Source organism: Pinus tabuliformis, chromosome 7 (assembly GCF_031772625.1).
Source record: "Pinus tabuliformis cultivar Carrire ecotype Pingquan chromosome 7, CPIR1, whole genome shotgun sequence".
Lineage (NCBI taxonomy): Eukaryota > Viridiplantae > Streptophyta > Pinopsida > Pinales > Pinaceae > Pinus > Pinus tabuliformis.
The window spans coordinates 1,280,713,046-1,280,857,224 of NC_142293.1; the positions used below are offsets into that span (position 1 = coordinate 1,280,713,046).

General features: G+C 38.1%; 1 protein-coding gene across 1 annotated transcript; it reads right to left on the minus strand.

Annotated features, from left to right (window-relative positions):
* Positions 1-32,571: 32,571 nt before the first annotated feature.
* On the minus strand, positions 32,572-119,096 carry LOC149252176 (bifunctional UDP-glucose 4-epimerase and UDP-xylose 4-epimerase 1-like). The gene is made up of 4 exons (XM_089454090.1): positions 118,836-119,096; positions 116,639-116,688; positions 116,357-116,409; positions 32,572-32,687 (listed from the first exon to the last, which is right to left on the minus strand). Exons 1-4 carry the CDS (start codon positions 119,049-119,051, stop codon positions 32,572-32,574), a joined length of 435 nt encoding a protein of 144 aa, XP_089310216.1. The 5' UTR covers positions 119,052-119,096.
* Positions 119,097-144,179: the final 25,083 nt, after the last annotated feature.

Genomic DNA, 144,179 nt, shown 5'->3' on the forward strand with positions numbered 1-144,179 from the left:
TTTCGTTCCACCTTCTCGTGGCCAGTTGGGTGACATGTAGTTTGGCATCATCCTTCTTTTTCTGTGTTGCCGCTTTCTCTAGTTCCACCAAATCTGGGGCACGCCACTCGGGAGGCCATGTCTCCAATATAGTGAAGATTGCATCATCAGTGGCTACACATGGTAGCTTTGTCCACTGCTTCGCTGAGTCCTTTTTGTGCCCTGATGTATATGTTGTGCATATCTACCTTGAAGTCTAGAAAACTCTACAGACTATTGTGCACCGTAGGTGATAGGCATAGCCTCCTCTTGATCCACATTTGGATGCTCGCCTCCTTGAGCACCCAGAAAATTTTTGTATCACGAATCCATTTTGCGTCATTGGTGGCCTAGAGCAAAGCGTACTTCGCGGCGTCTGGTAAGTCTCAGTCAATGTTCGGGAACTGACTATCCTCCAGTAGTTCTCGCGCTACTAGCAAGATGGATAAGAGTAACCACGCGTAGTGGAAGGTCTTATCCTGCACTTGGGATTCATGATGGTTCAACAAAAATTCCTCGCAGAGGAATTTGGCCTAGTTGAACTAGACCCCGTCCATGCACTACTCAGCTAGCAGGATCACTAGTGCTGGTAACTCATTAGCTAGACACTTCCTCATCACTTTGCCAGCTAGAAGATGTGTGGCTATGCGCACCCCTTTGTCCTTGATGTTGGTATTAGCATAGCCCCTATTTTTCTTCTCCAGCTTATACTTTGCCTTCATGGCCTCTGTAAGAGACAAATCATTACTTTTCCCGGCTATCGTCGCGGGGTCCTTTCCCTTACAAAGAAGTCGAGAAATTCGTTGGATGAGGTCTGCAATGATGGGAATAGGCTCCTCCAGCCATAAATACCCATCATGCACCAGGCAGAGCAGCTGCCTAATGAAAAAAATGGTGATGGGCCATTTTTCTTCCATTGATAACTTGTTGTGCTGTGGATTCCTCAGGGACATGCGTACTAGTCCCATTGCCTACTTATCCTTCTTCGGCCTCGGCGTCTGCGGTGATTTGGGGATTTCTGTCACAACCCCAGCACCTTCTGGAACATCCTATACCATGGTGTTTTGCGCATATCGCCAGCGGTTCCTTCTTCAATTCCTAACCAATCCTTAGTGGCCATCACCATCTCTACATAGTGTTTTGTCTCTTGTGTACTTAGGGGCTTAATTATTGCTCGGCTGTTAACACTCTGTGCTCTGCTCAAGGGCTCAATTCTCAAATGACTAAGTGTTGTTCGTTGGTTAGCACTTTGAGTTTTATAGTTCTTTTTGAATTCAAATTTGACCGTTCCCCTCAACTTTGGGGCATCAATGCTTTCTTGGCGGCATATTTTCCCAAATCTTGCCCATAACTCTCGTCTTAAATGCACGTCGCCTATTCTATTTGGCCTCAAATCGAACATCCCGTCATGAATAGTGACACCAACAGTCAGTTCCCAGCCAACCTGCATGGCAGCGCAGCCCTCCATGCATAGTCGCAAACCCTGTGACGTCCTACTCCTACGCGCATCTCTCATATTGTGCAGCCCCTAGGTAGAATACTTTACAGTCTCGCGCTTCCTTTCAACTACCTAGAGAGCTAAGACTGTCCTTCCTACGGCTAGTCAGGTGGGCGCACCACCCATGCAGAGCTTCATCTTGTCCTCCACCATGGTTCATGGAGAATCCCCATCTTCCATTGTAGTGATCGGCATCATGCACTCTACTATTTGTACTGCGCTACCTTGGTCACCACATTTGGTGAGATGCAGTCTGAGCCAGATAGCAGACTAACCAATTCACGATGATAGCTTCCCAATTTGTCAGTATGACTATATGCACCTTGCCTTGCCATCCTCAGTTTTTCGACAAGAAATGCTTCCTTTATTTCGTTTTCCATCTTCTTGACCTCTGTGTCCATTAAGGCGCTTCTCTCCCTTAGTTGTACCAGGTCATTTTCAAGTTCCTGAAGTTTAAAGTTTCCCCATCGGATATCTTCCTCAAGACTTATATGTTATGTTTCATTCAACTGTGTAACTTCTTCGTTCTGGTCTGTGGACCATCGTATCCATGGGTGTTGTTATGCGCAGACTTGTCTTCGCATGCTCCATAAGGACTGCAGCCCCTGCTTCATACTTTAGCTTTGGAAGTGCTTGCGCAGTCATAATTTTGCGCATGGTCCTATAAGCCCATACAACCGCTGGTATGCGTAGGTCCGAGTCGGTGCATCTCACATGGTGGACCTGGTTCAGTGCTTCACACACCTTGTCAAAGGCTTGCCTGTGTATGATTTTTGGTGTGCTAGGTTTTATCATGCTTCGCCATTCGCACACTTGTCTTGCCTGCTTCTGCTTGTTGCTCTTGTTTCCTATCATGATCGCGGTGTGCATTCATGCGGGCTGTGTAACATACGCTTGTACCCATCTAGAAAGGTGGGCACGCAAGCTATTTTTCCCCTCATAACTGGCTCTCATCCATAGCTGAGGTTTTCCAAATCGCATAAGCATCCCCCTTCTACATTTGCGCCAGCTCTCAATACTTCTCTGATGCATACCCCACCACCTTGTGGGCGTAGGGCGCAGTGCCCATTTCAGAGCATCAAACCGCTGTTGTTCTGGTACTTTGCTCTCAAATTTGCTTAGGAATTCATCCACCACCATCAACCCATCATACACAAGTAGATCTCTTAACTCCATTGTCACACAATGCAGAGATCTTACCATCATGTTGTAATTGAGCGTGGTTACCTCATGTAACTGGTTCTGCCATCATTCTATTTCCTCATCGGAATCGGATGTGTAGGAGCTTTCGCGCTCCCACGAAATTCGACCATTCACTGTAGGATTCACCCAATCCTATTCTCGAGCAGTCACCTTGTAGATACATTCTAGCTCGTTGTCGCTCTCGTCATCGTGCACTGGCTCTGTGTAGCACGCTCCTTCCGCAGGGTCTAAAGGCACCACTACGTGTAGTGACTTTTTCTCAAAAATCATTTTGCGCTTCTTTAGACTTAATACTCCATTCATATCATTGGCCTAGTCTATTCCCAGTAGCATGGGATAGGGATTGCTGTCATCGAAAATCTCTATCACCTCGAAATCTGCAAGTGCGCTCGGACCTTCGATGTCTACTGTTATTCCCTGCGATCTTCCCATTGGTAGGATCTTCTATGCATTCACCAAAATTAGGGGACCATTGTAACACGGGCCTACCCATGTGTTCCCATGTCTGTTTTGGTAGCACATTTTTGTCTGATCCTAGATCCAGAATTACTTGATCCATTTCATACTCCCTAATTTGTGTAGTCAATCGCATTTCTGTTCCTGTCTGCAATGTATGTTTCCCGAGTTTCCGGACTATGCGAGGTTCTCCTGACCCAGCGCACCTAGTGACAAGTTCTTGCAGTCCTTTCATAGCCCTACTGTCGCGCATCAATTTCATACATGTCTCCAGAAAGGTAGTGATCATCGAAGGTTCCATTTCCAACTCTAGTTGACCTTTACTACCTAAAGTGGAGGCCTCTCTAAAGCTCTTCTTAGCTTCCATGATTGTCTCCTTCGTGCACTCCAAATCAATTTCAGGTTCCTTTGTAGGAGCCTTGTGAACCCATGCACTTTCTTCAGGTTGTTTACCTTTGTCATCTCCTATCGTGATACCACTTCTGAGAACTATGTTTACATTCGGGTCTTCTTCATGCGGCTTAGACCTCATCGTTTGCAAATTCTGAGTTGGGGGAGGCTAGAGTATCCCTTTATCGCGTAGCCTCACTATTAGTGTAGGGAAATCCTCTATGTCATGATCAAACTGAGTACAGTATAAACATGATGCTCTCATCGGATTCGTACAATCGTAGGCATAGTTCCCTGGCCCTCTACAATTGTAACAAATTAGTTGTCTGCGACCCCTTCCTGGTCCCATTCCACTTTGACCTCATCCGCACCTATAAAATCCAGCATGCACCATTCCTGCATTTGGGTCGAGGGCTCACATTTCGGTCTGCACTCTTTAGGTAGGAGTCCGATCCATCATCAACTCGTAACTTCTATAGGTGCGCTCATCATGAAATTGTTGGGACGTCTGTGTATACTTCTGCAATAAATGATAGTTATCTGTAGCGTGTTTTCCTCCTATTTGACAAATCACGCACCATAATGCAGGCACTGCGCTCGGTCATGCTTGTGCCTCTGGTCTTAATGACATCAACCCTCCTCCTTCCAAGTAATTCACGAAGACTGGACAATGGTCCTTGTCATGCCCCTGGCCTTTTCATTTTATGCACCATACCTCCTTGCACGCCTTTGGCCGAGTTGTCCTGTCCTATTTCAAACTCTTCATTTCTAGACAAAAATTTTGCAGTTGTGCGTGGATTTGTTGGACTCCTAGGCTAGGATCTTGTATTGGGGTCTCATGCAGTCTCATTGCAATCTCCAAAGCTTCGGCCTGGGTGGATAACTTTTGCTACGACAGCGTCGTCAAGGTCATGTTGGCTTTTTGAATCATACTCTTCAGTCTCTGATCTAGATCCCATGGGGTCTCACCTGGAAGCATTGTGATCTCCTTAAACCGAATAATCGATTGTGTCTCTGACTTTCACCTGCTAAATTCCCTATTCAGCATAGCTTAGATATCTGCGATCCCTGCTTTCGGATGGTCATTAGAATGCTTAATGTTCCACGTCAATGCGCGATCCTACAATGCACTCACCAATGTTTCCTTCTTTATATTGTCATCCAAAACTCGTTGTGCTTCCCATACGGCCCTTACCACGAACCAAAATTGGTCTAGATCTTCGTTCCCTACTCCCCTGAATACCGACAATTTTATTGCGCTCAGCATATTGAACTGTGGTGGTGGCGGAGGTGGTGTGCGTGGAGATGGAGGTGAAGAAGGTGAGATTGGTGGTGGTGTAGGTGGAGGTGGTAGCTGTGGAATTCGCTGCCTTACTAGACTGACCGTGCTCCTCGGAGAAACTTTCGCGAGCTCTTCCTCGCTTTCCCGATGAGGTGAAATCAAGGGGCTATTTTCTATCTCTGTGCTACCCTTGTTTCTATAGATCCTCTCACTTCGCATAGCCCCAAACATCAATTTATTCACATAACTTGATTTTCACACAATAACATCTTAATTCAAGTGTTCAAAGATTTAATGTACTTACCTCGCGGTCCTTTGAGGAAGCGTCATTCTGCCTTGTTGTACCTGACTATTGTGTCTACCGAAAACTCGGTGATAAACCCCCCTATAATTCAATCAAGCTAATGGCCCACAGCACGCGTGATCTTATCTTTCAATGCTTCTAGTCTACGCACTAATTCTAGGGTCCACACAATTGGTTTGTCAAACCTACACCTTCCCTAACTGTCTACTAGCTTCGCGATCCACTCATACAACTCAGAGGGAAAGGATGCAAAGAAAATTTCATGGATTTCCATATTTAAGTAGCGCTCCAACCACTATTCCTTCGATAATCGTGGATTCCTATTTTCCTGCGCCACGAACTCATGAATTTTTCTATCCAACTACCCTTCAAGTTCTTTCTTCGTCGGATTCTAGTGACACGACATCAAACATCCCTTATGTAGATCCCGGTCTTGGCAATGGAACCATTTGTTGGCTTGTGGGGGCCTGACCCAGGTTCAGAGATGATTTAGCCAAACAAATCTTGGTACTACTGGCCCTTTCGTCAACAATCCACGGAGCATGAATTGAGGTCTCACCTGAAGTAGTATGAGAGGGTGCTAGAACTAGGTTTCCACACCCTAGGGATGTCTGATGGGTTCTAAGTGGTTTGCCGTTTGACCCTGCACGCACATTGCTATGCGCACTTATCAGTACCCCGTAGCCTGTCATGTTGTCTTCATGTAGCCCTACTCGGGGGCTGAACAATTTTATTACCCAAATCCTTACTAGTAACCTGATATTAGTTGATTAACTTAGCTTATCTGTATGCTTTCTATTATACTTAGCAATATTCACCATTCATACAAATGCGCGTAGTAAATAAACATTATAATTGCAAATGATATCAAATAGGTAATAAAACAAGAACAGATACACTGAATTCAGATAAAACTTCTCTTTATTATTCTTCTTCCTTGGTTACAGACTCGACTCTGCCCTGCGCACTCAACTACAGGGGTCCACGCACTTGGCTGCGGACTGTACTAGGCCTCTAGGCACTCAGCTGCAGAGCCTCTTCCTACTACTACGACCCAAGATACTTAGACTCTTGCTCTATGATCGCTATCTTATTCTATCTATCAGATTCCATCCCTTCATTCGTTACTTTACACCTTAGAGCCTCACTCTATTTATACAATCCTATGGTCCGCAGACCATGGGTAGGCCGACACTATAGTCAAAACTTAGGGCAGGCAACCCTATGACTCTAACATACAATTCACACTCTGTGCCCGCAATTTGCGGAGTCTTTACAACAATATTACTCAAAACTTGGGCTTTGAGCCCCAAACCATCCTGTGGGGGGATTCCATGCCCAACAGGACATCTCGAATACAACATTCTGGTGCCACTATGGGCACTTTGAGTTTCTAATCATGTCGTTTGGGCTGACCAATGCTCCCACCACATTTTAGTCTTGCATGAACGACATATTTCGGGGGCAGCCGAGGAGGTTTGTGCTAGTGTTCTTTGATGACATTCTGATCTATAACCGGACATGGGAGGAGCACCTCCAACACTTGGAGGAGGTACTGTGCATTTTGGAGGAGCAACAGTTCTATGCCAAGCTTTCCAAATGGAAGTTTGGTTTGATAGAGATGCTTTATCTCAGGCATATCAATGGAGTAGACGGGGTGAAGGTTCATGAGGAGAAGATCAGGGCCATCCAAGATTGTCTAGTACCCTGAGACATGATTATGCTGAGAGGCTTCTTGGGCATTTGCACTTACTACAGGAAGTTTTTCAAAGGGTTCTCACAGCTGGCAACACCCTTGCCCGACTTGACCACAAAAGGATCCTTTGCATGGACTGAGGGAGCACAAGACGCTTTTGATTGCCTCAAGGAGGTGATGAGTAGTTGCCATGTATTGGCACTCCTAGATTTTTCCCAGCCATTCACGATGGAGTGTGATGCATCAGAGGTGGCAGTTGGAGTTGTTTTATCATAGAAGGGGCACCCCATATCTTTCGAGAGTCGGAAGTTCCTACCGCATGAGCTGTCATATTCCATATATGATAAGGAGATGCTGGCCATCATGCATGCATTGGCCAAGTTTTGCCAATATTTGGTGGGAAACAGATTCAAATTGAAGACTGATCACAACAGTCTTCAACATTTCATGGGGCAACAGGTCCTCAACAATAGGCAGCAGAGATGGTCAATAAGGTGTAGGCCTATGACTTTGATATTGAGTATGTGGGGGGCAAGCACAATGTGGTGGCTGATGCTCTATCCAGGAGGCCGACTGGGTTATCTCTTATGAGCATCTGCCAAGACTAGAAGGCTTAGTTGTTGGTTGAGTACTCCAAGGACAAAAGGGCCTATGAGGTGCTAGAGGGGACACATGCAGATGAGTGTTACCATGCGATGGATTAGGTCATATATTACAAGGGGCACATTTACTTAGTGCCCAACTTGCAGTTGAGGGACAGGGTACTCCAGGCAGCTCACGATTCAAAACTGTCCGAACACCAGGGGTTCTGGAAGACTTACATGGTTGCTCGGGAGAGGTTCATGTGGAAAGGCCTAAAGGAGGATGTGCTGCAACACATAGGGGAGTGTGAGGCATGCCAGCGGAACAAGGGGGAGTTGACTCACCCTGCAGAGCTATTATAGCCACTTCCCATTCCAGAGGGGAAAGGGGAAAGTATCTCGATAGATTTCATCACTGGGATCTCCATAGTACAGGGGAAGGACTGCATATATGTGGTGGTTTATAGGATGACCAAATTTTCCCACTTCTTCGTCATCCACACTAGATTCACAGCAACACAGATAGCTGAGTTGTTCTTTCGTGATGTTTTCAGACTACATGGACTTCCCAGGAACATTGTTAGCAATAGAGACAGTAGATTCATGGGTGGCTTTTAGCAGGAGCTTTTCAAGATGGTTATGACAAAGATTACTTCTAGCACCAGTTACCATCCTCAGACGGTGACCAGATAGAGAGGGTCAACCAGTGGTTGGAGGGGTACCTGAGGAACTATGTGATAGGTCAGCAGGGGATGTGGATTCAGTGGTTGCACTTGAGCGAGTTCTACTACAACATCATGCACCACATATCTATTGGTATGACTCCTTTTCATGCCCTTTATGCTTATGATTCTCTAACTTTTGCTGATATTATTTTCAAAGATAGGCGAACACTAAATGCCAAAGACTGGGTCCAAGAGAGCTAAGATATCCTTAAAGCTCTCAACAATAATCTAGCAACAACCCAAAATTAGCGAAAATTGTATGCAGACTGGCACGGGATAGAGAGGCACTTTGAGAAGGGGGACTTAGTGTACCTCCGATTGCAGTCATACAAACAGTCTACGCTGAAATGGAAGGGGGCCAAGAAGATACAACCACATTTTTTTAAGGGCCCTACCAGGTGACAAGGCGGGTTGGGGAGGTGGCCTATGAGCTAGCACTACCTCCGTGGAGCAGGATCCATAACATGTTTCATGTTTCATTCCTGAAGAAGGTGTTGGGATAGCAGGTGATGGCAGTAACTGATCTACCCCCATTGGATGGTGAGGGCCATTTGGTGCTGGAAGCAGAGGCCATATTGGAGAGCAGGGACAGGAAATCGAGGAGAAGAATCATCAGGGAGTTCTTGGTATGCTGGAAGAACTTACCAGATGAGAATGCCACTTGGGAGGGTGAGCACATACTAGAGCACCCACCTTTTGTTGAGCTATGGAAAACGTATGAATTTTCCGTTTATTTGATCATCCTTTCCTCTAATTATATTCCCTTTATATTCTAAAGATATTCATATATCGAGGGATTATAGTAAAAACTAGGGAACTATTTATTATTAAAATTTAGCTAATTATTGTCTTTTCTCATGTAGGAAAAAGATGAAATGGGAAAACTACCATTCCCTACCCAAGAGAAGGACAAAGACAAAGTGGAGTAACTACTGTTCCTTCACTAGGAGGCAGCGTACAGGCAGCAAGCCAAGGATGGAGCGCACAATTATGGATAAGGACAGAGAAGATCACAGCATTAGTGCAAAATACAAGGAGTTAATTGAAGATGGAAGACTGAGTGGATCTCTCAGGATCTCTTGATCCTGAGGGATCACTGTTACTGTTCTATCTGCTATTCCTATTTTATCCACTTGGCCATTATAAAAGGGACAACAATTGTGAAGAACAGGGGGAGATTATTCAAAAATTACTTTTGTATTTTTACTTTGATCATCGACTTTCATTGTTGAAATAGAGCACAAACTTGCTGTAACTATTTTGCAAATGATTAATATATAATACAGTTGTTGTTCCTTATTTCATACTGAAGTAATATGATAGTGTTCACTAGCAGCTAAGGGCCCAAACCTGGTGGATTCACTTGATGTTCTTGTATCATTCCTTTATGATTTCTGTCATGTGATGGTTTGGTTTCATTTCTATATATTGTAGTGGCATCACTTTACTGTTTCGTATTTCCAAACTTAATGAACTAATCTATTTTATATGTTGTAATTGAATTGAATTGTTGTTCATTTCCCTCATAACAAGATCACTACTTTTTGCAAGTATATTGTTGTGCTATTCATTTTACTTACAGAGCTTCGTTGTTCATTTCAGTAACTTAGCTTTGCTATTCATTGCAGTCACATAAGTTTTGATGTTCATTTCCATTATATAGTGTTGTTGTTCATTTAATTTTTGCACTCATTTAGGTTTGCCTTTTAGCATTCTTACAGTTAGCATAATTATCTCATTTCGATCAGTTGCAATAACATTATTGATTTAATTCATTTCCATTTCCCATTGGTTATTTAGTGTGGTGTGTGTGAGATTAGCAACTGTATAGAACATTGGCTTTTACTGTCAAAGCTCTCAGATTGAGGATCTTATTTATGTTTGATTTAGTTTACATCAGTTAAACAAGGAATGAGTTATTGCTACTGTATCCTTGACTGATAATCGATGTTACTTTGTCGAGTAAATGATTTAGTTTCAGAGAATTGAGTTTCCTTTAATTGCAAGTGAGTTTTATTTAAAGCATTTGTTTACTTTTGTATTTGATAGCACTGTACTGCGATTTAGAAACATTACTCTTGAGCAAATAGCCAGCACAAACTGTGTACACTTTTGAAATAGAAAATCTTGCGTGGATTGATAAACTAATGTGAAGATAATTAGGAGTTAAAAAGACACCTTTTATACCCCAACATTTTGGCACTGCTGCCGAGGAGAGTGTAGCCATTTCTAAAATAGTAGTGTGCATTTGATGGGTGCCTGTTAGGAAAGAGCTAGGTATTAAAAACGGAAGGTAAGAACCTGTGTATGGAGCATGTAAAAGACCTGCTCCCCCGCCCGCTTTCTAGTAGGATTGTTAAAGAACATAGGGTAGAAATAAATATTTGAGTTGTGTGTATGACTAAGAAGAAAAAACTTGAAAATAATCCAAAACCACTACCAAAACCCCACAAGGCTAAGGGACCGATGACCCTTGGTCGATCAACCTTCAGAGGCGATATCATTAAGAAAGCTGAGTCTCAGCGATGAGTAGGACCTAGGAAAGTTGCTTCTAGACAACCTACTGGCTCCCTTCAGGCCACAAACTCACCATTTGTAGCCCTTGCTGAGGTGCACATCAAAACAGAAGAAACTGAGAAAGATTTTCAAGAAGTTGAGAATTCTCGCCCAATTTCTTTACAAGAAGGGAATTCTAATAATCTCTTTGAAGGAGGAGGAGAAACAGGGGAAACAAAAGAGCCAAGATCCCCTCTCGAAATAGTTCAAACACTCAACAACCCAGATAAGGGGAGTGTTATCAAGTTTATACAAAAGAAAGCAGAAGAACCTGAGGAGCCAAGATCCCCCCAGATAATAGTTTAGCAAGGAACACTCATCATTCCAGACCAGGGAAGTGCTGTTAAGCTCATTCCGATTCCTTTTAGTCATCCTAGGAATAAATCTCTAGAGATCCCAGAAGGGTATTGGCACATATTTGATCAAATGACCCAGAACCAACAAACACCTCAAACCTCCACACTACAGTATCCCATCATGGACACCGCAGTTAATGCACCTATGAAGTCCATTCCTCTCTAGAATATTCCTACATTCCATGGCCTAACATCAAAGGATCCAGATGCATTTCTGTTTGAGTTTGATGTATTATGCTGGGGGTATGACTATACCACTGATCCCCAAAAACTAAAATTATTTCCCTCCACATTAAAAGGAGCAGCTTTACGATGGTTTATGGGGTTAGGTGGGGGCGTTATAAATGACTGGGATTAGATGAAAACTGCTTTTCTAAAGAAATATCAGGACTATTGTAGATCCAGAGAATTAAAGGATGAAATATTTCAAATGACAACAAGACCTAGTGAAACACTGGAGGAATATGTAGAATGCTTTCAATACAATCTCCAGAGATCTCCTTATGCATCTTTACCCTTGCCTGACAACGTGTTAAAAACTACACTAATCAAAGGGATGAAAGAACAATGGATTGAAGCATTAAACATTATGGGTAAAGGCAACATATATTAGGAAAATTTTGCTGACATCATTGATTTGTGTATCAGGAGTTCAAGAGGCAGAACAAGACTTAAGCCAGTAGAACATGACATGATCACACAAGATAACAAGATCTCCGGTGGTGGTATAACCCGCACAAAAATTGGCAATCTACTAGAAGATTTCAAAACTGATATTCTAGGGACTTTGACAATGCAGTTGGACACTATGCAAGCTAAACAAAACCAAGCAGAAGCAAAACAAAATTTGGCGATATTCTGCCCTTGATGTAGAAAGAAACATAGCCACAAAGATCATCAAAGATCACGCCACAGAAAGATCACGCCACAGAAAGCTTCCCATCACTCCAAGGACTAAAAGTAGACTACAAACAAGTAGAAGAAGAAACAGAATCGGTTTACCTACTAAATCGGTGCAGCCAGTGGCACCCATGACAAATAGGTATGCCCATTGATCCATCCTCTTCTTTTTAGCCTCCTCAGTATAATGCTCAGCAGTATAATGGAATGTGGGAGAATCAGCCACCTTTCTCCAGCTGGTCACAGCAGCCATTCCCTATGTCACCATGGCCAAATAAAACAAATCAAACCAATTGGCCGAACTTTCCTTACCGTCCACCATTTTGGAAAAATAATGCGTATTCAACACAATGGTCACCCTCCACCTCGCAGAGTCAAAACTGGTAGTTGAACTGGCAAAAGCCTATGAATCACCTAGCTGGAATGATCCCTATCCCTCAACCCACACTGCCAGCACCTTATACATTGCAACAAAACCCCAGACCAACTTAAGACTGTAGCTTCCAGCCCGACCCAACCCGAACCCCAACAATAGACTGGTTCAATCTGTGCAAATAATTGAAGGACCAGAACCAGAAACCGAGTTAAGGGAGTGCAACGACCTTCAATTAAGATCTGGGCGTATAATAGAATCAGAGGGAGATAAAAATGTTCAAACTAAAAATCCGTTACCCATAGAACAAACACTACAAGAAGAGAATCTGCTTAGACAGAAAACCCATGAACAATAAACCACTTCTTTTCCACCATTCCCAGACCAACTGATCATACCTTGTCCAATAGAACATCCTGATTTTGATCTTTTGGGAGAACTAAAAAAATTGTGTATAAAAATTCCACTCCTCCAAGCTATTCAAGACATCCCAATTTATGCAAAAACTATCAAATAATTATGTATGAAAAAGCCAAAGAGGAAAATAACAACTAATCCAACTGTCCATGTAGTCGGTACCCTATCTGACTTACTATCAGGAAGAGAAGCACCTGTAAAATATGAGGACCCAGGAAATCCTATAGTCACGGTGCAAATCAATGGATGCTCCTTCCCCAATGCCTTAGTTGATTTAGGAGCTGCAATCAATATTCTTACAACCACCACTTGTCAAAAACTTGGCATTACATCATTAGACCCAACCACAACCTTATTGGAGTTGGCTAACTGATTGGTAGTCAGACCAGAAGGCACATTACATGATGTAATGGTGTCTGTAGACTCCTAGGAGTACCCTGTAGACTTTCTGATCATCAATCCTAAAAACCGATTGGATGGACACCCCTTAATTCTAGGTAGACCTTGGCTAGAAACTACTGACACTTACATTGGCTATCGACAAGGCAGCATGACTATAGAAAGAGGAAGCAATGTAAAGAATTTAGCCTTATATCCTCCAGCCCAGCCTAGTTTAACAATAATCAAAACAAAAAAACAACCTGTATCATACCTAACTGAAAACATTAGATCACCACTAACCATAGAAAATGCCCTTCGAATTTAAATACCAAATAGAGGACGACATCACTAATAGCTTCATTAACCAACCAAAAACCAGATCCCATCTAAAATGTCACATGATCGAAGCAGCATTCGATAATGAAGTAGAAGAAGATCCCCTGAAAGATACTCATGATCAATCAATACCTACCACCTCTGTTTACAACAGAAAAACCATAGAAATTGAGCTAGGAAAAACTTTGAACATTAACAAAAACCTGACTGCTAAACAAGAAGAAAAGTTGGTTCAACTCCTGAGAAAATATAAAGAAGCCTTTGCATGGGATTACCCGGACATGAAAGGAATTGATCCCCAGTTGTGTATGCACCACATCTATATAGAAAAGGATGCTAGACCTATTCGCCAACCCCAACGGAGATTAAATCCTCATATAAAGGATATTGTGAAAGCTGAATTACAAAAACTTTTAGATGTAAACTTTATCTACCCAAAATCTGACAGCAAGTGGGTTTCTCCATTAGCAGTGGTGCCAAAAAGGAATGGAAAGTGGTGGATATGTGTTGACTATAGAGAACTAAATAAAGCAACCCAGAAATACCACTTCCCCCTTCCATTCATTAATCAGGTCTTGGACACTTTAGTAGAAAAGAAATTCTTTTCTTTCCTAGATGGCTTCAGTGGATACAATTAGATCTAGATTGCCCCTGAAGATCAGGATAAAACTACCTCTACCTATCCTTTAGGAACATTTGCTTACAGGGTCTTACCCTTTGGGCTATGCAATGCCCCTGCCATATTTTAGAGGGTTGTACTCATCATTTTTTTAGATTTAATAAATGAAGGGCTCGAAGTATATACATACGACTTCACACCTTATGGGGATGACTTTCAGCCAACATTACAAACATTAGAAAAAGTGTTGCAAAGATGAATTGCCACCAAGTTCTGTTTGAGCCGTGAAAAATGTCATATGATGATGACCGAGGGACTCATCTTAGGTCATTATATCTTAGTAGCTGGAATACAGGTAGATCTGGCTAAAATTCAGATAATTTTGTTAATACCTACCCCTACCACACAAACAGAGGTACACAGTTTTTTGGGATTTTCTGGTTATTATAGAAGATTTATAAAGCATTTTTCTCAGATTGCTGCACCTTTATATGCACTAACAGGAAATATTGATTTTATTTGGATAGATAAGTGTGACTGTGCTTTTGAGGATCTAAAAAAGCTTGTATCAATAGCCCTAGTGCTAAGGGGCCCAAATTGGGATTTTCCATTCCAAATTTCATCTGATGCTTCAGACACAGCAATCGGAGCAGTTCTTGGACAGGAAGAAGATAAAAATCCATATGCAATATATTATATCAGCAAAAATCTATCTCCTACTGAATTAAACTATACTGTGACTAAAAAAGAATTTTTAGCTGTAATATATGCTGTAAATAAATTTAGACATTATATAACTGGATATCCTATAGTTTTATATACAGATCACTCTGCCATTAAGTATTTAGCAAATAAACCTGTTACAAATGGAAGAGTGACAAGATGGTTGATTCTCTTGCAGGAATTTGACATCACAATTAAGGATCGACCTGGAAAAGAAAACCCTGTAGCTGATTTTCTCTCACGAATGCCAAAGCTAGCGGACGCAACAACAGTTGAGGATCAATTTCTTGATGAACATTTATTTGTTGTTACTATCAGAACACCATGGTATGTCGACGTTGCAAATTACTTGGTAGTGGGAAAATTACCCAAGCACCTAACGCCTAATGAACGAAAACAAATAGTGCAGCGCAGTACTCAATTCTCTTGGATTGGGGGCTACTTATTCAATACACAGGCATCTATGCACATTAGAAGATGTGTCCTGGGAGATGAAGTGTTTGAGATTCTAAAAGCATGCCATGATGGGCTGTGTGGCAGACATTTTGTAGACCGCAGAACCGGTCACAAAGTCTTACAAACAGGGTATTACTAGCCTACTATCTTTAAAGATGCTAAAAAGTTTGTTCAAGCCTGTGATAGCTGCCAGAGGGTGGGATGCCCTGGACAATCTAATGAGATGCCTCTGAACCCGCAATTAGTAATCGAGCCTTTTGAGCAGTGGGCGCTAGATTTTGTTGGTCCTATTAACCCATCATCCAATCAAAAAACATACATACTGGTTGCAACAAAGTATGTTACTAAATGGGTTGAAGCAGAGTTGCTGCCAAGAGCTACAGAGGATTCAATAATATATTTTCTTTTCCAATTATTTGTGTGATATGGCCTGTTGAGAGACATAATTACAGATTGAGGACCGCAATTTGTAGGTAACAAGATTGCTGCAACATTGAGAAATTACCATATCCGGCACAAAATTACAACTCCATACCACCCACAGGCAAATGGCCAAGTAGAAAGTATTAATAAGGTGATTTAGGCAATACTTACAAAAACATTTGCATAACACAGACATGTCTGGGCTTCAAGGTTGCTAGAAGCCTTGTGGGAATACCGCAAAACATGGAGAAACACCATAGGATATTCACCATATCAATTGGTATTTGGTAAGGAACCCATCTTCCCAATCGAATTCGATATTCAAACATTAAGAATAGCGCAGGAGGTGGGTTTGAATTTAAATGAAGCTCAGAACAATAGATTATAGCAAATCAATGAATTAGATGCAATCAGGCTCTCGGCTCTTCAGCACACTACATTAATTCAACAGCAGAGGGCAAAATGGCACGATGCCCTTATTAAAAAGAAGATCTTCCATTAAGGAGGCTGGGCACTCCTATATGATTCAAGGTTCTAGGATTTCCCCGAAAAGCTCCAGACCTGATGGCTTGGACCTTATGAGATACAAAAAGTGCACGATAATGGCACCATTACATTAACAACCATTGATGGATCTGGATATTCTTTCAAAGCGAATGGTCATCGAGTGCGACTTTATCACAAACCGCTTACCAGGGAGTCCTTTTACCAACAATTATAGGAAGATTCCACCATGAAAATTCTCGTTGAGGAGGTTAACCCATCCTCAGCATTAATCCAGTAAATAACTCATTTGTTTTTGAATTTTGTATATAAACTTTCCTTTTTTTTTTTTAAATTTTTGTATAAACTCTTTTTGTACAGATTTTAGTGTTGTTCCATTTAAGGAACAACAACCGTTCCATTTAAGAAACAACAGTTTTTGCACGTGTTTTCTTTGTTCTGTTCCTCTTAAGGAACAACAGTTTTGTGGGTGTTTATATTTTTGTTGTTCCTCTTAAGGAACAATTGTTGTTCCGCTTAAGGAACAACAACTGTTCCATTTAAGGAACAACAGTGTTGTGTGTTTGCATTTTTTGTTGTTCCTTTTAAGGAATAGTTGTTGTCCCTCTTAAGGAACAATAGCCGTTCCTTTTAAGGAACAACAGTGTTGTGTGTGGTCTATTTTTGTTGTTCCATTTAAGGGATAGTTGTTGTTCCTCTTAAGGAATAGTAGCTGTTCCATTTAAGGAACAATAATCTCGTATGTTTGTATTTTTTTTGTTTTGCTTAAGAAACAGTTGATGTTCCTCTTAAGGTATAGCAGTCATTCCTATTAAGGAACAACTGTTTTGCGTGTTCTTATTTTTGTTGTTCCTCTTAAGGAATAGCTACTATTCCTCTTAAGGAAGAACTACTGTTCCTCTTAAGGAACAACAACCATTCCTCTTAAGGAACAACAATTTTGCGTCTTTTTATTTTTGTTGTTCCTCTTAAGGAACAATAGCCATTCCTTTTGAGGAACAACAATTTTGCGTGTTTTTGTTGTTCCTCTTAAAGAATAGCTATTGTTCCTCTTAAGGAATAATAGCCATTCCATTTAGGGAACAACAATTTTGCATTTTTGAATGATTGTTGTTCCTCTTAAGGAACAACTGCTATTCCTCTTGAGGAACAATAGTCGTTCCATTTAAGGAACAACAGCCATTCCATTTAAGGAACATCAGTTATGCATTTTTGTATGTTGCTATTCCTCTTAAGGAACAGTTGTTGTTCCTCTTAAGGAACAATAGCCGTTCCATTTAAGGAACAACAGTCCCGTTTACATCTGTTTATGTTGTTCCTTTTAAGGAACAATTGTTGTTCCCTTTAAAAGGAACAACAGCCATTCCATCTAAGGAACAACAATCTGGTATCCGTGTGTTTACGTTGTTCCATTAAGGAATAGTTGTTGTTCCGCCTAAGGAACAAATGTCGTCCCTTCTAAGGAACAACAATTTTGTCATTTTTTTTCTTGTTGTTGTTCCTTTTAAGAAGCAACAGTTTCGCTTTGGTTTTTATTTATGTTGTTCAGCCGAAGTATCAACACTTTTATTTGCGTTTGTTTTACTTGTTGCTTCTCTTAAGGAATAGCAGTTTCGTGTGCAATTTTTTATCTTTCTGTTGTTCTTCTTAAGGGACAACAGTTTTGCGTGTAGATGTCATTTTGTTGTTCCTCTTAAGGAACAATAGCCGTTCCATTTAAGGAACAACACCGTTTTTTTGAGTGCATTTTTTTTTTGTGAATAATGTTTCACTCTCCATGATCCTTTGGAAGCAAGAATATAAATTTGTGCAAGGATACAAAATTAGAGGTTGCTAGAATAAGAAAATCAAAGAAAAATTATCATCTTTAATGAGATTGATTTGTATTGATTAGAAAAAGGGAAGGACACAACTATCTATATTACTTCGCTGTCCTTATTTTCACTAGAACTCAAATTGATTGATTACTTTTATCATGTTGGTTTTTCCCTAATTCTCATAATTCTCTTTGATTATTAATTAGTAAATAAGAATAAGGGCATATTTTCTTCTATTGATATGTTCAGACTTCTTCCACCATCCCTACTCTTAAGGAGTGTTGAGACATTCTCTATATATAAATAGGAAGTGCTATATAAAAGAAAAGAGAATATATATATATATATATATATATATATATATATATATATATATATATTCACTTACAATTCTATGATTTAGCAGATGGAGGATAGGGGGACTCATCATGAGCCAACCTACCATGATCATAAGGAAGTAGTGAAGTGTCATTCCCACTATGGACACCACACCAGGGATATGATCCAATGGACACATCAGAAAAATAAAAGTCCTTGGAATAGGAGGTCTTATCACAAGCCGGTCTATCCACCTTTCACTCTTTCCCAGTGAATGGCATTGTGATCAATTTGGTTACCAAGCCAACACAATGCCCTCCATTCTGACATCACAAGGAACTTTCTTATGCACACACAAAGGATTATGGTTCCAAAGGGTGAAAAAGCAACTTTGTCAAGGTTATAAACATCTGTGGGTAACAGAGCTCTGCTGATGGTATTGGATTCATATATTTCAAACATCAATAGTAACTATAAACCCTTTTCTTATTTCTTTATCTTTATTTCAAAAGAGATTATGTTCCTAATTCCTTTTGAACCTTTTATGCATGAAATATCGTTTAAAAAGTCAATCATAATGGTTTGAGTGGAATAATGACCAGATAGCATCTTACCTATGTCAGCTGCCCTTTTCCCTTTTTCACATCACTCCATAGCATCTCCATATTTATTCATAATTTCCATTATAATGCATCAATTTCAGCAATTCGATATTTTTGTGATCTTGTCATAAATATGTACACCTTGCCATTTTTTCACCATGGTACGATGGTCGTCAGTACGTCGTTCCTCTATTTAACCGGTCGAAGGCAACCTATCATTTTTCATGGGGGCGCGGGTGACTTCCAAAGCACTTTTGCATATGTGTCAATCTTTTATTTGGTTGTACCAGGCTGGATAATATCCCATAATAGCAAGTTTTAATAGTATCTATGTTAAGGAAAAGGTATTATTTGATATTTACAGTTTGTTGTTCCATTGTTGGCTCTGTGCATTACTGTGTAAAAATAACAGTGTGCAGAACTTAGAAAAGATGGGAAGACGATCAGTATGTAGCGAGCCATAGACACTAGCAGTTTTCGATGTCACACGAGAAATTTTAGTAAGAGCTTGATGGGTGGCATATTTTACATGACTGCAGCAACCCCATGAAACTATGGCTATCAATTTTTTGCAGAATTTGTGGGATGATCATTCTATAGTAAGAGGAAGATGAATAATAGTGACGGATATAGTAATAGCTGAGGTATCTAGACTACCAGCAGTCAGACCCATATGGACACATAAAAAATTGAGGCTTCAAGACACCATGGTCATCTTTGAAGATGAGGGACAGAACGTGATTGTCAAAGGTAAAGGATTCCAACCTTCATCTCTCAGAGAACCATATACAGAGCTGGCTAGAGTAGTTCAGAGCTACATTACATGCGATGAAAGAAAGGATGTGGTAAGACCACGCCACCTTAAATTACTAGCAGTTTTAAAACAGAAATGTTCTATAAACCTGCCTGCATATTTGAATTTTTTGTTGCATGACGCTGCTCAAAGCATAAAGAAATCCCGACATATAGATACGGTTGTAAGTCATCATTGTCTAATTTAGTTGATAGTAAGCTACAATATTGTCCATCAACAAACTAGTTGGGAAGAATTAGTGTTTTCTATATATAGGGGATTAGCCTTACCTACTCCAAAAAGAAAAAGAACCACCAGCACAACAAGAAAATCACAAAAACGTAGACACTCTTCCAGATTGAGAACAAGCATGGGACTCTAGGGTAGCAGCAGCCAACCCTTAGAATTATCTAGCCCTGAAAATGAGCAACCCTTACAGCTGGAAGGAAGAGACAACCAAGAATCAGAACTTGAGGAAGAAATAGAGCATACTAGTGAAGAAAAGAGGGATGAAGCAGAACTTCCCCTAACTCCCGGCACAAGTCCACCCCAAGACCCATTATATGAGGAGGAATTGGTCTAGATTTTGGCCAATATGAGTGAATATATTCAGCCCAAAAGTCTGCTAAACCTCAATGTTGAAGTAACACAATCAGAAGAGGACTTTTCCCATAATAGGAATATATCAGAAGAAATAGTTGGTGAAGTAGAGGTAGGGGCAGAAACCACTCAGGAAAAGACAAACCAAGCTAGGGTTACCTCTGTAGAAGAACCTAGTCAGGTCGATGTAAACATAGAAGATGTGGGCCAAATAGAGGAAATGGAAACTAGTCAGGGCAAAGACATAGCCCTTGGAGAACAAAACCCAACTGAGCAACCAAGCTTAGTAAGAGCAGAAACGGTTAGTGAAATAGTTGTTCCTCCCAAGAAGAAGAAAAGAAGAATTAAGAGGCTGCAAAAGGAACAACAAAAGCTGCAGAGCTTAGTGAAAAGACTCAGACAAGAGATAAGAATATTAAAAAGGAGAAGAATTGCAAGTAGAACCTCGAAAATAGTGGATGTAGCCATTCAAACTGAATTCCATGATACAAGGGCTAAGGAGACTCAAACTGAGCCCATACTCATTCAAAATGATAAGGAATAGCATGCAACCGTTACAGAAGCGGCTGCCCAAATAGAGACTGCACATTTTTGCAATACGGCCATTCAAATGGAGGATATACCCTCCAATAGTGTAGACACCCAGACAGGCATCCAAGCTAGAGATGTTTTAGTAAGTAGTGATCCTAGTATAACAAGTCTTCAAGAGAAGCTGGCACGGGCTTAGCTAACCGTAGAGAAGATTGAGGAAGAGACTGTTCCCCAAGAAAGGTACCAGGAATTACAGAGGTAATTGCAGAATATCAACGCGTCGGAAAGTGAGGCCTTCAAGAAGTGTCGGAGGGCAGAAGAAAGAACTGAAAAGATAAAGAATGAACTGGAAATAGTCATGTGTCAAATGGATACTCTATGTTCCCTTTACACAGATGTTTTAGCATGCAGGTCCCCTGCAAAGAACTATGCTCTATTTTTATTAGAAAGGTATTTACAGTTAAAAATTAAGGTTGTTAGGTCAGGGAATCCCATAGAATTAAAAACTGTTGAGGATTTTATAAACTGCTGTAAACACCATGGAGTAAAAGTTCAATGATTACTCTGTGAGTTTTATTTGCATAATTTTATATTGGAAGAAGAAATGGAGAAGAACCCCAGCCATTTTGTTGGTGATGTACAGTTTGAAGCATTCATTTCATTTGTTATTAACCAGTTGAAGTGGTTCAAAGCCGATAATACTTTCCAAAGACAAAAAAATGGGTTGTACCTTTGGGTCAGGGGTGAACCAAAAAACCCATTACAACTGCTAATCAAACATAAGAGTCTAATGCAAAAGGAAGTAGTAATCGAGACCTTGGGACCCATCCACAAAGAAATTGTCCAGCAAGGGGTAGAGTATTTGGCAGCAGCTAAATTAAGATGGAAAACTTCCAATCATAATGTATAGGACAAAGAACCATTTCACTATAAAAACTTTAAATTAGCTGCAAATCACTTGGTTACTTACAGCAACCTCATCTTGAGGGAAGGGCCATATTGGCTAGGTTGTTGATTTCGTTGTCCTATTGTTAGGTATCCTGTAGAAGGGTATAAAGCCATATACGAATTACTTGAAGGACAAACAAGGCACATCTTTGAAAATTTGGCTAAAAATCATGGTTTTAGACCACCTCATGACATCCCTTCTCCAGCCTATTCTTTGACTACTTTGCACTCAAACTACATGGTTTTCATGAGGGCATGAAAAAGGGTAAGTAGGGGAGTGTGTTGAGCTATGGAAAATGTATGAATTGGCCATTTATTTCATCATCCTTTCCTTTAATTATATTCCCTTTATATTCTAAAGATATTCATATATCGAGGGATTATAGTTAAACAAGGAATGAGTTATTGCTACCATATCCTTGACTGATAATTGCTGTTACTTTGTTGAGTAAATGATTTAGTTTCAGAGCATTGAGTTTCCTTTAATTGCAAGTGAGTTTTATTTAAAGCATCTATTTACTCTTGTATTTGATAGCACTGTACTGTGATTTAGAAACATTACTCTTGAGTAGATAGCCGCCACAAACTGTGTACACTCTTGAAATAGAAAATCTTGCCCAGATTGATAAACTAATGTGAAGATAATTAGGAGTTAAAAAGACACATTTTATACCTCAACACCTTTGAGGTTGCTTGAGGGAAGGTAACATTTGGGAGGGGAGGACTGTCTTGTCCCTTATGAAATGAATTAGTCACGGGATGCAACAACACAATTGTGGTAGAAATTTTTGTTTAGGAGAAGGACCCCACAAGTAGAAACTTAGGAACTATAGACAGTTCCAATTATTTTTTGCAGCAAGTGGAATGTGGGGGCCATCACATGCATAATTCGAAATTGGCCAAGGATACATTGGAGGGAAGTCGATCTAGTGGATTGAGGGTCCAACATGAGGCTAAGGGGTGCCCAAGGAGCACCCCTTAAAGATAGAAACTTTCATTTTGGAGGCATTATGATTATTTTGAAAAACAAACTCATTTTGTACGCTCTACTGTTTTGCGAGTCTATCGATTGTTTAGCCATGAGTCTTCCATAAGGAAGATTCAACCACTTCTTTGGGAGACCATCCATGCCCACCCTAGGGAAGCTCTTACACAGGGTTTTCAGGGATTCTGGTATAGTCACACATTTCAACCATTAGTGTAGGGAGACACTTCATATTCCTAGGCAGCCAGAGAACACGCAGTAGGACTTGGTAATCAGCAAGGGGAATTCACAGCGTGCTGGGACAGCCAAGAATAGACCAGAAAGAGGGATTAAGAGCTTTCTAGGAGATCCAGGAGTTGAGGAGGCAGCATGGAAAAACGTAACATTGCTGGAGTAGCAGCAAGATGGACCAGCGCAGAGGCCACTGTAACAGCAAACTCGTGGTGCTGCGAGAGCAGTCATCTAGACCTAGAGTCATCCGGGGAGCAAGATGTTAGTTAGTAGAGGTGAGCTCAACATTCCAGGGATATTTTGAGAGGGAGTTGCATTTTTTTCCTACAAGTCGAATTTGGTTGTAGCAGGTGGGGAGAGGCTCCAAGGAGGCCGAAAACCCATAGTCAAAACCAGAGAAATTCCCTTCTGGGTTTTGTCTATGGAGTTTAAGCCTAGAAGGATTTAAATTTCTAGGCAATTTCTGGGCACATTCTAGTAGGTTGAAGTTGCAGACCAGCATTTGTTGGGACAGTGCAATGCAAAGTGGTGCAACAACTGAATGGCCATCATCTCAATTGTTCCATCACCTGGGTTTCATCCAGCTTGTTCTTGAAACAAGCCCAGGGCATGATCTTGTCATCCATTGTATTTGGACTTCAGAAAATTAATAAAATGGCTCAGTGTTCCATATTTGCAGCTTTTCTGTGAATGTTTAATGTGTATTTCATTTTTATAATTTGCTGCACATATTATTTGCTTTATATCACTTTTATTCATATTTAGGATCATTAAATTACCTTATTCTTCTGGCCTCAACATAGTAATTGTTAAAGATCCAAAGAGAAGATAGAATGAAAAAAAAAACCAATTGAATTATAAGACCCTCGTTTTTGCATGAAACCACTAGTAGATAAGTAACACAAACAAGATTGGGTCCACTCAAACAAAGGAGAGGATACATTGGTAGTTCGTAAGTTGAAGTAATTGTCTTAGGACTTGGTAATGTTTTTTTGAGGCATGTTTGACATCATGAAAGTATGGTGAGGCTCATAGACCAAACCATTGGTCCCAAGCCATCATGGGTGCAAGGTAAGGAAATCTTGCTTGTGACAATAACTAACAAGATTATTGCATGAGAGTATAATAAGCTAACTAATTAATCACATGTTGGAATAGGAGTATTTTCTATCAATATTCCACCGAAACTTACATGTTAAATACATTAAATCCCTATGATTGAATGCAGTGGATGACAAGATGTGTTCCAATATATAAGGAAACACTAATGTTATAGTAACATGGCAAGTGTGAGATAGTTAATACACATATGAGCACAAGGGAAAAGACCCCATGCTTATATGTGGAAGCGAAGTTTCATATAAGCTATATCAACAACCTATAATACAACCAACATGATGATAATGGGATCCTTGATTGGTGCTAAGAAATAGCCAAGCGACCAAGATGGGCATGCTTAAGTTTAATTGGAAGAAGTAGACAATAATATGGCCATTTTGAATATAGCAGGAAAAAAAAGGTATTTTTAAACACTACTCATCCATGACTAATGCCTCTATGACAATTGCATTAAAATAAAATAGTGTTATTTGGTACAAAAATGCATTAATTTTACACTAAAATAAAAGATGGTTTCTCATATATGATTATTACTAAGTAAATAATGAAAACATAATTGATACTTCCATGGTATTAAACTTATAGCGAAATCACATGGTGGGGTATTTATTGATTGAGATAGCCATTGGGTAAGAAAAATAAATTACAATGATAATTTTATCGTCATATTGCTAACCCTTATTAAGTGCAGGCTATCAACACTTTTTGAATTGTGATGCATGTTGATAGCACTTGCGGGGTATATAAATAATAACTGACATGTTTGTGATGAAGATTGAAAGGTTATATTTATGTATACACATTCTTAAATAATGATTTATGGGAACTAATGATGATGGTGATTGTGGATGTAGGTCAATCGAGACGGATAATCCTAGCCCTCTGTGCATTCTCTATTATAGGGAGAGATTATGCTATAGAAACAAGTGGTTACCCAAGTTAAGTGCATCGGAAGCACTTCAACTGCAAGAGATTACCTCGGAAAATTAATATTATATGCGTGACGCATATTCGAGCCTATTTTGAGGGATACGAAAACACTGAGGCTAGTGTTTTGCTTGAGGGGAAGAAGATGTTACACACCACTATAAAGTTGCAAATATTTTTTGTTTTACCACAAATGACTTGGCAAAATTGTGGGCCAGATAAAGGCCTAGGATGAATGGTAAGACATAAATGTTATTTTATTTATCTGAATTTATAAATTATAAATAATGAAATTTATGGTCAGCCATAAAATTACAGGAGGAAGTGCTAAAAGAGAGTTTCATCTCCAAACAGTTAGTTACTCCTCTCCCTAGAGATAAATAATCTTAGTGGGGACAAGGGAGCCAATAGGGTGAGAGAGAAGAAAATCTTGAGGCAGCCTTGAAGACTTGGTACCTAATTGGAGTAGGTCCAATTGAGGATAAGGAAGTTGTAATAGTGTGAATATACAACAAGGCATTGTTGAAAGTAGGAAGGATGTTTCCAGGAAAGGATTCTTGAGATGGTTTGCAAGTGGAATCGAAAACTGAGACATGTGTGCTTAGTTTATCCCTAATACTAGACCTCGTAAGGATTAGAGAATGTCTAGGGTTGGAAATGTTATGATCACTAATCAAATTAACTGTTTGGAAATTAAACTAGCTGAGGGGGAGAACTAGATGTAATTGTCATTCTCATTGCTTAGGTGGAGTACTATTATCCCTATGATTTTGTGGTTTGTCCAAAAAGTGAACTTGAGGAAAAAGGAGAAGAGAGAGAGAGAGCAGTGCATGGATGGGATATAACTAAACATTGTTCCAATTCACACTGAGTGTGAAGATGGCTCGGGGAAAGAAGCAGTAGAAAGACTAGTAACAACAGTTGGGGGGGCATCTCTTTCCCTGTGAATTATTTACCACATAAAAGATAAGTATAGTTTGATGTAATTATTTTCTTGTTGAATGATTATGTGCATATTTGGTAAATATTTGTATAAAATTAAAAAAACTTCAAGAGAACTTGGTCAGATTGTGGACCCTTGGGAATTGGTTGTGTTTAACCCTATTCTTTCCTTCTTTGTTCCTGCTTCTTTTATTTCTTTTACTATGACGAAGGGAAAATTTCTAAAGGAACTAACAAGTTACATAGCATTGGCAAGACTTTAGTAGTTTACTATGGGTAAGGAGCAATAGTTCCTAGGCATAGTGAATGGCATTGAAAACCTTACAACAATCTTATTTACCCAATTGAAAATGGATGATAAATGTTAGAAAACTAAAGTAATGGGTAATGAAAGATACCTATGTCTTGGGAGGTTTTGGCTTGATGGGATTGACGCTGGTTTGGAGTTAATTAGCCAAACAAATCCCTATACTACTGGCCCTTTTGGCAATAGTCCGCGAAGTGCGGACTGAGGTCTCACCCGAAGTAGTATGGCGGGGTGCTGGAACTAGGTTTCTGCACCCTTGAGATGTATGAGGGTTTGGTTTGATCCAACTATTTGTCCCTGCGTGCAGAGTGCTTCACGCACTTCTGTAGCCTTCGCACCCTGATATACTTTCCTTCGCACAACCCTAACTAGGGGTTGTGGGGCTTCCGTGCTGCTGGAGCAGTGCTCTGCGCTATTCCCCTAAGTTGCACCTGAGATCTTACTTATCTTCTTATACCAGTTAATTATCTTTGCATAAATGGATGTCTTACATTATATTTATTTATACAACACATTCATATGAGTTCACGCAGCAAATAAACAGTACACTTGCAATTTATACCCAATCATACATTAAAATAGGAAAATATACACAGAAATATGGTAAACTTCTCTTTATTAATTCTTCCAACGGTTACAGACTTGACCTGCCCTACACAATCAGTTGCAAGGGTCCACACACTCAGTTGCAAAATACTAGGCCTTTGTACACTCAGCTACAGAGCCTTCTCCTACTCTACGACCCAAAGACACACTTTACACTTCGACTCAATCATTTAGACTCATCATGATTCTATTCTTAGTCATCTTATCTTCTACACTTGGAGCCTCGCTCTATTTATACAATCCCATGGTCCGCGGACCATGGGTAGGTCTATCAAGCCGACATTATATTACAAAAACAAGGGCGAACAACCTTATGACTCTATTATGACTTCATGCTCTGCACCCATAATTCATGGATCTTTTACAAAGGACTTGGTCAAAGCTTGGGCTTTAAGCCCCAAAACATGCCTTGGGGTGATTCCATGCCCAACAGGGCCCCAACAGAAACATTGTGACTCACCCTCAGGTCACTCTTTCGGTGTGGAAATCTTCATGTGGAGTCCCTCAAATTCTGCTCGAACTACTGCAAGGTCAGCAATGTGTTGAACAACTACCTACTGGATCTCCCGGATGCATTATTCTAAGACCGCGATGTCAGAACTGCTTCCCTGCATCTGTGCCTGTGTCCCCTACATTTGTGTGAGCTTGCCTTCAATTGCTACTATGATGGTGAAGGCCTCGTCGATCCAAGGTTGAACATGTGCCTTTAGGATTGCTTGTTTGTGTCGTGCTGCATCCACCTATTCTTTCAGCACTTTGGCCTCTTATATCCATGATATCCTCTGAGTGAGGGCCACCATCTGTGCAGTTCCTTTGACACTTTCATACTGCTTTTGGAGTTCACGTGCCTTTGTCTCTAAGTGCTAGATGTTGGGGTCCTCCTGTAGATTTATGAGGACCTCAAGTGACTCCTCCAACATTCTGGTGCAGTCTGTCACTGCGCTTCCGATCTCGTCTAGTCCCACTGTAATAGTGCTGGCGCGCTGTTCTCTTACATTCAGATGGCTGGATGGCTGCACCTTCAACCACATCTTTTCGATCTAAAGGTTCAGCTCCATCTAAACCTTTGTAATTTCCTCCCACGCCTCGCGCACCCCTGTTACTAGCCTATGGATGCACGCCTCTACTGGTGTATATGTTGGAATGGCCAGATTAGGGACGCTTTGACAAGCTTCATCCAGTACTTATAGTAGCTACCGATTCTGCAACACCACTTCGTCGTGCTGTAAGCTCAATTGTTCCATACTGATCTTCTACTCGCTTAGTGCTTATAGTGCAGGGCTCTCCCTATCCTGCAATTCTGCAGTAATCCCATCTTATAGAACATATAATGTCTCCTGCAGGAGTGCAGCCATGTTGATGTCGATACCCTTCAGTGCGCTAATTGTAGAACTGTCGGCCTCATTTGTTGTCACCAGTGCCCCTTCCAGCAGTACTATGGTATTTGTCACTCAACCGCACAACATCTGCTCTGTTGCCATTATCCCAATTACGAGGCTGGTTGGAAGGGTACCATCCTAAGGAGTGCACACCTGTAATTGCTCTAGCTATGCTGTGAGGGCCTCCAACACAATTTGGTTCTCCTGCATAAAATTTTGGAGGGCCTCGGAGGTGACATCATGCACTGTCTCACCAATGTCGTGCAGATCACCCTCGGTAAGGGTGATCAAGTCAATAGACAACTTCGATGCCTTAACCTTCTTGTGTGGCCTTGTCCACTCAGTTGGGTGCTGGTGCTTCAGCTATGTTAACATGGTTTGTGGGTCCACACCTCCCTCCTCTTCCTCTACTTCCTGCCCATGCGAAGGCAACTTTTGGCCTTTGCGCACCTTCGCGGCTGCCTCCTGCACTGCTACTGCTACTGCGGCCTTTTTCTGTTAAGCTATTGTTTGTGCAACGTCCTATGCCTCCTGCGCTTCTGCTGAAGCTTCCTCCTTCCTTCTCTTCTCGGTCAATTGCGCCATGCACAGTTTGGCCTCCTCTTTCTTCCTTTGCGCCATAGACTTCTCCATTGCTACAATATCTAGAGCACACCACTCTAGCGGCCATGTCTCTAGTACATTAAAGATTACATCATCCGTGGCTACAAAGGGTAGCTCTCTCCATTGCTTGGCCGGGTCCTTGCGTGCTCTGATGTATATGCTATGGAGGTCCACCTTAAATTATGCAAAACTTTGTAGGCTATTGTAGACAGTGGGTGATAACCGCAGCTTGCGGTTGATCCCCATTCTGTGGTTCATCTCCATGAACACCCAGAATATCTTACTACCGCGGATCTAGTTTTCATCCTTTGTGGCCAAGAGGGAAGCGTACTTCGCGGCCTCCGGCAGATCCCTATCAATTGTGGGGAATTCACTGTCCTCCGGCAATTCCCCTGCCACAAGCACTATGGATAGTAGAAGCCATGCATAGTGGAATGTTTTGCATTGTTCCTGAGATTCGCGGCAACTCTCCAAGAATTCCTTGCAGAGGAACTTAGACCAGTTAAACTGGACCCCCTCCACTCATTACTGAGCAAGTGCTACAATCGGCGTGGGTACCTCATCCACATGGCACTTGTGCATAACCTTACCTGCCAGTATTTGGGTTGCCACTCTCATTTCTTTGTCGTTGATGCTGGATATGGCATAGCCCCTCTTCTTCTTTTCTAGTTTATATTTCTTCTTCATGGCCTCTACGATGGCCAAGTCACTACTTTCCCCTCCAAGATATCTGTAGGTTCCTCTCCTTTACATGGCAGCCAGGTGATGTAGTGAATCAAGTGTTCCGTGATGAGGATGGGCTCCTCAAGCCACAAACACCCACCATGCACCAGGCAGAGCAGCTACCTGATGACAAAAATTGTTATTGGGGCACGGTGGAAATGTGACACCAGAAGTAGGTTTAGTAGCCCTACATTTTCCACTCCATGCAACCACTTTCGTGTCTCTAATTCAATGACCCTCGCCATAGCGTTTCACTTAGGCTTCATGAGCTCTGTGGTCTCTAAGTGAGGGAACTTCTTGTGGTCAGCGAGGTCCCAATTTTCAAATTTTAAGCTAGGCACTCGTCCCAAGTGTGTGCCCTCAAAAATGATGTTGTCTGGGAGGAGTGGGGTCTGGAGAGAGCTCTTGCTCTCATCAAGATCCTTGGGCACTTTAGCCTTCCCCTTTTGTGGGGTATATAGGCGGGCAGCTTTGTTGGGGGGTGTGTAGGCTCAGTGTCCTCCTCCATGCCTTCGTCCTCGTCTTCCTATATGATAAGGTCCTCTAGGTCTTCCTCCTCCTCGTCAGTTTCTATGTTAATAGCTTTCCCCTTCTTCTCCATCGTTAGCTTGGTGCGCAACGGGTTTCACAAGAACACATGTACAAGAACCATTGCATGTTTGTCTATCTTTGTTCCTGGCGTGCGTCATGATTTAGGGATTTCTGTCATAATCCCGGTGCCTTCAGGGGCATCTCCCACTGTTAGGGCCTCCGCGGCCTCTTCGGCGATCATCTCTGTGAATTCCATAACTTCCTCATATGCTGCCATCATGTCCAACCAGAAATCTATCGCTCGCGTACTCAAGGGCTCAATCAACGCTCTACACAGGTCAAACGGGGCTTTGCTCACACTATGGGGGGTATACAATTGCTCAATTCACAAATGACCAAGTGTTGTTCGCTGGGCAGCTCTTTATCTCATCCTCCAGCTTCTTAACTTCCACTTCTACTAGAGTGTTTCTCACCCTTAATCGCACCCTTTCTTTCACAAGTTCTTGGAGCCTAAACTTGCCATTTTGGATTTCTTCTTCCAAGGTTCCGCGAACCATCATATCTACCGATGCTACCATGCACGGATTAGGCATTCCAATCTCTATGGGGATTACAACGTTCGCTTCATACTCTAGCCTCAGAGGTGCCTGTGCTATCAGGTTCTTGTACACGGTCCTATAAGCCCATAGAACCACTGGTATGCATAGGTCCTAATTAGCCCGCTTCGCATTATGGACCTTGTTCAACGCTTCACATACTTTATTAAAGGCTTCTATGTGGATAACCTTCTGCGCACTTGGTCTTTCCATACTCCATCGTTTCAACTGGAGGGGTCATTCGTGCCATTGCCTTGCCCGCACCTACTTACTGATCGTATCTCCTAACACGAATATTGTGTGCTTCCACATAGGTTTCTCACCATATGCCCGCATCCGTCTAGATAGGTGGGAGCATAGATCATTTTGTCTGGCAATCTTGTTTGTCAATGACATCTGAGACTTCCCAAACTGCATGCGCATCAACCTCCTACATTCGTGCCAGTCCTCAAAGCTTCTTTGGTGTGTACCCCACCACCTCGCAGGCATAGCCCATAGTACCCATTTCAAAGCTTTGAAAAATTGATGTTCTGGCACTTCTCCTTCAAATTTGCTCAGGAAGTCATCCACGTCACTTAACCCATCATACATAGGCATCTCCCTTACCTCCGTTGATATGCAGTGTAGCGATATCGTCATCATGTTACAGTTTAGTGTTGTTACCTCGTGTAACTGGTTCTGCCATGGTTCTATTTCCTCATCTGAATTTGATGTGCAAGAGCTTTCATGCTCCCATGAGATTTGTCCATCCATGGTCAAGTTCACCTAGTCTTGCTCTCGCATGGTTATCTTGTAGATGCATTCCAAGTCATCGTCATTATTGTAGTCACGCATTGTCTCCATGTAGCGTGATCCTTCTACAGGGTCCAATGGTACAACCATGCGCAGAGAATTTTTCTCAAAAATCATCTTGCGCTTCTTCAGATTTATCACCCCATTCATGTCAATGGCCCAATTTATTCCTAATAGTGCGGGGTAAGGATTGCTGTCATCAACAATCTCTATCACTTAGAAATCTGCTAGCACGCTTGCTCCTTCGATATCTACTGTGATTCCCTGCAATCTCCCCATAGGTAGGATATTTTTCTGGTTCGCCATTCACAATTGGATAGGAGACCATTGCAGTGTAGGCCTTCCCATGCGCTCCCGTGTCTACTTTAGCAAGATGTTCACGTCTAATCTTAGATCCAGAATCACTTGGTCCATATCATATTCCCAAATCTGCACCATTAATCTCATCTCCCTCCCCGTTCGCGTTGTGTGCTTTCCGAGCTTCCAAACTCGGTGCAATTCTCCTGGTGTGGTCCTAGTGCATCTATTTATGAGTTCCTGCAACCCCTTTATAGCCTTCCTGTCGCACAACAACCTCATGCATGTTTCCAGGAATGTTGTGAGCATTGATGGGTCCATTTCTAGCTCTAGTCTCTCTTTACTTCCTAAAGTGGAGGCATCAGCGAAGCTCTTCTTAGCTTCCATGAGGGTTTCCTTAGCGTGCTCCAAATCAAACTCTAGTTCCTTCATTGGAGCCTTGTGAACCCAAGTACTTTCTTTAGGCTTCTTGCCTTTGTCATCTCTTATCATAATTCCACTTTGGAGCACAATATTCACATTAGGGTCTTCCTTCCACGGCTCAGACCTCATCATTTATAGGTTCTGAGTTGGGGGAGGTTGGAGTGCTCCTTGATCATGCAACCTCGCTATCAGCGTGGGACAATCCTTTGTCTCATGATAAACAATGTACAATACAAACATGATGGCCACGTTTGATTTGTACAATCATGGGCATAATGTCCTAGCCCTCCACAATTGTAACATATTAGCTGTCTGCGACCCCTTCCCGGTCCTCCTTCACCTCGGCCTCGTCTGTGCCCCTGAAATTCAGTTCCTGCCATCCCTGCATTCTAGTCAAGGGGCCGTGTTTCGACCTGAAATCTATAGTTATTAGTCCGATCCATCATCAGCTCATAACTTCTACAGGTGTGCTCATCATGTCCCACTGATCTACAGAAATTACAGAACAACTACTGTGAATTCTGTGTGTACTTTTGCAATAAATGGCAGTTATCTGTAGCATGCTTTCCTCCTATTTGACAAATCGTGCACCATAATGCAGGTGTCGCGCTCGGTCATGCTTGTGCCTCCGGTCTTAATGGCATTGTCCCTCCTCCCATGACATAATTCGTGAACACTGGGCTGTGGTCCTTGTCATGTCCCTGGCCCATGCACTTTACGCAACATACCTCATCGTGCACTGCTGGGTGGGCTGTCCTATCTTGTTTCAAACTCTACATCTCAAGGCACAAGTTTTTCAACTGCATGTGAATTTGCTGAACTCCCAGGTTCGGGTCCTACATTAGGGTCTCGTTCAATCTCATTGCAACCTCCAAGGCCTCGGCCTAAGTTGCTAGCCTCTATTCTGACAACGCGTTCCTTAGATGCAGCATTAACGATGCTACAAGCCATTCACAGTGTTGTCCATCTGTCAATGTCATGTTAGGTTCGCGAATTGTGCACTTCAGTCTCTAATCCAACTCGCAAGGGGTCTCTCCTGGTAGCATTGTGAATTCCTTAAACCAAATGATCGACTGTGCCTTTGACTTTGGCCTACTAAATTCTTTGTTTAGCGTAGGTTGGATATATGCTATCCCCACATTCGGATTGTCATTGGAATGCTTAATGTACCAGGTCAGCGCACGATCCTGCAGAGCGCTGACCAATGTCACTTTCTTTGTATTGTCATCCGTGACTCCCTGTGCTTCCCATACAAATTTTATGACAAACCAAAACTGGTGCAGATCTTCATTGCCTACTCCCTTGAACACTGGCAACTTTATTGCACTCGTAATTTTGCTCCACGGTGGTGGCGGAGGTGGTATGGTCAAAGATGGGGGTGAAGACGGTGAAACTGGTGGTGGTGTGGGTGGGGGTGGTATGTGTGGAATTCCCTGTCTTATAAAATTGATCACGCTTCTTGGTGAGACCTTTGCGAGCTATTCTTCGCCCCCTCGTGGAGGTGAAATCAAGGGGCTAGTTTCTAGTTTGGCACTACCTTTGTTTCTCTAGATTCTCCGACTTCGTGTAGCCCCAAACATCAATTTATTCGCGTAACCCGCTTTTCACACAGTAGCATTTTAATCCAAGTGTTCAAAGATTTAACGTACTTACATCACGACCCTTTGAGGAAGTGTTGTTCTCCCTCGTTATAGATGATTGAAGTATCTACCATGAACTCGGTGATGAATCCTCCTATGATTCGATCGAGCTAGTGATCAATAGTGCATGTGATATTATCCTTCGATGCTTCCAATATGTGCACCAATTCATGAGTCCACACAATAGGTCTCTCGAGCTTACACCTTCCTTGGCTATCTTCTAGCTTCATGATCCACTCGTATATCTTAGTAGGGAAAGATGTGAAGAAAAATTCGTGGATCTCTGTATGTAAGTAGTAGTCTAACCACTCTTCCTTCGATAGTCACGAGCTCCTGCTCTCCTACGCCAAGAACTCATGAATCTTCCAACCAACTGTTATAGACATTTTTGGGCACTGCAACCCCAATCATATATGTCCATAAACTAAGGGCTCCTAAGTCCCTAAAAGTGTTGTTCCAACCCCTAAAAGAACAAGGTCAATTGATTACATCATCTCCCAAAAGTTCTCCATGAAAAACTACTCAGAAATGGTCAAAACTGGACCATACTAATTGCTCAGTGCTGACGGTGAGATGCATCCCACCTAAATGCACACGGGAGGTGTGATGCATACTGAAAAGTCCTTCTATAGGGTGTGATGGATGAGAATAGACAAGTGGTGGAGACAGTTTGCGAGGTGGATGATCATGGAATCTTCCAGAAACTTCTCCTGTGACACTTGCCTCTCAGAATCGCCCAAGGATGAGTAAGAGATCAATGAGATCTCCAAGTGGAATCAAGAACTATTAGAGAGAAGACACTAATCAAAAACCTAGAGCTAACTCACACCTCTGCAAATATCTATATATAGATCTCTCATCCCAGAGATCTAGAGGTTAGAGGCTGGAATTTTGTATCTTATAAGGAAGTGCTGCTAGTTTCTTGGTGTAACGTTCATAGTGTTGGGTGATCTAAGCTTTTCATGAGGTGAAGAAGGGCTTTCTTGCTGAGAGGATGACGCTGGGTTAGAACAATTGGTTGTAATCCTCTTTGCTATTCTTGATATTAATAAATCTATTCAAATTTTCCTCCACATTCTTGTATGATTGATGATATATGCATTTGTGTGGTCAATATATATTTGGTCCTATATTGTTTATGATAGTAGATATCTGTTCTTGGATAGTGTTATGCTGCTTTGATTCCACAGGTGCTCTTTGAATCTGGGTAGATGAGGAAGCGAGTGGCAAAGATCAATCAGAAGGGAGAGGAATCAAGCAAGGAACCAAGCGCAAGACAGAGGTTGGTCTCCTTTGTTCCCCTCTTATCTACTTCTCATAAAGGAAAACGAAAGTAGTTTTAGTTTGTTTGTTTCTAAGATAGCTACCAGTCTTAGTGGGACTAGTAGCTCTGCATAGACACTAGATTTCCTGATAACAAAATGGCGACTCCGCTGGGGAGCGAATAGATTGTTTGTTTGTCTATATTTGTTTGCTTTATAAACTTATAGACGGAGCTTGAAGTCAAGCCAGCTAGTCTTCGAACTGCATTTACTATGCAAGTGCAAAGTAGATCAATGCTGCTTCAATCTATCTCTGGGTTTTGTTTATGAATTGAACAATCGATTTACAAACTCTCCGATTGCCCTTGTGGTCGCTCTAGTAACCTCCTAAGATCTACCCCTGTGATTTATTTACTGATTACCACTTGCTCGGCCTAAATCCCTGAACTGTGCTGCAAACTGTGATCAGGAACTGGATCAAAAGTCTCGAACTATACCATTGCACCCTCTCTTCAAGGATATTAGTATGCATCACACTTCCCATGTGCTGTAGGTGGGATGCATACTGGAATCCCTGTGTAACAGGTGTGCTGATCAGAAAAGGCTAATTTTGCCTCCAGACTTTCGTTTTTCTTCACTCTTTTCAGCTCTATTTAGGAGTTTTGCTGTCTGTAGTCAGTATACCTCTGTTGGAAACCCCCTTCCTTGCCATTATTCCACCTCCATTGTGGAAAGAACTGTAAATGTTTTTATGTATTATGAGCCATTTTTAGTTCTCTTTTACAAAGAAGTAGCGTAATTGAACTGTCATTTCTTGATTTGGAAGTGTCGCAAGTGTCATTTTCAGTCATAGAAGAGAATCTGATTGTTCTTGATAGTCGATTACACTGTTACTCTTGTATTCAATTTGAATTAGTAGTTTTTTCAAGTGTCGAAAGCATGTTTTCAATTCCAAATTACAAAGTGTCATCATTGTCTTCATCTTGTCTTGAAAAGAAGCTTGCTAGTAATGTTTCTTTGAAAAATAATTCAGATTTGTGCGTAGCTTTCTTTTTATCATTCACACATTAAGAAAGCTGAAAACAAATAAATGCATGTGCATTTGCATTTAGACTGTTTGTTGGTTTGATTTAGGACAGTGCATATAGTGTGTGCTCTCTGCTCTATGTTGAAAGAATATCTTCTCTCTTTCTTTAGTAGCTAGGATTTTCATTGCAAAAAGAAGATTAAAACGATTGTTTATCATCTTAGCTTTCATTTTAGGAATTGTTTATCTACATCACGCGGTGAACCTGAAAGGAAAATTTCTTAAGAAAGATCAACTGTAAAATAAATTTAATGAATCTAAAAAAGCTTTGGAACTTAACGCGCAACATTTAGAAGTCTAGGTTAGAGACGTATTCCGACATCGTAAACCTTGGTAACTGTTGTTTTCATTGCTAGTTGGGTGATTCCTCCACTTTGAGACAACAAGTGCCAGTACGGACTTGTGCTCCCACGTACCATCGAGTATATATTGGGAGACCACAACAGGCTATATCCTTTATCCATAGGAAGCCGTGTCTGTCGCCCTATCGATCGCAATGCACTGAACATAGCATTCGGGAATATTGACTGCCATACCATATAAAGTATTCTGTAGTTTTGTGATTGGTTCGGTAATCCCTCTGTCTAGATTTCCAGAGTAATCTCTTTCGTTCCTTTTCAGACTCCTTAAAGGAAAAGGTCTATCTGAGCACTTGTCACTTCAAGCTCATTAAAAATCTAAGGCGACTAGAGTCATCTTTTGTTTTTTCTCGACTCTTAAAATTGAAAGAACAAGTTGTGTCAAAGCATCTAAAATTCATTTAATTCGGAAATATATTTCCCCTTGATTTTTAGTTGATTGAGTAATCCGCAATCGTGGAAGAAAGTCAATTGAAACCCCATCATTCACAGAGGCTTACAAGTCAACCGTCTTTGTCTCCAGAATGAAAATTGTTACGGATGAAGCGAACTCATTTAACCGGTTCAAAATCCCCTGGTAAAGTTAGAACAAGTGTTCCGACACCATCGGAGACCCCGGTTACTCCAAACATTTCTGGTATCCCTGCCTTTACAGAAGAAGTTCTGCAACCACCAAAGGACAGTAGAGCTGATCCTAGTGTGAAGGTAAACACTTGTATTACTGAACCAGCTCCATCTACAGCTGATTCGGAAGGTGTTATTCCCTAAACATCTGTCGCTACAGATTCTATACCTTCTTCGGCACCAGAAATATTTTACGGACCTGACGGTCTACCTCTTCCACCTGGTCTGATTGCTATAGAGGAGATTGTGGAGGATCCTCCATCTAGTACTCCATCGCAATTTGGAGTCGGGATCACCCTATATCCTTCTTCATCAGAAATTAGTCTACCATTTTCGGAAGCTCCTGTAGAATCGCTAGGAAATATTTTGGATAGAATAGAAATGTCTGAACAACCATCGACATCTAGGACTGTGTCATCTGACACAGCGACGGTAGAACTTCCTGCTGTCACTCCAACAATGTTCGCCGGCATACCATCTGTCCCAACTTGGTCTCAATCACTAGATGGGGCCCACTCAGGGGCTATTTCGATGGTATGGTCCGTTCCAGTTTGTTCATTTGGAATAATATCCAGGAACTCTTATGTTGAATATCAACAAATTGATCCTTTACAGTGTCAATTTGGGCAGTCTGGTCCTCAAGAACAAACCATTCCTTTAAGTACCAGATTACTGCCGTATGGGGGACAATATACCCTCTCATTGTCTCCTCCGGGAGGACAACCATATGAGAGTTCACAACAAAATTCAGGTTATGCTAGAATTACATCTAGCGGTTGGGTGCCAATACTGCCTCAACAACCAAGAGTTGTATAATCAATGCAACAATGTTTACCTATGTCAAATATACCAACTACGCCGGCTATTGTGACAGTGTCGCAAGTACAAGCATTGCCTATTGTATGCCAAACTCAGGTTTCTCAGGTTGTAATGCAACAGCCTCTTATCCATGCGACTCAACCACAATCACTAACTAGTGGAATGACACAGGCCCAAACGGGTACAATTACCCCTCATCTTGGTCAAATAGCTAGTATTGGACAATAGAACATGGCTTCACAACCATGGCTGGTGCAATATCAACAACCGCAATTCCAACAAATCTACCAAGGATCTGAGCAACAAATATTTGCAAATAATGGGTAGCCGTATATTCAAAATGGTCAAAATCAACCATTCTACAATGGTTATGCCCATCAACCTTACCAAAGTTACCAGCATCAAATGCATTATGCTGCTATGCAAAGACCAACTGCTCAGGCAATTCCATCTTATCCTGGGTATGCTTCTCCAAACCTGAATCAACAGTTACCCTTCGTGGCGACTTTAGAGTTACCGGATCTAAATCGGCTAATGAACGATCCAATTTCTTACGGCCCTTGGTGGCCAGCGATTCGGCATAAACTTCCATCAGATATTCCTAAATTTAATGGAAATCCAGGTGAAGACCCGTCGAATCATGTGATGACCTTTCATCTGTGGTGTTCATCAAACACCCTAAACGATGATTCGATTAGACTTCGCCTTTTTCAGAGAATGTTAACTGGTCCGACAACAAAATGGTATATCGAATTACCTAGAGCTTCGTTTGATAACTTCAGTACCTTAGCCACAACCTTTTAAACCCATTTTTAGTTACCCATAAGGTACAAAATGGGAACATAACTTATTACCAATTTCAAGCAAACAACGGCCACTCACATATCCGATCATATTCATGAGTGGCGACGTTGTCGTAGAATGGTAAAAACGTATGTTCCTGATCAGATTTTAGCTGAATGGTTTATTAAGTCATTATTACCTTCCATTACAGAAGATGTGGTAAAGGGAGGAGTCATCACTGAAGAGCAACTTATTGCTCATGCAAAATATTTAGACTTGATTTATACTCAGTCTGGCACGCTCTACGATAAAATCCCTGACGCTCCCAGACTGGAATTTTCCGTTCCTCCTCCTCCTAAATCGAACAATCACTCTCATGCCGGCGGTGGCGTGATTGGTACAACAGACACGAAATCAACAAAGGCTACATCTAAAAAGGCCCGTAAGATTTCTAGTCAAAATGCAAAAGAAGAACTTCTCACCTCGGAGGTAAATGCCGTCTCAATAGACAAAGGCAAAGAAACCAAGCAACCAGGAGGCAAGAAGAAAAACAAAGGGAAGAAGAAGAAATAGGAGGAATCATCACCTGAAAAATCTTCTGCAAACCCTTCTGGAGATAAGAAACCAAATCATCCATGCCTTATATGTGATGAGGATCATTGGACAAGAGAATGTCCATATAAAGCTGAGCTTAGAAAATTCTTCAAGAATTCAAAAACCTCAACGGTATTGACTAATCTGTTTCCAAACCCGGGAAACAAACTGGTTTCTAATCAAAATGCTTCCCGATCCCAAGTTCTTATGTTGTCCATTTCAAAACAGCAAAATGATGCTTTGATATAGACAAGGAATAAAGATTACGGGAATCCACAGCTGTCGAACAACAAGGCTACTGATCAACTGAGTAGTTCGACAACAACTTCAACTGAAGTTGTGCCACCCATCATTCCTGAGCTAATGATAAAGTTTCCAAAGGGAGTAGTACACAAATCGACATTTAATCCTCATGCTAAAGTAGCACAACATTATAATATAGTGGAAGATCTGGCACAATCGTTGTCCGCTATGTCAACACTTGAGGTACCACAAAATTTCCCCTCCCAAAGGTAGGCTCTATTATCAGTAATAGGTGGGATTGACCCAAAGGATTCTAATCTTGTTTCCTTTAATCACAAAGGATATGACCCTCAATTACCAGCTCAAAAAGCTTTCCTTATTCAAGTGAAAGCCCTCAACAAAACTGTTCATCGAACAATTATTGATGAGGGGGCATCTACATGTATTATGTCGATGAGTTGCTGGAAAATTTTAGGCTCACCACCCTTGTCGTGATCGTCAATGATGTTAAAAGCATTTGATGGAAGATCATACACTCCATACGGGATTTTGTGTAACTTGCAAGTTGAACTGGGGGGCAAAACAATAGAAATTGATGTTGAAGTAATCGACGGAAACCTCGATTACAAAATCCTATTGGGAAGGCCATGGATATATGCCATGGCTACAGTTATGTTGACCTACTTTAGGAAGATTGCATTTGCCTTCCAAGGAGGAATTACAATCATCGACCAACAAACATTTCTCCCCAACAGTTCACAAGTTATGGGAAACATTCCAATGATCCATGGAAGCAATGATTCGCTTCAAAATATTGGAGTAGGCCTCCTAAAAGACCCTACCTTAATGGGTACTTTTACCCTACTGCCTCCGAGTAATCTGGCGGAAGTGGCCACAGTGGAAACCTGCAATATGAAATCTTTTATATCTAATGGATTCGGAAGATTCCTAAACATTTTGTCAGCATGGATCATCGCCATTCTAGAAATATTGTAGCAATCAATTTTCTTGGCCTGGCGGGCAAACCCAAATCAACGCTCATCGAGTGTTTGGATAGATAGGTCTAAGGAATATGGCACCTCTTTAGATCCTTTATCGCATGTACATTCTACAGATGAAGGAATTATTCAATCAATGATGATAGGAGAGGCACCATGGGAAGATTACGACCATCACTCCCATCTTCCGGATTACCACAAAGATTATTCCAGCAACCTTAATCATCCTTCAGTTTTTTATTTTCTATCAAATACTGTAAATACGGTGGATTTCGAGGATGGTTCTTATTTCATGTCGACCTCGTTAAAAAATGAAACAAGGAGTCATGAGGATAGTTCTTTTACTGTGTCAACCTCATTAAAAAATGAAACAAATCCCTCTCCAAATCTCAAAGGTAAACCTTCATTCCAACCACCGAGTTGAATGCAATGAAGCTTGGGGGGCATGCACCTCGATTTGTGTTATTATGTTGGGGGCATGCAAACTTATCACGAGCAGTGTTACTGTAGGGTTCAAGCTCGTTAAAAGATAAACCCGCCTCAAGCAGTTTTTATGTGGAGTTCAAGCTCGTTAAAAATTAAACATAAGCAATGAGAAAATGTTTCCCCCAGAGTTTAAGCTCATTCATTAAAAAATGAACCAATTTCCGATAAATAACCATCGTGAATGCATTATCATCAGCCTTTGAAGCCTTGGTCGTGTTCTCATCATCACCTCCACTCTATTTTGGCCGATCATTCACCTCCATTGATTGTTTACCCTTTTTGAGGAACAACTGCGAAGAGTGATCCTATTAGCCATCCTTGTGACACTGCCGTAATTGGATAATTCCAAACCTTACCTAGAATCAGCTGCTACCCAAATTTATTACTCGTTCCTCGAAAAACGAGTCTCCTTTAAGCTCTTTTCATCTGACTCGTAAAATATGAAAAGATCGCCGAGTAATTGGCATCTCCAGCTCGTTAAAGTGGCCGGAAGTGCTATCCCTCCTTTAGATTTTAATCTTTTTGGACCTGAGGGATTATTACACAAGAAGATCGAGCGCTTGTTTTGTTCGGCTCGTTGAAATTACCGAAAATTCATCCCTTTTGTATTATTTTATACTTTTTCGGACTTAAGGGATTATATGATGAAAAATGATTGTTGGAGTTTTCTTTACGTCCCTTTCAGACTCTCTAAAATTGAAAACGACCGAGTTATCTTTGTCGTTAAACTCGTTAAAACCGAATAGCGACAAACTTGTCCATACAGACAAGAACAAGTTTCACTATCGCTAGGCTTGTTAAAACATAGCGATGGGTTTGCCCGAAGGGAAAATTATAGAACAAGCATATGTTATCCTCCTCAAGCTTGACAAAAATAAAGAGGTACTGGTCAGCAATGACTGGGAAAAATTGGGAAGAAAACTTGAAGAAACATTATTGGTAGCAAGTCGCTCTTGAACATGACACTTTCACTCCACATCCGAGTCAGGTTGGGTTGTTTCGTTCACTAGTCATATCACCATTGGTCAATCACACCATCCACATTTGGGGTTAACGCTACCAATCCATTATGTCAGTGTCGCCAATATGTTCAAGAGAAGTCACTCAAAGAATTCACCTATGTCTCATCCACTGCAATATATTTACCCTCCATTCTTTCATGACCACCACCCTGAACCTTATATCATCAGATCGCTTTCACATCCATTAAAATCATTTGCTCCATTCCGTGTCCTAGATGTGGGATTTATTAAGGCCCTCCTATGATGGATCGCTTCTTGTTGACATCAACTCATTATCCAGGAAGTCTATCTAGGAATAACCCTTTCGGTACTTTGAAGCTTGCATGCCTCAATGGCAAGTTTCTCACTTCCGGCGACAGGTTTACATCAATGGCCTTCGACCGAAAGATTTTGCGTGGTGTTCGATGCCAAGTCCCTTATTCACACCACGTGAATTGTACTGTAGTACCTTGAGGGTCATCATCATTATCGGTGATTCTTCTCGCGCTTGTTAACAGCTTACATCACTGGCTGGTAATTAGGCGATGTCTTTCCATGTTCGACTCCAGAACATCTCTCACATGGATCGACTTGTACTTTGAGTGAATATCGAACGAGATTGAAGACCCCAAATCTAGTTTCATCCATCCGGGCTATGATATATATTTAGGAAAATAAAGACATCAAATGTACATGATTGCTGCATAGATAATCATCCAATCTAAGGGATGATGGCTCTACCAGAATCATCAGTCTGCACATAGACGATTGTCTGTCTTATGTACATGAAAATGAATTTATAAAGCTGAGGATGGGAATGCCCACCTCAGCCAAATCATGAAAATATTATGAAGATAATGTATTGTATTGTATCTTATTACAGGTCGCCTTCCAGCTCGAAAAAACTTCGGATCCTTATGATAAAGCATTTCACCCGACATCAAAAGATTAACAACCTCATGCTTTAGGGGGCAACTGTTATAGACATTTTTTGGCACTGCAACCCCAATCATATATGTCCATAAACCAAGGGCTCCTACGTCCCTAAAAGTTTTGTTCCAACCCCTAAAAGAACAAGGTCAGCTGATTACATCATCTCCCAGAAGTTCTCCATGAAAAAACTACTCAAAAATGGTCAAAACTGGACCATACTAATTGCTCAGTGCTGAGGGTGAGATGCATCCCACCTAAATGCACACGGGAGGTGTGATGCATACTGAAAAGTCCTTCTATAGGGTGCAATGGATGAGAATAGACAAGTGGCGAAGACAGTTTGCGAGGTGGATGATCATGGAATCTTCCAAAAACTTCTCCTGTGACACTTGCCTCTCAGAATCGCCCAAGGATGAGTAAGAGATCAATGAGATCTCCAAGTGGAATCAAGAACTATCAGAGAGAAGACACTAATAAAAAACCCAGAGCTAACTCACACCTCTGCAAATATCTATATATAGATCTCTCATCCCAGAGATCCAGAGGTTAGAGGCTGGAATTTTGTATCTTATAAGGAAGTGTTGCTAGTTTCTTGGTGTAACATCATAGTGTTGGGTGATCTAAGCTTTTCATGAGGTGAAGAAGGGCTTTCCTGCTGAGAGGATGACACTGGGTCAGAACAATTGGTTGTAATCCTCTTTGCTATTCTTGATATTAATAAAGCTATTCAAGTTTTCCTCCACATTCTTGTATGATTGATGATATATGCATTTGTGTGGTCAATATATATCTAGTCCTATATTGTTTATGATAATAGATCTCTGTTCTTGGATAGTGTTATGCTTCTTTGATTCCACAGGTGCTCTTTGAAGCTGGGTAGAAGAGGAAGCGAGTGGCAAAGATCTATCGGAAGGGAGAGGAATCAAGCAAGGAACCAAGCGCAAGACAGAGGTTGGTCTCCTTTGTTCCCCTCTTATCTACTTCTCATAAAGGAAAATGAAAGTAGTTTTAGTTTGTTTGTTTCTAAGATAGCTACCAGTCTTAGTGGGACTAGTAGCTCTGCATAGACACTAGATTTACCGATAACACCAACCAATATTTAATTCCTTTCTTTGTTGGATTCTAGTGATACAACATCAGACATCTCTATGCAGATTCCGGTCCTGGCAACAGAACCATTTGTTGACTTGATGGGGCTTGACCCAGGTTCAAAGTTAATTAGCCAAACAAATCCCTATACTACTGGCCCTTTTGGCAATAGTCCACGGAGCGCGGACTGATGTCTCACCCAGAGTATTATGGAGGGGTGCTGGAACTAGTTTTCCGCACCCTTGAGATGTCTAAGGGTTTGGTTCAATCCAACTGTTCGTCCATGTGCAGGCTGCTTCACGCACTTCCCTAGCCTTCATGCCCTGATATAATTTCCTTTGTGTAGCCCTAACCAGGGGTTATGGGGCTTCCGTGCCATTGGAGTAGCACTTTACACTATTCCCCTAAGTTACACCCGACATCTTACTTATCTTCTTATACGAGTTAATTATCCTTGCGTAAATGGATGTATTACGTTATATTTATTTATACAACACATTAATATGAGTTTGCGTAGCAAATAAATAGCACACTTGCAATTTATATCCAATCATACATTAAAACAGGAAAATATACACAGAAATATGGTAAACTTCTCTTTATTAAGTCTTCCAATGGTTACAGACTCGACCTACCCTGCACACTCAGCTGCAAGGGTCCGCACACTTAGCTGCGGACTACTCGGCCTCTGCGCACTCAGCTGCAGAGCCTTCTCCCACTCTACGACCCAAAGATACACTTTACACTTCGACTCAATCACTTAAACTCATCATGCTTCTATTCTTAGTTATCCTAGGATAGCAACTAGTTCCAGTGATGTTGGAACTTCTCAAAACATGTTGATTTATGTGAAGAGGCTGGCTAATAAGACCACTCATTGCAACTGTTCCTCAAAAAGGGTAAAACAAACAATTGAAAGCATATGATCGGCCGAAGGGATGGTGGCAATGGGATGAAAACAGCCAAGGCTCATCTGACAAAAAGGCTGATAGAATGGAAATCACGAGGGTTAAACTGGAAATGGGTTCATTTTTAGAGAAGCTTGAACCATAGGGAACTATGCTTGGATTCAGTTTCATGTTTACACAAGCTTGAAACGACAAACTATGCTTGGATTCGTTTACATGCCCCTAGCATGATGAAAGGGAGAGTCTCCTGTAACTAGATAGAAGTCACTGCAGTGAAGCAGGATGGTTATCCAACACCTTTTTGGCTTCGTCTAGATAGAAAAAGATGAATGGGGTGATTCCCTTCACATAACCTACAGGGAAACTTAACTTTACCATTAGGTGCATGCCCCCAAGCTTCATTACATTTAGCTAAGTAGCCTACTACAGGTAGATGGAATGAAGGTTCACTTATGAGATCAAGTGAAAGAATCGACTGGGATTTTACGAGATCTAATCAAAGACTTGACTTGGAACTTTTCTCCAGGGGACCTTGTTTCATTTTTAAATGAGCTTGACACAAGACAAGGAACTGTGCTTAGATTCCTTGTTTCATTTTTTAACTAGCTTGACACAAGACAAGGAACCATGCTCATATTCCTTTTTTCATTTTTTAACGAGTTCAACACAATAAAAGGAACTATCCTCATATGCTTGTTTCATTTTTTAATGAGGTTGACACAGTAAAAGAATTGTCCTCATATCCTCCGTTTCATTTTTTAAAGAGATTGAAACAAGACAACGAACTATCCTCGTACCCTTGTTTCATTTTTTAACGAGGTTGACACAAGAATCGAAACTATCCCCATAGGGCCTGTTTCATTTTTTTAATGAGGTTGACACTGTAAAATAACTATCCTCATAGACCCTTGTTTCATTTTTTAACAAGGTTGACACAAGACAACGAACTATCCTTGGAGACCTATTTCATTTTTTTAAGGAGGTTGACAGAGTAAAAGAACTATCCTTGAAGACCCTTATTTCATTTTTTAATGAGGTTGACACAAGACCATGAACTATCCTCGGAGATCCTTCTTTCATTTTTTAACGAGGTTGACACAAGACTAGGAATTGTCCTCGTAGATCCTTGTTTCATTTTTTAATGAGGTTGACACAAGACAACGAACTATCCTCAGAGACCTTTCAATCACAACTCATAAGGGGTCATGATGGAGAGATATGGTTCCAATGCCCCCAGTACATCATGTACAACATCACTGAATTGATCGTCGGTTGATGTAGGTATCGAACAGGTTGCCACATAATTAACCTGTGGCGGGGATGATACTATTGGTACAAAAGGACGATTTAGGGAAGATGGTTGACTAGGAGCCATATTTGGACCGAGAAATGAAAGTTGGTTAGTGGTGACAATTATGCCTTCATGCAGGAAACAAATCGCTCGAAAGAGTGTTGAAACAATAGCTCCCATGCCATAAACATGGTTGCGCCCAAGTAGTAAGTTATAATCTAAAGGGCCTGGGAGTACCATCACGTTCAGATAAATGGTTTTTCCTCCCAAAGTAATAGGTAACTGAGGGAGGATCCCTAATGGTTGACTAGTTCCTCTATTAAAACCCAATAGATTTTGTGTAACAAGCACAAGCGGTGGCAAACCAAATGCTTGCCAAGCAGTTGAGGAAAGGATGCTCATTGATGCACCTTCATCTATAATAGTTCTAGGTACAATCATATTACAAACTTGTACTATGATTTGGAAGGGCACATAAGAAGGAAGGTGGAATCCTACCAGTCGATTCCATTCAAAGGAAGTGACTAGACTTCTTGGAGGGGGTCCCATAGAAATAGGAGAATTAACCCCTTGATGGAAAGGAGGACTACCCCCAAGTTCATTAGAATATGAAGAAATGAAAAGAACCTGAGTGATATCATTTTCACTCTCTTTGGGAAAGGTACGATTAGCTGAAGGTGGAATCGGGTCAACTTTTACCTCGACTTGTTGATTTGGGTCAGATATAGACTCATAGGATTCACTTTTAGAGAGAGTGGGTTTGACCAACGGTTGATTTTGGTCAGTCAATTTATCAACTAGTGAAGGATTTAGGGAGAGTTTCCTATAACCAGATGGAAGTCATTGTGGTGAAGTAGGACGATTATCCAAAACTCTTTTGGCTTCATCTAGATAGGGAAAAAGGTGAATGGGGTGATTCCCTTCACATAACCTACAGGGAAACTTAAATTTTCCCTTCTTTTCATGATCTTTACTACCACTAGTTGATGGTGTGTCACCAACATGATCTCTAGAAGTTGATGACATGGGATGATGTGAATGGGAAGACCATTCTTCTGAGATTTGAGGAATATCAGGATAATTTCAAAGAATATGGTCTCCCGTACAAAGTTTGCATGGATATTGAACTTTGTGAGGCTTGATGGATGGTTTCTCATCTGATGTTGCATTCAAAGCAATGGTTGCTTGGTTTCCCCTCTGCTGAATTTTCTTCTTCTTATTCTTGTTCCCTTTCTTCTTCTTCTTAGCCACTTGCTTACTAGTACCAATACTTTCACCAAGCAAAGAGGAAGAAGGGGAGGAAGAAACAATTGAGGAAGAAGGCAAAGGGTCAACTTTAGGATCAATTGGAGGTTGATTTGGTCTAGTTGGAGGTGTACTCGATTGCGGAGAAATCACAATATTTTCAACCAAGGAGGTTGAAAACAACCATACTGGCAAGCTAATGGTAAATCCCAGAGGGGACAATGTAGCCATAAATGGAGCACCAATATTTCCAAATGGAGGAAAAGGACTAGGATTTCCATCAAAAGGAATTCCTTGATTGGTTGACTCTAGATTTATCACCATATGTTTCAACCTAAGATCAACTAAGAAATAAGCATGGAGGATGTTATCTGCGGTCAACTAATTTTTATGACACTGGAACACAACTTTTCTTTTTCATTTTTAAAGAGTCAAGAAAAAACGAAAGATGACTCTAGTCGCCTTCGATGTTTAATGAGCCTGAAGGGACAAGTGCTCGGATGAACCCCTTCTTTTAAGGAGTCGGAAAGGAATGAAAGTGACTACTCTGGAGATTCTAGACAAGAGGGTTTACCAAACAAACCACAAAACTGCAATATACACCTTGGTGTTAAATTAAAGAGAAATTACCAAGGATTTAACGTACGGTAGTCAATCTTCCTGAATGCTATGTTTGGTGCATTGCGATTGGTAAGGCAGCAGACTCGACTTCCTAGGGATAAAAGATTTAAACCTATTGGGGTCTCCCACTATATACTTGACGGTACTGGGAGCTCAATTTCGTACTAGTACTTATCGAATCACAGAGGAGGAATCACCCAACCTCAATGAAAATGATAGCCACTAGGTTTTAAGATGCCAGAACATGTCTCTAGCCTAGACACCTCTACATGTTCGCATTAAGTTCCAATGAATTATTAGGTCAATTGAGGTTAATTTTAGGTTGATCTTGCTTAAAATTTTCCTTTGGGTTCCACCACGAGATGTTTTCCAAAATTCCTAAGAATGCAACTAGAATGAGAAGCGCTCTTTCCATTTGTTTTCAACAATGAAAATCCTAACTACAATGGATAGAGCAAACAAGTACTTTTTGGATCAAAAAAAAAAGAGCACAAACTAATGCACTTCCCTAACCATTCCTTTTAAGCACACACATTCAAACTCTAAAATGCAATTACATGTATTTCTTTTTCTTTTCAGTTCCCCTTAATGTGAATTATGCACTAAGAAAAACTAATGCACAACGATTAAAAATCTCTTTTTCAAAAAAATGTTGATTATGACAATTTCTCTTAAAGGTAAGGAAGACTAAATGACACTTTCAACTTTAAGGAAATGAAGATTTTCGACACTTTAAATCAAAATATGAATCAGATGCACAAATAGACCAATCAATTATTTAATGAAGGAAGATTTTACGACACTTCATTTTTTGACAAAACAATCGACTGAAACTACTTTCGACAATGGATTGCAAATGATAAAACAAATACATAAACAAACATTTAACAATCCAGTCTAAATCAGGTCGAAACAAGGAAACAAAGACTATTTTCAGAGACAAGACCTCATCTAAATCCAACAGACAATTCAAACAACTGAAAATTGACTTAAGGTTTTAGCTCCTAGATGGGAAAACTGATCCTAAAGGGATCAACATAGGCCAGAGTGAGGGACAGTGCGATGCATCTCACTGTCTCAATGCAGAGGGTGAAATGCAGTGCATTGTATCAGTTACAAAGGTGCACTGATTATAGAATGACAATTTAATACTCAAAACTGACTCATTCTTCATTGAATTGAACTTGAATTCAGTGAATAACAACGGGTAAAGTTTGTCAAAGTGTTCTAAGAGATTGATAAACTACTATAAGGGATAGGATTGATCCCCAGTATGGTCGCCATTTTGTTATGGGTAAATTTAGTGTTTCTTCAAACGACTAACCCCTAGACCTAGTAGCAAGTCTAGAACAACAGTTAAAGTAATTCCATTGCTTTTCCTATAGCTAACAGATAAAAGAAAGAGAAGAAAAAGAACCAACCTATATATCTCACTCAATCCCTCTTCCCTTTGACCGCTTTCATCACTCCCTTCCATACTTAACTCACTTGAAAGGTACTTGCACACAAGCCGAGACAGAAAACCATCAAAGCATACATATCGATCTATTACCTAAACATATTATAGAATCGAAAGTACAATATACATCACATAACACATGAATGGGAAAAAGCGTAGAACTGTTTATTCATAGAAGGAAAGATTACAATCCATGTAGATGCATGTCCGATTCATTGTCATCCTTCCAGCTTCAAACCATTCTCTTCTCATGAAACAACAATTTGACATGATAACATTACTTTCTCTACTAATCTCATTCAAACAGCATTTCCTTAGCTCAAGAAGTTTCAACCTAGACCAGCCTTTGAATGCTTGGTCAATTTATAGCTGAATGGAGGAGGTTAAGCCATTAATGGCCCTCATGAATGCTTTGCCAAAATTGGGAAGTGGTTCCATGGAGGAAGAGATAGTGGATTAAATTTCATTCATCCTCTTCTTCATCCAAAAGCGAGCTCAATCCATCCGGAAACTTCCAAAAGCATCCATTGGATGAGGAATCCAATGGATTCATTTCAAAAATTTGATGAATCTCACTTATCATAGGTGAAACAAAGGCTAGGTGCGATGCATAGCACCCAGGCAATGTAGTTCCTGCAATGCATTACAGCCTGATAAAGGGCCATCTGTACTGATCTCTCTAATGGCACTTTTTGGATGAATGGTGTCATGAAACTCTTGGGAGGAATGCATGATGTAGGTTAAATTCATTAGGGAATGAAAACAACTAAATTAGGGGTTGATGGACCCTAATAATATGGGTCTGAAAGTCGGAGTTGATGTGCCCAAATTTTCCTGTAACAATTATGACTTCGCACTGCGCGCCCACAATTTGTGGAGCTTTTACAATGGACTTGGTCAAAGCTTGGGCTTTAAGCCCCAAAACATGCCTTGGGGGGATTCCATGCCTAACAGGAGGGAGGCAAATGAGTTTGTAAAAGAGAATGCTAATGATCATATATATATAAGCTTTCATTAGTCCTGGGCTAAGTTGGTCACCAAAAACCGTGGAGAAGTCCCATGACAATATAAAATTTAACTCAGATAGAGAGAGGTGTTACGACAACCATCGATTGAATATTTAGGAATTAGGCCTATTAATCGAACAACAAATTGAAAATACCAAAAAATGAAATATTTCATATTCTGTCTAGAGAAAGAGCTCGGCGGCTAGCCAAGGGTGAAACCGAGTTATCAGTAGCCCTGGGAAGTAATTTTACTTTGTAGGAATGAAGACCATTTCATAAGAAAATCATACCAATTCAGACTACTATAATATAACCATAAAATTTATGCATACATGTAAATGTGGTGTTGACAAGAAGTGGAAGCCTCACATATTATTCTATAAAGATTCTAAGAAAGAAATAAGAGAGAATTAAACCCTATGTAATTGTATCGAGAGAACGTAATCATGGAAAATCAAAATTTCATCATTGAAAATTGAGAGTTCAACAAAATATATGTAGAATTTCCTGTAGATTCATAAGCTCATGTAATGTACTAAAGCACTAGACAAGAATTTACTCCTGCTTTCAACCAACGAAAGCCAATAGATAGATGAAACCAATATGACCAAGAAGAAGATAAATCAATGGAACATAAAACAAGATGTATTTTGGGAAATCTATTGCTCAAAAGCCCGCTATCTGTGTTATATATATCAAAAATATGATTGAAGATACAAAGCTTGTTCTTACTAGAACAATTCTGCACAAGTATCCTCAACTCTCTCAGCTTACAAGCAACATCTTAGCCAACACTTAGCCAATTCTTTTGCCCTCTAGGACTCTATTTCCTTGCACAATTCCTATGGTTGAATAGCCCATATTAATGGGAATCCAGTGCTTCCAAAACTGCGTAATCCAATCTAGGTTGACTTCCCAATTCCATGCATGATCTACACAACTCAGTAAATCATACAATTGATAGTACACTATCCTTGCACTCTAGTCTCAACTACGTCTTTCTCAGAATCGACATGAATGAGTTTCTGATGAGGGAATCTTAATTTAAATACAGTGACAGTTGTGGATGCACTAGTGCACCAACTGACCATTAACTCTCTATTAGTTCCTCAAAATGTTTGGAACTAATTTAACTCAACATAACTCAGTAAACTGATTTATCTAATTACAATTCACAATTAAACTCATCCTAGACCCATAAAACTTAGGGAGAACATATACATGAATTTAGAAAGACTTACAACTCGAACTTCCTAAGCTAATTAACTTAACTAAAGTTAATTAACTATTTACAAGTTTCTATGAGAACAGAATTCAATTTTAATTCACAGTTTAAATTCAAGGAAAAATTTAGACTAGAATTTGTTGTTGCCATTTCTCAACACTCCCTCTCAACAAGAATGGGATTGTCAGTTACCCCGATCCTGTCTCTGTGAAACCAAAATTTAAATCTTGATAATGCCTTTGTCAAAATGTAAACATCTTTCTTCTTGATGGGAATGTACTCAAACAACATAATCCAACTCAATACACAATATTTAAGATGATGATATTAGATATCAAAATGCTTGGATCGATCATGAGAAACTCGATTTTCAGAGAGTTTGATACAACTCTGATTATCGCAGTAAATCACAGTTGGATCCATCTGTTGACCAAACAAACCAACCAAGATCTTCCTCATCTAGATGGCCTCACATTCTACCTAACTCATAGCCATGTAATCTATCTTTACCGAACTGAGTGCAACCGAGCTCTATTTCTTACTTTACCAAGAAACTATTGCTGACCCAATACTGAAGATCCCTCCTGATGTGTTCTTTCGGTCGGATGGGCTCCCTACTAAATCTGTAGCGGTGAAGCCTTGAAGCTTCACTCCCTCTATCAGTCTATACCATAATCCATACTGAGAAGTTCCCTTGAGGTATCACAACACATGGTTTTTCGCCTTCCAATACAACTTGGTAGGCCTAACCATTGCTTGATTAAGCTGGTTAATTGCATAGCACATATCTAGTTTTGTGTTCACCAAGTACATGGGTGAACCCACAAGATTCCTGTAAATAGTGGCTTCCACTACTTCACCTGACGTAGCATCATCTTTCCTCCATTTACCTGCTAGAGGAGTCTCCATAGGCTTGCATCTCTCCATGTGAAACTTCCTGAGTGTCTCATTGGCATAATTTCCTTGAGACACAAACAACTCCCATCACCTTGCCATACTTCCATGCTAAGAAAGTAATGCAGGAGCCTCAATTCCTTCATCTCAAACTCTCTTGCACGGTATTCCTTGCAATACTTGATCAACTGATGATCACCTGTTAGTATGAGATGATCAACATAAAGTACAATGATCAACAATTTACCTTCCACCACTATGTGGTATAGGTTCACATCCGCTTCAATCTTCATGAAGCCCAAGCTGATGAAGTAGCTATTTATCTTGGTGTACCAAGCATGGGGTGGTTGCTTCAGCCCACACAACGCTTTATTGAGTTGGCACACATGTGACTCACGGTTAACGGTTTGAAAACCTTCAGGTTGCTTTATGTTCACCTCTTCGTCATTCGTGCTATTAAGGAAGGTTGTCTTCACATCCATCTGATGTATCTTTCAACTCATCTATGTTGATAGTGCCAATATATATCTGATTGATGAGTGCCTTGCAACATGATCAAAGGTCTCATCATAGTCAATTCCCTCTACTTGTGAAAAGCCGTGGGCCACAAATCTAGACTTATGCTTCTCCGCACTACCATCTGCATCTTGCTTTACATTATAAAGCCAATGAGAGCTCGCCAATAACTTTTCCTCTGGTCTCGGGACCACATCCAAAACACTATTGCAAACTATGGATTCATACTCCTCCACCATGGCATCAACCCAAACCAGCTGCTGCACTACTTCCTTAAAGGAATATGAATCTGTCACAACACATTCACCCATAAGATCCATGTATCCAGTGAACCTCTCAAGTGACCTCCTCTTCTTGTGCTGAGAAGTGGGTGATCCCACATTCTCCCGTGAGTCATCCAACAATATTTTAACCTCTCTAGTGTGCCTTCTTCCCTCTCTCGAAGACTCTTCCCGAGTGGATATCTCCACTCCCGGATCCTTAGCATGCGGCTGCTCCATGTCAATCTGAGGTTCCTCAACCTTAGGAGCTAAAATCTCATCAACCACATGCATCTCAAGCTCCCTCTCAGGGAAACTCCCATGGCCTTCTCCTCATCGAATCTGAGATCCCTGCAAATCATTGTCATCCTGTTGGTTAGAAAGAACACTCGATTGTTGTGAGGTGTACGAGTGTACCCCACAAATATCCCCAACTCTGTTGTTGGCTCAAGCTTCTTTCGTGCATCTTTGGTCACATGGAAATATACTGATGACCCACAAATCCTGAAGTTATCAACATCTGGTCTATTACCGGAATAAGCCCCCTCTGGTGTCTTCATCTCAAGTATCTGATGTGGGCTACGGTTCTAAACATAAGCTGTTGTTTTGCATGCCTCAGCCCACAAGTGTAGTGGTATGCCTTGATCATGCAACATCACCCTCGCTACCTCTATTATGCTTCTATTCTTCCTCTCGGCCACCCCATTCTGCTAAGGGTTATGGGGTGGCGTCACCTCCCATTTAATCCATTCTACTGCATAGAAGTTATTAAACTCGTTTGAGACATATTCACCATCGTTATCACTCCATAGAGCTTTAACCTTCTTGCCTCACTCTTTCTCCACCAACGATTTAAACTTACAAAACCTTGTGAAGGTTTGATCCTTTTTTTGCATGAAAAATATCCAACAATTTCAAGAAAAGTCATCAACAACTATAACATAATACCTATGTTTGGTCATGGGTGTTGTCGAGAATTGTCCACACACATATGAGTGGACTCACTCTAGAATAGCCTCTACTCAACTATCTCTTTCTTGAAAGGAAGACTTGGTGTATTTTCCCAAAGTACACCCCTTGCATGTATCAAATTTCTCAAGTGTACCTTTGGGAAGACTAGTAGAGATCTGCTACAATATCTTCAAAGCCCCATGATGCAAGTGACCCAATAGCCTATGCCACAACTTGCCAATGTCTCGACTCTACATCGTTTCTACTTTTTTTTTCTCAAAGAAACACACTCCTCTACCTCCAAATTATAGAGATTCTTCACTAGAATCCCTAACTTCTTTACTTGATCCATGGCTATTATTCGAAGGAACGCCTTTCCTTTCGATAAGATCACATCATAGCCTCTATTCTTAACCATCGCAATCAATGCCAATTTCTTCTTCAACCCAGGCACATACATAAAATTATTCAAGGTAAGTGGAGCCCCATGCTCCCTCTAAAAAGTAATCAGGACTAATCCAGTAACACCATACTTCCCGTCATCACCCATCTCGATATGCATAAGGAGATTTTTCTCCTCCAAGTCACCAAATAACTCCATGTTTCTAGTCATGTGGAATGAAGCTCCACTCTCTAAGTACCAGACACTTTCCATCATTGATGACACCATGCATGCAATGAGGAAAAAGTCCAATTTGAATTGAGAGGCCAAATCCTCACCCACCAATCCTTCTGAGGAGTTCTTCTTGGACTTCTTGACTGTACAATTTGTAACAAAATGGCCCATCTCATGACAATGCAAGCACTTAAAAATTCGTCAGGTATTTCTTATTACCACCATGATAAGAATCTAATTTGGAATGGGAAGATTTCCCTTTCCTATTCTTCACCTTAATCTCTAAGGCACAATTCTCTTCATCACCAGTCATTAATGAAGAGCCATCCATGGTGTTCCTCATGATCTCCTCCTGCATCAAATATGACCATTGTCATTCCCAATCTAGTAGCTTCTCTCGACCATTGATAGAGTCTTGATAACTATTCCAACTCTTTGGGAGTCCTAGAAGAGCAAGACTCACCATATCATCCTCAGAAACTATGATTCTAACACTTCCAAGCTCATCATGGCACTGATTTAACCTGGTCAAGTATTTTGGAATAGTCTTGCCTTTCTCCATTTTGATTGTTCAAAGTTTGTCTTTCAATCTCAATTTCCTTTGGTCACTGTTGTTATGATACAAGTCCGTCAATTCTTTCCACATAGCATACAAAGTTTCCTTTCCACGAAGACTCGAGACAATGTGGCGTCGAACTGCCTTAAGGATTATCCACCTCGTCTTCACCACACACTTCTTCCATTCGACCAAATTATGTGCATTTGATGTTGCTAGCTTAGCAATTTCTTGATCAACCAATTCCTACAAGCCATTATCCTCTAGAACAACCTCCATTTTGTCCCTCTAGGTTATAAAATTTGATATGAAGACATACTCGAGCAGAAAACCATAGAATGCCATTTGCCGTTCTTGAAGCATGCATTGCAAATTCAAATTGCAGCTGTAACCCAAAAATCAAAAATTTGAAATCTCCTCTAGTAAACTATCTTCAGCTCCGATACCATGTAGAATTTCCTATAGATTCACATGCTCATGCAATTTACTAAAGCACAGGAGAAGAACCTACTTCTACATTTAGCCAGCAGAAAGCAATAGATTGATGGAAACAATTTGAGCAAGAGGAAGATAAATCCATGAAATATAACAGAAGATGTATCTATGGAAAGCCACTGCTCAAAACCGCATTATCTATATTACATATATTAGAAATGTGACTGAAGATACAAAGCTTGTTCTCACTAGAACAATTCTGAACAAGAATGCTCAACTCTCTCAGCTCACAAGAAAGCTCTTAGCAAACACTTAGCCAATTTTGCTGCCCTCCAAGCTCCTATTTCCTTATGCAATTCCTATGGATGAATAACCCATATTAATGGGAATGTAGTGCTTCCAAAACTGCACAATATATTCTAGGTTGACTTCTTAATTGAATGCATGATCTATACAACTCAGTAAATCATACAACTGATAGTAAATTGTCCCTGCACTCTAGTCTCAAATAGATCTTTCTTAGAATTGAAATGCATGAGTTTCTGATGAGTGAATACTCAATTAACTAGAGTGAAACTTGTGGATGGACTAGCGCACCGATTGACTGTTAACTCTCTATTAGTTTCTCAAACATTTTTGAACTAATTTAACTGAACATAGCTTAGTAAACTGAGTTATCTAATTACAACTCACATTTAAACTCATTGTGGACCCCTAAAACTTAGGGAGAACATATACATGACTTCAAAAAGACTTCCAACTTGAAATTCCTAAGCTAATTAAATTAAATAAACGTAATTAACTATTTACAAGTTTCTATGAGAGTGGAATTTGATTTTAATTCACAGTTAAGTTGAATGACAAATTTAAACTTGACTTTCCTGTTGCCATTTCTCAACAAGATAAATTTACAAAAGCCAGTGTCCATTCAAACCTTATTATAAAGAAATAAGCTCATATAAAATAGTCTTTAAGATTTAAGTCACAATTCCCTTATTCTTAAAACATAAATTACAATAATCTAGTAGCATAATGATTATTCAACCCCATGCTTGATGGAGTTAATACTGGAAACTATGAAACCCTAAACCCTCGAAATCTAAGAAGGACAATTTTGGACCAAATAATAGTTAAGCCTTAAGGAGCAAGAAACCCCCACAAGAGAAAGGGTACAACTGCTTTCACCTGGAGAATAAGGATCTAAAAGTAAGCTGCAACAACAACAGTTGAATACCATTCCCAAATTTATGAAACAGACGGCTTTTACAAATATAACCTACACTAAAAATTCTATGTATCAGAAGAGAAAAACTAGAGATGTCCACACTCATTTAAGTATTAAATGGGAAAATACCATAGTATTTACCTAGAAACGTAAGCATTTACCCAAGTCTCTTTATTGTTGTATCTTCTTGTAGCGAGGATTGACAATAGTTAGGAAGCCAAGAAGAAAAATAGAAAAAAACATTGTATGTGCATATAGTGACGGTCCTTCCATTATAAAATATTGTCCTATTAACCCTCTTAACAATATAGGAGTACTATCCTTCTTCCTTACAAACAACAATGGTGCACCCGAAGGAGATACACTTGGACTTATGTACTAATTATCAAGCATTTCCTTAAGCTACAACTTGAGCTCCACCAATTCTAGAGTGCTCATCCTGTAAGGTGATTTAGATGATGGTTCTTCTCTTGGTATTAACTCAATAGAGAAGTCCATCTCTTTATTACGTAGTAACTATGAAATCTCTATAGGAAACACATCCTAAAATTGTTGCAAAAAAGGGTACCTCTTCAAGACTTCATCGTCCTCAAAATACTTCCCTTTATCACTAGAAACATGTATTGAAAACAATAAACATCCTTTCATATCACTACACTTTTCTTGCATAGTTGTAACCATTCTCACTGATGTAGGCTTCTTCTTTCCCTACAAGAATCTCTTTTCCCCATCATCATCTAGGCTCTTCATGGCCTTCTCATTACAATTTTCCTTAGTCCTATGGATGAATAGCCAATCCATTCCCAAAAGGATGCTATATGAACCCAAAGGAAGAACATTAAATGTCCTAATATAGGCATACCATTCATCTCGAAAACACAAGATCTCATCCAATGATGAACTCTTCCGTTGGTCCCTATAGCCAACTACACCAACCAAGATTTTGCATGCACTTATTTATTCAAGAAACAGTTATCCACCAGGTCATGTCTGATATAGCTATAATTCAATCTAGGATCAATCAAAATAGAAACTACTTGACTACAAATCCTACCTTCCATTGTGATAATGGATGCCAAGTGATCAACTTGCCTATCATCCACTCCTACATAAATTTGAGGATTTCGCACACCAATATCCCCAATAGTCCATGCCTCTTGAAAATTGTAAATATGAGGCCTACCACCATGATGTGATGTCAGATATCTCCTACAATTATTTCCACCACAAGTACAACAACTCAAAGGCTTCCTTCCATCACCTTTATTCTACTCCTTAGGCTGAGACCCATGGCCTTTTTCAACTCCATTGAACTTCTTGTAAGGTTCCACATTTTCGTTGTCACCTACATCCTCGGGTCTTCCTCACTTCTTAGGTCATTTTACTTTAGTCTTTTCATTCCCTTTCCGATCAAATTTGAACTACGTATTGCACTTTGATTACTCATAACAATGCTTCAACTTTATGATGGCTTCCTCCGTTGACTAAGGCTCATCAAAATCAATATCATCTCTAAATGCTACTAGAAACCCATTGCTGAGCCTTTAAATATTTTCTTTCTCATCCATAAGATAAGTAACATACCCCAATAGCTCTAGAAATATGCTAATGTACTCATCATTTTTCATAAAACCTATCATAAACTCATAGAATTCCTTAGTTCTTTCATCATAGTATCTTTTCCTATAAGTAATTCTTCTTAAAGAGTCTATCAAACTCATCTCAAATCATCTCTTCTTCTCTAAGGCCTCTTGCATGCTTTACATCTTCCCACTAGATGTTTATTTTTCCTTTGAGACTGGAGGTAACTATCTTGGCTTTCATGTTCTTTAAATAAACACAAAATCAGAAGAATTTCTTCATCTCAAGGAGCCATGATTTTGCATCATCTTATTTCTTCATTTCTCCATAAAATGTAGGAGGCTTGACATTCTTGAACTCCTCTGGAAAATATCCCTTCTCAATCCTCCTATAAGGACGATGGCAGCGATGGTGATGATGTCTCTCAGAACTAGAGTTAGAATAAAGCCATGACTGCTAGACCTCCTCTCGAGTCTATCCAAATATTTGTTTCCTTTGACTGCATCATCTTTTTCCAAGTTTTGTCTCCATTGGGACCTGCTACCATATTCTCCATTAGTCTTCTCCTCTCGCCTATCTCCACGGTTGATCCACATTTGTGATTTCTTCTGCAACTCTAAAAGGCTCTATAGAATCATTGCATTAACTTTCATTTCTTTTCCTAGTCCCTTGCAAGTCTTTCATATGCCTCAATCAACATGTTATTTCCATCCTTGCAACTTTTAATCTCTTCCCTCACACTCCTTAATGTATCTATTGGATGAGGAGAATATTTTTCTCCTTGCTGCTCAAATGACCTTTCCCATTCCACGGATTCAACATCAAGACTATAAGGGGAGTCATGTGAAGTGTATTCGACCATTATAATCTTCATCTCTTAGCCTTGTATTTTATACAATATGTTAGTGTTAGCTAAATAAAAGTATAATCAAAATCAAACCTCAATGTATCTTAGGGGAGGCTATTGCATCTACATAGTCCAATCCAAATTACCAAGATACAAAATCGAAACTATATCAACTCATACATTGATATCTTAACCACAAAAACAAGTAGCTAACATGCATGTATGATAAACATATAAATAACTGAAATGCATGCATAACATTATACATTTACCCTGAGGTCCAGTGTTGCAACCTTGCTCTGATACCACCCGATAACAATGATATCAGAGGAAAGGTTGCAAGGATTAAAACTACTCTGAAACAACTTTGTAACCACCCCATCCCACATTTACACTCTTTTACAAGGTGGGCTTACTATGACATGAATTGACCACCCAGTTTCTATTATGGAAGTGGGGCCTACAAACTAAAACACATACTACCACCCCTTAGGGACACTAGAGCACTCAATAGCCTGACAACCACCCATGTTGATCAATTCTTGAGCTAGAAATAATTTTCACAATCTTGAAACTGCAACCGCACCGATGACACACTATACATGCAGTTGGAAGCCTCCAACAACAACCATAAGTATTCCTACCTGTGGTTATGACTGAAAATTCCATGTTCTATTCCAATGGTCACAATATTTGTGCCACTTTTTTAGGTTAGCCTCCATACCACTATGTCGAACTACCCAAAACCTTCTAGAATCAATTTTCTCATGATGAGAAGTCTAAATTAATACTATAGCTAGATCTTACCCAAAACATCCCTAATACATGATAGATATTTCATCAAAAATATGATAAACATAGAAGCTACATGTCATGAATGAATGTTTGATCTAGGTCATCTCAACTTCATCATAGAATCATTAGTAAGGATCAATGGCCTAACTACCTAGGTACAACAACACTTATTAGCCCATGTATACATTACTCATTCAGTAACTTATCAAATTATGAACAAGGTCCATAGTAAGAGCACATCCTATATCTATGCATCTAACCAACATATAACAAGAATAGAAACCATGAAAAATCAATCATAAAATAAACCTAATAACCAGTACATGTGCTCATTTATCACATTAGGAGAATATCTCATATTAACATGTGCAAAAGCCAAGCAAATCAGGGACTTCCATGCACCACCCAACCATAGATTGGGCTGAATGAAATATCTCCTTTAGCCAATCACCCCCATGCCATATTCCAAGAATGAATGCATGATCATATGGGTTAAACCAAAATAGGAGCATTTGGGGCCTCCAGAGGCCAAACCACCTCAACCCTCAGCCATAGTGATCTCACCTAAACCAATCCAAAAATCATTAATACCCAAACAAGTTTAGATGCCTACAAATTCATTCCTCAACTCTAGAGGAATTTTCCTATCTCCACCCATTTTTTGAGAGTTCCAGGGGAAAGCTCATCTCCACCCTTGATCCTGAGGAATTTTCCCGAGACCACCTCAACCAGGATCCAAGTCTATTGACCATCCAAGGCTTATATAAAATATGGAACCCTCAATACCGTGGCCATCTAGGAAATGACAAGGAAATTCTAAAACCATTATAAATCTAGAAAAACCCAATGGCAATGACAGCAAAATAATCAAAGCACCACATGCGTGTGTCATGCATCCAAATCTCAGCAAGGGAATTAGACATGTAACATGTTACCTGTAATGTACGCCTAATATATTTGTTGATCCAACCTTCTTTACCACTACCCACAATTCCATTGCTTGTCCTTACATGGTCCCCCAAATCCAAGTGAGTGTCAGAATGCTCGATGAATGCTCTAAGTGTGCAAGAGTGTGAGAGTATGGAAGAAGAGAGCCAAAATCTAAAATAGCCTAACCTAGAACTAAAAACCAAAGTTGTGAATTATTTCTTTGATTCCTTTTTATTATTGATCTCTTGTCTTTTCCTTTTTCTTTGTATGTTTTAACCCCGTACAAAAATTACCTGCATATGAATTCTAAAACACAGAAAATAAACAATGTGAAAGCATAACACATAAAACACATTTACACAGAGATTTTCCCATGGATCCTAAAACCGGGACTACTAGCTTGATTTTTCATTATGTTCCTTTCAATGTTACAACATATATTTATACATTCTGAAGCATCCAATACCCTGGACCCCATAGAGTGGGGTTACCTACACCCCTCAAACCCCCTATGACTCCCTCGCTACGCAGTTGGCGCAATGAAGGGGGAGCTTTGTCCCCCTTATAACCCCCCAATTAATTATGTGGGCTAGTCATGGAAAGAATATAATACAACCCAACATTCTTCATTTTATTTCATTCTTTTCTCTAATTTAACTTGCATCATATTTGTGCTTCTTCACCTTCCTTTTCACCTATTTTCCTTTATTTCTCATAATTAAATGTCACTTATTACTTATTTGCCTTTTATAATTTTGATAGCCATTAGTAAGGCACAAGTGATGCCCACTATAATGCTTTCCCACCATCCATCTTCAAATACATGTTACATATCCTTCGTATTATTTCATTTACATGGAAATGCAACTAGGTGTTGTTACAATTATGCTAAGGACTTTTGTTTTGTTAAATTTTCAAGTCTTAACAAAAATGGTGTAGTCAAGAAGATGACAAAGAAACGAAAATTAATAGGACTCTAACCTCATTTATCCCACGACCTGATAGGGGCTTAGTCATAGATCTAGGTCATATGGTGAAAAGTGTTTTTGTACAAGCACGTTAGTAAGTCGATAGATGACACTAGCAGTCGAAAGAGTTTTAGAAATGGCATGGATATTATTGGAGGTATATTTGGTGATTTTTCCAAAGATGCACCAAATTTAGAAAATATTTGATAAAACCAAAAAAAATACGATAAAAAAGGTTATTGCTCAAGGTCATGCCTATGAAAGACTTTTATGGTTTATCAACAATGTTGCATATGGTGATGGTCCTCAAAAATCCATTGTTGTATGCACATATAGTGATGGTCCTTGCAAAGTAAAATATTGACTTATTAACCCTCTTCACAATCTAGGAGTATTATCCTCTTTCCTTACAAACAACACTGGTGCACCCCATCACTGGCCCTCCAAATTCGATGCCATATGCATGTTTCGCACGGTTGACTTGCTTGACCGATAGCGCGCGATCAACGATGGTTTTCTCTCACCTCCGCTTGCCACGCGTCGATCGATGAATGGAATAGCTCCACTCTCGTCCAAAACCTCTTACTATTTAAAGGCGCCTTGATCAATACCATAGGATTTCTAGAGCGCGGCTCTCGCCTTGTACTTTCAACGCTTTTTCCTTTTCCGCTCATGATTCTCTGATTCCCCCACATGACCGAGTGCTCTATCTTTTCCATTATGGCCCTGTTCACCCAGCAATGCCTGATTATCCACCTCCTTTTCCCAGTCCTGGGTTCCCAGGGGCTACTTTGGCCTCCTGCACAGTCTCTATGGGCCTCAGTCAGTGCGCTTTGACCGAGGTCCTCGTCGTTCCACGTTGGATGCCATTACCACTAGTTCAAGGTGTTTTTGATCACTGTTTTGGAATTCATAGAGATTTGTTCCCCCCTGATACAGTCATGGTTCCTTGACAGTCTTCTATGGATCCAATTCGGATCAACAAAGAAGTGTGGCCACTCATTCAAAAGTTGCAGAAGATCCCAGTTCAAACAATATTGCTACAACTTTACGAAGAAGGGAAAATCATATTGGAACCTGGAGAATTCACTGAAACAAGAACTCGATAGCTACGAAATCGATCAATTTCAGAGTATCTCACCAAGTGGAAGAACTTATCCACTGAAGATTCCACATGGGGTGATAAGAATTTCATATATAAGCGTCAAGAACTACTCAAGCATTGAGGGCAACACTTTTTTAAGGAGAGGGGCATGTTAGGTCCCTATACTACTAGTGTAAATCCTTATTGTTATTAGTACAACCCCCTATACTACTTGTGTGCCATGTAGTCCCCATATTGTTATTATTGTGCCCCATAGAAGCCCACTATTGTTATTATTATTCCCTTACATTATTATTGTTATGTCGGCTCTGATTATATTATGACCCCTTAGACTCCTATATATAGAAAGAAGGTCTTGTCATTTGTATCATCTAAGAATTGTTCATCTATGTAACGTAAAGGAGGTTGCCCCCTAGAAGAGGCTTATTTCTAAGGTGTTGATCTATCTTTTTCTATCTTTTTGTGAGCTATTTTCATAACATCATACTGCTCTTTATCCTCAAAAATTGATTTTGATTTTTGGAATAAATTCTTCTCTGTCCCTCAAGATTAACTTTAGAAAAGAATTTTGTCCTTCAAAATCGATTTTTAGAAATTTACTCCTTTTTCCTAAAAATCGACTTTAGAAATGAATACTTTCCTTCAAAGTCGATTTCTAGAAATGAAAAATTTATGACCAGGAGAAATCAAATTTGGAAAAGAGTCTTTGACCTGGAGAAATCAGATTTTGAAAAGAGTCTCTTACCTGGAGAAATTGATTTTAGAGATGCATTATTAGTCTTTGAGAAATAGATTTTGGCGATGCATTTTATATCTTTATGGATAAATCGATTTTAAGATGCACTACATGTTCTTGAGAAATCGATTTTTTTTTAAGATAGGAATGAAATTCAATTGACTATGTCTTCTCAGAAATCAAAATTGAACTTCTGGAAATGAATTTTTTTTATTAGCTCATAAATCCAAATATAATTTTATTTTTATGCTGGAGAAATTGGATACTAAAAAATACTTTAAACTAACCACTACATCCATTTACTCATTTACTATTTGTTTGGAAATTGAATTCTAAAAATGAAAACCATTCGACAAGTCTTTGTCAACTGCAATTTTGAACACTTCTTTTAATAAACACCACTACTTACTACTTATTTAAAAAAAATCGAATTTTAGAAATCAATGAACAAGTTCTTCAAATTAACCCTCTCTGCCTCTTTAGAAATTGAATGTTGAAGATTACTCAAATAGACCACTGCATGAACTCATTCATTCATTGCCTGCTTAGAAGTTGATTCTTAGAAGGAAATTGATTTTTTTAATACCCTTTCTGCGAAATCAAAATCTGGAGCTAGAGAAATCGATTCTTGGAAACTAGAAATGAAAATTAACCTACAGGGTGATCACAATTCTACTCAGCTTCATAATCCTTTTTATTACTAGGAATTCATTTTCAACTTAGCAACTATTTTGCCCACACAATCTACAAAATAACGGTTGAAAGAACTAGGAAACTATCCCAAATAGCAATGAATTTGAGAAAACAGCCCTCATGGAGCCTAACTAGGCTCCTTTTGAAGAAAAACCAGGTTTTCATTTTTCAAATTTCATTTTCGTTTGCTCTGAAAAAGCAACGAAAAATAGTGGTTTCTTAAAATTTTCGAATTTTTAAAATTATAGTTGAATTCAATCTTTTCTATAAGATATGGTGCTTGAATCCTTACCTCCTTCTTCCACTGCCAATTAGTTCAATCTCCATTATTATTTTAACTGTAGAAGATTTGGATATAGCTCATACTATTGACATGTTCAAATCAGATTTAAAAAAAAAAAAAAAAATCATTGAAAATGAAATCTCAGATTTAATTTGCCAGATTTTAGGGATCTTTTGAATTCTTTCCATATATGAGGAGATTACTAATGTTTTGACCATATTTTTCTCTCATATATTTAGCTACCAACTTGACCACTGACTCACCAACACTTGAGCTCTGTTTTTATACCTCAGAAATTAATTTTCTGGAAAATAACCTCCTTAGAAATCGATTTTCTGGAAAATGTCTTCCTCAGAAATCGATTTTCTGGGACATGTAAAACATCCTATAGGTCTTTTTATTCTTCTTGGGCAATCTGAATTTTATTTTCACACAACTACTTTCAATTTGTGCACTCATTAATCCTTTGAGCTCTTCTTTTAACACACTGTTCACTGTATTTTTATGTGCAAATTTTTTGATAAAAGAAAAAAAATGCATGAGGAAATCGTTGTTTTGATACCTGAACTACAAGTGACGTGTAGAAAACTTGTAGAAATATCTTGTTAATGGTTTTGTTTTCCCTGTGTAAATATGTAGTTTAAATCAAACTCATTTCTAATATCTCGAGAAATTGTGGATTCTACAGGTGGCAGAGGATTTTGAAAATGACCAATCACTAAAAATCTGGAACTGAAGTCATATTTTTCTTCTATTGTGACATATCTTAAACAAATTTGGAGTTTAACTTCTTCGAAATCATTCTAGTTGTTTAAGGAGTCTTTGGCGCTTACCTTATCACTGAGTTACTGTGTTGATTGAGGAGTTCTCTGCGTAATCCATGGCTTATGTTGGAGCCTAGCACACAATCTTCCTTCTTTAAAGCATCATTAAATTCCTCTTTAAGTCTCCACACTACTCAGTTCTTCCCTTATTTCTCCATGCTTCTCTTGTTTTCTAAGAAAACACAAGGTTTTACATTTCTCTTTTCACAATTTCCATGGCTAGTAATTTCTCTTATCAGAGCTTATGCAATTTTTTTTACAGCTTCTTCGCTAAGGCTCAAAGTGTTCCTTTACGGCTTAGAGTATTCCTCTATGGCTCAAGAGTAACTCTTCTCTACGTGAATTCCCTTTGCTTATGAGCAGAATTGGCTATGATGACCATAGAGCATGCCTTTGAAAAAAAAAAATGACCATTTTGAATTATCCCTTGAATGTCAATTTTCGATGCTACCACTATTGTACTCCTTTGACATTTGTTTTATGAGGACTTTAGGTTATGATTTCTATTTCATGCATTATACTCATATTCCTTCAACGCATTTTCAACCATTATGTATACTCATATCATACCATTATCCATTATGTGCACTTTTTATTGTTGTGTTTTTATCATTGTAGTATTTTGTACTTTTATTCATCATATTCTCTCATATATTTGATTTAAAAATGACCATAGTTTTAGGTCATTTTAAATCAAATATTTTTACAATGATACTAACTTTTTTTATCATGATTTTGTAGATACATAACCTAATCTTTCTTGGTGGTATAGACAAACTGAAAGGAAGGAGATGTGGTCAACAAGATTGGTCAAAATTTGTAAATGATTGGGTTAAGATATGAATGTATGGTGGACTAATGAATGAATAAATGTGTAGGGTAATGATATAATGTATATGGTTAGGAATTTGCATATTCAAGTTTTTAAACTAAATTATAAATCTTAAGAAAAAAAAAATCAAAATCAAAGGCTTTAAAAATGATTTTAAACTTACAGTACTTTGATTTGATAGCTCAATACTCTTTTGTCATCAATTGACATTTTAAAATGAATTCTTGTCAATACTATAATGTAGATAGATGTTTGTAGTTGCTTCAAGTCCCTTTGAGGTTGATTTGAAACAAGTCCCTTCTGTATATGATATTGATCTTATTTGAAACAGGTCCCTTACTCATAAATGTTGATTTTGTTTGAAACAGGTCCCTGCTATAGTACAATTGCTTGATATTAAACCATTGCATGGTTTGTTGATTTATTATGAATCTCTCCCCTTTCTGATCTTAAGCCTTGTCCTAAAGTATTTAAGGTTTTGGAGGATGATCTTACAAAAATGAAAAACATAAAAGAGAGAATTCATATTGGCCAAACAAGTTGGTTTTCCGATATGAATTCAAGTTTGTATTGTGCCAGTATCCTAGATTTTCACAACCAAACTCCTTTAGGACTATTATTATTTTTTCTTTTCTGGATGGAGATGGGATATAATGGTGTAGGGAAGTATGGAAATCTTATGAAAGTAAGATATATTGAATTCATTATCTAGGAGTAGATGGATAGATAGACAATAGATCTGGACTTCAACATGGTAGATCTAAATGATTGTGAAGCTTAGCATACAATATGGTAGATGAATGAAATCATGAAAAATATGGCTTATGAAAGGCTTCTTAGGCAATGGATGTGAATTTTCATGGTACAAAACTTGACTTCTTCTTCTGATGATTAGCTTCATGCCTTTTTCCTCGATCTGGATTCATGTTGTTGGGTTGGTTCGTGTTGTTGGTCAGAAACTGAAAGCAAGCTTTAAGAGTTTTGAGTTTCTTTGAATGAACTCAACATCAGGTTGATTTTTAGTTTTCTTTGATTTGAACATTTGTATTCATATTGTGAAATATGAGTTTTTAAAAATTGACTTTAAGAAGCCCTTCATCCATGGAGTTCACTCCTTAATTCTTCTTTTGACCTGCAAAAACATAGCATTTGCCTCCAATACAATATTAGATGATGGAGGAAGATAGGTGTACAATATCTTTTCTTCCAAGAAACAAGTAAATTAATTACAATAAATTCTTGAAAAACAAGTCCAATGATAATATACGAAGAAAATGTATTTGTTTACCCCTCGAGGAATGGTGGCCAACCTAGACCTCGTAGTGGTATTTTGTTCACAAAATATTTGTTTTATATCCAATTAGAGTGATTCCAAAGCCAAGTTTAAGTGAATTCATGTTAATAATTATAGTATAAATCGGTTTTCAAAATTATTTGAAATGATACAATAAAAATGATGAAAAATAACCTATTTGATAGAGTTGCTTGTGAATTGTTTACCAGACCAACGGTCACTATTTGTAGTGTAAAGTTTTCATTAGAGATCGAATAGATGTCATTCCAATTGGATATTAAATTATATTAATTTTTTTCTATCTATTAGAAACATGGTTTTAAAATTATTATATTTTATATCACAAAATTGTTGATAAACAAACCTAGGAGGCAGAGTTTTAGTATGCTGATTTGAAGACATGCAGTCAATAAATGTGGCATAGATTTTTCATTTGACCTCCAAATGGAATGATTCAAATTGTATATTGATATATACTTGAATATACATCTCACATATAGAAATGTTTTCAAAATAATATGATTTGTTATGTTAAATATTCCAATGAATAGTCAAGACCTAGATTTATCACCATGCAGAGTTTTTCAACAAACAGTTTGTATTTTGAGTGTAAATTTTTCATATGATATCGGATTGAGGTGATTCAATTTTATTTAGAAACTATATTCCAAGAGATATCTCCCCTATAATATCATGTTAAAATGTTTCCCTTAAATCCCTCAAATCAAGGTTGTACTAACTCTGTCCTCAAAATTTTCACTTGAGACCTGGTTTTTATTTTGATCATATCATTTTTATTTGTGATCCGAACTGAAAATTTCAAAATGGATTTTAAAACAAGATTTCAAAGATATACCTTGTTTAAAAACATGCTTTGAAAATTATCCTAGATGGTTACCCAAAATATGATTGTTCTTACTGTGCTTTTCCATAAAAATCCTTCCAAACCAGTATTGAACAATGATTTGAAGCATTATTCATGAGAGTTTCAACAAAAAGTATTATTGTGAACTCATTCTACCTATATATTTATTTATTCTATTCTATCCTACTCTATTGTATAAAAATAAGTCATTCTCTCAAGTATAAGAGAATTTCCAATGGATCCATTTGTGTAACAAGATCATAAGTGGACTCACATCCAAGTTTGAAATATATACCTCAATGAATGCTTGGACATGAAAAATTAGTTCATCATAAAGATTTGATGATAAATAATGTTTAAAAATGGAGTGGTGTTGTGGCCTAATGACTAGTTGAAACAAAGCTTGAGTGTGATCTTTAAGTCTTTGATTCTCCTCAACTCTCATAACACAAAGTTCTTCTTGTGGAACTTGTTCAAAATCATGAATGCATAAGGGATCTTGTGATACATATTCTAGGTATTCTTCAATTTCTAGATCTATTGTTTGAACTTCATTTCATGTGATCCATAACTTATTGATCTCTTTACAAAGATAAATAGAAGAATCTTCTAGGTTCTCTTCTTGTGGATCCTCTTCATGGATGCTTTGTTCCTCTTCTGTATTTTGAAATGAAGATTCACCCCTAGTGACGATTCTAAATTGTGGAAAAAGGTTTAAGAAGATCCTTGTGGTGGCATACCCTCCTTCTCTAAATGACTTCTTTAACATCATGTTTTGTAGATCTTTGTTTTGCAAATGGATTTTGTAGTTAATGAGTTTTTATTGGTGGTTGGGGGTTTTTCTTATGTATCTACCTTTTCATCTCTTTGTCTAGGCATAAATGAATATAATGAAAAATCCTATCTATTCTTTTATGATTTTTGAATGATCTTCTTAATTAGTTATATTCAAAATATGCTTCCCTGGCAACGATGCCACAAATGGAAACTCAATTTATTTTATAAATTAAGGCATGTATTTTAATATCAATCAAAGTTGGTAACGTTAGAAGCAAACCACAATTTATGGAATTTTGGATAAGAACTAATATAGAAAGTAGTTATGAGAACATAAGTGCATATTAAAAATATAAATCGTTCTACATAACTAAGAAAAAACATTTAAGTCTATTTCATAAAAGCATACATGATTGGTCAATGAAATTAGACTATTTTAGAAAATCAATGAAGAGGCTCTTTTCAAAGAGACCTTGTTGTCCTTTCTCCTCAATATTTCTATAATGGCATTTCCAATATCTAAGTAAGCATAAGAAAATGTAATGAAAGCATAAGAATTTAATCTAAGAAATCTTTGAAAGAAGTGAATCTTGTTCAATCTTAGTCCAAGCTCACGAAGAAGAGGCTCTTTTCTAAGAGACCTGGTTGTGCTCCACATTCAAGCTAATCCCTAAAAGGAAACAATATTCACTTAACACATAGGCATAAAATAAATTCACATTAAATATATTTACAAATATCTACAACAAATGAATATAATAAACATGAAGAATTAAACTAACTTATGCACAAATATGAACATCATACAACAAAGTGTACTTAGCTTGGTATGGGGGCCGTCCAACCTTGCTACGACATTGCTAAAACACTCATCTACAGAAATCATTTACTCCAGCAAACAAAAATACATCATGAAACAAAAGCTCTGTCTTCAGTTATCTCAAAATAATAATCTTCAAGTTTTTCTACATGTTCCAACTATGAATGCCTCTCTTTAAATAGGCAAAATAATAACCATATAAGCTAAAAAGTCTAAAACAACCATCATTAATGTTATCCGAATTCATCAGGTGAAAGCCATCCATTAGTTACAAGAAATATGGAAGAATTCCAAAAGATCCTAAAACTACCCATTTTTAATAGGGATTTCTTAGTGATAGGTCAAGTTTGACTAGAGTTGCCCGGGCCTATATTTGCTCATTTTGACCAAACCAATAGATGTTCATCCATCCATGGTTCCTAATATTTCAAAATATTCCTTCAGCTCACACCCAAGTGTCCTACACATATCACATTAATGGAGCTATTACGGGAATTTTCAATGTAGTCTAAAATTAATTTTAAAACCCAATTTTTACAAAAATTTCTATAAATTGAAAAAATTAATCTAATTATTTGAATATGAAAAATAATGGTAAAATGAAGCATATGTTAGTGGAATAGGGTGGAATATGATGGTAACTAAGTGGGTTTATGATAAAAAAAAATGACCAAAATTGAGGGCCAACACTCTCCATGGCCTTCTCATTACAATCTGCCTTAGTCCTGTGGATGAATAGCCAGTCCATGTCCAAAAGGATGCTATATGAACCTAAATGAAGCATATTAAATGTCCTGATGTAGGCATACCATTCATCTGAAATGCACAAGATCTTACCCAATGATGAACTCTTCCCTTGGTCCATACAGCCAACTACACCAACCAAGATTATGCATGCACTTATTTATTCAAGAAACAATTATCCATTAGGTCAAGGCTGATATAGCTATAATTTGATCAGGGATAAATCAAAATAGAAAATAATTGACCATAAATTCTACCTTCCATCATGATAATGGATGTGAAGTGATCAACTTTCCTATCATCCACTCCTCCATAAATTTGAGGAATTCTCTGACCAATATCCCCAATAGTTTATGCCTCTTGAGAATTTTAAATATGAGGAATACCAACCTAATGTTATGGAAAATATCTCCTATGATTATTTCCACCGAAAGTACAACAACTCAAAGGCTTCCTTCCATCAACTTTATTATGCTTCTTAGGCTGAGACACGTGTCCTTTCTCAACTGCATTGAACTTCTTGTAACGTTCCATATTTTCCTTGTCACCTACATCCTATGGTATTCCTCACTTCTTAGGTAATTTTCCTTTAGTATTTTCATTCCCTTTCCAATCAAATTTTAATTGAGGCTTGCACTTTTATTACTCATAACAATGCTTCAAAATTTTATGGCTTCCTCCATTGACTAGGGCTCATCAAACTCAATATGGTTTTTGAATGCTACTAGAAACCCATTGTCGAGTCCTTAAATATTTTCTTTCTCATCCTTAAGATAAGGAACATACCTCAATATCTTTATAAATATGCTAATGTACTCATCATCTATCATAGAACCCATCCTCAACTCATATAATTCTTTAGTTCTTTCATCATAGTATCTTTCAGATGGGTACTTATTCTTGAAGAGTCTCTCAAACTCATTTCAAATCATCTCTTCTTCTCTAATTCCTCTGACATCATTTACATCTTCCCACCAGATGTCTATTTTTCCTTTGAGACTGAAGGTAGCTATGTTGTCTTTCATGTTCTTTAAATAATAAAAAATCAAAAGAATTTCTTCATCCCAAGGAGCCTTATTTTGCATCTTCTGATTTGTTCATTTCTCCATAAAATGTAGTAGGCTTGACATTACTTAACTCCTTTGGAAAATATCCCTTCTCATTCCTCCTATAAGGATGATGATAGTGATGGTGATGATGTCTCTCAGAACTAGACCTAGAATAAAACACATGAGTATTAGCCCTCCTCTCAAGTCTATCCAAATATTTGTTTCCTCTAACTTCATCGTCATTTTCCAAGTTTTGTCTCCTCTGAGACCTGCTACCATCTTCCCCATTAGTCTTCTCCTCTCGTTTATCTCCATGATTGATCCCCATTTTTCATTACTTCTGCAACTCTAAAGGCTCTATAGAATCACTGCATTTGATGAGCTCTAGTATTGCAGCAAGAATGATGCAACTCCTAGGGCTACCAACTTTACTTTATCAACCCAGGGTTCGTAAAATCTTGGAGGTAACAGTGTTGTATACACAAGTAGATTAAATGGGTCCACTCTTTGTCACTAAGTTGGCGATAGACCACTATGGTTTCTCAAACCAACCTTTTATTGATTTTGAAGAAGCTTGATTAGCAATGAGAAAAAAGGAAATTTACACTAAATGAAATCTTGTTTACTGTAATAAGGAAAATACTAAAATCAAATGCTTAAACACACCATTCATATAACTAACTGCTAAGAGGCTTTGCTTCAAAATAATGCTAAATTAACATCTAGGTAACCCTAATGTCCTCGGCATGCAATTTGAAACATCCAAACATTCTACTACTTTACATGTAAATGAATACAATAACTTTTTTCTTTTTGTCTTTTTGTGTGAAAATGTGAATGCTAACTTCTCTTGGTGATGTGGAAGGCGGATTAGGGATGATGGTGAATGGTCAGATGGATTGGGAGGAAATTATGGGTCTTCTCCTATCTTCCTAGGTGCTCTTTCCACAATTCAGCCTCGAAATAGGCCACTACAGGTCAACCTACAGGATGTCCTAATGCCTCCTACAGGATGTCCTAATGCTCCTACCGGATCTGGCTTGTATTCCTATCGGATTTGACCAAGAACAAGAGGGGGGATTTTGACGGTGGTGTAGGGCTTAGGGAAGGTGAATGGTGGGAGAAACAAGGCAAGGGAATAGCTAGGAATCCTTCAGTTTGTGAGACGGTTGGACTTGCTCAACAAGCTTGGAGAAGTATTCTTATAGAATGATTAATTTGGTGAAGGAGTTAGTGGAAAAAGTGATAATCATGGATGGATGAGGTTAGGGTGGGGTTGCTAGTCATGAAATCCCTTTGCACTACTAAAACACCTGCACTACATCAATCACTGACATTTATCCATGAATCATGTGAAACAAGAAATATTTTCAATCAACTAAAGAAAACAGAATTTCATGAGCTAGTTGCCTACTTCATGCATGGGAAAACTTGCAGAGTAATTTGAAACTTGTATGAAATATAATGTAAGGCTAAACACATCAGAAATGAAAATTAAATCCTATTCTTGAAAACTAGTAAAATTCTGGCCTAAGTAACAGAAAACCCTCAATTCCATGAGAAATCAGAATTTTGTCTTTTTGGCGCTACATAGGAGTTCTTTCCTCAAGCCATGGTCCCTTAAGGGGGGAGTGAGGCCAAATCCACCTACTAATAGCTTTTTGATATTCCTTTACCTTCCTACGCTAATTCTAGAGCAATGCACAAATGGGAACAGACTAATCAAATCCACAACTACTTGCAATGCAATGATGCTAAAGACAATTGAACCATTAATTTATGAAATCAACTAAGCATACAAATACAAGAAGATGAGCCTTTTCTACTAGGGTTGGGCCCCAACCCAAGAGCTTTAGCCCTCTGAGTCAACTCAGTGCTATATGAAGGAAATGTTCATTCTCATTATCATATTAGAAAATTACATAACAATGTCTTCCACAAGTTTTCAACTCGAAAAGTGCTTAGTTCTTTTACATCAAATATTCAAATCCTAATGAGGCTCTAGGCATCCTTATTTATACAAATGAATTCTCCAATGGCTTCCTTAAATATAAGGAGGCTTAGCTCCCAAACACAAGATGAACTGGCTCTTTATCTATCACTGGCTTGGCTGCCTTTTGATCTTCATGACTTGGTTGCATGCAACTCCAAGCTAGTGTGATTTGGTGGAGGAATATTCGAATGAGTGAGGAGTAAATTAGGAGGATCTATCTCCTACAACCTCTCCTCCTTTTCTCATTAGAGTTTCTACCCTTAATTAGCCAAAATTTCCATGATTTGCTTTCAAAAACCCATAATCAATGCACATTAGTCCAGTAGGCATAACATCTCGCTTTTACTCATCTCATTAAGCAAAATATAATCAAAATATGTAAGGAATTATGAGAAGAGTTGATTTAAATAAGCTTGGAGGTGTATTAAGGTCAATATAGTTTCCCAATGATGAGGCTCATCATCATGCCCCTACTGAAAGTGTTGTTCATCCTCTGAGCAACTCAATCTATATCCATATCCTTCATTGCTCTAGTGGCCTCCCTAACATCCCATGATTCTACTGTAGTTTCCTCTTCCTGTGCATAGAATCCTTCCTTCCTCTCTATCTCCTCCCACTGCCTTCTTTCTTCCTCTTCCTTACTTCCTTCCAAAATTCCTACGAGCAGTGGTGGACTGAGTCTCAAGCCAATCCAATTGACTTTGATTCTTTGGAGAGCTTGCTTGTACATTGGTGTTTTGTTTAGTGCCTCTCTCATTCTCTAAGGAGAATGGTACTCTCTAATTTTCAGGTTGTATGGAAAAGTTTTCCATCTCCTTTGGCAAGATTGCATGATGTGATCCCCTAACAACCTGAACATGTCCTCAAAGTGTGTGACTACTTGCTCTTGGGCAGAAAGGTACCTAGGTGCAAGTTTAGGGTCATTTGCAATTAGGTTGTGGGCGTTGATGACAACCATTGGATTCGATTTCTCATCTCTTATCATGAGGGGTTTTGTTTCTACTCTTTCCATTAATTTCTTCATCTCTGCGGCTCTTGCCTCCTCATGATTCATCCATGATGCCAAAACCGTCAATTGCAAGTACCCTAGTTTTGAATTAGGGTCCCACACATTCAGATCTGTCAAGGCCAAGTTATGTAGGTAAAACTCAGAAATTTTATCTCTATCCTCCATGGTGCTTTGATCATAGAGATCAATGAATTGTCCATAATATTGGAAGGGCATAGTGCCTCTCTATGCTAAAGTATTAATTTGGAACTGTAGCCATTGTTCCTTAAGATACAATGCATAGGACTTTGTTGGCATCCTCCACTCGATTGACTCTAAGGATAAACTAACCATGGATGCCAATTGACTTTCTCTCTCTTGTAATTTTCCCCTTATCCATTTGTTCTTTCCTTCCAACTAAACTTTCATCATTGCCTCTCTGTCCCTTATGCTGCTAAGTTCTCTACCCATCTCCTTCACTTTCTCCTCCATGTGGCCTATATCCTCCACTCCTTTAGATTTGGAAACTTGCATCCACCTATGTGTTCTTGCCCTTTCTTTTTCAAGCTCAAAGAATAAGGGGATGGAAAATTTATGTGGAATGATCCTACCCCCTTCAATGAACTTGTAGTAAGAGTCAAGGTTGGGTTGACAACTAGGTTCCCTCAGTTCTGGATCTTCCTTCTTGGCCCATTTTTTGAGTTTCATGTAGGTTTAGTAGAGTTTCTTGTAGGATGGCCTTTGCTTCCTGTAGGTTGTTCTATGTCTCCTGCAGGGGACCTTTTCCTTTTGATGAGGCAGATTTGGTGACAGGCCTCCTAGCATAAGTGATGGGAGATTTGGGAGAGGCTTGCCCTGATGATCCTTCTCCCTGATTTTTCTTAAGGGGATCTACCTTTTCCTACTACTATGGGGAGTCTTAAATGACAATACGAATTTTGGTGGGTGTTTGAGGTTTTCCTTGCCTGATCCTTGTACTTTTTCTTGTCCTAAAGTACAATGGGGTTTGTTTATGTCTCTTCCCTTTTTGCTTGATCGGTGTACTTAGGGCAGTGAGGGAAGTTGTTGCCTCTTTCTCAGTGGGTTTTGGATATATCCTTGGTGATTCCTCCTCTTCTTTGCCTTGATTGTAGACCTCTATTCTTCCTTGTCCATTGTTTCGTTTTTTCCATTCTCCTTCTCATTTTTGTCTTTCTCTTCTTCTCCCTTCAGTTCCTCAGTCTATTCATCAATTTCTTCTTCTACATCTTCTTATGTCTCTTCATCACACAAATCCTTTTCTTCCTCTTCTTCCTCCTATGTTTCCTCTTCATCCCTCTCACTATCAGTGGGAATTTTGTCATATTCCAGAGCTTTTATTTCTCCTTCTATCTTCATGTCTTTGAAAGTTGTCCATGTAATAGAGAGTCTCAGGTTTTGAAGGGAATCTTCTAGGATATGTTTGATTAACCAATGATGGGCTAGCTGTTGATTTTTTCCTTCCTGCACCTTGATGCTCATATCTATCACTGATTGAAGAAGAAAGTAGGGTATGCTTAGTTTGTTTTGAGGAGGTGTCTCTACTCCAAACCTGAGTTCTTGGAGAGGCCTGAAATGGTATCCATATACCACACTGTATCTTCCTTCACATGATATATACTTGATGACGTGGTAGTTAATTTCATTCCAAAGGTATGGCAAGATTTCTCTTCTGACCCCATTTTTGTACTCCATTGCCTCCTCTCCTTCCAAACATAATTTTTTCTTTGCAATTTGGTTGTTACCCTTATCTTTCTTTATCCAAGGCAACCCTAAAGGAAGTGTGGTGATTATGCCTATGACTTCAGGCATGATTTCTATTGAGAGGCCTTTCACCGCAGTAGTGGCATGGGTCCTAGTTAGTTGTATGAGTGAGAGAGCAAAGTCTCTAGCTACCTCATCATTGTATCCCCTCATTTTTTCAAAGAAACTCATCCAATTGTTTCTTATGAAGATCTATACTACAGGAGGGTGCTGATGAATTCTCACTGTGTTGGTGGGTTCCCTCTTGTTAAATCCCCCTGTCATTTTTCCTCTCAAAATCTAATAGGTGAGAGATTTTAAATTACAATTCTATATATAATTCCCCTAGACTGCAATCTCCTTAACCAAATGGAAGGTTCTACTATAGTTTTTTAACTTGGAAAATGTGGGAAGGTATAGCTCCTACCTCCTGGTTACTGCCTGATGAAGCCAACCTTTGATTTTTCTCCTCTAAATGCCCACTGCCAATCTTGTAGATGACTTCTATGTATCCTGTAGGTTCTCCTGTAGGATCCTGCAGGTTTTTCTGTATCGTCCTGTAGGTTCTCCTGCATTGTAAAACTGCTCAGTGTTTTTCCTATAGACATTGCTTCAAGAGCTAAAAGAAACCTTGCTTCGATGTATCCTCGAGATTGCGAATGCCTCCTATGCATAGGAATCAGTGATTTATTTCCTCATATGGATGATTGTGTGGGATGGTGTGCTGACGATCGAAGTATGAGCACCCACTTTTGGACCGTTGGTCCCACTACCACTTCATCATTCCTCCTTACCTCGTAATCATCTCCCACTTCGGTCATCCGTAACTTAACCACTTTTGGCCTCATCTCCTCTTTCTCTTGATTTGACTGTTGCCACGTGTGTAGTGAACTAAATGTATTCTCCTCGTTGACTGGACGAAGGTGGCCAAGTTAATTGGCCACCTTTGCTTATAAAACCAACTCTTTCACAAATCTACATTTTTGATCATATTATGCTAACGAGAGAGTTTATGTGAGATGAAATACCTGTGGTAAGATGCTTTGATGATGTTGCTTGTTGGAGAATGATGTCCCTGATGTGAATTTGTTGCATGTGTTTTTTTTTTTTATTGGCCTCCTTTAATGATTTTTCTATGATGTGCATGTACTGGATGGTGATGCTGATGATTCTGTTGCTACTGCTAAGCCCTGGAGGAACTTCCTTGACATTGGAATATCCATGCTAAAGATGACTACAACTTGTGAAAATTTGTTTTGTGGGATAGACTGCTACATGATTTCTTACAGGAAACCTAGAGGATGTCCTGTAGCTGCCTTTCCCCTAAATTTTATTCATTCCTTCACTTATGGAGCATGAGGATTGTTGTCATGGGTAGAGAAGGGGTCTAGCTATTGGTAGGTGAGAGGTATAGCCTTTAGGTGTTGTCCCCTTGTCCTCTATTCTTATCCTCTTTTGTTTGTTTGTTTGCTTGTTTGCTTGTTTTGTTTGTTTGTTTGTTTTTGTTTTTGTTTTTGTTTTTGTTTTTGCTTTTTTGTTTTTTGCTTCTTCTTTTTTGGTTTTTTGTTTGTTTTGTTTTTGTTTGTTTTGTTTTTGTTTTTGTTTTGTTTTTTGTTTTGTTTTGTTTTGTTTTGTTTTGTTTTTGTTTTGTTTTGTTTTTTGTTTTTTATTGTTTTTTTTTTGTTTGTTTTTTTTTTGTTTTTGTTATTTATTTTTTTTTTTTTCCGCTCTAAAAACTGTACTCTTTTTTGAAACTAACTTATTGGTTGAATGCATGGGTAATCATGGTGGAGAGATGCATGGTGAGGAGTTGGTGAAGTAAACATTTATTTTTTTGACACAAGCAGGTCATCCCCTTGCTCTAGCATCACTTTCCATGGGATTCCCACACCACTGTAATTCCTACAAGATCATCCTATAGGTTTTTAGGGAATCTTGTAGGTTTACAGGGAGTCCTGTAGAAAACACAGAAATCATGCAAACTCAACTAGATGAGTTCACAAATGGAGGGTATGATGGGATGATGAAGAATATGGAGTGGAGGAATGAAAACATGAACTGTATAGGTCCCCTTTCTCATCTCTTATTTCTCTAATCCTCCTCCTGCTGACCTGCAAACAAAATTTTGAAAGTTTTTATTTTCTCTTATATATATATATATCTATATATATATATCTATATATATATATATATATATATAGATATAGATATATATATATATCTTTGTTTGTTTTTTTCTTTTTTGAAAACAACTAGTCTACCTCTAAGAGATTTTCATCCTAGCTACTTGCCCTGGGTGCCTCAAAAGAGGTTTTCACCCAGAGATCTTTCTATCTCTTTGGGCCGCCTCAGGAGGTTTTCAACCGAAAGTGGGAATCAGGTGCCTCATGGAGGTTTACTTGAGTCTTTTTATTTTTTCTCTTTTTTGTTCTTCTTTTTTCTCAGTGACTTGATGGGGTAGAAGCTGAGACTTGATCCACTACCATCATTTTCCTGATGATGCCATTGATGAATTATTCCTTTGAAAAGGGCTTCTTATAGATCATGAATTTGTGCCCATTTACAAGAAAAGGAATAGCCTCTACATCAATGGTTCTCATCTAGACTGAACCATTATCATGACATTTCTGTTTGACATAAGGCCCTAACCATCTAGTCCCTTTAAAATCCTTGTATCTAGAATCATAAAACAAAGCCCAATCACCTTCTTGAAATTGTTTTTCCTTTATGTTCTTGTCATGCCAGATCTTCCTTTGAACTTGAGTCACCTATGTGTGAAGGAGGGCTCACATTCTAAACTCATCTAACCCATTCAACTGGATCAATCTCTCTTGTTGTGCCCTGGTGAGATCTATATCTATTTGTGCTTCCATTCCTAATGTGTTGTACTCAAATTCAATGGACAACAGGGCCTTCTTCCCATAGACCTACTCATAAGGAGTGAATCCAGTGGTGGTCTCCCAAGTGGCATTGTAGGCCCAAGTGGCCTCAACCAATCTACTTGTCCAATATTTTCTATTGTTGCTAATCACTTTGGTCAAGATGCCCTCCAACGCTCTTTTGGTCACCTGCACTTGCCCATTAGCTTATGGGCAGTAAGGAGTGGATGTTCTATGCTTGATCATGTGTTGCCTTAAGAAATTTTCAATCATGTGAGATGTAAACTGGCTTCCTTGATCAGTGACCAGTTCTCTAGGGTACCCAAACTTATAAAATACATTTTCCCTTAATAAATCAGCCACGTTCTCCTTTGTTGCTACTTTGATGGCCTTGGCTTCAACCCACTTGGTTAAATAGTCAGTGCACACAATGATGTACTACTTTTGCCTAGATGGAGGGTCAATTGGTCCAATGAAATCCATGCCCCACTTGTCAAATGGCTCAAAAGTCACTTGAGGTTGTAGAGGCATTTCGTCCCTTGGGGTAGGTTTTCCCATCCTTTGGCATCCATCACATTGACTAGCATACCTCCTCACATCCTCATGAACAGTGGAGCAGTAATAACCAGCTTGTAGCACCTTGAATGATTTCTTCTTGGCTGCAAAGCGACCTCCACAAGGCCCATCATGATATGTCAGAAGGATGTCAAAGACTTCCTCCTCCCTAACACATCTTCTCATAATTTGATCCAAGCCTAGTTTGAAGAGGTTGCCCCCAATCCAAGTGAATGGGGCGCTCTTCCTCACAATCTTTCTTTTCTCTTTGGAGGAAAAGTTTGGTCGAAACTGTGCATAGACCAAGTAGTTTGCTATGTCAGCAAACCATGGAGAAAGAACTAAAATGGCAAATAAGTGTTCATTCGATAACATATCATCAACCATTCCTTCCTCCCCTACAAGTAAAGTTAATCTAGATAAAAAATCTGCAACAATATTCTCCTTGCCGAGCTTATCAATAATAGTTAGATCAAACTGTTGTAATAAAAGTAACCATCTAATAATCTGGGCATTCACATCAGGTTTATTCATCAAATATTTAATTGTAGCATGGTTAGTATGTATGAATGTTTGGTAACCTGTAATGTAATGCCTAAATTTTTTCAATGAATGCACAACAACGAGGAGCTCCTTTTCAGTCACTATGTAGTTCAGTTCAGCCTTTGACAGATTCTTACTGATGAAGTAAATGGTATACGGTAACTTGTCATCTATATGGCGTAGGGCTGCGCCTATGGCTTTGTGAGAGGCATCAACATGTATATGGAAAGGAAGGGCCCAATTTGGGCCTCGATGAATGGGCGGAGTGGTCAACTTGTCCTTCAGGGTGTCCAGGGCCTCTTGACAACTTTTTGACCATAAAAATTGAGAGTCTTTGGCCAATAACCCAAATAAAGGAGAAGTTAACTTACTGAAGTCTTTTATAAATCTCTGATAGTATCCAGATAAACCTAGGAAACATCTGACATCCCTCTATTTTTGTAGAGGAGGGACCTTTTGGATGATGGCTATCTTATTTGGCTCCACTTGTAGTCCTTTTTAGGATACTGAATGACCTAGAACAGTCCTTGTAGTCATAAAGAATTAACTTTTTTCGGGACTAAGGGACAGGTTCATTTCAATGAATTTGTTCATAATCTTACCTAAGTTGGACAAAGCCTCCTAGAAATCACACCCATAGGGTGTAAAATCATCCATATAAATTTCTACTGCATCATGGACTAACTCGGCAAAGATACCCAGGACTTACCTCTAGAAAGTGGCAGGGACATTGCATAGGCAAAAAGGAAGGACCCTATAAGAGAAAGTACCCCAAGGATAGTTGAATGTGGTTTTATCTTGGTCGTCTGGGCTAATCTGGATTTGATTATACTCACTGAACCCATCTAGGAAAGGGAAAGACTTCTTCCCTGCCAGGCCATCTAGCACTTGGTCAATGAAAGGTAGAGGGAAATGGTCCTTCTTTGTTGCTTTGTTTAACTCTCTTTAATCGACACAAATCCTCCACTACACATTTTTAATTAGAACCAATAGTAAAGGTGAAACACGCTCATTTTCTGAGATAGGCTAAAGCAATGCACAAATGGAAGCAAACTAATCAAATCCACAACTACTTGCAATGCAATGATGCTAAAGTAAATTCAACCATTAATCTATGAAATCAACTAAGCATAAAAATACAAGAAGAGGAGTGTTTGCTGCTAGGGTTGGGCCCTAACCCAAGAGCTTCATCCATCTGATTCAACTCAGTGCTGGATCAAGGAAATGCTCATTCCCATTATCATATCAGAAAATTACATAACAATGTCCTCCACAAGTTTTGAACTCGAAAAGTGCTTAGTGCTTTTACATCAAAAATTAGAATCCTAATGAGGCTCTAGGCCTCCTTATTTATACAACTGAAATCTCCAACAAATTCCTTAAATCTAGGGAGGCTCGTCTCCCAAACTCAAGATGAACTGGCTCTTTATCTATCACTGGCTCAGCTGCCTTTTGATCTTCATGAATCGGCCGCTTGCAACTTCGAGTTAGTGTGATTTGGTGGAGGAATATTCAAATGAGTGAGGAGTAAATGAGGAGGATCTATCTCCTACAATCTCTCCTTCTTCTCTCATTCGAGTTTCTGCCCTTAATTAGCCAAAATTTCCATGATTTTCTCTCAAAAACCTGCAATCAATGCACATTAGTCCAATAGGCATAACATCTCACTTTTACTCATCTCATTCAACAAAATATAATCAAAATATGTAAGGAATTATGAGATGAGTTGATTTAAATAAGCTTGGAGGAGTATTAAGGTCCATATAGTTACGCAACGATGATGCTCATCAGCATTAACTTTAATTTATTTCCTTGGCCCCTTGCAAGTCTTTCCTATGCCTTAATCAACTTTTTATTTCCTTCCATGCAAATTTTAATCTCTACCGTCACACTTCTTAATGTATCTATTAGGTTAGGAGAATATTGTTATACTTGTTGCTTAAATGACCTTTCCCATTCCATGGATTCCACATTAGGATTTTAAGGGGAGTTATGTTAACTATAGTCCATCATTATAATCTTCATCTCTTAACCTTGTATTTTCTACAATATGTCATTGTTAGCTAAATAATAATATAATCAAAATCACACCTCAATGTATCTCAGGGGAGGCTATTGCATCTACACTGGCCAATCCAAATTAACATGATACAACATCGAAAGCGTATCTTCTCATACATCAATATCTTAACCATTAAAGCATGTAGCTAATATGAATGCATGGTAAACATATTAAAAAGTGACATGCATGTCTAACATTCTACATTTAACCCGAGGTCCACTGCTGCAACCTTGCTCTAACACCACTCAAAAATAGCGATATCAGAGGAAATGTTTCAAGGAATGGAACTACTCTGACACCACTTTGTAACCACCCCATCCCACATTTACTTTATTTTACAAGGTCTCCTTACTATGACATGACTCTACCACCCAGTTCCAGTTATGGAAGTGAGGACTTCAAACCATAACACATAGTACCACCCCTTAGGGACACTAGATCACTCAATAGCCTGACAACCACCCATGTTGATCAATTCCTAAGATGAAAATCATTTTCACAAGCTTGACACTAAAACCGCACTGATGACACACTATACATGTAGTATGAAGGCTCCAATCACAACCATAAGTATTCCTACCTGTGGTTATGACCGAAAATTCCATGTTTTATGCGAGTTGTCACAAGATTTGTGCCACTTTTTCAGGCTAGCTTCCATACCACTATGTAGAACTACCTGAAACTTTCTATAATTAAGTTTCGCATGATGACAAGTCTAAATAATTAATGCTATGGCTAGATGTTACCCAAAACATCCCTAATACATGATAGATATTTCGTCAAACATATCATAAACATAGAAGCTACATATAATGAATGCATGTCTGATCTAGGTTTTCTCAACTTCATTAGAGAATCATCAAGAAGGCTCAATGGCCTATCTACCCAGGTGCAACAACATGCGTTAGCCCATGTATCCATTACTCATTTAGTAACTTATCAAATTGTGAACAAGGTCCATAATAAGAGCACATCATATAGTTGTTCATATAACCAACATATAACTAGAATAGAAACTATGAAAAATAAACCATAAAATAAACATAATAACCATTACATGTGCTCGTTTATCACATTAGGAAAATATCTCATACTAACATGTGCAAAAGCCAACTAAATCAGGTACTTCCACATAACACCCAATCATATATTGGGCTGAAGGAAATCTATCCTTTAGTCAATCACCCCCAAGCCATACTCCAATCGTGAATGCATGATCATATGGACTAAACCAAAATAGAAGCGTTTAGGACTTCTAGAGGCCAAACCACCTCAACCCTTAGCCACAATGATCTCACTTAAAATGCTCCAGAAATCATTAATTGACAAATAGTTTTAGATTCCTACAACTTCATTCCCCAACTCTAGAGGAATTTTCATATCTCCACCCATTTTTCGAGAGTTCCATGGGAAGGCCCATCTCCACCCTTTGACCCTGAGGAATTTTCCCAAGACTACCTCAACCAGGATCCAAGTCTATTGTCCATCCAAAGCTTAAAAGAATATGGAACCAGTAATACCATGGTTACCGAGGAAATGGAAAGGAAATTCTATAACCATTATCAATCCAGAAACATCCCATGCCAATGACAACAAAATCATTAAAGCACCACATGCATGTGCCATGCACCCAAATCTCAACAAGGGAATCACACATGTAACATGTGACCTGTAATGTACCCCTCCTATAGTTGTTGATCCAACCTTCTTTTACACTTCCCACAATTCCTTTGCTTGTCCTTACTTGCTTCCTAAAATCCAAGCGAGATCTAGAATGCTCCATTAGTGCTTTGAGTGTGCAAGAGTGTGAGAGTATGGAAGAAGAGAGCCAAAATCTAAACTAACCTAACCTAGAAATAAAAACAAATTGTGAATTATTTATTTCAAGGCTTTTTATCATTGATCTTTGGTCTTTTCCTTTACTTTTCCCTTTTTCTTCATTTTCCTACATTTTCTCTCTAATTTCCCTTGCATGCATATTTGTGTCTCTTCACCTTCCTTTTCACCTATTTTCCTTTATTTCTCATAATTAAATGTCATTTATTATTTCTTTTCCTTGTCCAATTTTCATAGCCATTAATAAGCCATAAGTGATTCCCATTATAATGATTTCCCACTAACCATCTTAGAATACATGTCACATATCCTTGGTCTTATTTTATTTACATGGAAAAGCAACTAGGGGTTATCAAAATTGTGCTAAGGATTTGTGTTTTGTTAACTTTTCAAGTGTTAATAAAATTGGTGAAAAAATAGAATTTATAGGTTTAGTCGAGAAGACGACAAATAAATGAAATTTTATAGGACTCTAACCTCATTTATTCCACGTCCTAATAGGGGCTTGTTCATAGCTTTAGGTCATATGGTGAAAAGTGTTGTTGTACAAGCACTTTAGTAAGTCGATAGAGGACACTAGTAGTCAAAAGAGTTTTAGCAATGGCATGGATAATATTGGAGGTATATTTGGTGATTTTTCCAAATTTGGTGATGTGCCAAATTTAGAAAATATTTTATAAAACCTATAAACACCACAACAAAAAAGTTCATTGGTTAAGGTCATTCCTATGACGAACCTTTACGGTTTATCACCATTGTTGCATATGGTGATGGTCCTTAAAAAATAATTGTTGTATGTGCATATAGTGATGGTCATTATATGGTAAAATATTGACTTATTAACCCTATTATGTGTTCATTTCCTTGCATTTTAGGTTGGTTCTCCCTTTTTTCCCCTAGTATTCCCTAGCATGCATTGGCACACCCTAACACCTAGCACATATTGGAAACCCTTAGCACCTGGAACATATTTGCATGCCTTGACACTACATGCACATGATAGCATGCCCTGACATTCCATAGCACAACCTAGAACTTCCTAGCATGCCTTTGCATTCCTTAGCATGTTTTGTGACTCCCTCTATAACACCCCACCCCAGATTTACCCATTTTAACATACTTACTAGGATAAACATGAACTGAGAGTCACTATGCAAGACCCAACTTCCAAGATGTGGTTATGTAAATGGGATCTAACTTGTCAATCTAACTTCAAATCATTGAGGGTTACATGATCACACTAATATCAACTTTCTTTTCCTAGGTGGCCGCTTCCCATTAGCTCAGTCCATTATTTGTGCTAGATTACACCCCAGCCACATGAATATATCTTCATGGATGTGGATGTGGCAAAAATTTACCAATTCTGACATTGAGGTCAAGGACATTGTCCCATAAATTTAAGGCCAATCTTCAAGACAACTGCCTAGAACTGTCCAAAAATATATCAACAATGTTCTTGGCTCTTGATGCTCTGTTTCTAAGATTTGATCCTCTGCAAGATTTCCTGGTAGAAGTTATTCATTTTTACAAAAATGTCGTGATCAATGTGCCTATAGGTCATGAATGCATAGTTTTTTCACTGTTTACATTAGTTTCATTAGATGTTCATGAACGAGGGTTGATGCCCTCTCATACTAGCTGCAACAAACACATATTAGTTCATGCATCCATATAAATTAAGTAAGAGTCTGTCACACCATGAAATATATCAATAACAAGAGAACTTCATATAATAATAAATACACCATGCATATAATATAAATTTTACCACTAATGAAGCCATGACAAACCAGTCACATTTTCAACACATTAATTAAAAAATTGTCCTCATAGATCTTTATTAAATAACATCACATATTAATATATGCATAATACCAACCAATTAAGGGACTTCCATGTTCTACCTGACCATAGATTGGGTTGAACCAATTATTTGATTCTTCTCAATCACCCCCGTGCCATACTCCAAACTTCAATGTGGGATTAGACGGGTTACACCAAAACATAACCAAACATGGAATCAAGAGGAAAACCACCTCCACCCTCAATCCATAATGATTTCACCTAATATCTGGTCCAAAAATAACCAAAACCAATACAATCATGGATGCCTCATAATTTCTTCACTATAACCAGAGGCGTATTCCTGTCTCCACCCACTTGTCAAGGGCTTACCTAGAGAAAACCATCTCCATGCCCAACCCTTGGGATTTTCCTAAGACCACCTAAACCAGATCCAAAATTACCTGGCCATCCAAAGCTAAACCAAATGACAACCCACTACATCATAGTTATCCAGGAAAAGGCATAAGGCAAGATTGTACATGACTATCAATCAAAGAAAAACTCCATGCCAATGACAAAAAAAAACAATGCATGAACCATGCATAAAAAAATTAGCAAGATAATCAACATGCAAATTGTTACCAACAAAAGTCCTTGTGTTGGTTGTTCTTTCCTTTGTTATCTTATTCCCTTGTTAGTTTTTGTTCCAGTCTTCTTCTTGGATGTCACCTGAATTCCTCTTACACCCCTTGCTTTCCTTTCTTGTCTATTTCTTGTGTCCAAGTGCAGTGTGTTCTCTCATTTTTCTTGTTGTAGTGTTCTCTCTCTTTTCCTCCGAGAGAATGCTAGAATTTTATCTCTCTCCTTTTTCTGTTCTTTTTCTTTTGTTTTTTCTTCATTTTCCATTACATGCATATTCTTTCACTATTTTTATCACTTTATGATCTCTTCATCTTGCCCACTTACTGAAGTGGAATTTATTTCATATTCCTTTATTTTTCTTGCATTTTTTGCTTGTGTCCTTTCTCACGTATAATGATTAATTTTCCATTTGTTTTTCCCCTTTCCAATGATAATGTCCATAGCAAATAAATAATTAACCACAAGTGGATCCCAATGTAATTTTTCCCCTCATTTTTAGGATATTCCGACACATAGGATATAGTTAAGTTCAACTTGGTCTAGTATAGAGTTAGGTATAGAGTTAGGTAAAGTGTCTTTCTTTACCGTTGTACATTTTGTAACTTACAATCCGACGGTCACGATATGTAGTGATCCGACGGTTCACTCTCACCTCGGTATTACCGACACTTGATCCGTGGCTTGACATCCGATTGGTCCATGAGTTCTATTTAAAGCGCATGGAGGGTCATTGTTTGGGTAATCCGTGCATGAGAGAATCTTATGTAAATTTTCATTCTTTGATTAATAAATTGCCTGTAGTACCCACGTTGGGACAGGCCGTGGACTATTTCCCTCCTTGCACTTTGAGGGTTTTGTCCACGTCAAAAATACTGGTGTATTGATTTGAGATCTGGTTGTGAGTGGTGTCCTTTTGGTGTTCTTTCTGAGGAACTTACCCTGTAAAAGCCTACATGGTATCAGAGCTATTTGAGGGCCGCGTCCGTTGGTGATCCAAATCTGAAGCCGGTAGAACTGCATGCGGCTGTCGTTTCCTAGATCTGCTGTTTCTGACTGCTTTCGGGCCGAGAGGACTGCTCTGTTGCGTTTGGATCATCTGTTCTAGTGAGGAACCCCTTTCGTTTCACACGAAAAGGGTTCCGGTAGCCCTAGCTGCGTCATTTTTCAGATCGGGAGGTATACAGTGTTTTTTGCAGTTTACTGTTATTTTCTCTCTGCTTATTTCGGTTTCGGTTTATTTAGCCCTTTTTTTTAACCAGATCTATACCTTTCATTTCTGCGTATGCTCTTTGCCCTGTGACTCTGTGTGATCTGGGCAAATCAGAAACAGAAAGGAAGGATTTTTCTCATGCGTATGCTCTTTTCCCTGCACCTTAGTGTGATCTCGGAAAATCAGAAACATTGAGAAAAATATTTAGTTTTTCGGCTAAAGCTAACTTTGAATTTTTTTTTAAAAATTTCTAGTTTTTTGGCTAAAGCTAACTTCGAGCTGCAAGGTTCGTTTTTCTTTGCATATTCGTGTTGGGTTTTGTGTTTTGTGTTTTGTAGGGAAAAAGAGCTTTCTCAAGGCAAGCACGCAAACCAAGCCCCCCCCCCTCTCTCTCTCTCTCTCAAATTTTTTGTATAGATCAATTGGTTCAAAGCTATTTTTAGAGAGTAGAGGTCTTGGGTTCAAGTCTCCATTTTGTGGGGGCGGATTTTTTCATTCCCGCACATTCGCGCACTTTGCCGGCAACATCAACAATTTTTTTTCAAAAAGCCATAACTTCTTCATCCGGAAGCCTTTTTCAGAGCCGTTTTTTTTAAAACCGCCTATTTTTTCGAGATCTATCCATTGGAAAACTTAATTTCAGCATCTTTAGCTTCAGTTTTAAAAAAAGAATGGAAAGTCCATGCCAAGTCATTCTTGACAGCACTAACTACTTCCAATGGGTAGCCTACATGGAAGATTTACTTAGAAGTAAAGGTCTCTTCAGAATAGCCACAGACCAAGAGAAGAAACCAAAAGATGAAGACAAGGCTGCAAAATGGGAAAATAGACAAGATCAAGCACGTGGTTTGATAGGGATGTCTATTTCTCCTGATCTTAGATTCCACATTGCAGAACTTGAGACTCCTCATGAAGCATTAGAAAAACTCGCTAAAGTTTTTAGGATTAAAAATGAAATTAGAGCCCATCAACTTGAAAATGAGTTGCTTACTTTGGATCCTAATAATTTTTCTTGCATTGAAGATTTCTTGTCCAAATTCAAGACCCTTAGATATCTCTTGGAAGGTGTTAAAGTTAAGAAAGAAGATGGTAACCTTATTTATTCCATCCTTACTAAGTTGGGACCAGCCTACTCTGTATTTTTTTCCACTTTCCATTCTACAAGGGAAGCTTTCATTTGTCAAGGAAAAGACTACAAGGCCCCTTCCTTTGACTCCTTTTGTGATTCCTTAATAAGAGAACAAGAAAAACTCTTACACCTTGGTCTTCTTAATCTTGGAAACTCTTCCACGAAAGCGTTAGCCGCCCAGCAGCAACCAAATTCAAAGAATCCTAAGAAGTCATATCCTCAAAAGAATGGTCCTAAACCAACTCAGCCTCAAAATGAAAGATCATTTCAGCAAAATGATAAGACCAATAAAAACAAATGGAAGAAGACTGATAGACATTGTAACTTTTGTAATCGAGATGGCCACTTAGAATCTAAATGCTTTAAGAAGATGGAAGCCTTGGAAGCCGCAATGAAGAAACATAACATCCATGTGGAGCCTACTTCAACTTCAACTTCCGGAATGGCACTTTCTGCATGTTGTTGTCAATCATCTCAGTCTGGTTATGCATTAAATGTATCTTCTTCTTCTTCTCATTCTCATGAGTGGCTCATTGATTCTGGAGCCTCTTATCACATCGCCAAAAACCAAGCCATGTTTTCTTCTTTAAATGATTGTAACACCAAAAATATATATGTTGGTGATGATAGATCTCTTAATGTTGTAGGGACTGGAACTGTTCATCTAGACAATGGTCAGTTTAATGATGTATTATGTGTTCCAACCTTATCCTGCAACCTTCTATCTGTCTATCAGATAACTCATTCAGGTGAAGGTAAAATTGTTGAATTTTCACCTCATGATGTTGTAATCAAGGATCTAAAAGATCCTAAACAGATTCTAGCTACTGGTCTTGCTGATGATTCCACAAGGTTGTATAAGTTTCACAACTTTGGGTCATCAAATCTTCCCTCAGTATTTGTTGCTCATAATGATGAAGTGAGCAAACTTTGGCATGAGCGATTTGGTCACTTAAACTATCGCTCCCTTCAGCATCTATGTAAAGAAAATATGGTGACAGGTCTTCCTATGGTATCTTGCAGAGATGGTGTTTGTTCCGGATGTGTACTCGGAAAACATCATCGGGACAGTTTTGACAAACGTGCCTCTTGGCATGCCTCAGCCCCTTTACAGCTTGTGCACAGTGATTTATGTGGTCCTCTTCCTGTTGCTTCATTCTCTGGCTGCAAGTACTTCTTAACTTTCATTGATGATTTCTCCAGACGCACTTGGGTATACTTCTTAAAACTCAAGAGCGAAGTATTTAACACATTTTTGGCCTTCAAAGCCTTTGTTGAAAAACAATATGGACATCAAATTCTTAAGCTAAGAACTGATAATGGTGGAGAATATGTTAAAAACACATTCATCAACTTTTGCACCAAAAATGGAATTCAAATGCAACATACTGTTCCATACACTCCACAACAAAATGGTGTAGCTGAAAGGAAAAATCGCACCTTAAAGGAAATGGCTAATTGTATGCTGCAATCTAAAGGACTCAGTCTTAGTTTTTGGGCCGAAGCAATTAATTGTGAAAATTATATAATCAATCGCACTCCTACTAAGGTTCTAGAGAATATCACTCCAGAAGAAGCTTGGAGTTCCATTAAACCAGATGTAAGTCACTTTCGTGTGTTTGGAAGTGAAGCATAGGCCCATATTCCAGATGAAAAGCATAAAGCTTTAGAACCTAAGAGTGAGAAATGTACTTTTGTTGGATATTCTGAAGATGTAAAAGGTTATAGACTTATTCCATTTAAGTCCAAAAATGTTATCATTAGAAGAGATGTAAAATTTGATGAAAATAAATCGGCCTGCGAGGCTAGTCCGGCGGATGTGCCACCTCTTCCTATCTCTTCTACTTTTGACAACATTTCTTCTTCAGATGATGAAAGTGAGGATGATAATCCTCCCCCACCTTCTCAGGATCCTCAACTTCCAAGATGGGTCCGTGCTACTCGGGATGCAGCAGGTGATCTTGCCGGTGATCCTACAGATCAGCGACGTACACGTTCTCAGTTTGAAAGAGCCTCTTCTTTGCTGGCTCAAGCTCCAGTAAATCAGGATCCTGACACTTTTGCAGAAGCTTCAGGCCATCCACATTGGGAAGTAGCTATGAATGAAGAATATCATTCATTGTTGACAAATGATACATGGGATCTTGTTCCTCTACCAAAGGGACGCAAACTTGTAAGATGTAAATGGGTTTACAGAACCAAGTATGGACCAGATGGGAAAATTGATAAACATAAAGCTCGTCTTGTTGCTAAGGGATTTTCACAGGTTGAAGGAATTGACTACACTGAAACCTTCTCCCCTGTTGCCAAAATGAACTCTATCCGCCTTTTTCTTTCCCTTGCTACCTCTTTAAAATGGGAAGTCCATCAGATGGATGTTAAATCTGCCTTCTTGCATGGGGACTTGCAGGAAGAAATCTATATGGAACAACCCATTGGCTTCATACAAACAGACTCCAGCCTTGTTTGTCAACTCAAGAAATCCCTTTATGGTATCAAGCAAGCTCCTCGGGCTTGGTATGCCAAAATGGATAGCTTTCTTTTAGAATCTGGCTTTTCTAGGTGTCATTCTGACAATACTGTCTACACCAAGAAAGTGGGCAACTCTCTTATCATCCTTGTTCTTTATGTTGATGATCTTATCCTTACTGGTAGTGATCCCAACCTTATAAACCATGTGAAGTCTAGCCTCAAAAAGAAATTTGAAATGACAGACTTAGGACACTTACACTATTTTCTCGGTCTTCAAGTCTTGCAATCCAAGGAGGGTATTTCCCTTTCCCAGTCCAAGTATGCTTGTGATATTCTTCGTCATTTTCACATGGAAGACTGTAAGCTAGCCCCTTCTCCCTTTCAGTCTGGCGTCAAACTTTCAGTCTCTTGTACGTCTCCTGAAGTTGATGCTACCTTATACCGTCAACTTGTAGGAAAACTCTTGTACTTAACCCATACTCGTCCTGATCTTTCCTTTGTTATTGGCCTTGTTGCTCGTTTTATGCAAAACCCCTGTGAAAGTCATTGGAAAGCAGCTAAAAGAATACTTCGTTATGTTCAAGGTATAGTACAGTTTGGCATTCATTACAGTGCCAAAGCCGCTCCTCTATTAGTTGGTTTCACTGATTCTGATTGGGCTGGTGACCCTGATGATCGGAAGTCTATTGCCGGCTATGTCTTTACTCTTGGTTCAGGACCTATTACATGGGCTTGTAAGAAACAGGCTGCCATTTCTCTTTCGTCAGCAGAAGCAGAGTATCGTGGTGCCGTGGAAGATAGTAAGGAAGCCTTGTGGCTTCGTCAGATCCTATCAGAGTTTGGCTTTGAGCAGCAGCATCCTACCACACTTTGGTGTGATAATCAAAGTGCCATTCAGCTATGCAAAGATCCAGTCCAGTATCAGCGCAGCAAACACATTGAACTACACATGCACTTCATCAGAAAGCTCATTCATGACCATGTTCTTGAAATGCAATATTGTTCAACAGATGATCAGGTTGCAGACATCTTCACAAAGGCTCTCACAGAGGCGAAGTTCACTAAACTTCGATATATGCTTGGAGTTCAGGAAGTTGTCACTAAGGGGGGATAGGCTCTAGTGCCTCCTTCCTTCTCCTATTGTGTCATATTTGTAAATCCTTCAATCCTATCCCAAGTTGTTCTTAAGGGGGGATGTTAGGATATTCCGACACATAGGATATAGTTAAGTTCAACTTGGTCTAGTATAGAGTTAGGTATAGAGTTAGGTAAAGTGTCTTTCTTTACCGTTGTCCATTTTGTAACTTACAATCCGACGGTCACGATATGTAGTGATCCGACGGTTCACTCTCACCTCGGTATTACCGACACTTGATCCGTGGCTTGACACCCGATTGGTCCATGAGTTCTATTTAAAGCGCATGGAGGGTCATTGTTCGGGTAATCCGTGCATGAGAGAAGCTTATGTAAATTTTCATTCTTTGATTAATAAATTGCCTGTAGTACCCACGTTGGGACAGGCCGTGGACTGTTTCCCTCATTGCACTTTGAGGGTTTTAACCACATCAAAAATACTGGTGTATTGATTTGAGATCTGGTTGTGAGCGGTGTCCTTTTGGTGTTCTTTCTGAGGAACTTACCCTGTAAATTCCTACACTCATTCATCTTGGAATAGTGTCCCACGACCTTGGTTTTATTTTTGCTTGGATAATATCCATCCATTATTTCTTTACATGGAAACTTAACCTAACGTTGTTACACCCTCATTGGCATGTGTGACAGTCCTTGACACACCCTCTTATACATTCATTTCCATGCATTTTGACTTGGTCATACCTTATGTTTTATTGGCACTCCCTAACACTCCATGGCATGCGTTAACACTCTATAATACACCTTGGCACTGCTCGACACACCTTACAACTCTATAGCATGCCTTAGCCATTCCCCTCTTGTAAAAGGTAAATTCCTAACTTATTAACCATCTTATGTGTTTATTTCCTTTCATTTCATAATTTTTTTTTCCCTTTTTCTCGTGACACTCCTTGGCACACATTGACACGCCCTTGGACCTGGCACATCTTGCCCCGCCTTACCACCTGGAACTTGACATGCATTTTCATGCCATAGCACTATCTAGAATATATTAGCACCCCCCGAGTGATCTGTAAAACACCTTGGCACTGCCTAGCATGCCTTGCAATTAACTATGAATATGCCTTATCACTCCCTCATTGGCACTCTTGCCACACACTAGCACTCCTTGACACAGCCTCTTATTTGTTCATTTCCATGAATTTTGACCTAGTTCTTCCTTGTGTTGTCTTGGAACTCCCTAACACTCCTTAAAAACACCTCGGAACTCCTTAGCATGCCCTACACCACCCCCTAACATTCCCTATCACTCCCTAACACACATCAGCGCAAGTTGGCACTTGACAAGTCTTGGCATGCATGGCATGAATTGAGATTCCTTTGGATTATTCTTTGTGCATGTGGGATTATTACCAATGCAAAATAAAATTAAACAACCTATTGATGTGTCCAAATGTATATACAAGATGTTTATAAGTAAGGAGATATGTGTAGATCAAAAGTAATGAAAGTGCAACTGTTGAGATTTCCATATTTTAAATTTTGTTGTATATTAAACAATGCCTCGACATCATAAAAACAGGGACTAGATCTTGAAATCCAATTTGAAATAGATCTTATTAAGCCTAAAGTTTAAACGCCCAAGTGATCATATAAATATGAATAGTGTATGATTTGTCGATGTCCTATGCATCAAAGGGAAACAATGAAAGAATTTAGGTGAATTTAGACCCTTGCTAAGGTAGTAATATTTGGTGAATGATATGACTAAGATATTTTTATCCAGATATCTACAAGGTTAGGTGGAAAATATTGGAGCTAAGCACAAAACAAAGATTTTTTTTCTAGTTTTCCCTTAAAGCCATGCACATTTTCCATTTGTCACTGCGAAAACACACTAGTGTCCACGAGAGTAACCAACTATCAAGTAAAGTGCTAAATGTTAGAAGTTAAGGTCTAAAGTATTCCTTGTCATTTTATATGAAATGCCATGATATGCAACAAGGTTTGTATGGTGACTACGAACAAGTAGAAGTAACATTGTATTCAAATTACAAATTCCAACATGATAACATATATTTTTGATCACATGATACACTGCCAATGATGAAACTAAAACAAAGTAGAAGCACACATAGGTCCCATATGAATTCCATGCCAGGAAAGAAGAAACCAAGTATTAAAGATTGAGTGTTGAATGTGCCCAAAACTCCAACAAAGAGCACACAAACGTTAAGCATCATTTTTTTCCATGTAAATTGCTTCAATCTATTTTGGTCATCATCACAATGTTTTGGGTGGGAACCATAGATGGAATAGATGATACCTTGTTTGGAGAAAAATTACATAATCTTATCAATGAGAATATACCTATAAGTTTCTATTGCGTTCTCTTACTTCCTTTTCAAACATTTTTATTCATCTTAATTATTTTTTAAAAATCCATATATCATGAAAATACATATATCATGGCATGGAATTTAAAAAAAAAAAATACCCCTTATAGAGCATCGTGCCACACATTTATGATAGAGAAACACTCAATTTTATGTCAAAAAATATCTAAAACAAACCTCAACATGACAAAATCAAGGAGAAGCGTGTGACTTTTGTAAGGACATAGATTAATGTTCTAGAAAATCCCTATAGTTGCCTACTATATTTTTCATAACAAAAATCAAAATCATCCTATACATGAGTCACAAGTGTGAAGAAAATGGAAAGGGAAATCTCCATTGGAAATATAATAAAAACATATTTTTGTATAAATGTTTAAAAAGAGTGCAATACGTTTTCATTAGATCAACTAGCAAAAGTGATTTGGAATCTGAAGATGAACTTATGCCTTCAACTGATACTCATAATACTGAACACCTTGTAATGGATGACGTCATAAAATGTTGTTTTTTTGGTTGTTTTAGCATTTGTTCCTACATCAGTTTTATTGGCCATTTTGAACATCGAAAAACTTTGAAGGCCATGTTGCATATTCCATGTTACATCAATGGGATTTCAATATTAAGTATACACATTTTGGGTTTTAATTCAACACCTTCATACCTTCTCTTGCATTTTCTTCATTAGCTTGTGTTCCAACTCTAGTGATGCATCCATGCATATTTCAAAAAAATCAACAACCTCTATTTTATTTTGTTTTTCAATTGTTTGTGTGTACATTTACATTCTCTTGACAACCATTTTCAGCTTCTGCAACTCTGACGCAAGAGATACTAATGTTCCAATTCTCCTTCCTTGGATTTGATAGATAACTTAAAGGATAATTTCTTCTCCTTGAGATTTTTCTCAAGGGAAACAATTGTTTCTTTGTATTCTTTGATAGTTTTTGTAGTTGGAATGCAAGTATTTTCTTTCTCTTTAATTATTCCATCAAGTACTTATTTTACTTTCCTTTCCTCTTCAAGATCCCTTGATGGAAGCAATGAACCCATTTTATACTTTGTCAAATATTAGAATCCATGAGAGCCATGACTCGATAAAGGAAGTTGTTGCCTTTCAACCTATGCACCTAGGGAACCCATGTCTATGTGTGCACCAGCATGGATCCCGCATTGAGGTTGCACATCCCTTCAGGTGCTCTATAAGCTTATCATTCAAGTTATCCCACTTTGGATGTAACTAGTAGAATTTTCCCTCTTTTTACTATCCACCATCAATAGTATTTACCCTTTGGCCACAACTCATTTCTAGTTTTGTATTTTTTTTCCTTAGGTTTGGGCTATAATTATGGAAGAGATCTAGGTGGATGATTATTGGGAGGACCTAGTGCTATAAGCCAATATTTTTGTGATGCTAGTTGGTAGATTGGGGCTTGAAGGAAGCATGGAATAGGGTTTTGTGGCTCCACTTGGAAGATCAAGGCTTGAAGGAAGCATGACCCAAGGTTTTGTAGCTCCACTTAGAAGATTGGGCCTGAAGCAATAATGGTATAGGGTTTAGTGGCTCCACTTGTTGACAGCGTCTTGCCACTTTCTGTAGATTCACTCATGGAGGGTTTTCATTGGTGAACTTCTATTCAAAGCAACGACATGGGTACAATATGAGATTTGGGTCCTCACATAAGAATCACTAATTTTATGGGCTCTTCCATCATTTTTGGCTAGAATTCCTTTGAGGTTTTCTCATTTACACATTTTTACCCCCTGTATTTGATTATCTTCTTTCTTATGGGCCATCGACCGAGGTTTTCTCCTTGGGGTTATTTGACCCATGAACTTCTCCTCATCGATTATGAATTTTGGTTATGGAGCCTTACCTTTGTATAAGTATTCCACTGTCATTGATAGAACTAACTATCCATGATGGCTATGAGCTCTATTTCCCCTCCTCGACTCTGGCTCTCTCTATCTTGCTTTTCAGTTTTGAAGGATTTCTTCCTTCTAGTTCTCCATAAATCACTTCTCCACCTATTAGTATTTCCTCCATTCATTTTTCTTCTCCCACAATCCCCTCATCAATCTCGTTGACATCTCTTCCCTCACCCAGAACACCCCCCCCCCCCTGCAGGGGCCCACTCATTCCCCCAAGCTCGACCCTCGATTTACTACTTTAAAATGAAATAACCCCTTTCTGAAAGAAAAGAAGGGTTATCTCTCCTTCATTCGCAGTGACAAGATTCAGATGCATGAAGTCATTCATATGCCTTATTTTACTTTGGTGGGTTGTGCTTGTGGTTTTAATTTTAGTAGGAATACAATATCATAATGGATGACAAAGGATGGGGGGACTCACATCAACCCACTACCAACTTTCAAGATGCTATTAAGAGGTTGGCTGATTTTCATTTTGAACAAGTGTAAAGAGGTTCATTCAGATCTGAATAATGTTTTGAGTATTGAATACACCCCTTTCATGTTTAACCATTGGACCCCTCTTTTTGATTCCACTCAGGAGAGACTAGACAAGGCTCCTCTCCTGGTTTGACTTCCTAGACTAAACATACAATTTTGGTCTGAGCAAGCTCTTAGGGAAATTAGAAACAAGATAGGGGAATGCTTAGAGGTTGATCTCACTTTCAAATACTCTGTGGAGATGAAGGTCGCAAGGGTATTGATAAATCTAGATATAAGAGACAACTTATGGGGTGAAATGAAACTCGAAGATCAGGGCATGACTTATCTTCAGACCTTAGACTAAGAGGGAATCTTGTTAATATGTCACATATATCACAAGGATGACCGTAATGCTACTGACCATCCACTAGGGTTCTATGGCAATAAAGGAAAGTAAAAACCCTCATCTCGCAAGTTAAAAGCGAAAGGCTTTGTCTCAAAGATGATGACTTCTCATGTCCTTTTTGAAACTATCTCGATTGTCCTTATTGTCTCGATGACTTTAGCTCTAGGCCTCAATGAAACTATTCTTATGATTATTGATGAGGATTCCATAGAGCACAAATATTATCGGCCACAACTACACTTAGCCACTACTTTGACAGCATTGCCCTCAAGTAATCTCTCTTCATCTATTTCTTTCTCTTCTATTGTTAGCTATATTTTGGATTTGGGGAAAGATTGGAATACAATAGAACATGCACTCCCTATATATATGTTATTGAAATAAATTATAAGTTTGTGTGGCTAGGGTCATGTGGTAAATATCAACTTCTTCAATGAGTCGTATAGATCACATCCCTTGGGTGGGTGACTTCAAGAACAAACCAAATCTACTCTCCATTCTGCCTAATAATTGGCCATGGTTAGCTTGATAGGGAAAAAGGCATTGTACGGAAGCCTTATGTATTTTTGATATCATGATTAGATCCTTATATAAAATTCCTTTTATACATGTTGATGTAGAACTTTTATGGTTGTGATACGAATGTCTTGAAGTCAAATCTTAAAAAGTGTATTGATCTTAGTTAACCAAATATGGAAGTGCAATACTTTTGTTAAAGTTCATGATTCTAACAAATAAAAGGCAACATTTGAATATCCAAGATGAATGTTGAATCCATAATTTGAAGTTGTATATGAAGATAACTAGTATGTTCATGGCCCTAGATAAATATGTAGGGAAAATTCTTTAGTCACATGTACCATTATATTTTGTTGATTATTGTAGCCTTGCAATGAAACACTTTGATGTAAGTGGCATTCTTTGGGTTTCTTGATATGGCATGTTGTAGCTAGAAGGAAAATATAGCAAGAGGTAGTATCTCCTCTAGATATTGATTGATGAAATGTTTTTTAATGATTTTTGTTTCATAAGTCTTTAGATTAGTAGGTATAGAGTGCAAGATCAATTTGGATGCCTTATAGATCTATAACATTTTCCTACTTGCGAATTAGTCGGAACATTATTTGGGTACATACGTGTCTTCATAGAAGGAAGTATGTTCATAAAATTCCCTATTGTTCAATGTTTATAGTTAGGTTGATGTTAGGCCATATAGTACAATAGGTTCCTAATTATTTTTTGCAGTCCCAATGTTTGGCCAAAATGTATGATTGGTGTCCAATTTTTATGTTGTTCGAGATGGAAATCCTATAAGTAAATCATAATGGAGCAACATATATGAAAAAATAGTTGTAGAGATGCTATAAAGTTTCTACAATGAATAACTAGTGGTTATTTATTATAATGGTGAAAGATGTATTGAAGCAGTATTGGTTGAGTCCTAGTGTTAATGGTAGATATTTCTTAGTTGGAATTATGAGTTTACAATAGGGAGCACATAATGATGTTCTAGACATAATGGAGATTTTTTAGAATTTCATCCAAAAACATGGCAATGATATTCAATATGGTAGCAATGGATATTGGCTGGAGATGGACAAACAAGGAACACCTTTTATTATATTGAATCAAAATTGGGACCATGTATAAATACGAATCACATCTTATATGTGGAAGAAGTTTAACATGGTGTGTATATATTATGTTTATTGATGATTGATGTTTTTAAGCTTGACCTTAGCTAGAGTTGGTACTTGGGATGAGTATTATAATAACATCTGATATTATAAAAGCTTGTACTTATTTCCTTCATGATATGTAGCATGTAAATAGTATGTAACCATATCTACCTATGTATTATGTAAAGGGCACATCAATGTATGACTTTTGTAAGAAGGCATAGCCATTATCCATGTGTCCTTGGTGACATGGATAACATGTTTAATATACTGCACAACCTCTTATAGAATATTGGTCATGTGTCAATTGAATTCTCTATGAGTGGATTGTTTTGGTTGTAAACTCTAGGGGGTGTGATACATCTAAAAACTTGGAGTTTCCTACATAGTTAGCTAGAGTCCATTGAGAATATGAATGAATCATGTACTCGAAGGAGATATTAATGGGTCAGTAGTTGCAATAGTTAGGTACCCATGTATTTTGGTGGATTTCCACTCCTTTATGTGGATTCTAACAATTTGGTAATGTGTAGATGATTGAGGAATGAGGCACAAATTCTAGTTTACATCATATATATACTTTATTGATGAAGAGTGTCTTTTAGGCATTGAACCAATGGAAGAACATGATGAAGACTTACCTAACAAAGATAAAGACATGTTTGACTCAGTAAGGGTGAAAGTTGGGATTATTAACTCCTACCTATAATATACATAGAATATTATGTGATTCTTATGATCACACATGAAAAAGTTGTGTTTTATTAATTTATTGATCATTATGATGTAGAATTGGTCTCAACATGCATATTATTCTTATGTGTTTTTAGGAGGTTGTTGGATCATGGCTTGATGAAATATTTTGGTCAACAATATTTTTTAAGTTAGTGCATAATTGAAATTTCCTCAACAAGTTTTTAATGTCTCAAGATAACATGTTTATCTCAAAAAAATGTTTATTTATTTATATATTTACTATCACATTATTTAATAAATTAACACATTATTTTGGTATGTAGAATATGTTCACTATCTTATTACTTAGATTAAAATTTCAAATATTAAAAGAATTATTTATTTATTATTATTTTCCAAATATATATCAAGTAAATAAATACAAATTAATCTTACATGAATTGCATTCTATCACATGCATCCACAAGCTATTCATCCATTGGTACCTATGTGAACCCATGCAAAGAGAACTCTCTGGTTAGGTATATCATGATCCAGACAAGTTTGCTCGTTACTGCTCAAACAAGCCATGTTAGGAGAAAAAAATGAGAAACAATTGGAGTAGGACCACAAACCACATGGATCCATATGTTTATTGAGCGGGTTCACTTTAACATACTGATGTCAGTTTTAGAGATGGTGTACCAATTATCCTCTATATAATAGGGATTAAAAATTTAGACACCCATAGGTTTTTTAATATTGTTTTATCTAGATGGGAAAAGAGCAAAATATCATCCATAAAAAATAGTATGTAAATATCTCCATTGTGAAGGAGACATGTGTGGGTAAAAAGTAGCAAAAGAAAACAAAAGTGCAGGTGATATATTGTTGTTTCTAATAGTGCAAAGGCCAAGAGTAGAGGTGATATATGCACTATTTTGGCCTACAGCATCTCCTCCATCTAGTCTTATTGACTTTCCTTTGCACCTTTTGATTCAATTTCTAGTTATAAAATGTCAAAATATTAGAAAGGTGAGTGCTATAACAATGATTTTGACATTGAACCACATTTGGAGGACAAATGTGTATAGCCCATTAGGAAGGAAAAAAATCCATTTATCTTTCCTTTCTAATGAACTATATCACTTTTTGAAACCGTCACATTGTTGGTCCAATTCCTGGTGGTCGAGATCTGTTTCTCTCCTATTACCTATTTTCAAACCCTTCATTTATGTAGTTATAGTTTTTCTCTACCCCCACGTTTAGTGAAACTCCAAGTTGTGCATTCATTTTTATCTAAACCCAACAACTAAAAATTTTCACTCTATATTCACCATACTCAATTGGTCTCGCATTCAATTGCAAAGGATCCTAGCAGAGTAAGTGGGCCTTCTCGATGTCCAAAAAACAAAGATGATGCATGTGATGAGGTTCTGAAATCTCAAAACATAAGGTAAGAATAATGAATTTGATCTCTCTCCTACAAGTCCTTCGATTCCTACAGTTGCAGGTTCAACTTTGTTAGCTAAGCAACTAGGGTTGGTGTACATCATTGAGAAGGGAAAGTTTAGAATGGACATGGGGCCTCGCTACTCTTCAAATAGTCAAAGGCCCTATCAATGTCATTTTTGTATACAACAAGGTGCGTTAAGGGAAGATATTCATTTTAAATCAGGATCATGGAGAAAATATTTTATGGAAGATATTTGTTTTCTATCTAGGAAGACATAGTCACATTTTTTATTAAATTTGAATAACAAGAATATTTACTTTGTATCTCATGTAGCTCATACAAAACATTGGGTAATAGTGGGCATGTAGCATCAACATCCACTCTTTTTAATCCAAATTTTTTGATTGTAGAGTGTGGATTTAACATCTACCTCTACATGGAAAAAGCTACACATACCTTTTGACTTGGTTTTTTCACCTTTTTCCATTCTTGTGTGAATTATGGGAAAACAAGCTTCACATACTTAGTGGAAGAGGTGGGTGGCCACCAATATCCACCTGGATTAGAGTGCCACATAAGTTTAGGGTGGGAGATAAGGTGTGGCTGTATTTATATAATAACACCTTTTAAGATCCCATTGGAAGTGCCCCCTTGACTCTCCATTCAGATATAGGCCTTACACCAACACAAAGGTTGTGGGTGAAGATGTTATTAAATTTGATATTTCATTTTGTTTGGCTTAAACCTTATATTTAGCATGGAGCTACTTCAACCATATTTTCCACCTCTCATATGGACCTCATGCTCCTACTTTGGTGCACGTGTCTCAATAGGAGTCATATTCAACAAAATTTTCCCCACTTGATGAAGGAACCTGACATAAAATGGACCACTTATTCCTAAGAGGAGGCAATTAATTGAAGAGAATAGTAGTGACCACCCACTTGCTCCATTGATTCAACTTTATTACACATCTTGGTAGTTCTACTATAGAGTTTTAGGTCTCAAACTATCGCTTCCTTTTTTTTAATTTCCCTTGATTTTTTGGAATTTTTCATTGGCTACAGACATATAGTATGGATTTTAATGTTTCAAGTAATGTCCTAAATGGAGCTTTCATGCAAAAGTTGTTGCCTTGGGAAGTTGATATATCAATTAGTCTCTTTGAGGCCCACATTCTTTTAGGCACATAATTTCCTAGGGTCAGGGTTTTGGATTTTAGAATTTTTGCATCTTAGGGCCTCATACTTTATGTTCAAAGGTATTTTTGGCCTCTTGTAATGTTTTCTTGTGATTAAGAGTAGTTGAGAAATATCTCTTCATAAATAATATAGCACCATTCCAATTAGTTTGTATCACGTTTTTTTCTATTTCATTCATTAATAGAATTTGGATGTTGTTGTATTAATGTAGTATTTGCAATACCTTTTCAATGTTTCCATTTACATTTTTCCGTAATAAAATTCCCTTCAAGCCTCAGGTCTATCTATGTTTTTTTTTCTTAGTAGAAGATTCTACATTTGGATGGTCATGAGTCTTTATATTTGAATATCGGAGAAAATTTCCAACTTATTTATATCTTTATAATGGTCAAGAACATGTGCTTCCTCAAAACAAGTCATAGGTTCAAATGTAAGGGGGTAGAGTATCTACACCTCTAAGCGGGTAGAGCGTGTACACCTTTATAGACTTTAACAGTCAAATAACCATAAACTTAAAAATAAATTATTACTACTATATTACATATATTAACTTTACTTAATATAAATTAACCTCAATCACTATTTTACCAATGAACAAAAAATATGGTTAAAAAATCTAGAGTAATGTTCAACATTTGTTTTATATATACTTACTTTAAGTAATAACATTTTACAACTACTTGTTTACCCGTAATTTTCTTTGTTAATATGATAAAACATATGTCAAAAAATTGAGAGCCAATGTTAAACATTTGAACTTTGGTGGGTATGTTAAGCATTTGAACTTTGATGGCTTATCAATTAGAGGGAAAGCTAAGGCACGAGCCCAAGGAGACTTGTACAGGTAAAACAACGCAACTTGCGGTTCTTGGAGATTTGAGGGTTGAGTAGTTTTGGCCATTAAACATTTTTGCTAAAACAAAGCTTTGACATATTTCGTGTTTTCATAGTTTTCGGGACCTTTTAAATAGGGAAGAATTGAGGGATTCTAGGTTGCCATAATTACGACTTTAGAAATTATGTCTTGCTTCCTCGTGTTGAAGAGGTTAATTCACAAAGAGTTTCTTCAATGGCTACTACTTTTGGCACCATCAATACTGCTACAAGTCCTTGCAATCCTAACGAACCTTTCGAGGTATGCATTTCTTTTCCATTTTTCTCTTGTAAATATGGAGCATGTCACAGCGTCCAAAAATATGCCTAATGTATAATTCAGTGGTTTAGTTGTTGGTTGTGATAAATAAACTAAAATGTGGCAACTGTTGACTAGGGTTCATCCAATGACTTTGGCCATGCATGATGCACCTATTAAGGAAATTGCATGGATTCCATAAATGAACTTGCTTTCAACTGGAAGCTAGGAAAAGACACTTAAGTACATATATGATGGTTTTATTTGATTACATCTCTCTTTTCTTATTGATGTTACGAGGTGGCTTGTAAATGTTAGTGGATTTTTGACTTTATGAATTTTAAACCCATTGGTGCATAGTGCCGAAATTTTAATATCTTTTAGGATTTGAGTCAAATAGAAACTTCTCATCTCACCAAAATATTTATAAAATTATATGAGATAAAAGGGAAAAAAATGTTAGATTGACCCAAGTCCTAGATTAACTACTCAAATTTATTCTTATATACCCAATAAGTGTATGTCATTTACTTCCCTAGCACCGTACCTATGAAACCTTGTTAGAAATAGAGACAAATGCCTTTTAATTTGCATTATAATTGTATTCTAAAAATCTTCATATAAATTGTGTTGTCCCCGGTGATAACACTTAATGCCTGGATCTAATGCTTTCATGGTTCTATCACTCTCTCCTTTTATTTTATACACTGCTCCATAGATACAGAACCAAATGTTGATGAGAACATTAGTAACTTAAAGTTATTTAAGACTTCATCGACCACTCCTTCAAACTTGAAGCAACTTTTGAAAACTTCCTGAGCCTTTTCCTCTAAGAATCTAGCCTTATCCAGACATTTCCAAGCTTTGGAAAAAATAATTATTTTCTCCAAGTCATTGAGTTTAGGAATGTCTACGCCCTCATCATGATAGTGTATTTTCGGTTAAATGATGTCATCTAGAATATTTGGAATGTTATCCAATTCTTCCTTGATATGCCCCATCCTATTTATATAATCATCAAACTTAGCAGTTTTATATTTTATGCCATAAATTCTCCTCTTAGATATCAAGTGGTTTCCCTTTGAACTCTTTAACTGAGTCTAGTTCAGCATGTTGCTAGAATTCTAGCTCTGTAATTCTTTTCTTAGAAACGCTGAGTTCCAATTAAGAATCATAGAAATTTCTCTTCAGCTTGTCAACATTATCGTCTGTTACTTGGGCCATGGCAATACTGGGAGTTGCATTCATCTCTAGATGAACTGTTGTATCATGAATGAGAACCTCCTTAGTGACAATATCTCTCCCAATTTAATCCTTTTTGGAAACTATCCTATTCACCTTGTTCTTCTTGTATTCATAATTGAATGTTTTCAATACCATTGCTAGGTCAACCATGGTTATGGGAAAAGTTGTCCCTTCCCCATTTATTCAATCTCACATGGTTCCACTAGAGACTAAGGAGTGGGGGGCATCCTAGGAGATGATGGAATGTCAAGGTGTTAAATCATTTTATCTTTCCACATAGCTTATTCCCTCTTATTTTGGAGTTCCACATATATTTTCCTATGAAGTTCTTCATTGATTTTCATTTGTTTTTCATGTTGCCCGATTCTTTGTTCAGTTTCCAAAGACAATTATTTCACCAGGTCATCTTTTTGTGCATTTCTTCTCTAGTCTTTTTCCTCCTTTGTTGTTTTCTTTTCTTTAATCTTCTTCTTGCACCTGTCTGCCTCTTTCTCCAATTCTTGCTTCATCTGCTTCACCAATTCTAATGCTCTGTAGAGATTTTCAGCTTCTTGCTAGAGGTTGAAAATAGGTGAAGCATGAGTCTATTTGGCCTTCTTCTAAGGTCCTTGACTTAGCTATTCTATAACCTCGTATGGATAAATAAGTCTCTTGAAGATATCTTGATCATTATCCTTCTCACGAGGATAAGATCACATCTAGTTGACAATAAAACAATGACTAATAACTACATCTTAAGTGTCATATCTCCTTAATATTATCTCTCAAAAATGGTATGATTCAACTTCATTGGCATCTTTCATGGCTTGGACGGTTCTATAAACTCCATAGTATTCATTCTTGATAGGAAACTTAGGCCATATTGACCTATTTTCCCTCTTAAGAGTATCGTTCACTCAATGAGCAAATGTCTGATATAATATTTCCAAAAAAATTCCTATGTCTAGAGCATATAAAGGTAGTAGATGAGGAGCAGTTGATGCACCATAAACTTTGATGTAGACTCCTTGTTCATGCCTATACTAGTCTCTAATGCCTCCTATGACTACATGTGCTTGTTCCGAGAGGCATGGACATTATTTCTTAAATAAAAAAGAGTACAGTGGAGCAATAAAATGTTTACATATTCGTGTCCTCTTTTATTTATGCTTGTAATCCCATAAGAGCTTGCATTAAACATGTACTGGAGGAAAAGTCTTCAAACATTTCCATCCTAGTTCTGGAAATGGATTTCTTGAACCAATGGAGTGCAATAGGTAGTTTGACATAAAGAAAATAGTTGGATTGTCACTCTTCATTGCCCTAATAGTTTTATATAATGAAGAGGACATGATTTCACTCCAATTGAATGTTGTTCCATGAGTATAAATTTCATTCACCATAGGCACCCATGATTCATGAAACATGGTACCATCTTTTTCTCCATATAGTATTGCCAACAACAACATGAATGTTCTGAAAAGATGCTTCAATTTATAATTTGGATAAACTTTTGATATCATGGTCTTAAATATTTTTGCATAAAACCACCATTTTTGGTAGCACGTTAGGAGGTACCTCATCCATAGCCCTTTTCACCCATTCCTCAAATAGAAATACTTCAGGATTTGGGAGGAACTTTCTTGAAAATATGTTGAAGGTATGGTAGCCTCCAACTGGGCTCTGGTGTTGGTTTATGATCCATCTATTGGAAAAGTCCACCTGGCCTATGAGCCAGGATATTACCTCAACACAAGGAAGAACAAAGACATGGAAACAATCCTATGGAGGCTTGGTTTAGTCACATTCTTGTACATGTTGATATTGAGGTAATGTTTAAGAACATTGTGGATGAGTTTTGATAAATCCATTGAGTTGAACATTTGATAAACTATTCCCCACTGGAAATATTGCTCATTGCTTGTCTTGCATTCTGTGTCCCCCATGATTAAAGGATGATGTTTAAGAATCACCACCTCTGAAGATTTATTTGTTCAAATTTTATTTTCATCTATCTTCATCCTTTGTACTTTCTTATTACAGCTTACACTAACTCAGTACAAGAAGCTTAATGTTGTACAAGTTGTTCTACTCTATTCATGGTACATATACAAAAATTGCATAGTTATACACAATATATTTGTTCTTAATTACATAACACACTTAACTAATAGAAAAAATCATTATTTGAAATGGAATTTGATCTACGATTTGTGTTACATTACTTTGTGTAACAAGCAATTGAAATTATTAGGAGATAATTATCATTTGTTGATTTCACTATGTATTGGTCTCACATACCACCTAATGACAACTTGTTGTATAAATGATGCCTATTATAACTCCATTGCTTCCACTATTCACATAATATAAGTATCCATCATAGCTTAGTCTTATTTCCATCCTTATAGTATACTCAACATAATTAGAACCATAATCAAACTAGAGTTAAGTTGTTATGAATACTAGTGGTAACCATGATTAAACATATTGACTTGTATTACATAGATCATAGAGCTTGATGAGTAATACTACCTTGTTCTAGTTTTATTGATAGGTATTATTCTATAATCCATGTATTAGGGAAATGCTTATTATTTTCCCTTAGTGTAATTAGGTTACATGTACTTGTTACACGGGATATTGAATATTTAGGCATATAACTTAATATCAACAACAACATTCTATATATGTATTCAATGGAAATATGATTGTGCGCATAGTTGGCTTTACAAAACAACCCAATAAACTCAATCTAACCCCTTGATCTATGCCTTTGATAGTACTTCTATTGGATAAACCCCAACTTTTACGTGCCCTCGCAGGGAGGGAATGGAAAAGTAACTAGAAAATATGGACTAGCTCTACAATTGTTTGGTGCTAAATCTTTATCTCCTTCATCATCTTCTTAACCCACTACATCAAAAAATGGATCTAAGGATGATCTTGTTAGATAAAAAATCATCATTCAATATGCATAGGTATTCCCGCAACGTGATGCTCTTGCTTCTTGATCTACTAATTCTCTCACTTCAACAACAAGCCAATTTTATGATATGAAGCAAGTGCTGATTGAACCAAGTGTAGTAAGGTTCGTTGGTGTAGTTCAGTGTGAGTAGCAATAGCAGTGATAGTGGTAGTGGATGGGATAGATTGTTTTAAGGCTGTTGTTTGTGAAATTTCTTGAAGGAAGTTCTTATTTCCTTCTCCCTTGGGAAATTGGTTTCCATGGGGACAAGAAAACTTGTAGAAGCTATGGTATCTACGACTATCATACCCACTAGCCCTGAAAAATTCCTTAAATAAAGGTGTGTGTTTGGGTGGGACACCTTCCTATTTGTTACTCTAAGTGAATCAAGTATAGAATAATATCATATACAAGGGTACACGTTTGGTTTTGGCATCAAATCAAATTGGTTTCAATATGTTCCTAAGTAGGTTCTTGAGTCACAATATTCCTTCCCCCCCCCCACCGACATGGTCATAACTTCATAACAAAGTTGCTCGATAGAGCATAGGGTTTTAATGTGAAACTCATCCATATGGATGAGGGTCTATCCCCTAGCACAAGGTTGGGGGCAATAAGCTCTTTCTATCAATTATTTGTTTAATTATTTGAGAGCGTAATTACATATATAATAATTTCCAAATTGCATATATAATAGCAACATTTTTTGCTAAAACGTAATTACGTATATAATAAATCATAATTATATATAAAATTAGGGTAGAAATGCATAATTATAGATATAATATATGAAAGGACCAATGGAAAAATCGAAAAGTATGATTACATATATAATAAAACGTTGTTGAAGAAAAGAATCAGAAAATCATAATTACATATATAATAAAGCATCACTCTAACTAAAAACTTTCACACAGTGTTCTGAATAATCACCCTCTTTGGCATTGAAATCCATGTGGGGGCATAAGGGAGAGAGGAATGGTCCCCTCCTAGAACAACGAAGTTACTGTAATAACTTACTTGTTCCAAACACAAACTCTCTTGGTAGAGGAGCAAGAGAGTTTTCCCTCCCACCCAGATCGCTGGGGTGACTCCATGAGAGGGAACCATTAGAGGAACTGATTTGTCAATTTTTCGACCAGTCAGAGATATCTATGATTTGAAATATTCCCCTACTTCTCCCCAAAAAGGGTGCAAGTGGGAGCCTTGAGGCTATACAAGGAACGCGATCAACCAGGCAACCACCTTCTAGAAATTAGCATCCACCTTACTAATCAATGCACACATCTCACCCTCTAACATAAAAAGTAATATCAACATGGCACGAGAGACAACAGGGGGCCCTCAAATCACCTCTACCAACACCACTTTCCATAATTATACGAAGCATCATACCATCATGTAAATAGATAACATGGGGAAGGAAAATAATATTGGTGAAGCAGGCATAGCGGTAATAAACCTCGTCAATAGGACCATAAGATAAAGCTAAATTCCACCAAAGAGTGAGCATAAGGAAACCTTGTATCACTATTATGCATCCCCTTAATGACCCCCAAAATGAGGAGCATAAGGACTAAGGATAATTACTAATGAGAGAAGAATTTGATTGATGCACAAATATTTGGCATGAACCTTCACAACAAGAGAAATTATTCAAGGAAAAGGAAGTATGATTCATATGATGCTGAGACCAAACAGGAAGAGGGTATGGTTGTGTACCTTGAGGGTACTATGCTGTGAAATCCATGCTTCGCATAGAGTGGATTTCAATGCATTGGTTGTCGCACATAAATTTTTAGTTTAATCAAATAGTGGTAGGGCGACATAATGTGGATGGGGTTATGGTTACAACAATTGAGCTAGATTACTCATGGATTGAAAGCCATTCAATTTGTGGGTAAGCAGGTCAAGTTTCTTTCCTATATATTAGCAATTGTATAAAGAGTCTGTCTAACTGGTTTATACCATACCTAGGCATGGAGATTATTCATTGATGAGTTGAAAGCTTTGAGTGAGGGGGTATACCACAAAGGAGGTGAAGCACATATAGCTATTCATTTGTAGTTTGTTCCCACACCAAATCTATGTAGTGGGAATGATACAATTATAGAGGGTAATATTGATACTGAGATGGTAGTGAGAATGGTATGGTTATCCATAATAGTTATATACAAGTATTTGGTATTGGTACTAGGGTAGCAATTCAACTAGTAAGGATGGTATCGATACTGAGATGGTACTGGTTAGCAAGGAAGCTAGTAAGTAAGATGGATTTGAGAGAACCTGAATATTGCAATTTGAACATTGGTACATTTCCTGGTACATAGATCATATCCCTACACTTGACATCAAGCATCCTATTATATGGGAGAAATATTGCTCAACTAATCAATCCATCCAGGGGATACTCCATCCTCAACTCCACAGGTTCTTTCTTTCTTATTTGGATCTACCAAGAATTCAACAACTTTAATACCTAGTTGTACTATCTGGTTATTTTCGACAACCAAGAAAATATGGAGGAGATATGAATGAATGAATGTTTGGCCAATGGACTTTATGAGTTGAGCAGAGGAATGAACTACTTTTATTGGTCAATGGAAAAATACGAAACTAAAGATAATCGTTGGTGTCATCCATTTACACCCTTTGACCATAGTCCGAGGGAGAATCCCCTCAACATCAATCTAGTTCTCTAAGAATTTAATATTATTTCTTGCCTCCAATTTCATCATTCCAAGATAGTTTAGTTGGATAAACAAAGTTAGGCAATTCCCTCCTTTAGTATCATATACGCAACCCCTAGTTGCATTGTTTGGAAGGAATGTCCATGCTTCCCTGGTTGAGTAGATTTTCACCCCCACCTGATAGTAACATATCAAGATTGGTTAGGAAATTTTCCACACCCCCATTTGGGTGAAAGAACATCAACTAGACCACCCAAACTTGTATATTCTAGTGTCTCTAGAAATAACTATGTTTTCTTAGGAAAGGACACTATTAGCTATGCTATTAGCTAGCCTTCTCCATCTCACACTGGCCATCCTATTGAACCCCCTATAGGAGGTAGTAGCAGCGATTTTTTCTTGTTATCATACATTTTTATAAGCAGTATGTAATGTATTTACTACTAGATAATCCCTTTAGCTATCATAATTGAATGGACCAGCTTCTAGAAAATCCCTTGAAAGCCGAAATCCCATTAATATTTTTTTGTGTTGGTTGATAGTTTCTTACATAGTCCCATCTAACAAATTTTTCAAGCTAATATAAACTAGATCAGAAGTTATGCAATCTAAATAGACATGGTACTCCTTTCAACTTATCATATACATATACCTTATTATCCCAATACAAAACCATGTTCTCCACGGCACTGACTTCGTTTGCACTAGCTTAGCCATTCTCTAATCTTGCCGGCATGCATATTTTTATAGTGACTGTCATTATTTTTCTGCACCAACACAATTGAAGAATGCGATAAAAGAAACAACTTTTAGTGTAGGTCACCCATTATTTTTTTTTTCTTGTTGTCAAAATGTCTTATATTTACATAAGAGTATTTACTAACAACAAATCAAAAGGTGGATGTGTATATACAATGAAGATAATGTCAATATCCTCTTTTTTAAGACTAGAAATACATAAATAAAGCTTGTATAGGTTAGCAAATCTAAATATTGAGAATCTCTTATCAATAATGCACCCTCAGCTAATAGCTAGTGATGTACCTCATTACACCAAATGGAACAAAAAGTAGACAATCACTAACCTCTTTCTCAAAAACAAACTCACACTTAATCTTCCAAGGGAAAGTAAAGTGGAGACTCTCAATCACTGCCAAATCCCATTGAAGGAAGGGTGGACCAGATAGCTACAATTACCTAACAGGGCAGCACACTAGTAGCTCAACATTGAAGGAGAACTAAATATTGGTCATGATTATCCTTCCAAACATATCGGAGACTGTGTAATTTGTGTGCTCATCTCTCCTCTAGATCAAGCAACACCCCATCTTACATTGAGAGTTGGAGATAATAGATTCTACTAAAGCAACAAAGGTAAAAGACTTTGTGGTTGATACTACTACAAGGACTGACCAAAGCTCCACCCCGCATCCTTGCAAAATATGCTTGATGCCACAATGTTACCTTTCAACATTTCGGGTGAGAGATGAGCCCCCATACTTGTGGATGATTGTTCTTACCATTATATTCGACCAAACATGTATGATTGCATGATCTTCTCTAGATGTTGAAATTGAGTCTTACTAGGGAACCAACAAGATACATATTAAATGTATGATGGATAGAATATTTCTTCAACCCTTTTCAACTTCCCATCTAATGAGAGGTCCTTATGATGCCAAAATCAAGGCTCACTCTGAAATTTTTTAAGAAACGGTACACCAATCCTAGATAGCCACTAGTGAAAGCCCCGCTTCAAATGGAATGCCTAGATACCTCACAATTACCCTAGGTCGAGCATAAGTCTAACTCTAACAACCAATGTCTCTTGGTCACTAATCAAAACATCTAATGTAGAGCCAAAGATTTCCAAACATGTATGAGCACCATAAACCAAGCTCTACTTAACACTCATAGAATTAAGGATCCATTAACAAAATTACTTTTGACCATGTATGACCCATCAGGATGTAAGATGTCCTTGAATTACCCCTAAATGCCAACAACTTCAAATACGTGATTCAAGACATCCATTGTCAAAACATACCAATCTGGGGCAAAGGGGCACTCATGTAAAATAGACCCATTCAACAAAAAATGAGGGGATAATGAATGATTATCAAGGAGAAATGTTGTTGCATTAGAGAGTAGTGTGTTCACCATGGCGACATATCATTTTGCAAAGGGAAATCAAAACCAACATGTCTGTGATGACGCTCTAATCTGTAGAAAATAAGATTGCTAGCCATTGTCTCGAGCCCATTCCAAATCCTCTCAAGTCTACATTACGTGTAACTTCCCCACCTGTTTTGACAATCTAAATACATGTACCTTTTATATTAGGATGGTGGGTCAGAAATACTTTATTGACCTGCATTCCCGTGTAGTTCCAAAGATATTGATATACCTGTTTTGGCTAACTGGCTAGGGGAGTCAAGATGTGAATATAATAAATATTGTAAATGTGTGTATCCTTTAATATAAATAAAATAAGGCTACATGCAGAGCCACTCCACAGAAATAGTATGGGGGGGCACAACTTCAAGGAAGAAGGCAACGATTGGATAATTTTTGGTGAAAAGTGCACTTGGGGACCCATGAGGGTTTTAGATGATGCCACATGGCAAGTTAAGCCATGCATATATAAAGAAGTGTAGGTTGGATATTTTGGGGGTGGATTTGGTTAGTGAGCCCTCGAGGGAAGGAATTTGATACTAACTGATGGCTAGTGGGTCCTAGGATTAGACTTTGAACTGGGCCGGGTGCGTTTATTAAGTCAACTTTGCCTTATGGATGCATCTTGTTTTTATGATATGAGCCCCAATATTGACAGTTTATGGTCTGGAGGATGACTCAAGCCCTTGAGCAACATGTTTGTTGGGTTTTCACCTTGTTAATTAGCCTAGAGGGTGTCTGGAGCTCTAGAGCACCCTGCCTATTGGGTATGGATATTTTTTAGTTATTGTTGCCTTTGGAGTTGCCGTCCTAGCTCGGGGGTGACCCAACGTTTGATTTTATGAACCACCAGGTTTATGGATAGTAGGAATGTCGAGACCCCATAGCTAGTTGGCTCGTTATTACATATAAATACCATATTCTGTGATGTATTTATGTGTATTATTTTCATGTACAATTATGCATCTCAGTGAAAAACCCTAATTGGGGTAATTGTTGTGTTATATATATTGTGTGTTTGTGTTGTGCCTTATAATTTGTGTGTTAATGTGCTGAATTAATATAAGGTGGTGTTCCACATTATTACATGAATGATTCTACTATGGTGCTTAACTGTTGTTATTTGTGATGTATAGAATATATGCTAAATTGTATTGCATAATTAATTATAATTGCATGATACAAGTTAATTATGTTGTAAATATTTTATGTACTTTCATGTATTTATTGCACAATATTGTTTGTTAGTGTTCCAAGCCGAGCTGAGGACACTACAAATTGGTTGCAACACTGGGTCTGAATTAGGCCTAAAAATGAAATGAAAAACAAAACAAAAATTTTTACCCTGGAATCACAATAATGGTGCCGAAAAAAACGTGATGATAATTAATTGAATTAATTACATTATTAATTTGCTAAAAATAGATTAGTTATAGCCTTAGAGTGTTAAAGTTTATGTGCAGGCATCGCTTCCATGATAAAACAGGTTTAATTTTGATTTATATAGATCAATATTCTTTTATTATTGCCTATATAAAACCCATTATTATCAAAATGGATCAAATTAAAGTCAGGGTTACGAGGGTGGAACCTCTGCGTTTCTTAGCTAGCATGGATGCGAGGGATTTAAATCATTTAAATATGTAATGTGTAGAGTTTCTATTAAAGGTTCTTAAAAGTTTCATATTTTTTAATACACCATTGATGCAAATATACTTTCATATTGAAATGATGTGCATGCGGTGGTCATAATATGCGTAATGGTATAAACTAGCAATTGTCCCAAAAGGTACAAAAAGAGGCCGATAGGATTATTAAATTAGAATTGTTGAATTTCTCTAAAAGAGATGTTGGTCCAAGTGCGCCAAAATCATGGAATGTAATAATTATAAGAATTTACATCTCTTTTTAGCGTAAAATTACCTTAAGTTAAAAAAACGGATAAAGTCAACACGTTCACAACCTCTGGCTTTGTAGCATGAAGAGCATTTCAACAAATTTTAAGAATTAAATAAGGTGAGACTGAATAATCTGAACAATGCCATGAAGTGGAATGGAATGCAAACGAAGGCTTCATTGAAATCCACTGACAATGAACAAGACTGCAATGCAATGTAGTGAATAACAAGAATCGAGTGGGGAGTGCTACGCTTCCCTGCTGTTTTGGTTTGTTCCCTACTTTCCACCACTCATACAGCTGTGAAATTAAATTAGAAAATATCAAGCTCTAATAATAACAAAGGGCATGCATGCAACCCAGCCCCTAAATGGAAACAATACTGGGTAATAATAGAAAGCTTCCCTTAACTTAAAAAATCTTCGAGCTTTATCCATTTGTAAATCTGCATACAAAGTTGGCTTTTGACAGCCTCATGCTTAGAAATCAATCATCCTTATAATGTGTAACCACTGTCTGTAAACTTGGCAATGGTATTACAGCTAATAAAAGTTTGATGGGCAACAACAAACCTCGAACCCCAGACGTATGAGCTGGTAATATTGAGCAATTATTTGGCTGGCCCCTGCAGGGTACAAGGTCATGACTTTAATTCAAATATGTTTTGTCCAAGGGAAACATCCAAATATGGCAAAAAAGAGGGCATACAAATGACATATGTAAAGGAATTATTTAGAATATTTTGTACCCAAGAAACAAATATAGAACATCAAAATAACAACAAGAAACATATAACATTTGATTTAGAATCTAGAATGCAAAATGTAACATGCATAACCAAACAATCTACTTACTTGGCCAATGAAAAAACCTTCTCTACATCCTCTTTGTTGCAAAGATCTCCCTGCAATCATAAGCACAGTTTAGTTTGATTATTCCTGTCATTTTAAGTACCAATTTTCTATCATTACACCCTAACCAAAATTTAATATATATTCAAATACATAAGTGATTATTCTTAAAAATAAATACAACTAATTTATAGACATTTCACAAAACTTACACACAGTTCAATTTGCAGAATTCAAGCATCATGACTTTTTGTTGAAATCAATGCAATCCAAAGGAGGTGAAAGGTACAACTAGTTAAAATAATCTATATAAAAAGTGAATCTTCCCAGAAACCACAGCAAGACAAGCCTTAAGAATTTATGAATAAGGATATATTTTAAGAAAATACGAAAGATAAGTCAGATCATCTAAGGACTTGCGCTTTGTCACCGTGCTTACCAAGTTGTTTTGTTGAAGTTAAAAATTTGTCAAAGTTCAAAGCCTCCAACTGAAATTATAGTGTTTTATAGGAATTCATTTTTTTAAACATGACTTCTTTGGGTTATTTAAAAGTAAATTAAAGTAAAATTAAAAAGTGATATCTTCAACTATCATACATTCTTGTCAATGCTCCCAATACATTCTCCCTTGTTTTTGCTGCTAAAGCGACTGTAGTCTGTGTGCCTAAACACCAATGGGAGCTGAAAAAGCATACAATATGTGCCTTTGCCTGAAGCAATGCAGTCTATGCCTGTGCCTGAAACACAAGCCACTGCCGAAAACCTGGAGACTGAAATAATTCTCCATGGATGTGCTTAAACCTGAATCAACCTGTCTGAAGACTGATCTGAGGGGCATACCAAGTTGAAACGATTGATTTCTTAGCTCAACCATGAATAATTATGTATATTAATGTTATATTAATGTATTCATATTCAGGTTCTATATATATATATATATATATATATATATATATATATATATATATATATATATATATATATATATATATATATATATATATATATATATATATATATATAAGTTAGGACAATATAAATTAACATAATAATGCCATTGAACAGATCAAGGCCATTGCATCCATGGGTGGTCATGTCTCTGCAGTAGTAGGAAGATAGGGCTTACCTACCACCAGAAATCCATTCATCATTAAGGAACATCGAATACTGTCTGGCCAAGGCATTACATTTGTGGCTGCCCTGCCTCTATATTTTCAGCAGGGAGGGAGAGCTTGCCTACCACCAAAAAATCTATTTAAAGAGCCATGAAATTAGATGTTTGTTCAACCAAACATAATTTCACCTAAGCTTATATCATTATGGAATTGTCTGGATGCCACAACCCATTATGATTTTAAGGGAAAATATTGCAATATCAATTGGAAAAGGGATTATTACATTTCTATTTGCTTGATTTATCAATGCGGGAGCATACTTAAATGAGGTACAGCATGATGAATATCTATCTGCCTGAATCTTAAAACATCTAATGTCTATTCCATTGAGGATAAATATACAAAAGCTATAATGTCATACTTACTCCTGTGCACCTTTCAGAGATCACTAATGGTATAATTAGTACTCAAAATAAACTGCCTAGTATGGCGTGCAGAAAATATTTCGGAATACAAAGAATGTCATTTCATGACATCAATGAAATTAGCGAACAAACTTTAGCTCCTATAATTTTGCCAGCCTATTAGAAACCCTTAGATCCTTATTCAGATTCAGAAGAACAGTTGGAAAAGGAGACTAAACCACCACATTCTTTTCAGAGAGATCTACCAATTCACAAATTTAGCTTCTAGTCGGTGCAGCCTTCCAGAAATTTTATTAAACAGTTCATATACATCCCATTCAGAAATGTTATCAAACATTAGACATGCATCCTATTTAGAGAGTTTATCGAATAGTTCCCCTACATCCCAGGTTTTCCAAACAGTTCTTATGCATCCCAGGTTTTTCAAATAGATCCCATGCATATCAATTCCATCAAATTGAACCCGGGTGGGTACCCTGATACTATAATTTAACAACCCTATCCACCAATGCAAGAATGCCGGAGAGATGTTCTGGACCATTTGAAACCAACCAACAAAAAATATAAATGAATGGAAAAACATCAACAATTAATTGAAAATACATGCGAAATGCAACTTGCAAGCTGAGCTAAATTTTGGCACAAGATGAAATTGCATACCAGAAAAAAGTGAAGATTTTGGCGGAAGCGCTGATCAACTAAATCCCTCACTCTGTTCACTGCTTCTTCAACAGAGTTATCTAAATTGTCGATGATATAAACCTCGTAGCCATCCTCGAGGAGCTGCAGGGCGGTGTGGCTTCCGATGAAACCAGCGCCTCCAGTCACCAGAATGCACTTGTTGAAGCCTTCCTCTGGTTGCCCTTGTGACCCCATCACCAATTTTGGTTTTGGTTTCTGCAATAGCGAAATTCTCTGAATGCTTCGATTGATATTCCTCCAATTATGATGAGTTTGTATTTATAGAGAGAAAATGGGGACAATTCTGCTAAAAATGGAACGCGGGAGGAGATGATGATGAAGCCCAGTAGGAGAGCGGAATCGAATGTGGGAGTATGGTGTTTAAAGGAGGCTTTGACAGAGGGCGAGCTTGTTCACGGCACTGCAGTAGCCTCTGTTTGTAACATGTTCCTATAGTTCCATAATAGGAAATGATAGTGAGGAAATGATAGTGCGGAAAGGCATGGGATTGATGATTTTTCCACAAGAAAAAGGGCAGGCTTTCTTGATTTTCGGTATAGAATCCTTTCTGGTGAGCTTTTGTGCTTTCTTGACTTTCTGTGCTTTTTTGATTTTCCATTGTTTCCTTTTCTAGTTTAGATCAATGGTTGAAAGTGTCTCACTTGATCAAACAGAGCAGGATAAAAGTGTTGACAAGGAAGTTGATGCATAGGAAGGCCTATCAGCCTAAAAATGAGCTGGGGAAGTGTCAAATTGAAGGGGCATATTACATATTTGTATGTTTATATAAAGAAAGGTGAATTATGTTTATGCATGGTGTAACTTTACCTAGAAGTAGCATAAGGTTAAATATATGCGGCGTATGCATAATATGAAGTAAGGCCGGATAAATTTTTATGCCACGTTAAATCATTTATACTTATGTAAAGTTGAAAGTGGGATTGATGCCGAGAGTATTATCATGGAATATAAAAATAACACATGACATGGGATGGACACTATTTTCCAGCTATGGGCATCGCTTCCACGAAAGAAGAAGGCTAGTATTTGAATTATTTTTAAAGGCCAGTGGTAACGAATATGAATGGAAGTCAAATGGTTACGGTGACCCAGATATATATATAATAGTTTAAAAGGGTGAGGTCACTTAGGCTTTATGAACAAAGTGAGGATTGCAGGTTAGACACGTGGAAGAAAAAAGGGCTAAGAAAGTCACTTTGTTTCCAATGAGATGATCAAGGAACTTTGGAAAGAGGAGTGAATCATAGAGAATTATATAAATATGAAGAGAGATTATGTATGCTGCAAAAGTATAGTTAGTTATCAACCAGTATAAGCTGGTTTAAGACAAGCATAATTTGAATATTCAGGTATGAAAGAATAGGGAAAAATTAATGAATTTTCCAAAGGTCAAAGGTAGTAGATTATAGCTAGTAAATCGGAATTTGGCATATGACCAATCATTAGAAAGATAATTCTGAGGATAAAATAGCCATGCACTCAGAAATTTGTTTTGTAGCTAAAAATTATGGAAACATTTGAGGAAAAACTATAAGAATTTTTCAAGGGACATAACGATTAACATGCTGCTATCTTTCCAAAGGAATAATTTTCAACTCAGGTAACCAAATAGTACAAGTAGATAGTCAATAGAGAGCTATTGACAAGGAGAACGATTTGGTCTACCCAAATTTGGAATTTGAGTAATAATTTAGGGTTAAATTCGTAAGGAAAGTTGTAGATGCAATTTCCAAAAAAACATCTTAATAGCAGACGGGAACCCAGAAGATGCCCAAAGGCCTTATAGTGACGAGGAAGCACTCAGGGAAAAAAATATAAGCGAGAGTAATAATGAAACTAAATTTAATGGTTATGGTATGGACCCACTAGAGGGGAGAGATTTGGAAGAAACGATCAAACGTCTAAAATTGGAAGTCCTCAGCTAAAAATGTGACAATGAAAAGCTAATGAAAGAACAAAAACATATTAATAATCGAGTTTTGTAGAGCCTAAATCAAATTCGGAAAGACTTGAGCCAACAAACTAAGTCAAAACTAGCATATGAGCACAGTGCCAGAACTAAGGAGAGGGGCACTGGGACTACAAGACATTCTATGAGTGATGCTCATCCACACCAACACACATTAAGGAGGACCAGAAAAATGACATATTCTACATCTAGATCCAAGACTAGTCCTAGTGTGTTTCCAACTTAGAAATGAAGCAAAAAATTAGATAATGAAAATTTGTAAGGGGAATTGAGAAAAATTAAGCCACCCACCTTTAATGGAGAGAACAAGAAAGGGGAGGAAAGAGAAACTTTGTTGTTGGAGATGAGAAAATATCTTCATCTCTTCATTTATTCCTCAAATATAGAGGCTATAATGGTCATATATCATCTAAAAGGAAAAGCTAGTCTCTGGTGGGAACAAATCAAGGTAGTCAAACACTTGGATGACAAATAGATCACTTGGGAAAAATTTAATGAAAATTACCAAAGGAAATATTTATCAAAAAGATAGTATGAATGAAAAATGCAGGAGTTTTTCAAGCTACAACTAGGACACATGACCATGGAAGGGTATGGTTGAAGTTGTGGAGTTACTGAGGTATGTCCATTTTATTAAAGATGAAAAGGTTGAAATTAAAAGATACATTAGTGTTCTATCGTCCTTTTATGATGATAAGATGAAATATGATGAACCCAAAACTGTGGAGGCGACCATGAGGAAAGTAGAACAACTATATGAGAAAAATAAAAATAGGACCATGTTGCATAAGTTTTTGGGAAATAAGAAAAGGAATTTTACGGAGAAAAGAAAGAAGTGTTATAAACCCTTTCCATTTAAGAATAACTTACAGTTGGGCTAGCAAACAACCCAAGTCTCTAACCAGCTAGAATGGGGAATTCTTCAAGTAAAAGGCTTCATCCCCCACCTATTAAATGTTGGGGCTATAAAGGAGATCATTGATTCAGAGATTGTCCTCATAAGGAAGAGAAGGTGAGTACTATGCATAGCATGCAAGCGACAACTACTGTGGATGATGTGGGAAGAGGCATGCCCAAAATTTATGCAGCCTTAGATAATCAACAAGTGGAGCATCAATCTCATATGATAGAAGTTGAAGGTAAGAGAAACAATCAACCAATTTCAATTTTAATTGATTTTGTAACCAACCATAGTTACATTAATGTGAATCTGGTTGAAAAAATTAATTTGAAGAAAAATAAATATTCCAAATCTTGCTTAGTACAGCTAGCTACAAGTATGAAGAGAAAGGTTATAGAATTAATTAGAGGTTGCCTGATTGAAATGAATGGGTTGGCAAAAACAACTAACTTGAATGTAATTCCATTGGGTGCTTGTGATTTCTTGACTCACATCGATTGGTTGGAAAATAACCATGCAATACTTGATTGCTACAGGAAGTCTTTTAAATGTATTGATGATGAAGCACATCAGAAACAGGTCAAAGGAACTCCTAGACCGATATCCATTAGAAAAATATCAACCATTCAATGGATTTTTTTTTTTTTGAAAGGATGCCAAATCCTTGCAGCTCATTTGGAGACAAATATGGACCAGCAAATTAATATAAGAAATTACCCATTGCTTCAAGAATTTCGTAATGTGTTTGCAGAAATACTCGGATTACCTCCAAGGAGGGAAATAGATTTCTCTATTGATTTAGTGCCAAGGGAATTTCTGATATATAAAGAACCATGCAGGTTGAGTATGCTGTTGCTTAAAGAATTAGATATGCAACTAGAGGAATTTCTAAAGAAGGGATATGTACATCCCAATGTATTACCGTGAGGTGCTCCATTTCTCTCTGTTAAAAAGAAAGATGGTACACTACGGTTCTGTATTGAATTACGACAACTAAATAAAGTCACTATTAAAAATAAATACCCGCTATTGAGGATTGATGATATTTTTGATCAGCTATAAGTAGAAAAAATGTTTTCCAAAATTGATTTAAGATCTGGGTATCACCAGCTATGGATTAATGGAGAAGATATCATTAAAACAACATTCTGAACTCGTTATGGGAATTATGAATTTGTTGTAGTACCTTTTGGCTGATCTAATGCACCGAGATACTTTATGTGTTTAATGAAAGGAGTCTTCAAGGAATACTTAGATAAATTCGTCATTGTGTTCTTAGATGAAATCCTAATATATTAAAAAACCAAAGAGGAACATCAAAAACACTTTAGATTGGTTATACAAGTACTCAGAGAGCATCAACATTACACTAAGCTGAGAAAATGTTCATTTTATCAGACATATCCACTATTTGCGTCACATTATTTCAGAAGATGGGATAACTATGGACCCATAGAAAATTAAATCTATCAGAGAATGGCCAGCCCTAAAAAATGTTATAAAAATGAGGTCTTTTTATGGGTCTAGCTCAGTATTATAGGAGATTTATCGAAGGGTTTTCCTAAGTTGCATATCTAATCAAAACTTTGCTTAAAAAGGGTGTAAAATTTGAGTGGACATTTGAATGTGAATCATCCTTTCAACATTTAAAATTTCTATTAACTAGGGTGGCAGTATTAAAAATTGTTCATCCAAACAATAATTTTTTAGTGTGCACAGAAGCATGCAAAGAAGGATTGGGGGGTGTTCTCATGCAAAATGGTAGGTAATTTGCTACAAGTCCAGAAAGTTAAAAGATCACGAAAATAATTATTTTTCCCATGACTTGGAGGTTTTAGCTATCATTCACGTATTGAAAATGTGGAGCCATTACCTCGTGGGAAAAAGATTTGAATTGCACACTAATCATTATACATTGCGACATTTATTTGAACAACCAAATTTAAATGCATGGAAAATCCAGTGGCTCGAATTGCTGGCAGAATATGATTTTGAAATTAAATATATTAAGGGGAAAGAAAATTGGGTGGCTGATGTACTTAGTCGAAGATTACATGTTATGCATGTCATATCAATTAATAGCTATGAAATTGATTTGATGGGAATAATTCTACAGGTTGGTAATTTAGACCCGAAATATATGAAGATTAAAAATAATTTACAACAAGGTGCAACAAATGAGAGCTTCTAATATTTTGAATTAGGTCCGAAGAACATTTTCTTATATAAAATAAGAATTTATGTGCCATATGTTCCAGTAGTTAAAGAAATAATTCTGCATGAAATGCACAGGGTACTATATGTTGGTCACCACGAGTTTCATAAAGCATTGAATACAACTAAGAAACAATTTTACTGGCCAAGTTTAAAGAGGGAAGTGGCTAACTATATAGCTGGGTGTATGGAATTCCAACGGGTGAAAGCTGAGCATAAACACCCGGCTGGTTTACTATAATCAATTCCCATCCTGGAGTGGAAATGGGAGACAATATCCATTGATTTTATTACTAGTTTGCCAATGACTCCATAATGGTTGTAGTTGATAATCTTATAAAGTCTTCCCACTTAATTCCAGTGAGGTCAATGCATAAAGCAAAAAATATTGTAGGAATTTATGTGCTGGAAATTTCTAGCCTTCACGGGTTGCCTAAGGCAATAATTTCTGATAGAGATCCAAAATTCACATCTAACTTCTAGATCAGATTATTTAAAGGATTGGGTATCAAATTAAACTTCAGTACAACATATCTTCTTGAGCTTCATGGACATAATGAATGGGTAAATCAAATAATTGAAGAGATGTGGTGGATGTATGTGATAGATAAGCCATCCAAATGTGAGGACTACCTCCATCTAGTGGAATTTTCGTATAATGACGAGTACGAGGCATTATTAAAAATGATCCCATTTGAAGCTATATATCTCAGAAAATGTAATACTTTGGTTAGTTAGAGTAACCTAGTGGATAGAATTATGGTGGGCCCTGAATTGCTCAAATACATGGAAGAGCAAATGGTTAAAATCAAGAAAAATTTAAAAGCTTCCCAGGATAGGGAGAAAAGTTATGCTAACAAGAATAGGAAAAGCGAGGAATTTAATGTAGGAGATCATGTATTTTTGAAAGTAAAAGAGAAAAATATCTTATTAAAATTGGGAAATTGTGCCAAGCTAGCAGCTAGATATTGTGGGTCGTTTGAGATCCTGGAGAGGATAGGTCGTGTTGCATATAGGCTTGCATTGCATGCATATCTACATATTCATGATGTATTTCATGTTTCATTGCTTAAGAAATATGTTTCAGGCACTAATCACATTGTTGATTTGAAAATGATTGAGGTGGAACCTGAGGGAGATTTCCAAGTTCAACCAGTGCGGATTTTAGACACCAAAGTAAAGGTGCTCCGGAATCGAGCCATAGCCATGGTAAAGATAAAATGGACCATGTTCGGTTCTGACGATGCAACCTAGGAACAAGAAGAGGTTGTGAGGGTAGAATACCCTCACATTTTTTATTGATATAATGTATATGTTATATATTTGTATATAAGATGCACTCTGCACAATGCATAAAATAACAGGGGAGGAAATGTAATGCCCCAACCTATTTTGATGATGTAAATACATGTACCTTTTATATTAGGCTAGTGGGTTGGAAATACTTTATTTACCTGCATGCCCATGTAGTTCCAACGATATTGATATGCTTGTTTTGGCTAACTAGCTGGAGGAGCCATGATGTGAATATAATAAATATTGTAAATATACATATCCTTTAATATTAATAAAATAAGGCTAGCTGCAGAGCCACTCTACAAAAAGAGTATGTGGGGGGGGGGGGGGGGGGGGGAGGGGGGGGGGGTGGCGCACAACTCCAAGGAAAAAGGAAATGGTTGGATATTTTTTGGTGAAAAGTGCACTTGGGACCCATGAGGGTTCTAGAGGGTGCCACATGGAAAGTTAAGCCATGCATATATAAAGAAGTGTAGGTTGGATATTTTGGGGGTGGGTTTGGTCAATGAGTCCTGGGGGGAAGGACTCTGATACTGATTGACGGCTAATGGGTCCTGGGATTGGACTCTGGACTAGTCAGGGTGCATTATTAAGTTGATTGTGCCTTATGGATGCATCTTGTTTTTATGATATGACCCAATGTCGATGATTTATGGTCTGGAGGATGCCTGGAGCCCTAAAGAAACAAGGTTGTTGGGTAGGCACCCATGTAATTAGCTTGGACAGTGTTTGCAGCCCCGAAGCAATGTGACTATTGGATTGGCACCTTGGTCTTGGAGGTATGGATATTTTTTAGTTATCGTTAGCTTTGGAGTTGTCGTCATAACTCCAGGGTGACCTGCTGGCTAAGATTATGAACCACTAGGTCTATAGCTAGGAGGAACATGGAGAGCCCGTAGCTATTCAACTCATTATTATAGATAAGTAGCATATTCCCTTACATTTTTATGTGTATTATTTTTATGTACAATTATGCATCTCAGTGATAAACCCTAATTGGGCTAATTGTTGTATTATATATATTGTGTCTTTGTGTTGATCCCTATAATTTGTGTATTAGTGGGCTGAATTAATCTGAATTTTGGTTTCGCATAATTACATGAATTCTTCTGTTATGGTGCTTAATTGTTGTTATTTTTGATGTGGAGAATATATGGTAAATTGTGTTGCATAATTAATTATAATTGCATGGCACAAGCTAATTATGTTGTAAAATTTTTCTGCATTTTCATGTATTTATTGCATAATATTGTTGGTTAGCGTTCCAAGGTAGGGTCAGGGACACTACATTATGTGTCTAAAATAATTGGACCCTATACAAAACCTATCTCCTCTTTTTTATCTACCTTCCATGCAATTGAATGTATTTTGAAAGCCATTTCTTTAGCTATGATCTTGTATGAGATACTAAGGAAAGTAATGAGACTCTAGCCTCTAATGGTGCCCCTAGCTACATTCTTGGTAATGTCGTTACTAAGACCGTGATTGAGAAATTTAGATAGCCCTCTAGTACAGAATTATTCAGTTGTCAAACAATAGAAATCATCCTGTATTGTGTCCAACATGGCCTTGTAGAAATGACAACCAAGTCCATCCATTCTTGATGAAAGAATCACAACAAAGGCCGTCCATTCATGATGAAAAAATTAGAACATCCATTCCTGATGACTTGATATTCTTCATGGAACTAAGAGCTAAAAAAACTGCTCTCTTTTGAGAAGTCACTATCTATTTGGCTCAATCACTACAAAAATATATAGAAATCTTGTGTGGAATGACTCTACAATGAGCGTTCCTTCCATCCACCACACGATCCATCAATGCATAAGAGGAAATATTTTGAAGATGCAATCAAAACACACCTTTGACCTTGTTTGATCCTCTACAAGAGATCCATCCCCTTCATGAAAACCAAGGGTCTTGTAACTACCACTTTTCTTTTCATGTAGTCGAAGTAGACTTTGGAATTCAGATCCCTCTTCCCTCTTCAAAAATCCACTATAGTCAAGAATCCACCCTGGCACCCCTTCTAATTTAGTCCCCTTCGATACGAGCTTTCATTTCAAACCGTATAGTGCCCCCTTGAAGGACTACAATGTGGAGATCCCTCTCAAGGAAAATGTGTATCTCCTTAAGTGTAACTAGAGCATCCTCCAACTCTTTTTTCCTATTGTGGGTCATCATTTTGTCTTACCCATTCTATTACAAAGAAGATATTTCTCATACCCATCCTTATGTTTCCTTTTCTTTTGAAGTTGTTGTCATATGATTTTAAAAATCACATCCTTGCACTGTGGTCATTTGTTTTATTTGGATTTTCCCCATTAAATCAATGATATCATAGATTGTTAAAATGGACCTATGGAAATGATGAATTTGTAAACCAAAAATAAACCACAAGCTCTAATATTTTAGAATATTGAAGGGGTAACTCCACAACTACTATCATGAGGTTTTTTTTCATCTAACATAAAAACTGATTGCTTCTTACTTTTAACTAGGTCAATTCCTAGCATTGACATTTATTAAAACACTAACACACACTCATGATTCTTCTTACCTCACAAACCTACACTTTAAGTGGTAAAGCCTTAAAACACATATACAACCTTTAGGGGAACTAAGAGGGTTTGTTCGTTGTCACCACAATAATTTCCTCTCTCACTTTTGGCCATCTATCCCCTGGAACAAGGGGGGTTTCCTTAAGTAAAATAAGAGATAGATTTAGAAATAGATTGTGATGGAAGACTGAGATTACTGGGGATTAGTGCCTATCTAATTAGGGAAAATGGATTCAATTGGAAACCTTCATAGGGTTTGAAATTGTGAAAGTGGATGGCATGATAATGTTGTTACAACATGCCAAAAAATCAACCTATGATTTTTTGTTTCTAGATTACAGAAAATTACATAGAGGGCTCTTACAAAGGTGCTACTTAATACACATGCATTGCAACAATAGGGGTGATTTTACTACAAACTACAAATCATTCCTACCTTTAACTAAAATGACAATACTAAATTGTCTATCTTAAGAGTAATTGGAAAACGAAATTGGTAGGAACACCTCAACCAAATCCCTTCTTCGAATGATGGACTTCTCCCTAATATGAATCCTAATTTTGTTCTAAAATTTTGATGGATTTCTAGCAACAGAAAAACTACAATATGGATGCAATGATGACCCTCATAATAGAAGAGAAATCCTTGAACTTTCGTTCTCAAGTAGATATTCAACTAGGTTCATAGGGGAGTTCCCCTTTAATCCATCCATGTCTTTAAAATGGAGAGACATTATGTGTGATTAGTTTTTTCATCCTCGTAGCCAAAATGTTCCCATGAAATGGGTGTATTTCACCAAATACTAGGGTTTGTTGTTCAACTTGTATGTCATATAGGAATGATTTTCAAGGTAGCTTCATCACATCCACTTCCATTAGAGTAACACTATCTGTCAAATCAATGAGGAGCTCTTTAAGATGTGGGATTTTTTTATTAGAGTAGAACACGAAGGATTTTGCACTTTTCTAGATGCCCAGGCATGCAGAAAATCAGAGATCAATCACTTAGCCATAATTATTTTAATAATTATTTTTTTTCTTAATGTTCACATAGGAAAATTTAAAATGTACTATGTCAACAAGACATTAGATCTTAGCCATTGATCTTGGAAGTTCAAGAGGAAATCTTAGCCCTTGAATTCTTCTAGAAGGCGAAATTTCAGTTATAAAAAGAAGGTAAGCGTAGAAGTAAAGCATATTGATTTGGCATCAATAAGTGTTCTAGTGATCAGATCGAGAAAATTATTTTTCATTATGTTCAACTCACCCTTCAAATAAAGTTCAACATCCAAGTTGAGGAGACAGGGCCATACAACCTGGGCATCAAATCAACAACATATTGAGGTCTTTCTGGGGGCACAAAGGTTGTCGTACAACTTGGTCGTACAATATGGACCGACGGTACAGGCCATACAACTAGATTGTATCGGCTGTGACACTTGTAGAGGAAAAAAGTAGGCTGAGAAAGGGAGTTGTTGAAGAAGGCAGGGCAAAGAAGAAAGGGTTTCTCACCCAATTGTAAATATCCTAAAGAATTTTATGAACAATAAAGAACATAAATCTACAATATTTCCCCAGATTTTGGGTTTCCTAGGTATGTTTGGTGTCCAATACTTTTATGTGTGTAGTTTTTCTTCAGATTTAATTTTTGTTGTCCATGTTATGGTTAGATACTCAGCTGTGTTTCATTTTAAAATTTCGTATTAGAATTTTTTCTTTGTATTTATGAGTATTAATTTCTAGATAACTGAAAATCAGATATATTAGGTTAAGAAAACTAGCATGGTATAAGAGCTATAATGTTTTGTTGAAGCTAGAGCACATGGTTTTCTTCTCAAAGAGTAGCTTCAACATTCAAACGAAGTATTATTACTAGTTATACTTAGAAATTAGGGTTTCTAGACAAAAATGACGTACCAGGGGCTAAACTTTGAGGACATATTCGAGGGTGCATCCAACTATTGTTTGTGGAGAGAAAGGTTGACATGGTGCTTGACGAGTAGAGCATTTGGGAGTTCATGGAAAATGTCATAGCTTTGCTCACAGATCCTTAGCAATTAGCTCAACACAACAAGAAAGATGCAAAGTCAAGGATAATCTTTTTGGATGTAGTCAATGACCACATCATTCCCCACATGGATGGGAGGAATATAACCAAGGAAATGTAGACAACCATAGTTGGTCTCTAACAAGGTACCAGTGAGAACAAAAAAATTATGTTGAAAGGTGAATTGAGGATAATTAGAATGACTAAGTCATACACTATGGTGTCATACCTCACCAAGTTGACCCAACTAAGAGATGAATTGGCAGAAGTGGGAAAAACAACTCTAGATACAGAGTTGCTGTGTTTTGCTGTGATGTAATTCATCAAAACCTGAGAGCCTTTTCTAAATGGGGTATGTGCCATGGAGAAGCTTCAGGATTAGGAGTGACTCTGGAGTGATTTTTTCCAACAACAACTTCAAAGGCATACATTGCGAGTTCTCATGCCTAGATTGGGGCCAAGGAAAACTTTGCTCTAGCTGGCAGGGCAAGTCAAATGACAAGAACTGTAGTGGGGGAAGCGAGTTTGTTGTGGGAAAAAATGCCTATGCAGGACGATCCTATCCACCTAAGGTGTGACAGTGCCTTAGCAACAAACAGAGACAGCTATTCTGGTTTCTTCCTTTATGAAATGTGAAAGAGGAGAGATCAATGGACTTACCGGTGTCTTCCGTTTGTCCCTCGATCCAGATCCTCTTCTCTTTGGGTGTTCACAGCTACTTGCCCCCTCGCTTGCCCAAGAGAAAAACTACTTGATTCCTGTGAGATCACAAGAGAACAGCTACTTGCGACAAGAGAACAGCTACTTGTGACAAGAGAAGAACACAATACAAAGGCAGATATTCATATTCATAAATGATTCAGGATTAGAAATAAATCAAATACACTAATGCAATCATACATCAAAGATACATCAGTATATAGGAGAAAACCAAGATAGCTTTATTGATAAATAACAAGGTTCAGGAAGAGATACAACCCAGAGGGCTCCAATCCAGCATCTCCTTCCCAGCAGAATGGAATTCCTATCTTCACCTCCCTTCAAAGCATTAAGGACCCAATGATTCCAGTCTCAAACCAATAGCAATTCTTTGCAATAACAAAATTCCAGCCTCTGGATCTCATGGAGGAGAGATCCATATATAGATGTTTGGAGAGAGGATGAATCAGCTTGAGATCTGACTAGTGTCCTCTCCCTCTGTCAATTCTTGATTCCACTTGGAGGTTCTTGCTTCCACTTGGAGATTTGGAACCTCTTACTCATCACCAGTCGAATTCCCTGAGGCATGTGTCATTTTGGAAGCTTCCTGGGTTTTGACACCTTGAGGAATGAGCCTGCCACATGTCCAATCTCGCTCAGCGCAGGTAGCCAGTGTTGGAGTTGACATTCAGCGCAGGTAGCCAGTGTAGCCATTGACATTCAGCGCAGATGGTCAGTGGAGCAGTTGAAATGATCTTGAATTGACTTGTTTTTGAGCAGTTTCAGGTGGAGAACTTCTGTGAATTGTTGTGGTTTGTTAGCCTTGTTCCTCTAGGGGTAGGAACAACATGTTTAGGGACTTTGGATCCCTAAGATTATGGACATTTCATGCTCAATGTTGTAAGGCACAAAAATGTCTATAACAGTTGCCCCCTAAAGTATGAGGCCGTTTATCGGGTGAAATGCTTTATCCAGGAGGGTCCGAAGTTCATCCAACTGCTGGGAGGAGACCTGTAATAAGATACAATACAATACATTATTTTTTCATACTGCTTTCATGATCTAGCTGAGGCGTGCATTCCCATGCTCAGCTTTATAAATTCATTTTCTGTACATAGAACAGACAATCGTCTGATGGTAGACTGATAATTTTGATGAAATTATCATCCTTTGAGTAGGATGATTGTCTGCTACAATGATGTACATGTCAAATGTCTTTATCTTTCCTGAATATATATCGCAGCCCGGATGGATGAAACTAGATCCGGGGTCTTCAAACTTGTTCGATCTTCACTCTAAGTACAAGTCGATCCATGTGAGAATTGTTCTGAAGTCGAACATGGAAAGACATCGCTTGATTACCGGTCAATGATGTAAACCGTTAACAAGCGCGAGAGGAATCACCGATAATGATAATGACCCTCAAGGTACTGCAGTACAATTCTCGTGGTGTGAATAAAGGACTTGGTGTCGAACACCATGCAAAATCTTCTGGTCGAAGGTCATTGATGTATACCTGTCGCCAGAAGTGAGAAACTTGCCATTGAGGCATGCAAGCTTCAAAGTACTGAAGGGGTTGTTCCTAGATCAACTTCTTGGATAATGAGCTGATGTCGACAAGAAGTGATCCATCAAAGGAGGGCCTTAATGAATCCCACATCAGTGACACGGAACGGAGCTAATGATTTTGATGGAGGTGAAAACGATCTGTGACATATGATTCAGGGTGGCGGTCATGAATGGATGAAGGATAATGTATGGTAGTGGATAGGACCTGGTTGACTCTTTCTGAACGACTTCTCTTGAACATATGGTGACACTGATGCGATGGATTGGTAGCATTACCCCAAATATGGATGGTATGGCGAGACCATGGTGATGTGACCGGTGAATGAAACAACCCAACCCGATTGTGGTATGGAGGAAAAGTGTCATGTTCAAGAGCGACTTGCTACAATCAAAGTTTTCTTTAGTTTCTCCCAATTTTTCCCCAGTCATTGCTGACCAGTAACTCTTTATTTTCGTCAAGCTTGAGGAGGATAACATATGCTTGTTCTATAACTTGCCCTTCAGGCAAGCCCATCGCTATGTTTTAACGAGCCTAGCGATAGTGAAACTCGTTCTCGTCTAAAGACAAGTTTGTCGCTATTTAATGATTTTAACGAGTCTAACGACAAAGACAACTCGGTTCCTTTTCATTTTTAGAGAGTTTGAAAAGGTACGTAAAGTTAACTCCAAAATTCCTTTTTCATCATCTAATCCCTTAAGTCCGAAAAAGTATAAAACAATACAGAAGGGATGAATTTTCGATAGTTTTAACGAGCCGAACAAAATAAGCGCTCGATCTTTTTGTGCAATAATCCCTCAGGTCTAAAAAGATTAAAATCTAGAGGAGGGATAGCACTTCCGGTCACTTTAACGAGCTGGAAGGCCAAAACTCGGCAATATTTTCATATTTTACGAGTCAGTTGAAAAGAGCTTAAAGAAGACTCGTCTTTTGAGGAACGAGTGATAAACAGGGTTAGCAGCTGATTCCAGGTACAGGTTGGAATTTTCCAATCACGGCAGTGTCACAAGGATGGCTAGGTGAAATCACTCTTCGCAGCTGTTCCTCAAAATGGGTAAACAATCATATGGAGGTGAACGATCGGCCAAATGAAAAGTGGAGGTGATGGTGCAAACACGACCAAGGCTTTGATGGCTAATGATATTACATTCACAGTGGTTATTTACCAGGTGGTGCTTATGTTTATTTTTTAATGAGCATGAAGTCCGCGTTAAAACTGCTCAAACTTATGTTTATTTTTTAACGAGCATGAACTATGCGCTAAAACTGCTCGGATCTTGCGTTTATTTTTTAACGAGCATGAACTTTGTGCTAAAACTGCTCGATCTTATGTTTATTTTTTAACGAGCATGAACTATGCGCTAAAACTGCTCGATTATACCAGTCATATGATAAGAGTGTCTCATCAAGATTCTATTTTTTAAGGAGCTTCATCTCACTAAGCTTTGCTCTGCATCCTTTCTTTATGCAAGTTCGGAAACGACTAATCCTACGAGTTTAAAGGGTTAGACCTACAGGTTTAAAGGGAGGACCTAAAAATTTAAAAAATAAATAGTCACCCCTTGCTTGCATTCCAAAAGGTTTGCATGCCCCCAGGCATAAAGTATGATTTCAAAGTTACCTCTACTTCTTTTCCGTCAAAACATTTGTTTTAACGAGAGAGGCTTACCTCTTTCAGGTTACCCAAAGATTGTCTCGTTAGTAGTTTAAACAAAACACTTCCTCGGCAATATCTACCGAAATAGACAAAGGTGAGTGAAAAATAGTTTATTTCACTCACATAACTTTGACAAAAGAATCTTATTCTAGAACAACCCGCTTCCTAGATGGACGGGGTACGGACTAGTCATATTCTCCCGCGGAAACCTACCCTATACCCAAAGTTCGCTGCCGAAGCAGACTAGGACGCATGCCCCCTGGGTTCCAGTCATATCCTCCCAGATTACTCGTGCTCATCAGGAGGACAGACCGTGGGTTGAGACACTTCTTGTGTGAATAGACCATTTAGGGATGGTTCATGACTATTTGCGATGCGTGATCCGGGGAATGAAAGTTGGTCCACGAGCTTGACCATTCTTCCTTCATGCGGAAAACACATTACTCTAAAGAGTGATGAGACGATGGCTCCCATGCAATATATATAGTCTCGTCCAAGGAGTAGGTTATAATCCAAGGGTCCTTGAACGACCATCACGTTCATTTGAACGGTCTTCCCTTTCAATGTTATGGGCACATTGGGGAGGATCCCTAAAGGTCGACTGGTTCCTTTATCAAAGCCTGATAGATTTCTCATTTTAGGCAAAAGCGCTGGCGAACCAAGCGCTTTCCAAGCAATAGAGGAAAGGATACTCACAGATGCCCCTTCATCAATAACTGTGCCAGCCATTACCATTCTGTATATTTGGACAATAATTCTGAATGGTATGCTAGCTGGCAAGCGGGGTCTGCCTAGTTGGTTCCAGTCAAAGGACACAACCAGGTTGCTTGGTGGTGGGACCGAATAGACGGCCGGATATCGCTCTGATGAACTTCCTTCCTGCGATAAAGGAATGGTGGCATTGCCCCCTTGATCATCAGATTCAGTGTTGATGAAGAGAATTTGGATGGTGTCATCTTTATTCTCCTCTGTGATGGTGTCATTCGAAGATAGAGCCTCTGAAGGCAAAACCGGGTCAACTTCCGTTTCAACCTTTAGACTTTCGTCAGGTGTGGATTCAGACGGTTCATCTTCAATGACAGGTGCTTCGGCTGACCACCTAGGCGGGTCAGCCGGGTTCTCAACTAGCGAAGGACTCGGCAGGAGTCTTTGATATCCAGGAGGAAGTTGCGCTCGTAAAATCGGGCGATCTTCCAGAACTCTTTTTGCCTCATCTAAGAAGGGACAACGGTGGATGGCGTTATCGCCTTCACACAGTTTGCAGGGAAATCTAGCGTTCCCTCTTTGTCCTGTGGCTTCACTTCCACTAGTTGACGGTGAGCAGTCAACATGGCTATCATAGGTCGACGCTACCGAATTGTGAAAACAGGGGGACCAGTCTCTTAGTATCCGGGGGATACAGGGACAATCTCTGTGGAAGTGGTCTCCCTTGCATATGACACATGGCGATTTAGGCCTTGCCAGTGCTGTGTGTGGATTTTTGTCAGACGACACTTGTTTGCCCCCAGTCGCCTTTGGCTCCTTCTTCTTCTTCTCTTTCTTCTTCTTCTCCTTCTTCTCCTTAGGAACTCGGTTTTTTGTTCTACCAGTTCCGTCAAGCGAAGAGGAAGGAGGGGAGGAAGAATTAGAAGTCGAAGGCTGGTGGGCAACTCTGGTCTGGTCTAACTGTTGACTCGACTGTTCAGGAGTGGTGGTGTTCTGAACAACATTGGTTGAAAAAAGCCAGACTGGTAGGTCAATTGTCAATCCTGGAAGTGACAAAGTGGCCATGTGGGGCGCACCAACATCTCCCCAAGAGGAGAAGGGACTAGGATTTCCACCAAGGGGAATTCCTTGGTTGGTGTGCTCCATCTTTTCAACCTAAAGATCAACGCGGGAATGAAGGGTGATTGTTCCGTTTAAAATAAATTGTTAACGACGCTTTAGACACAACTTGCTTTTTCACTTTTAAAGAGTCGAGAAAAAGCTAAAGATGACTCTAGTCTCCTTCGATGTTTTAACGAGCCCGAAGTGACAAATGCTCGGATGGACTTTTTCTGTTATAGAGTCTGAAAAAGGCCAAAAGAAACTGCTCTGGAGTTCTAGGCAGAGGGTGTGCCAAACTTTTCGCAAAACCGCAGAATACTTTTTAGGGTACGAGCGGTCGATCTTCGTGAATGCTGTGTTCACTGCATTGCGATCAGTAGGGCGGCCAACACGGCTTCCTAAGGATAAAGGATATATGCCTATAGGGGTCTCCCAATATATACGCGACGGTACGTGGGAGCACAATCCGTACTAGCACTATCGTCCCTCAGGAGGAATCACCCACCTTCCACGAGATCGACAGTCACTAGGCTTAATGACGCCGGAACACGTCTCTAGCCTAGACCTCTATGTTGTGCGTTATGTTGCAAAGCGTTGTTAGGTTCATTCAGTTTATTTTAGGTTGATCTTTTTAGAAGTTTGCCTTTCAAGGTTCACCACGAGATGTATGGTACAATTCCTAAATGCAGTCTAAGATGATAAACAAGCTTTATTATCTTTTCAACTTTGAAAATCCTAGCTACTAAGGGAAAATAAAGACACCATCTTTTCTCAAAGAGCAATCAGCACACTCTAATGCACTGTTCCTAAATCAAGCATGCAAACTTATCAAAATGCAAATGCACAATGCAGGTGTTTGTTTTCCGCTTTCTTAGTATTGATGCCTACAAAGAAAGCTTTTTGTACAACTTTGAATTTGCTTTTAAATGACAAATACAAACAGGTTTACTTTTTTCGAAATCAACAAGGGTAGAAGAGATTACAACACTTTGCGACTTTTTAAATGAACAGCTTGTTTCGACACTTAAAAGAGACAAACTCAAACCAATAAGCAAAAGTAAATGTATAATCAACTGTAAACAACCAATGAACTCTCTCCTAAGATCACAATCAACAGATCTGAATCAAGGGCTACAGGATGATTATTTCACTCATGCAAAGGAAAACTGTAAATGATGCCACAAACACATAAAAACACTCACAGTCTTTTTGTACAAAAGGAGGCAGAATTTAAGCAGAGAAAAGGAGTTATCAGACTGGTACCTATGCTGGTTACAGGCTGCAAAAAACAGAGATCAAAACAGGGCAACAGACAGCAGAGAACCTCAGCTACACAAGGCAAGACTGGTTCAACGCAACCTCAACACTGTGGTTTTGAAATTCAACGCAGGTAGCCTTCACGGGAACTGCGTTGAAATGCAGAATGCCTTCACAACAGTTGCACTGAAGGAGAAACTCTCGTTTCCCACAGGTTCTGGGTCACAGATTGCTCAATAATCAACAGTTTCAGGCGAAATCAGAAACACAAGCAAGGTATAATCAAAGGGATTCTTTAAGAGGGTACTAATATCTATCACAAAGGATCATCAAATCATTTGTGAGTCCATTGTTCAGATCATAGACAAAATCCAGTGAAGGATCAAGGCAGCAACTGTCTACTTTGCAACTGAGAATAACAGAAGCAGTTCGATTGTTGCTGTTGAGTCTATGAGGTAAACAATGATAGAAACACAAATAAAATGACTAAAAAAAATCTCCCCAGTGGAGTCGCCAATTTGTTGTGGGGAAAAATGCCTATGCAGGACGATCCTATCCACCTAAGGTGTGACAGTGCCTTAGCAACAAACAGAGATAGCTATTCTGGTTTCTTCCTTTATGAAATTTGAAAGAGGAGAGATCAATGGACTTACCGGTGTCTTCCGTTTGTCCCTCGATCCAGATCCTCTTCTCTTTGGGTGTTCACAGCTACTTGCCCCCTCGCTTGCCCAAGAGAACAGCTACTTGATTCCTGCGAGATCACAAGAGAACAGCTACTTGCGACAAGAGAACAGCTACTTGTGACAAGAGAAGAACACAACACAAAGGCAGATATTCATATTCATAAATGATTCAGGATTAGAAATAAATCAAATACACTAATGCAATCATACATCAAAGATACATCAGTATATAAGAGAAAACCAAGATAGCTTTATTGATAAATAACAAGGTTCAGGAAGAGATACAACCCAGAGGGCTCCAATCCAGCATCTCCTTCCCAGCAGAATGGAATTCCTATCTTCAACTCCCTTCAAAGCATTAAGGACCCAATGATTCCAGTCTCAAACCAACAGCAATTCTTTGCAATAACAAAATTCCAGCCTCTGGATCTCATGGAGGAGAGATCCATATATAGATGTTTGGAGAGAGGATGAGTCAGCTTGAGATCTGACTAGTGTCCTCTCCCTCTATTAGTTCTTGATTCCACTTGGAGGTTCTTGCTTCCACTTGGAGATTTGGAACCTCTTACTCATCACCAGTCGAATTCCCTGAGGCATGTGTCATTTTGGAAGCTTCCTGGGTTTTGACACCTTGAGGAATGAGCCTGCCACATGTCCAATCTCGCTCAGCGTAGGTAGCCAGTGTTGGAGTTGACATTCAGCGCAGGTAGCCAGTGTAGCCATTGACATTCAGCGCAGATGGTCAGTGGAGCAGTTGACATGATCCTGAATTGACTTGTTTTTGAGCAGTTTCAGGTGGAGAACTTCTGTGAATTGCTGTGGTTTGTTAGCCTTGTTCCTCTAGGGGTAGGAACAACATGTTTAGGAACTTTGGATCCCTAAGATTATGGACATTTCATGCTCAATGCTGTAAGGCACAAAAATGTCTATAACAGAGCGGAGCTCCAAGGGTGACAAGAAGAATGAGGATCCTGGAAATATCAAGTGTTTTTCATGGCATCAATTAGGGAACTATGCTACTAAGTGCCCTAACTGGAAGAAGTGGTCTAAGAATGACCAAGTAGTAGCCTCTACAAATATCAATTAGTTTTCATCTAACTTTATGAAGGAGTTCTCTCTCATTACTTATATTGCACGTTAAAATGGTACTAGTGTTTGGTACATTGACGACAAAGCTTCTTATCATGTGATGGGAAACAGAGACTATGTTTTCAAGCTGAGAGAGAAGAACATGAAGTTACACATAGAGTTGGGAGATGATAAGAGGTATCGAGCAAAAGGGCTTGGTATAGTCAAATTTGAGAGGGAGTCGGGAAAAACCTTGTTTCTCAAAGATGTGCTTTATGTTCCTAGGCTCAAGAAAAACATCATCTTAGTTTCACCATTAGAGAATAAGGGGTACCAGGTGACCTTCAAAGAGGGAAAGTTTTGTACCAAGCCTGCAAATTTCAAAGTATCCAAGTAGATTGGGGTCAGACATAAAATATTGTTCAAGTTACAAGTTTGACACAATCACAACACTTATGAGTAGAGGGGGTCGTGACTCAGGCAGGGAGCTAGGTGAGTTATGGCATAGGCACATGGGGCATTTGTACCATGGAGCGTTGAAGATTCTCAGAGAGATAGAAACTGGGTTTCCACAATGCAACATTGAGTACCATTATGTGTGCAAGGGTTGCACACTTGAAATGTATTCCAATACCTCATTTCCCTACCATGATAATATGGCAAAGGGCATCTTCAACCTTATTCATCCAGTCATTTGTGGGTCCATGTCTTTAGTATCCCTTAGTGCGTACAACTATTATGTCACCTTTATTGATGATTGTTTGGGAAATACTTGGATATTCTTTGTGAAGAAATAGGACAAGGTCTTCTCAAAGTTTCAGGAATTCAAGGTCTTGGTTGAGAAGTGGGGTTAGATAATGGAGGGGAGTACACCTCAAATGGATTTAAAGATTTGCACTAAGGAAGGCATCAATAGGGAATTGAGAACACCATACAATCCTTAGAAAAATTAGGTCGCATAGCATAAGAATAATTCCATTGTGGGGGATGGCCAAAGTTATGTTGCATGATGAGGAGATTCCCATGTTTCTTTGGGCAGAAGCATGAAACATTGTTATTGATTTGTAGAACTAGATCACACATCGAGTGTTGGAGTGAGTTACACTAGAGGAGGCCTTCACAAGAAAGAAGCGAAAGATATTACACTTCAGGATATTTGAGAGTTTTGTGTACTTTCATGTACGAGTAGAGAATTTTCCAAGATTGTTTCCTCTTTTGTATTGTCCATTCTTACTCTCAGCAGCGCAACATCCCTGTCTCCCAATGGCATCAACTGTGAAGGTATTCAATGTGTTTTTATCTAGAATCAACTTATATGTAGATATAGAATTGGTTTTTCCATTTTCCCTTTCGCTCATTTCATTTATTTTAGCATTTCGAACAAATTATAAATATAATAAATTTGGTTTTTATCTTTTTCCAGTACCCACTTCATTTTTACTGATTGCCCTTTCATTTTTCTTGATAACCATTATTTTCTATATAACTGGTAGCATTAATGGCAATAAAGGACCAGGTGAATGATCCAAATAATGTGTTGGAGGAATGGGATATAAACTTAGTGGACCCTATTGTGTGAGGCTTGGGATATAAACTCAATGGACCCTTGTTTTTGGTGCATGGTTATTCTCTAGATGGATATGTTACTATAATGTCAATTGCCTTACATCTTAAACTCAGTTTAGTTTAGTGATTATTAGAAAACATAACATTTTTGTAATAAGGACTAAGGTATTTCACAAAACAATAGGGGAATCATGTTCTCCAACATATACATGGGATTAAGAAGGTAACTTTTGTGTCTATTGGTGAAACTCACTTTTCGGCAATTCATACCAATTATATTCACAAATACACCCCCAAATGCTTTAAATAAATTCATATGCATAAATATCAAGGCTGATAATTTTCTAGAGAACTAGATCCAATGTTTTGGGAAAATAGGAAAAATGTATAAAAACATGTTTATGAATCATGTATTGCTATGGTTTGTTTTTCCAATAAAATATTACAGAAAAAGTGTCAATCAATTGTTTTCTTCAACAAACACACTACATGTGAATTCATGCAAATATCAAATGTCTCTAGTATGCCAAAGTCATATATCCAGTGCATGTATCTCTTATCATGGGAGGATTTGGGTTTATACATTAACATATTCATGACCAACCTAAACAAGAAATGGTTGGATGTCTCTATTTGGAATTCAATGTTTAAGATAGTAAGTTATAATTGGTTGTTTTACCATCCACTTTGAAAACTTACAATGGCTAGAAGTTTCCATCAGTGAGAGTGTAGGTTTTAACCCTGTACAGAAATTACCTGCATATGAATTCTAAAAACACAGAAAATAAACAATGCGAGAGCATAACACATAAAACACATATACTCAGAGATTTTCCTCTGGATCCCAAAATCGGGACTACTAGCTTGATTTTTCATTATATTCCTTTCAATGTTACAATACATATTTATACATGCCGAAGCATCCAATACGATGGACCAAAAACCATCGCGTCCAAAATCATGTGCGAAAAATCATGCACAAAACCATAGGTAGGTCCACCCAACCTAATATAGGGTCCAAAAACAAAATTTTCCTGGGCATTTCCCCCGACCCCATAGAGTGGGGTTACATGCACTCCTCAAAACCCCCTGTGACCACCCCGGCTATGCAATCAGTGCAACGAAAGGGGGGCTCCGCTCCCCTTCTAACCCCCCAGTTAACTACGTCGACTAGTCATGGAAAGAACATAACACAACCCAACAGAGAGTTAACTAATGTGAAACAAGCTCTATGGGAAAGCTTCTGCAATAGTGGACTCAGAAAGTGATAAGATATTCTCAATTGTTTAAGACTAAATGTTTTGAAAACTAGGATTGAAACTACAAATCCCATTACAAAGACTCGTAAAAAGGCTTGTTCCTTTTCGTTTTGATTATCAGATGGTTTCTAGGAGACACAAGTCATGGTATTGACCCATTCCTCCAAGAAATTTCCAATTTGTGATTCCTCCCAACTTAGTTAAGGTTCCCTAATGTCTACACATGACCACCAATCTCCTTGGAGATGCATCCTTTTCTCCTTCAATACCACCTACAAATTGCATCTAGTGACCGCCAACATCCATGGTGGTCCCTACATCTCTACTTTAATCCTTTGTGCCATTTGTGTCTAGAAACTAGTAGAAACCCTATCCCAAGAAAGTGGACTGAAGACTACTTTGTGCCATTTTCCTCTAGCAACTAGTAGAAACCCAAATCCACAAACTTTGACCCAAGACTAATCCTCTATATTCTATTGAGAATCAAGCATGGTGTTTCTTGGTGAACATGATATGAGAATATTTCTTGTTTTCACATAAATTGATAAACACTTACTAAGTTTGGATGGTAGTATCAACATCTATTATGACTCTATAATTTTTTAAAATTAATCTTAATTAAGTACAACCCATTTCTTCTATGTTGGAAAATTAAAAAAATGCCTTTGCTAACTTTTTTTCTTCTCATAAAAATTGAGAGATGTCTTACTGATATGATATATTATAATATGGATTTCATATAAAAATATGTGATATATGCTAATTTGGATTTCATATATAACTATTTATTGGAAATTATTTAACTTGTTGGACTTTTATTTCATAAATGCAGGTTCAATATTCTAAAACTTGTACCAGATAGTGTGTTGTGGCTTCTAATATTTTTTGTTTCTTCTTTTGTTCAACTCATTGTGAAGAATGAGAAGAAAGAGGGTATAATTCTATTGTCTTTGTTCATGAACGATTCTCATATCAAATCTTATCATTTGTTCTCACTTGTCAATTGATGGAATTTTGGTTTTGATAGTGGAAATGAGCATTGTGTCTAGAAATCACCCTTTGTTTTAGAGACATTACCCAGCGGATGCCCTGCATCGAATTATTCATTTAATCCATAAGTAATAGTTTTCATACTCTTCTTAGGCCAGAAACATTGGTCCACTCTTTTCAAAATGTATCCATACATAAATGATGTTTCATATACTTTCTCTACCCACAACATACTAATCTGGGAAATAGAATTGGTGTCTAACAAGCAATTTCCAAGAACAAGGATCATGTATCATCAATTTTCCCAGTCACGAGATTAGGCATTGAAATACATGGTATCATACCAAAAATTCATGTGCCTCTAGTTGTACTAGCATATCCATCCTATCACAACTGGATATTAACATAAAATATAGATGTTTGCATCCTTTATTCCTATAAATTCTATCTTTTACAAGTGCAAGAAAAAAATATGGCAAACTAACATGTTGTAGTTGCAGGAAAACTAAACAAAGGGCTTGTTCAAATCTCTTATGGCTATGAAATATATTTCTTTGTTGCAAGCATCGAGAGTTCTAATCTCCATTCAAATATCTTATGCATATGATATCTAGATTATATTCAGATGTAGTGACTAATATTTGATAGATATGATTCTAATATGACCTTGGATATGATATACACATTCATATTCCATACATACACATCTGATTGACTCTTGGTTCAACATTGAAATTTGTCTTTTTAGATCTACCATAAGCATTGATCGCATTAGCCATAAACATAATTTTGTTGAGTACTTTGACTCAACTATTTGCACTAATAACAATTGTTCCTATATTTTATTTAAATTAACAATATTCTTCGATATCAAATCTATGAAGGTACAGTGAAATAGTCAGTTCAATTATATAAAATTCCTCAGAGGCTGATCACTCATATGTGCTACAAGAACTTTTGATAATACATGGAATAGTAATATGAAGCAGTCGATAGTGGTTCTCGATAACTTTAATATTACAACCAACCCCTAAGAAAGGCTATAATGAAAAATACATGGAAGGTAAGTAAGACAATATGAAGTATGATGGAAGGAGAAGGAACATGTAACAATAATCTGTTCACAAGGAAAGCACAAGACAATTGAGAGGTTCAACTTAAGAGCTATATGTTCAAAATTTTGGTAAATTATTTACAAGAATAACTAGAAAAATTTCAAGCATATGAGACTCTTATTAAACTGATAATTTTATTTTATACATATTGTACATATATTTGTGTAGTTTTCATTTAGTCTCTAGGAAATTAAAACTATCTATAATATGTTGATAAATGTTGACATCTGTTACTTAGGATGTGGATATATGGTTATTGTATTTGTCTTTATTCTATAATTTATTCGTGTTGTAGTACTAAAACTTTATTTTTCAATGTTTTCGATTGATTACCTGATCTTTGACGTATTTCTTCAAGCTATGTAGTGGATGGAAATGAAGGGGAACAAAGTTATGAAATTTTAGAGATATTATTGAGTAAGGTAATATTTTTCTTAGACTTGCATTGAAACAACATTTTTTTTCTTTACCCTATAAAGGTGAAGACTATGTTCAATATGCACTGCTATAGAGGACATTTAAGAGCCCTGTGAAAAAATGTCTTTTTAGGCACATATTATGTTGATGAGGCAAACATGCAATTGATTTTATTTTGTTGCCTTTTGCTAAAGCTTGGATTTGATGCAACTTGTACTTTTAATCAATAG

Bases quoted from the DNA above. Each gene is read 5' to 3' on its own strand.
- LOC149252176 (XM_089454090.1), bottom strand. From the start codon at position 119,051: ATGGGGTCACAAGGGCAACCAGAGGAAGGCTTCAACAAGTGCATTCTG. The intron at 116,689-118,835 runs GTATGCAATTTC...TTATGATTGCAG, and splicing joins AAAATCTTCACTTTTTTCTG to GGAGATCTTTGCAACAAAGA. The intron at 32,688-116,356 runs GTTTGTTGTTGC...TAATAACTATAG, and splicing joins TCATACGTCTGGGGTTCGAG to ATTTCAGGTCGAAACACGGC.